At 36.9% G+C, this 131,398-nt stretch overlaps 8 protein-coding genes and 2 pseudogenes across 8 annotated transcripts; 8 read left to right on the forward strand and 2 right to left on the reverse strand.

Annotated features, from left to right (window-relative positions):
- Positions 1-11,248: 11,248 nt before the first annotated feature.
- Positions 11,249-12,190, reverse strand: LOC110289764 (olfactory receptor 8K5-like). Its single transcript, XM_021156133.1, has one exon. The coding sequence runs from the start codon at positions 12,188-12,190 to the stop codon at positions 11,249-11,251; it is 942 nt and encodes a 313-aa protein (XP_021011792.1).
- Positions 12,191-24,047: 11,857 nt separating this feature from the next.
- LOC110290280 (olfactory receptor 9G4) lies at positions 24,048-24,995 on the forward strand. The gene has a single exon (XM_021156799.2). It carries the CDS (start codon positions 24,057-24,059, stop codon positions 24,993-24,995), a length of 939 nt encoding a protein of 312 aa, XP_021012458.1. The 5' UTR covers positions 24,048-24,056.
- Positions 24,996-34,257: 9,262 nt separating this feature from the next.
- On the forward strand, positions 34,258-35,214 carry LOC110290287 (olfactory receptor 5G26-like). The gene has a single exon (XM_021156813.1). It carries the CDS (start codon positions 34,258-34,260, stop codon positions 35,212-35,214), a length of 957 nt encoding a protein of 318 aa, XP_021012472.1.
- Positions 35,215-38,218: 3,004 nt separating this feature from the next.
- On the forward strand, positions 38,219-45,928 carry LOC110306353 (olfactory receptor 9G4-like). Its single transcript, XM_085828333.1, is given in 3 exon segments — positions 38,219-38,311; positions 45,372-45,531; positions 45,534-45,928. Coding segments are annotated over 3 exon segments (648 nt in total).
- A 5,778-nt stretch (positions 45,929-51,706) lies between these two features.
- On the forward strand, positions 51,707-52,663 carry LOC110290168 (olfactory receptor 5G26). Its single transcript, XM_021156658.2, has one exon. The coding sequence runs from the start codon at positions 51,707-51,709 to the stop codon at positions 52,661-52,663; it is 957 nt and encodes a 318-aa protein (XP_021012317.1).
- Positions 52,664-53,140: 477 nt separating this feature from the next.
- On the forward strand, positions 53,141-67,600 carry LOC110306345 (olfactory receptor 9G4-like; annotated as a pseudogene).
- Positions 67,601-81,255: 13,655 nt separating this feature from the next.
- Positions 81,256-82,212, forward strand: LOC110290236 (olfactory receptor 5G25). The gene is given in 1 exon segment (XM_021156735.2): positions 81,256-82,212. A coding segment is annotated over 1 exon segment (957 nt).
- A 7,018-nt stretch (positions 82,213-89,230) lies between these two features.
- On the reverse strand, positions 89,231-90,175 carry LOC110290254 (olfactory receptor 5G29-like). Its single transcript, XM_021156758.1, has one exon. It carries the CDS (start codon positions 90,173-90,175, stop codon positions 89,231-89,233), a length of 945 nt encoding a protein of 314 aa, XP_021012417.1.
- Positions 90,176-120,936: 30,761 nt separating this feature from the next.
- LOC110290229 (olfactory receptor 5G29-like) lies at positions 120,937-121,887 on the forward strand. Its single transcript, XM_021156721.2, has one exon. The coding sequence runs from the start codon at positions 120,943-120,945 to the stop codon at positions 121,885-121,887; it is 945 nt and encodes a 314-aa protein (XP_021012380.1). The 5' UTR covers positions 120,937-120,942.
- A 5,248-nt stretch (positions 121,888-127,135) lies between these two features.
- On the forward strand, positions 127,136-128,211 carry LOC110290446 (olfactory receptor 5G29-like; annotated as a pseudogene).
- The last annotated feature ends 3,187 nt before the right edge of the window (positions 128,212-131,398 follow it).

Below are 131,398 nucleotides of genomic sequence, written 5' to 3' on the forward strand. Positions count from 1 at the left end.
GTTTTCCTCTTAGAAATGCTTTCATTGCATCCCATAAGTTTGGGTATGTTGTGGCTTCATTTTCATTGAACTCTAAAAAGTCCTTAATTTCTTTCTTTATTCCTTCCTTGACCGAGGTATCATTGAGAAGAGTGTTGTTCAGTTTCCACGTGAATGTTGGCTTTCTATTATTTATTTTGTTATTGAAGATCAGCCTTAGTCCATGTTGATCTGATAGGATGCATGGGAAAATTTCAATATTTTTGTATCTGTTGAGGCCTGTTTTGTGACCAATTATGTGGTCAATTTTGTAGAAGGTACCATGAGGTGCTGAGAAGAAGTTATATCCTTTTGTTTTAGGATAGAATGTTCTGTAGATATCTGCCAGATCCATTTGATTCATAACTTCTGTTAGTTTCACTGTGTCCCTGTTTACTTTCTGTTTCCATGATCTGTCCATTGGTGAAAGTGGTGTGTTGAAGTCTCCCACTATTATTGTATGAGGTGCAATGTGTGCTTTGAGGTTTACTAAAGTTTGTTTAATGAATGTGGCTGCCTTTGTATTTGGAGCATAGATATTCAGAATTGATAGTTCCTCTTGGAGGATTTTAACTTTGATGAATATGAAGTGCCCCTCCCTGTCTTTTTTGATGACTTTGGGTTGGAAGTCAATCTTATCAGATATTATAATGGCTACTCCAGCTTGTTTCTTCCTACCATTTGCTTGGAAGTTTTCCAGCCTTTCATTCTGAGGTAGTGTCTATCTTTTTCTCTGAGATGAGTTTCATGTAAGCAGCAAAATGTTGGGTCTTGTTTGTGTAGCCAGTTTGTTAGTCTATGTCTTTTTATTGGAGAGTTGAGTCCATTGATATTAAGAGATATTAAGGAAAAGTAATTGTTGCTTCCTGTTATTTTTGTTATTAAAGTTGGCATTCTGTTCTTGTGGCTGTCTTCTTTTAGGTTTGTTGAGGGATTACCTTCTTGTTTCTTCTAGGGTGTCGTTCCCGTCCTTGTATTGGTCTTTTTCTGTTATTATCCTTTGAAGGGCTGGATTCGTGAAGAGATAATGTGTGAATTTGGTTTTGTCGTGGAATACTTTGTTTTCTCCATCTATGTTAATTGAGAGTTTGGCTGGGTATAGTAGCCTGGGCTGGAATTTGTGTTCTTTTAGTGTCTGTATAACATCTGTCCAGGATCTTCTGGCTTTCATAGTCTCTGGTGAAAAATCTGGTGTAATTCTGATAGGCTTGCCTTTATATGTTACTTGGCCTTTTTCTCTTACTGCTTTTAGTATTCTATCTTTATTTAGTGCATTTGTTGTTCTGATTATTATGTGTTGGGAGGTATTTCTTTTCTGGTCCAGTCTATTTGGAGTTCTGTAGGCTTCTTGTATGTTCATGGGCATCTCTTTCTTTAGATTTGGGAAGTTTTCTTCTATAATTTTGTTGAAGATGTTTGCTGGTCCTTTGAGTTGAAAATCTTCATTCTCATCCACTCCTATGATCTGTAGGTTTGGCCTTCTCATTGTGTCCTGTATTTCTTGGATGTTTTGAGTTAGGATCTTTTTACATTTTCCATTTTCTTTGATTGTTGTGCCGATGTTCTCTATGGAATCTTCTGTACCTGAGATTCTCTCTTCCATCTCTTGTATTCTGTTGCTGATGCTCGCATCTATGGTTCCAGATTTCTTTCCTAGGGTTTATATCTCCAGTGTTGCCTCACTTTGTTTTTTTTTTTTATTGTGCCTTCTTCCCTTTTTAGGTCTTGGATGGTTTTATTGAATTCCATCACCTGTTTGATTGTGTTTTCCTACAATTCTTTAAGGGATTTTTGTGCTTCCTCTTTAATGTCTTCTACTTGTTTAGCAGTGTTCTCCTGTATTTCTTTAAGTGAGTTATTAAAGTCCTTCTTGATGTCCTCTACCATCATTATGAAATATGCTTTTAAATCCAGGTCTAGCTTTTCAGGTGTGTTGGGGTACCCTGGACTGGGCGAAGTGGGAGTTCTGGGTTCTGATGATGGTGAGTGGTCTTGGTTTCAGTTAGTAAGATTCTTATGTTTACCTTTCGCCATCTGGTAATCTCTGGAGTTAGTTGTTATAGTTGTCTCTGTTTAGAGATTTTTCTTCTGGTGATTCTGATTACCTTCTATCAGCAGACCTGGGAGACAGGCTCTCTCCTCTGAGTTACAGTGGTTAGAGCACTCTCTGCTGACAAGCTCTCCTCTTACAGGGAAGGTGCACAGTTATCTGGTGTTTGGACCTCCTCCTGGCCGAAGAAGAAGGCCCAATACAGGACATTTCCCAGATGCTGTGTTGCTTTGGCAGGTCACAGAAGCTGTCAGCTTCTGTGGTGCACACTCTCACCTGTGCAGACTAAGTTCCTGCTCCTGAGGCAGAGGGCTCCCGTGCAGGGCAGGCCACACTCCTCTGGCTGGGAGGATGCTGGATGTCTGCGGCCCCAAAAGGGTGCTGCCTCAGTGGCTCTGTGGCTCCTGCCTGACCCAGAAGCTGTCTGCCTCTGTGGTGCACACTCTCACCTGTGCAGACTAAGTTCCTAAGTTCGTTCGGCAGAGTCCCTGCACCAAGATGGCGCTCCCTTCTCCTGACACAGAGGGCTCCTGTGCAGGGTGGGCCACTGTCCTCCGGCTGGGAGGGTGCTGGATGTCTGCGGCCCCAAAAGGGTGCTGCCTCAGTGGCTCTGTGGCTCCTGCCTGTCCCAGAAGCTGTCTGCCTCTGTGGTGCACACTCTCACCTGTTGCAGACTGAGTTCCTAAGTTCAGTGGATTCCAAAAGAAAATATATTAAGATTGCACTTAAAAGTAGGGAAGAGGCTGGGCATGGTGGCGCACACCTTTAATCCCAGCACTTGGGAGCCAGAGGCAGAAGAGGGACTGGCCCAGAGAGATCAGGACACGGGAATCAAGAAACAGTGGGTGACAGGATCCTTCAGGTTTCCTTCTGCACACCAGAGAGCTGACCCTGTGCCACAGCTTTCCATACCCAAATTCCTCCAGAAGAGAACTGTTTTTCCAGGGGTGCTGACACACTGTGTCTTACAGAAGGGAAAAGCCACAGTCAGAGACAGCAAGACCAGCTAACACCACAGATAACCAGATGGCGAGATGCAAGGAAAAGAACATGAGCAACAGAAACCAATGCCACTTAGAAATATCAGAACCTAGTTCTCTTACCACAGCAAGCCCTGGATATCTCAACACACCAGAAAAGCAAGGGTAAGGGGCATGGGATAGGGAGTTTGCAGAAGGGAAACCGGGAAAGGGGATAACATTTGAAATGTAAATAAAATAAAATAAAATAAAATAAAATAAAATAAAATAAAATAAGAACACACACACACAAACACAAAAAGTACGGAAGAGTTTACTCCAGTGTGAATAGTTTTTTCACATAAAGTTTCTATTCCATCAACATCTACCATAGGTCTGAAAGGGACCTGAAATGGAAGTTCCCATTTTTTAATGCAGGAAAATTCTGTCTATAAAATTTAAATTATGTTTTGGGTGGCTAACTGTGATTTGCTGTCTCAGAGGTTTCTCTGCCATTCCTTGGTCTTCAATTTGATTTCATTGATCAACATGTCTGTTTCTGTACAAAAACGTTACAGGTATAATCACTATTGCTCTAAAGTATTTGGGTCTAGGTTACCTTACTCAGGATGATATTTCTAGTTCTATCCATTTGCCTGCACAATCCATGATGTCCTTCTTTTTAATAGCTGAATAGTATTCCATTGTGTAGATGAACCACATTTTCTGTATCTATTCATCGGTTGAGGGCATTTGTTTTTTTGTTTTTTGTTTGTTTTTTGTTTTTTGTTTTGGGGGGTTGTTTTGTTTTGTTTTGTTTGTTTCATTTCAGTTTCTGGCTATTACAATCCAGGCTGCTATGCTCCTATGAACATAGTGGTATAGATAGATAGCTTAGATGTTTATTCTAAAGTATATAATATATATATATATATATATATATATATATATTTATAAAATGTATATACACATCTTGATATATATGTGTATATACATTATATATATATATATGTACATTTATCTTCAAAACATTTGTAAAATACACTATTGTTTTTGGGTTTGCTTAATTTATTTGTTTATTAATTTTATATCCCAATCAGAGGCCCTCTTCTCCTATCTTTGCCATGACACAAACCTTTCCCACATCTCCCATCCCATTCTGCTTTGAGAAGAGGGAGGTCCCCTTTCAGTGCCAACATACCCTATCACATCAAATCACAGCAGGACTAGGCATATCTTCTCCTTCTGAGGTCAATCAAGGCAGTCCAATTAGTGGAAAATGATCCATAAGCAGGCAACAGAGTCAGTGCATTCCCTGCTTCAGTTGTTTCAAGAAACATAAGCAAACAGAATAGTTACAAATATATTTTAAGAGACCAAAACCACCTGAACACCAACAAATATTCTACAAAGAAAGTATAAATGGCACTCAATATTTATGTTGAATACAGGAAGCTGATGGCCCTTCACCCATGCACATACTAGCAGCACTAAGTAGATCCAATGGGTTTAGAAAAATGCACGAATTTCTGAAAGCAAAGTGGGAAAGTATGAGAAGAGTTGGAGGGGAGTGGGTGGGGTACATTTGATGTTAAAAAAATATACATATGTTAATATATTTAGCATTATACAGATTGAATAGTTTATATTTAGGGATATATTATGTGTATACACATATATGCATGTAATAGTAACCAATCAAGAAAAAAGAGATAATGAATTTGAAGGAGTGTGTAAAATGGTATATGGGAGCAATTGAAGGGAAGAAAAAGAAGGGAGAAATGTTGAAATTAAATTATAATCTCTAAAAATTAAATAAAGAAATTCTCAAACATTAAATCTTTTAAAAAGAAAATACCAATAAATCATTAATACAACACATTTAAGAATATATTAAACAAATTGAAAGAGCATAATAAACATAGGGGTAGTGTGTTAGTGAGACAAAAGTATGTTCCATTTAAATGAGAATAAAAGAACCATTGTCAAATACATAATAAAATAAAACTCTTCTAGACTCATAGAAGGTGGAGATATTGGTGTGACCATACTGGGCATATAAGATAGAGAATATTAACGATTTTATTTTAAAAATCAAACATAATCTTCAAATATTCCTCTGAGTATACAGCCATGAAAATAAAATCTGTCTCAAAAAATATAATAAAGATATACCACTCCCATATTAATTTCAGCATTACACATATACCCACACACATAATGCTTATTTAAATTTAAAGTAGGAAGTTGAAGCTGCAGTTTGTGATAATACAGAATAACCTATCTGAAATGATGCTAATGACAATAACATAGCAACCAGAAAGTCCCAGGTGCCAGGAAAGCAAGAGCCTCACAGAACCCATGGGAACAACATTAGCTGAAATAACCCACAAACCTGTCAAGATCCTATCCAGAAGTTAGGCATGGCCCCCTGATTGAGGGATTGTGCCACCCACCCATCTCCAAAATTTTAACCCACAAGTGCTCCTGTCTAAAGGAAATACGGGGACAAAGAGTGGAGCAGAGACTGAAGGAAAGGCCATTCAGAGACTGCCCCACCTGGGGATCTTTCCCAATTGCAGACATCAAACCTAGACACTATTGCTGATGCCAAGACGTTTTTGCTGACAGGAACATGATACAGCTGTCCTCTAAGAGGCTCTGCCAGATCCTGACCAATACTGATGCAGAGGCTCAAAGTCAACCATTGGACTTGGCACAGGGACCTCAATGGAGGAGTTAGAAGAAGGACAGAAGGAACTGAAGGAGACTTATCTGGCATCAATGGGAGGAGAGAGACCCTTGGTCCTGTGAAGGCTTCATGCCCCAGTGTAGAGGAATGCTAAGGCAGTGAGGTGGGAGTGGGTAGGTGGGTGGGGGAGCACCCTCATAGAAGCAGGGTAAGGGGGTATGGGATAGGGGTTTGCAGAGGGGAAACAGGGAAAGGGAATAACATTTGAAATATAAATAAATATAATAAAGAAAAATAAAGTAACATACAGAACAAAAAGTACTACATTATTACATGTATATGAAAAAATTCAAAAGAATAAAAAGACATCTTCCTTTCGGTTCATAGCTGCACCCAAGAGCAGATCATGTACTCAGCGCCCCAACTCCACCCCACCTACACCCAGAGACAACTTGACCCCCAGGAGTTCTGACACTACCAGGCTCACAGGTAAGTCCCTCTTGACCCAATACCCAGCCTAACTGGAACCAACCTTCCCCTAACCCCAAGAACACAGAGGACACAGGACCTCCTGTCCATACAGAGACACATCTTGCTTCATGTCCACAACTGTTCCCTGCACCCTCCCCACACACACACAACTTGCCCACACCCAGAGTCAGCTTGACCTACTGGGGGTCTAGCACAGCCAGGCTCCTAGATCAGGCACTCAAGACCCTCACCCATACTTAGAGACAGCTTTACCCAGAGTCTCAACATAACTAGACTCAGGTGAGAGAGCCTCCAGTCAGAGACAGCAAGCCCAGTTACCACCAGAGATAAGCAGATGGCTAGAGGCAAGAACAAGAACAAAAGCAACAGAAACCAATGCCACTTGGAAATATCAGAACACAGTTCTCCCAAACAGTAAGCCCTGGATACCCTAACATACATTAAAAGCAATATTCTGATCTAAAATCTCATCTCATGAAGATGATAGAGGACCTTAAGGAAGACATAAATAATCCCCTTAAAGAAATACAAGAAAACACAGGTTAAACACGTAGAAGCCCTTAAAGAGGATGCACATAAATCCCTTAAAGAAATACAGGAAAGCACAATCAAATAGGTGAAGGAATTGAACAAAGCCATCCAGTATCTAAACAGAAATAAAAATAATTTTTAAAAAATCACAAAGGGAGACGACCCAGGAAATGGAAAACCAAGGAAAGAGATCAGGAGTCACAGATGCAAGCATCACCAACAGAATACAAGAGGTAGAAAAGAGAATCTCAGTCATAGAGAATACCATAGAAGACATTGATCCAACAGTCAAAGAAAATACAAAGTGCAAAAATCTCCTAACCCAAAACATCCAGAAAATTCAGGACATAATGAAAAGACCAAACCTAAGAAAATTAGGTATAGAAGAGAGTGATGTTTCCCAACATAATCAGACTCACAGGAGAGACAGCCTCCAGAAAGAGACAATAAGGCCAGTTAACACCAGAGCAGATGGGTCCAATAAACATCTTCAACAAAATCATAGAAGAAAACTTCCTTAACCTAAAGAAACAGATGCCTATAAACAACAAGAACCCTAAAGAAGGCTAACTAGATTGGACTAGAAAAGAAATTACTCCTGTCACATAATAATCAAAACACAAAATGCATAGTACAAAGATAGTATATTAAAAGCTGTAAGGGCAAAAGGTCAAGTAACATATAAAGTCAGACCTATCAGAATTAAACCAGACTTCTCAACAGAGACTCTAAATGCCGGAAGTACTTGAGTAGATGGAATACAGTCTGTAAGAGAAGATAAATGCCAGCACAGGCTATTATACCCAGCAAAACTCTCAATTACCATAGGTGGAGAAACCAAGATATTCCATTACAAAACCAAATTTAAACAATATCTTTACACTAAAGTAGCCCTACAGAGGATAATAGAAGGAAAACTCCAACATAAGGAGGGAAACTACACCTAAGAGAAACCAAGAAATTAATCTCACCCAAACCCAAAAGAAGAGAACCACGCAAAGCACACCTCTAACAACAAAAATAACAGAAAGCAATGATCACTGGTATTTAATCTCTCTCAACATCAATGGACATAATTCTCCAATAAAAAGACAAACATCCAAACCCAGACACTATGGCAGATGCCAACAAGAGATTGCTGAGGGGCTCTGCCAGTGCTTGACAAATACAGAAGTGGATGCTCACAATCATCCATTGGATGGAGCACTAGGTCCCCAGTGAAGGAGCTAGAGAATGTACCCAAGGAGCTGAAGGGGTCTGAAGCCCCATAGAAGGAACAATATGAACTAAACAGTACCTTCCCCCCTCCCAGAGTTCTTTGGAACTAAACCACCAATCAAATAAAACACATGGTGGAACTTGTGGCTCTAGCTGTATATGTAGCAGAGGATGGCCTAGCCGGTCATCAATTGGAGGAGAGGCCCTAGGTCCTGTGAAGGTTCTATGCCCCAGTATAGCAGAATGCCAGGACTGAGAATGGGAGTGGGTGGGTTGGGGAGTAGAGGGAGGGAAGAGGAGATAGGGGATTTTCGAAAGGGAAACTAGGAAAAGGGATAACATTTGAAATGTAAATAAAGAATACACACACACACACACACACACACACACACACAAGACTAACAGAATGGACACGTAAACAGAACCCAACATTTTGCTGCATACAGGAAATACACTTCAGTGACAAAGACAGATACTACCTCAGAGTAAAAGGGTAGAAAAAAAATTTTCAAGAAAATGGTCCCAAGAAACAAACTGGAGTAGCCATTTCTAATATCCAATAAAATTGACTTTCAACCAAAAGATATCAAAAAAGATGGGGAAGGATACTTCATACGCATCAAAGGAAAAATCTGCCAAGATAAACCCTCAATTCTAAACATCAATCCACCAAATATAAGTGTAGGACCATGATGGCCCAGCCTGGTCCCTGGTCCAGCACAGGCTTGAAACCCTGGTGACCCTGTAGTTGTTGAGCTACACTCCTGGACACCAGGCTCCCGGCATGTGGATACAGCTCCCCATAGGTTTGAAGCCATCAGTCATGTAAGGACAATGCCCCAAGCCACTTCACAAGTAGAGGATATGACCACAGGTCACTTAGCCTCAAGACTGATCTCCATTTTAATATGGCACCTAAAGGCCTGGAGGCTTAGCCAATTAAACTTTCATTCCAAGACACTCCTCCCTACAAAATGTATTTAACTTCAGGCCAGCTCCTGAGAAGTGGGGTACGGTTTTACTCATTGCTACTCTCAGCCATGACAATAAATGTCTTAAAACCATGGATTTTCTTTTCATCAGGATCCACTGTGGGGAGCAATGGAACAAGTCTTTGCCTAAAGAGTCAGCTGCCTAATCTCCTATGGAAGGCCTCTCTGTGCTCCCAGCCACCACAACTACCAAGCCCAAGCCAAGCCAGCCACTGACAAGCCAAGGACTCTCCTCCCCAAGAGACCCAGCCTGAGCTCTCCCCTCCTTTACCCCTCGTCCCCAGCTTAGATCCAGCCCAAGGCCCCCGACTCTATTTTCAGTTCTTCTGTGGCATCCAGTGGCACCTGGGTGCCCAAGAGCTTGAGAATGGGTCAGATGGCCCAGGCCTCTGCATAGGCCTGGGGACTGCCAAGCCAGTTCGAGAGGTCCCTGGGACCTGAGACTGTGCTCCTCCCACATCTGGAGCAGGGTCCAGTAGCTTCCCATAGCCCTTTCTCAGTGCCTATGTGGGGTTAGCGCAGTCAAAACTCCCACATGGTACTTCCCTGAGTGGCCCAAGCCCTGTGACAGAGTGGATTCAGGACACCAAACTACATACAAGGGCACCCACCTTTGTAAAAGAAGCATTACTAGAGCTCAAAGCACACATTGGACCTCACCCAATAATAGTGAGAGACTCCAACACCCCACTCTCCTCCATGGACAGATTATGGAAACAAAAACTATACAGAGACACAGTGAAACTAGCAGAAGTTATAAACCAAATGGATTTAACAGATATCTACAGAACATTTAACCCTAAAACAAAAGAATATACCTTCTCAGCACATCAGGGTACCTTCTCCAAAACTGACCATATACTCAGACATAAAACAAGCCTCAACAGTCACAAGAAGATTGAAATAACCCCATGCATTCTATCAGATCACCACAGAAAAAGGCTGGTCTTCAATAAAAACAAAACAACAGAACACCCACATACTCATGGGTGTTCTCAAGCCGAACAACGCTCTACTCAATGAGAACTTGGTCAGGGAAGAAATAAAGAAATTAAAGACTTTTTAAAATTTAAGGAAAATGAAGGCACAACATATACAAACTTAAGGAACACAATGAAAGTGGTTCTAAGAGGAAAACTCATAGCTCTTAGTGCCTTCATAAGGAAATTGGAGAAGTCCTACACTAACAGCTTAACAGCACAACTGAAAGCTCTACAACAAACAGAAGCAAGTACAACAATGAGAAGTAGATGGCAGGAAATAATCAAACTCACAGCTGAAATCAACCAAGTAGAAAGAAAGAGAACTATACAAAGAATCAACAAAACCAAAAGCTGGTTATTTGAAAATATCAACAAGATAGATAAACCCTTAGACAAACTAATTAGAGAGCACAGAGGCAGTATCCAAACTAACAAAATCAGAAATGGAAAGGGAGATATAACAACAGAAACTGCGGAAATTAAAAAAATCATCAGATCCTACTACAAAAGCTTATATTCAACAAAACTTGAAAATCTGGATGAAATGGACAATTTTCTGAACAGATACCAGGTACCAAAGTTAAAACAGGATAAGATAAACCAACTAAGCAGTCCCATAACTCTTAAAGAAATAAAAGCAGTCATTAAAAGTCTCCCAACCAAAAAAAAAAAAAAAAAAGCCCAGGATCACATGCGTTTAGTGCAGAATTCTATCAGATCTTCAAAGAAGACCTAATATCAATACTTTTCAATACTTTCCACAAAATAGAAACTAAAGGAAGACTACCCAATTGGTTCTATGAATCCACAGTTATGCTGATACCTAACCACAGAAAGACCAACAGAGAAAGAGAACTTCACATCTATTTCCTTTATGAATATTGATGCAAAATTACTCAGTAAAATTCTCACAAACCTTATACACAATTATACAAGTAACTTTGCATGAAGTGAATGGACTCTATTAATGAATTTATGTGTATCTCTACATCATCTCTCTACCTCTAAATCTATAGTTGGTAATTCAATATCTATCTATTATCTTTCTCTATATTGGTATATAAAATTTTAAAAAATTACATGTAATAACAATTATTTTAAAAAAGAAAGGACAATGAGTTTATGGAAGATGTTGGAGGAAAGAATCAAAAATCTCAAGAAAAAAAGAAATAAATAATAATGTCTGTTGACATGAAAGATAAAGAATGTGATATGAGAAAAGTCCAAGTTGTCATAGTGACATGCAAAAACAAAAAAAATTATAAAATAAAATTTGTCTTGTTATACTATATTATGATATATAATACTGAATATTAAGTATTAATTTTAAATGACTTCTTTAGTGCCCTGTTGAAAGCACTTTTTACCTCTTTGTTCCTTAAACTGTATATCAAGGGGTTAAGCATGGGGATCACTAAAGTATAAAACACAGAAGTTATTTTATCATTCTCTAAGGAGTCAATAGATTTAGGTTGCAAGTACATAAACAGTAGAGTACCATAAAACACCACAACCACTGTCAGATGAGACCCACATGTAGAGAAAGCTTTTCTTCTGCCTTCTGCAGAATGCATTCGACATATGGCTATCAGAATCAGGACATATGATCCAAGGACTACCAGAAGAGAGGAGATCAAATTCATTGCTGAAAATAATATGATCAACAGTTGTATTTCTTCAGCATTTGAACACAAGGTAGGTAACAAGTAAACAGCATCACAGTAGAAATGGCTGATGATGTTAGAGCCACAGAAAGTTAATGTGAAAATTTTACTGGTGAATAGCATAGCCTGGAAGGTGCTGTAGAGATATGGGATGCCCACAAGCACATGGCAAAGTCTCTGAGACATGATCACACTGTAGAGCAGAGGGTTGCAGATGGCCACATAGCGGTCATAGGCCATTGCAGACAAGATAAAGAGTTCACTGATAATGAACAAAACAAAGAATGACATCTGTGTGGCACATGCATAAAAAGAAATGTTTTTTTCATCCATAACAAAATCCACCAGCATCTTGGGACAGATGACAGTGGAATTTCCAAGATCAATAAAAGCCAGGTGTCTGATGAAAAAGTACATAGGGGTTTGTAGGCGAGAGTCCAGTTTGGTCAAAATGATCATACCCAGGTTGCCCATGACTGTGACTGCATAGATGATGAAGAAGGCCCCAAACAAAGGAAGCTGAAGCTCAGTGCGCTGTGTGATTCCCATCAAGATGAACCCAGGCAGTGATGTTGTATTCTGTTGCCCCATGTCATCCAATTATATTCTCCAAAAGAAGCAAACCATTGTTTTCAACTTTTATTAAGTTATATTTATATGATGAACAGATATTTTTAAAAGTAAATGGTCACAAACAAAATTTGCACATAATTTTCTAAGTGAATGTATATAGTATTCTACTTTGCAAATGATCTCTTCCAGAAGATATGTAATGTGATATATATATATATACATATATATATATTGCAATAATACACATATGTTTCATATTAAGATCTTACTTTACACAAAGAGCTTGATTTACTTTAAAATGCATCTTCATTTTGCCTATGTTTTGTATGCAATTTTTGTATTCTTGAAAATTGAGACAGAGATAGAGTGAAGCTAAATCATTTTAACTATTATAGTCCCTTATATCAGATCCTCCCAAGTTATGGGAGACATATTGAACTGAAAATACATAACTGTATATCTTTATAAATATTTCCAAAAACACTGTACTTTACCATAGTGATGTGTGCTCATTTTAATATTCTATGTCAGTTTCCACTTATGCTTTTAGGAAATGCATTGGTGAGTAGACCTGTACAACTATGTGGGATTTAATAATAGTGAATGAAGTAGAGAACACTTGTCAGTCTATAGAAATTTCTAATCTGGCACAAAAAAAGGCATCTAAAATCAGTTAGCACAATATATTGAGTTATGTACTGTATAAATAAAATATCATACTAATAAATATCATGTGTGTGCACCACTGAGATTTGTTTTGATTGCTTGTATTGCTTGTGAAAAAAAAAAAAAGCAATCAGTTTTCCTTTCTGTAGAAAACTCAACCTATTTTAAGCTTCCAGAGACAATGTTTGGATACATTCCAGCTAATGGGTTAATATTTAAAATCTCCATTGTATACTTATTGTGCATAATTATTCTGTAATACCATACAGAAGAAGTGATAGAGCATGTAAGATGTATTTACTTAGCCATTTTACATCAGATATTACTATCTATTAATTTAACTGAGGAAGTATTTATAAATCTCAACATCATGATGGACTATATTTCAGTGGTATTCCTCTTTCTTTAATAAATTTGCACAATCTGAGCAGCAAAGTAGTTTTTCATTGATTCAAGAAAATGAAGATGCACTAGCTAATTTTACCTGATTCCTTCCCTTTAGTCCTTCAGTCCCTGGTCAGTGGGAATCTTCACCATTGTCAGCATGATTTCCAGTTGTAGGACTAATCAGAGTTTAATGTTCAATGAAGAAAAATGCAGGGTAGGCTTGTTAGCATGTGCAGCACTAATGTTAACCTCCTAACTGTGATACCTGCAGCATTGCTAAATACTCAATAAAAATACTTAGTGTCTAAGATATTTTATGGAAATTTTCAGCTAGAAGATTCTTTTGTGAATGTATCATTTTCAGTAGGAAATTTTATCATGTATATATTTCATGTTTGTATTTTTTGACTTGTAAATTTATATCTACTACTAAATAAAGTCAGTTTGTTTTAATTATAAAATACTGTATTTTGTTGTCTAACATTATATAGGATTCACACCAAAACTTATGTTTTTTTTAAATTTTATGTAAAGAAAATACAACACCCCATCCTGTTTTGCTTCTGAAAATAATTACCTTGTTAATTTTTTAGTGTGGGAGGCCAGTAATGAACTATTGATATATCTCCCACTTCTCACTCAAAAGCCTCATAAATATCATAGGTTCAGGATATCTGTTCAAATGGTAAAGTGTAATGTCTTGAGACAACTGTACAACTCCAAGAACCACAAGTGAATGTACTATTTTTGTTCTGCACTCAAGGAATCAGAGTCCTAGCAGCCAGACGCCAGGCACAATATGAAAATACATGCATGCTGCTTTATGTCTGTATCAAAAAATAAAACTACTTACCTTTGGAAAAAATACCAAATCTCATATTCTGAATCACTTATACTTTCTCTTGAAGGTGGCAAGAATTTATGGATTTCTTTGTTCTTTCCACTGTTCCCGGGGGAAGCATCAGACAATTTGTTCAAATGATCACATCTAGATAATCTGAGAGACTGAAGACTTTGTTGTGTTTTTTAATTGTCTGGGACACTCAGTGTATTCCCCAAGGGGAAATATAAAGTTAACTATTGAAAGGATATCAACAACCTGTGATTTCCACAGAGACATAAATAACTTGAATAACTTATTCATTCATTTAAAGATCACCAATCATTAGTGCTACCATGGGAACTAGCTTATTAACTGTTTTACCCTGTAAAAGTGTGAGACTTTCAAAATCCTGATAGAATTCTATATGCATTATTGCTATCACACAAGGCATTTTTCTTCTATTACTCAGGAAAACATATGGGAGACATTAGACTTACCCATCAAGCAATATTTGTGAGTAAGCTATTCCAATTCCTGAAGACACCCAGGTATATCTTTCTCAAACCAGATTATAAAAGCTAAAGTATTCAAAGTAAATATATTCTCTTGAGTTTGAGAAACATATGTCTGTTCTGTCATATGAAAAAAACCTTTATAACCTATTGTAGTCCAAAATGCTATTACACTGAGGAACCAACTGTTGTATAACCTGAATAAAGGCCAGAGTCCTTTTGGATAAGAAGCCCTGCCATGATATGAATATTAAAATCTGTCATGCCTTCCATATGCATAAGAATTAAGTTACATTTACATATAATGGAATATAAACCATACAAATTGATATTTTTAAAACTGTATGTTGTTTGAGTTTTTTTGTGCAAAACCTAAGTCAATATACAAAATATTTTCAACACCACAGAAAAATTTCTCTGTGTCATAGGTCATGTCATTTACTACAAACTTATTTCATCCTTTAATTTCCAAATGTTATCCCAAGCTCAAGTACTGATTGCCTTTTAATATATAGCTATCATATTTTATATTAGAAGAGATAAAAAGATCTACTTAGCTTTTTAATACTTTGTTTACTTTGAAAATAATCGTTTTAAAATTTTGCTATATGACACTATTGCATAACTTTACTGTATTTTTATTTTTCCCTTTTCAATGATATTAGATTCTTCTCTAATACAGTATATCAATATTACAGTTTTCTCTCCCTTTACTTATCCTATAACATCCTTCGCCCTTCATCACTACCCTTCTCTTCCAGATCCACCCACCTTCTGTCTCTCATTAAAAATAGCAGGCTTCTAAAAGAAAACAACAAAGCATAACAATAAAAAATATAATAAGATAAAAATTGGCACACCAAAATCTGACAAGGAAAATCAACAGAAGGAAAATAGCCAGATAGCTGAATGCCCAAGAATCAGGGACTGACTTGTTCACACATTCAGGAGTCCCATTAAAACCACTAAACTGAAATCCATAACAATCCCTAGAGGACCTGGTATAGAACTGTGCAAGTCCTGTGCTTGCTGCTTCAGTCTCTGAATTGCTATGAGCTTTGCTCAGTTGATTTAGAGGGCCATGTTCTTGTCTTCTTCATTCTCCGTGGCTATTACATTCTTTTTGTTTCCTCTTCTGCAGGGTTCTATGTGTTTTAAGGAAGAAATTTTATGGATACAGTCCATTTAGAGCTGAGCAGTCCAAGGACTGTCTCCCCCTCCGTGTGTGTGTGTGTGTGTGTCAGTGTGTGTGTGTGTCTGTGTCTGCCTGCCTGCCTCTCTCTCTCTCTCTCTCTCTCTCTCTCTCTCTCTCTCTCTCTCTCTCTCTCTCTCTCCATAATGTATGGATGTTTGGCTCTGAATTCATTTCCACCTGCTGCAGGAGGGAGCTTTTCTGATGAGTGAGAGAAGTCCATCAGTGAGATCAGGTAGATGATGATCAACAGTCTGAACAATGGATCCTGAAGCTCAAGCCAGCCAGTGATGTCCATAAGGATCAATCCAGTTACCACTGTGGTTTTGTTTCTCCATCTGGACTTATAGGAAACTCTGTTCTGGATTTATACATCAGCATACCCAATATTTTTCCTGCACTATCACCTGGGAGAATTTTTAATATGCAAATCAAATGTAAATTAGATAAATCTGAGAATGCCCCTTCCTGCCTTTCTATCTTGTGGTACTGCCTGTGGTTCCTTGAGCAGTTACAATATTTTAGGTTTCATACTGACATCTTTCATACATTTGGAGTTGTATATGGTATTTATATAGGGATCTAGTTTCATTCGTCTACATGCAGTTTCCCAGTATCATTTTTCGAAGAAACTCTCTTTATCCTGTATATATCTTTGACATATTTATTGAATGCCAATAGCTGTAGTTACAAGCAATCCTGTTTGAGTCTTTAATTTTATTCCATTGAATTACATGTCTGATCTGCACCAGTACCATATAGGACTTTATTGATGTAGCTCAATAATACATGTTGAAATTTGGAATGATAATCTCTCCAGCATTTTTGTTTTGGCTTAGGATTGCTTTGCCTCTCCAGGTTTTTTGTGGTTCCACACAAATTTTAGTATTGTCTCTTATATTTCTGCAATATATGGATTTTGAATGAGATTGCACTAAGTCAATACAATTCTTTTGTCAAATGCTCCGTTCTACAAGTCCATGAGCATGACATATAGTCCCATCTTTAAGCATCTATCTCAATCTCTTTCTTTAAAGATTCAGAGTTTTCTCTGTAGACATATTTTACATCCTTTGTTTGGTTTATTCCTAGATATCTTTTAGACTACTATTATGAGTGGAAATGTTTCTATAATTTTTTTCTCAATGTGATTGTTACTGTGTATAGAAAGGCTACATATTGTTATAGGTAAATTTTGTACACTTCCAATTTACTGCTTTTCTGATAAGGGTTGAGAGTTGTGCTAACCTTTCATATAAAGATAAGTACTTAGAGAGCAGTTTATAGCTATGTCCATCTAGCAGAATAACAGCATTGAATTCTCCAGTATGGTATGATTCACCCCACCAGAGGTTGGAAGAATTTTCTTTGTTTGCTGTTCATTTATCTTGGGTTAAAGAGATTGCTGTTTTTGTTTAATTAATAAAGGGACAATGCATCAAAAGAGAGAGAGAGAAAGAGAGAGAAAAGAAAAAAAGAAAGAAATTGAAAATGATAGATTTCAGTACCAAGTATAAATTCCTCTACTGTGGAACAAATCTAAATCCCAATCATAACATAAATGAGTTACTTCATAAGTGTGCCTACATTGCAGAAGTATTACATATCTTGCCTGGAAGATAAGCTTTGCAGGAACCAGGGTCCATCACTGGGTAAGACCACTGAAGTATTTTCTTTCCCAATAGCATATGTTGTACATTTTGGCACTAGCAAATCTAGCCAATAGGAAAATGCTTTCTCAATCACACTGAGAATGATTTCTCTCTGTTTTTCAGCTCAACGGTGTATTTAGCAACAGAATATTAGTATGTGGTTATCGAGATAATCAAGAGCAATGGCAATAGTGTGTGATGTTTTGGAAACCACCAGGGCCTCACTGGACAATAAGTCACAGAAAGGCATTCAATTCCTTATACTGTGGCTTTTCACTTAATAACCCAAGTAAATGTGTGCAATACTGTCTATCCATGTTGGGTAGTTTCATTCAAATACCTTTCTTAAAGTTGATATTGAAAATAGCTTATTAGCTAGTGTGTTTATATAAGGTCCTTTCAGAAATCCATAGTTTTAGTAAACGTAATCACTAACTCTTCCCCCTCCACATTTCCCAAACCTTACAACCACTTAATTCTTTAACCTTCAGTAGCCTTCTTATTTCATTTTACATGTATTTGATTATATCCTACTTATTAAGTAGTGAGAATATAGTTAATATTACTTGTTCATATCTCTTTATTCTGAGTTATCCTTCCTCTTTCCACTCAGATTTCTCTCATATTCACGCATCCTTTGTGAGTACGCCTCTCTGCCACCAGTATTCCATTGCACTACTTCTTTTCTGTCTATAACCTTCTATCACCTTAATATACCCCATCAAAGCTCCTTTACATTTTTATTACAGAATAAACATACAAAAGATTTAAAGCCAGATTCCAGAGAAGAGTTGGCTTTGGGGGAGGGGGGAAACTTCAATTACCTCATCAATATAACACTTACTAGTGTAATTCATTCATCTTTAGATTTAATGATTTTTATTGTTTTTTTTATTCTTTTTCATATAATAATATAATTACACCACTTTACTATTCCTTTTCCTCCCTTTCAACTCTTCCATATACCACTTATTACTCTTTTTCAAATTCATAGCCACTATGTTCATTAATTTCTCATAGATAAATAAATGGATGGATAATAGATGATAGATAGATGATAGATAGATAGATAGATAGATAGATAGATAGATAGATAGATGGATAGATATATAGAGATAGGTAGATAGATAGATAGATAGATAGATAGATAGATAGATAGATAGATAGATAGATAGATAGATAGGAGATAGATAGATAGATGAATGTGATTTTCTGTAATTCTTTTGGTCTGCTGCAAAATATATATTTCCTTCTCACTGCTTTGATGAGGGATAAGAAGTACATGTATCTGTGATATAAGGATAAGAACTTAGAACACAATTATAGAATTTACTGGTATAACAAAATGGTGGTTATAGCTTCTCCTTCAAGACTCAAGCCTTTAACAGCCTGAGGTAGTTAGCAACTTTTCCAGTACCAGGCATGATTTCACTGTTGTTCAGATGGCTTTAACTTTAACTGGAGGGCTATCGGCTACCACAAAAAAATATGTATGCCTCAATTTCATACTTTTGGTTATTGTGCCATTCTATTTGTTTTCATGGTTTATATGTTTCATAGTAGGATAGGACTATTGGTTGTTTGCCACCTTTAAAAATTTATAGGCATCTTCTCATAGTAGGAAAGCTAGTCCACAGAGAAGAAACTTCCAGGTCAGATACAGCTTGGTCCCTCTGCATCCTGTCTCTGAAGTCCATGATGTCCTCAGCAATAGGGATGTTCCTTTTACCTCTGTGCCATAAGAAAAGCAAGGCTAATAGCCTATTATGTATTGGGAGTCTCTGTGACAATCCTTTTTAACAAAATGAAAAAAAAAATCTTTTCATGATTGGCATTGGAGCCTTTGTGTGATACTATATGGCTCTTAGAAGGAGCACTGTCAGCTCAGATAGGACATAGGTATTCACAGACCTAAGTGTGTTATTGGTATTTGGGAAGAAATATTCAGTACTAGGATTCTTTGTAATTTTTTCAGACATCACTACTGTTATTTTCCTTCCTCCTTCCTTCTGTTTTATCTCCCCCTCATTTTCCCACCTTTATTCAATTTCCTTCTTCAGATTGATCATGTGTGTCCAGCTATTCTTCTCTATATAGCTCCCCAACTCCCCAACAATACCATTTTACTTTCCAGTTTCTTAGGTTACTCCAGGTAACATGATGAAATCTAAGGACCAGATTTTGTTTTCATTGATCTCTCTCTCTCTCTCTCTCTCTCTCTCTCTCTCTCTCTCTCAAAATAAACAACTATAATATGCTTGTTTATTTTGTTTTTGTGTAATTAAAATCTAGAGAAAATTTATTGTGGGAATCACATTTGAGAGGATTTTTGCATATAAAGCATGACATTTACCACCATAAAAATCTTTGTATGTATAATCAAGCATATTAATATGCAAGGAACTCCATAAGGAAACATGATACACTAGTCAAACTAAGCATGCATTTTCTTTCAGAATTTCTCTCAGAATACAATCCAAGTTCAAGATCTTGGAAGAACTGATTTCTTCTGATGTCTCTCTGCCTACCTTAAAGTTAGCTCCTCTATTCTATGCTCACAAGTGACCTCTCTGTTTACTTATGTCCCTGGCATCTCTTTGTATATAAAAAATTAGGGTGAGGGTCCATTCATTACCTCCTCTGATCTTAACCATCATCCTATCGAAAAGGCTCTATCGCATAATAAATTGTATTACGGGGCACTAGAATCATAGATTCAATATATTGTAGGAGACATTAGTCAGCTTCTAAGTCTACATAGGGATGGTAGTCTGTACACAGAGAAAAGAATATGGCAAAAAGCAAAAAATTAGAACAATGGTATATTCTAGAAATTCTGTGTAGCATCATTTGAAAAACTCTATCATCAAATATTTTATGCTTATATTGTGGCTTAGTTGTGTATACTCAAATTTTAATATAGCATGACTCCTTTGACTATACTCTAAATGATACATCATCCCCCAAACTCCAAGTGAATTCTAATTGTGTCTTTGGAGAATGAAGTATATATTTCTGGTTGCTATGTAGAAGTCTCAATGGACAAATGAAGAAATAATATATATTGGGTCAAACAAAGACACATCAAAATACCAAAAGAAAGTAAACTGTGTCACTTCCAAGTACTGGCTTTGCAAAGAGTAAGTACCTGAAATGAAACCTAAGCATTATTCTCTAACTGGAACCTCAGCTACAATAAACAAGAAAATATTATATAGATTTGGGCTAGGCAACCCAAAGATCACTGCTATGCTAGACATAAATATAAATGTATACACATACACACACACACACACACACATGCATGCACACAAACACACGCACAGAATATATACATATAAGCATATACATTTCAGTTAATATTCTATTGTTTGTTCTTATTATACAATTTGACTACATGTCTGATATTTGTATTGAAATATTTGAATTTCACTGTGTTTAATTGCACAGTGAAACATTAGAATGTGTGGATTGCTTTCAGCTCCATTGTTTGTGGTACTCTGTGAAGTTTGACAAGTGGTATGTGTTTCTTCCACTTCTTAGAACTGATTTTTAGAGATCAAAGAGATATAATTAAAGTTTTCTTACTTAATTGAAACAATGTGGAACAGGGCAGATACACAGGCAATGCATTTTAAAAAGCCATCCTGTCTGTGTGCCCTATCATGTTTTGTTCTGGCACTTTGTGTGCATTGTATTTTAATGACCATGTATAATAAGCATTTTTTTTTCAGATTCAGAATGGATTTGAAATTCTGGGAATAAATTTTCTTTTTGAAATGAATTTTCTTCCTTATTGCTGTGATATAGTATGCCACCCTTGAGGAAAATTTTTTGTTGTCAGACATTTAATGATAATACTACACTGAATTTTAAATATAAATACTTGAAGTTCTTTTGGATGTATGCAATCATTTAGTAAATAAAAGTTCAAGATATATGATCATGTATGTATTTGTTTATCACATAAAAATTCTCAGTGCCACAATATAGCAGGAATGAGCAGAAAAATATTTTGCCCAATGAAGTTGAATTTTATTGAGGAGAAATGAGCAATTAATGCATTAAAAACAGATAAAGGTTGGTAAATGAGATTATTTCAACAGTGATTAATTAACACAGTAGGAGCTCAATGGAGTCATAAGGATGAGAATTATTGGTGAGAAATAAGGAATGTTGTTTTTAAGTGACTAACAATGGGTCATAACCAGATAAAGGCATTTTCAATTGCCTTAAAGAGACTAGTATATTGACCATGAAGATGTCCATCAACTACTGTTGCAGGAACAGGAAACACACTGCTAAAAGTCCTTTGATACTGCTCAGAGATGTTATATTTGAAAAAGAAAAAGAAAAGAAAGGGGTGAAGTAGAATTAGAGGTTAAAGAAAGTGTTCAAAGATAAAACCCTATAATTAGGGAATGTCCAAAACAACAAATCCACAGCTTGGGAGCAAAACAAAGAAAACTGGGTCCTCTGGAACATCTATACCATATTAAACATTATGAACAAATCAGATGTGAGTGTCTAGAATGCTGAGTTATAAAGTAAGATAGGACTAGTGAGAGTGATAGTCTCAAGGTAAGTTATAGCCTGATTACAGAACATCAAGGGTAGGATTAAGCTGCTTGTACCATATATGTTAATGAAAGCAATGTATAGTATAGCAGAAGTGATAGAAGTCAACAGCTTTACATCTTCAAGCTGTGCTGACCACAATACCTCAGTTAAATCCTGTGCTTAGTGAAACAATTTCAAGTTCCTTGCGTCCTGATTGTGAAGAGGGAAAAAAAAATCTTGAGTGTACACTTGTGATAATATTATCTGGCTTTGCTCAAAAGCGAGCGTTTTGAAAATTGTAATGCATCAACAACTACTGTTTGTTTCTAGATTGTCACTCTGCATAAACAGCTGGAGGTAAAAATCTACTCTTTATTATGGTTCTGATTTTGATTGTGTTTTAAAGAATTCTTAGCATTTTGGGGAAAACAGCATTCTAAGTTCATGCTTCATTGTTCCTCAGTCTCTTATAAGCTAAGCAAAAGAAAAGTTCTACCTTGTGTTTAATATCTACTACATAAGAAAATCCTGACTGATATTTACGTATCTCAGATCATGGAATAAAGTAAATAGTACATGACTTTTATTTATAAAATAATTCTGACTTGATATTATCTTCAGAAATATGGGTGAAATATATAATCACTATAAGTCATACACATCTTTGAAAATACAGCTTTCTTCTCTCACTTTTTTTCTCCCTGGGTCACTTTTGCCCTTCCTTTTATCCTTCTTTCCTTGTTTCCTTCTTTCCTCTCTCCCTCCCATTGTTCCTTCAGGCTTGCCAGACTTCCTGTCACCCTCTCTTAATTCCATTTCTCACTATTTAAAATGTAAATAACTTTTTACAGATACCCCAAAACATTAAAATCTGTACAAATTCATATAGTACTATCTGACATTTAAAAACAATATAAAATATTATAACTGGATTGAATACAACATCCTCAAACACTGATGTTTTATTTGATTTTCATCTCATTTAGTTGTTACTACAGTTTGTGTGTATGTGTGTGTGTGTGTATGTGTGTGTGTATGTGTGTGAGGTGTACAAGTCAGAGGACAATTTGAATATGAATCACATTTCTCCTCCTACCATGTGGGTTCTGAGAATCAAACTGAGATTGTCAATCTTGGCTGCAGGAGTGTTCACCTGATGAATCACTTCACTAGTCCCATTAATTACTCTTTAATGGGAGAATGTGTGAAATATTTTTCTAGAGTTTTAAGTAAATATTAGAGTTGTCTGTAGTCTATGGCACAATAGCATACTGGTATGATACATATGTGTGTGTGTGTGTGTGTGTGTGTGTAGTTTCTAAGTCTCCTTAACACACATTTTTACTTGGCTGTGTGACTGATTAAATACATTCTACACACTTGAGCTTCATGAATTATATCATGAAGTATGCAATGTCACATGAGCTATGCAAATAATATATGAATTCTGTAAATTAAATTAATCATAGAGTTCAATATAGTACCTGCAATATGATCTATAATGAGTGTGTTCTTTTCCGTGTTACACAAGCAGAAAAATGATGCATATGAACTTTAATTCTTGACACATGAGAAATTCTTAATTAACTATGGAAACAAATTAAAGTTTTGTGTGTGTGTGTGTGTGTGTGTGTGTGTGTGTGTGAACTTTCTGTTAGAGATACTATGAAAGCATAAGATGAATGTGAATTTAGGATCCTCTTGTCTCACTCTCCTGTGTGTAGGCTTATGACACCATGTTCAACCCAGAGTACTTCAGTATTATGAGTGATGACAACTGACCAAACTTTGTTCTGGGCATTTTTATACCTATATTCTTTATATAATTGGGGGAAATGCCAGTTGTTTATTGAACAATTCTATAAGCTATTTCTCTCACCAATTCCATGCTCTGCATTGAAGCTACTATGTAAATTTTTCTAATTTGAAAGTCATTTATACCACAATTGTTATAGTATTTTAAAGTCATATACTAAAGTTTTATAATTTAGGATAATAAAAGCTTATAGACTTTCTGGTATTTCATAAATTACCTGAAATGTTTGCTATCATTATTTGATGTTTATTGATGACCAGGTTTTCCTCTGTGGACATGGAGTTGGACAATCGTACCATCCTGACTGAATTCATCCTTGTGGGCTTTTCAGCAGACCCCCACTGGCAGCTGATTCTATTTGGAATATTTCTAACCATCTACTTGTTGACACTGTCAGGGAACATGTTGCTGGTTGTTTTAATCCGTATTGATTCTAGACTGCATACACCTATGTACTTTTTCATCAGCAATCTGTCATTTTTGGATTTCTGGTATACTTCTGTATATACCCCCAAAATATTGGCCACTTGTATCTCAGAAGACAAACGCATTTCCTTGGCTGGATGTGGGGCTCAGCTGTTCTTCTCCTGTGTTGTAGCCTACACTGAGTGTTACCTGCTGGCAGCCATGGCTTATGACCGACATTCTGCAATTTGTAGTCCATTGATCTATTCAAGCATCATGTCATCTTCTCTCTGTACTGGGCTAGTAGCTGGGTGTTACATAGGGGGATTTTTGAATGCCATAGCCCATACTGCAAACACCTTCCGGCTAACTTTCTGTGGTAAAAATATTATTGACCACTTTTTCTGTGATGCACCACCCTTGGTAAAAATGTCCTGTACAGATACCCGTGTCTATGAAAAAGTCCTCCTGGGTGTGGTGGGCTTCACGGTGCTCTCCAGCATTCTTGCCATCCTCATTTCCTACTTCAACATCCTGCTGGCTATCTTGAGGATCCGCTCAGCTTCAGGAAGACGTAAAGCTTTCTCTACCTGTGCCTCTCACCTGGTTTCTGTCATGCTGTTCTATGGTTCCTTGCTGTTCATGTATTCAAGGCCTAGTTCAACCTACTCACTAGAAAAGGACAAAGTGGCTGCCCTCTTCTACACTGTAGTCAACCCATTGCTCAACCCTCTCATCTATAGCCTAAGAAACAAAGATGTCAAAGATGCCTTCAGGAAAGCAACACAGACAATACGACCACATGCATGAAGATGATCACTTTTGACTAAGTGCTGTTAACATATTCTCCCAATAACTCTGTTTTCCATGTGTTCTCACATTTATGCATTTCACTTAAATAGAACAAGTGACCCTTTGAATGGTGAAATGATGAGCAAATGACTTTTAATTATTATTTTTGTATTGTATATATAATATAATTCATTCAATACCTATAGTTTATGTGCTTGAACACTCAATGCTCTTACATATTATATTTTGTCTCTTAGTTTTTCATAAAATTCATCTTGTTGGTTAATTTTTAAAGAATTTGAGGAAAATAAAGTTACAGTTTGAAAGAGCATAGTTTTAAATTAATTTGGTCAAACCATTGTTGTTCTCTTAAAAGTAGTTTTAGACTGCTAAGATTCTTGGTTGTGTATGTAAAGCTGTGGGGTTTTACTTTAATACAGTGAGAGCACCAATAAATTCCTTAATAAAGCATAAATGTAGTAGGCAAAAGCATTCTTTGTACATCATATAACTTTTATATCATTGTAGTATCAGACAAAGTATTTAGGAGTTGTCAATATGATAAGATGCAGCTAAAAATATCAATGAAACACTTTGTAATCTATGAAAATTATGTGTCCTTTTGGTTATTTATCACCCTAACTATTGTGTAGTCTCCCAAGAAGAGTAGGTACTTTGCAGGACCCTCAGTCAGGTTCCATATTAAAATTACTCAATTAGGGGAAAAACAACTTTAGATAAAATAAACTAGCCGGATTCTTTAGCCTGTATCTTTCCAAATCCAGCAGCTGCCTGCTTGTCTCTTAGGCCTGGACAAAAGCTGGGGAATTGTCAGCATATTTCCATCCCTAAAAAAGCTGTTTATGATGCTGCCAGAAACCCTGGAGGATCAAATAGTTGGTACCCCTGACAATGAGCCAATTCCCTTAAACCTTCATGTGAAGTCAATGCCTTAACCCTCTAGTGAATTCCATCAGAAATAAAACCTCTGTCTCCTGTCCTTTAAGGACTTGCTATAATTACCTTCATATCTAAGTTCCATTAACAATTGCAGTGGATCAATTGACATGTTATTTAGTTATTTATTTACTTGGAATTCTAACAGATGGTGTTTTAGAAGAGTTTGTAACAATGCTTCAAGCTAAATTGTCTGTTACCTCTTGAGGCAATGTACACATATATGCTTAGATTAGTAAAATAATGCTCTAGACTCAACCCATGTATTATCATCACAGGCACTTTGAAAAGAAATGTGCACTTTGATATTTAGTACATGGTCAGTGTAGTTACTAGATTTCTAAGCCAGAGGTTAAATTTTATTACTGCAATTGATAAAATGAGCACCTGTATAAATTCAGTAAAATTTAAATATGATCAATAGTGGCAGACATTATACCATATGAATTAGCTCCAATTTTCTTATTTTTTGATTTGTGTGTAGTTGTTCTCCCATATATAATTATCTTCTTCCTTCCCTAAAGCCAATTTTAACATTATACATCTTTTGTTCAATGAGGGATCCCTTTCAGTGCCGATTAGAAATGACAGGTTGTTATTAATAATTCATAATGTGTTTCTGGCACATATCCACAATACTTGTAGTACAAGGACAAGAATTGGGTCAGCATTAGGAGAGAGAATAAGTTAAGTATCAATCCATTAAGAAAATATGATAGGCTTTCCTCTTTCACATCCAATTAAAGACTTGTGTTTTAAAACTGTATTAATAATATAAATTAATTGTCATTAGTAGACTTCAGTTCAATTACTCAACTAATACAAACTAAATGAGAGTAAAGAAAATTGTGCATGAAAGCATAACAAGAAAATCTATAACTTATTACACTAAAAAATAAAAATTCCTCATTACTACAAAAAATGTAAACTAATGAAACAATTTCTGTTAAGTTTCAAACAATAAAATTTTTACCTATAAATTCTCAGCACCTTTACCTTGACCCAAATAGTTTGTAATCACATACTTCTGTCTTGCTCAGTATATGTCAACTTATACTTCAGAATGAGCTAACTTGAAGAGTTTTCTCAGAGCTTCCTATACACCTTTATTCCTTAGGCTGTAGTTCATCGTATCCAGTGTAGGACATAAAACAGTATAAAAGGTAGACACCAGTCTGTCCCTCATCAGGGAGTAGCTGGAACTTGGGCAAGAGTAGATGTGAAGAATGGAGTCATACTATAAGGTCGCAGAGATAAGGTGTGAGAAGCAGTTGGAAAAAGCCTGGAAGTTCTCTTCGTGGATTAGACCCTCAAAATAGCAGCAATGATGAAGAGCTAGAAAGCCAAGATGAACAGGGTAAGAAAATGGTGGTTATCATGTGGAAGAATGCGAATTGATCCATTCCTATCTCCTTGTACTAAGGTCAAATCTAAGTGGATTAAGGAACTCCACAAAAAAACAGAGACACTGAAACTTATAGAAGAGAAAGTAGGGAAAAGCCTCAAATATATGGGCACAGGGGAAAAATTCCTGAATAGAACAGCAATGGCTTGTGCTGTAAGATCAAGAATCAACAAATGAGACCTCATAAAATTGGGAAGCTTCTGTAAGGCAAAAGACACCGTCAATAAGACAAAAAGGCCACCAACAGATTCGGAAAGGAAATTTACCTATCCTAATTCAGGTAGGGGACTAATATCCAATATATATAAAGAACTCAAGAAGGTGGACTCCAGAAAATTAAATAACCCCATTGAAAAATGAGGCTCAGAGCTAAACAAAGAATTCTCACCTGAGGAATACCGAATGGCTGAGAAGCACCTGAAAAAATGTTCAGCATCCTTAATCATCAGGGAAATGCAAATCAAAACAACACTGAGATTCCACCTCACACCAGTCAGAATGGCTAAGATCAAAAATTCAGGTGACAGCAGATGCTGGCGAGGATGTGGAAAGAGAGAAACACTTCTCCATTGTTAGTGGAATTGTAAGCTTATACAGCCACTCTGGAAATCAGTCTGGCGGCTCCTCAGAAAATTGGACATAGTATTACTGGAGCATCCCGCAATACCTCTCCTGAGCATATATCCAGAAGATACTCCAACCAGTAAGAAGGACACATTCTCCACTATGTTCATAGCAGCCTTATTTATAATACCCAGAAGCTGGAAAAAACACAGATGCCCCTCAACAGAGGAATAGATACAGAAAACGTGATACACTTACACAATGGAGTACTACTCAGCTATTAAAAAGAATAAATTTATGAAATTCCTAGGCAAATGGATGAACCTTGAGGGCATCATTCTGAGTGAGATAACCCAATTACAAAATAACTCACACAATATGTACTCACTGATGAGTGGATATTAGCCCAGAAACTTAGAATACCCAAGATATAAGATACAATTTGCAAAACAAATGAAACTCAAGAAGAACGAAGACCAAAGTGTGGACACTTTGCCCCTTCTTAGAATTGGGAACAAAACACCCATGGAAGGAGTTACAGAGACAAAGTTTGGAGCTGAGACAAAAGGATGGACCATCTAGAGATGGCCATATCCGGGGATCCATCCCATAATCAGCTTCCAAACGCTGACACCACTGCATACACTAGCAAGATTTTGCTGAAAGGACCCTGAGATAGCTGTCTCTTGTGAGAGTATGCCCAGGCCTAGTAAACACAGAAGTGGATGCTCACAGTCAGCTATTGGATGGATCACAGGGCCCCCAATGGAGGAGCTAGAGAAAGTACCCATGGTGCTGGGGGGATCTGCAACCCTGTAGGTGGGAGGACAATATGAACTAACCAGTACCCCCCGGAGCTCATGTCTCTAGCTGCATATGTATCAGAAGATGGCCTAGTTGGCTATCAGTGGAAAGAGAGGCCCTTTGGTTGTGCAAACTTTATATGCCCAGGTACAGGGGAACGCCAGGGCCAAGAAGTAGGAGTGGGGGAGTAGGGGAGTGGGTGGGTGGAGGAGTGGGTGGGGGACTTTTGGGATAGCATTGGAAATGTAAATGAAATAAATACCTAATAAAAAGAAAAAAGAAAATGACCTTAAACGCTAGGAGGACATACAGTGCAGACTCATAACTCTCCTTAACATCTCATGCCAACCTCACCAGACATCACAGAAAAAAAAAATCATCGTAAACACTATCACTATAAAAGTTCAACATGAATGTGTTGCTTGTTAATAAAATTTATTGCGCTGACAATCCTCCTTATAGGAATATACAAGTAAATAGATGTACAACTTCTTTGACATAGCTTGAGCATAAAGCAGTGGATTAGAGATGATGGCATAGCAATCATAAGCCATGGTACCCAGCAGGTAACATTGGCTATTGCCCAATCCAGCTAAGAACTGAAACAGACATCTTGCAAGGAGATGCTTTTCATTTCAGAAATACAGGTTACAAGGATCTTAGCAATATATACAGAGGAATACTCAAGTCTCAGAAAAGACAGGTGTGATAGAATCCAGAGACTCACTACCCTAGCCTGAGGCATAGCATGTATGACTTTGATTTGGCCTGAGAATTGTGGGGGTAAAGGTGGCCTATGGGACTTGGCAGCTCAGCAGACTAAATAGGTTCAAATTTCATTCTGGTCATAACAAGACCTATGGATTTTGAGTAAGAACATTTTCATCTGATTTCTGATACAAAATAACTTTGAAGATCATGAGGAGAGAACATGTCAGAGGGCTAAGCCAAACAGTGCTATCAGTTAAATGAAGAGGTGCTGGTTAACATCTTTCAAGGTTCCCTGAAGAGTTCACCAGTGTACTTATTCTGCAAACATGAAAATATTCTTCTTTCTTGGTGTAAATCACATAATTACACACAACACATCATCTTCATTGATCTTGTAAGAGTCTCTCAATTGACTGCTCACATTCAAATGAGTTAGTGATTCTATCATATTCAATTAATACTTTACAGAGGCTTGATTTCTCTCAGGAAAATACATCCACTGCACACTGAAGGACCACAGAAAGTTATACAAACTTTAAATGCACCAATTGGAAAGTTATTACAAAGTAAAGAAAATTAGGGCATATTGTTCCTATTCATTTGTGTTTAAAAAAAAATCTATCTTCCCAAATCTGCCTATCCTCTCAGCCTTCTCCATGTTCAACAATTGTTGCTGTACATTTAAATTAACTCATTTCCCCCATATAGCCTTTATTTTAGAATTATATCTATAGAAAGCAAAGAAAAATGCATGTCTTGCAAGTTAGAGATAAGGGTTTGATTCTAGTCCCTTGAATTTGACTCAGTCTTTTATATGATTTTTCCCCTCAAAACTAATTCTGCTACATTCTATAGATCTTTTGCACAGCATCATAGTTCTAGTTAATAATATTATTTGATAAGAAACCCTGTGTCTGAGACATCCAGTTTCTGGTTTCTGGTCCTCCAGACAGTGTCAGGGGTGGACTACAGGCATGAGTCTCAAGCTGGACTGGTCATTGCTTCTCCACTCCCACAATTTCTGTGTGACCTTTATCCCAGTATATCCTGATGACAGGACAAATTGTTAGCTGAAGGTTTATGTTGGTGCACCAAAACCTCTACTGGAAGTTTTTCCTGAATATAGGAGATGACCTTTTCAGGATCTTTTCCCCCCATTACTAGAGTTCTTAGCTAGGGTCACGCTAATAGATTCCTGGGAGTTTACATTGCATTAGGTTTTTATCTCACCCACAAATCGCCCCCCCCCCCAATTCCAGTTGTCTTTCCTAGTACTCTCTGCCTCTATCCTTTACCCACATGATCCTTCCTGTTTCTGTGCCACCTGCCCCCCAGTCCACTGGCAACAAATACAACTAGCAGTAAATAAATGAATAAAATGTCCAAATATATATATATTGCTGGCTAACCCAATTGTCATCAGAATGGCTTCATCCAGCAACTGATGGAAACAGAAGCAAAGACCCACAGTCAAACAGAAACTTTTGAAGTGAAGTTGTGGACAAAGAATTGTAGGAGGCAGAGGGGTCAAAGACACCACAAGGAAACCCAAATTATCAACTATCCTGGACTCATAAGGGATCACTGCGATTGAATGTATAATCAGGGAGCCTGAATGAGTCTAACCTAAGGCCTCTATAAATATGTTATAGTTGGATGGCTTGTTGTTTTAATTGGATGCCTAGCAGAGTAAGCAGAGCCTATTTCTGATGCTTTTTTCTGCTTTTGAGACACTTGGACTTTTACTGAATTATCTTATTCAGCCTTAATGTGAAGGGATGTAATTAATTTATTGCAATGTGATATGCCATGTTTTGTTGACATCCCTGGAATGCCTGCCGTTTCTGAAGGGAGGAGATGGGAGGAATTGGGGACTGAGGTGGGGTGGTGGAGAACTATGGTCCAGATATAATACATGAGAGAATATATTAATTTTAAAATAAAAAAAGCCATGTCTTAAAAAACAAAAATAAATACATAAATAATAACTATATCTTTTTACATGAAATCATTTAAAGAGAATAGATCTCATGTGTTACTGACACATAGCAAATATTTTAATTAGACTGATTGGCATTATAAAAATATCATATTGTATATAAACATTGTCATTTTCTATAAGGCTGAAATTACAAAGGTGTTCTAACCATGAGCTATCCCCATCTCTTTATTCCTTTATTTATAATCTATAGCCAAATAAATCTAATAATAAAATTTTTTAACAATTTCCTTATAGACCTTATCTCTTGGGCTGCAGATTCCTTGAGGGAGTTTACACTAATTTATTTCCAGTCTTTAGAAAACACACTTATGTATCATATGCAGGGTTAAATGAATGAGCGTCTTAATAAGATTCAGCTTCAAGAAGTTATTACATAGTCTTTAACCTTCTGGACAACCAGGAGAGCCAAAGAGTACTGGTATATTTTTACATGGTCATTCACTCTCATATAAAGAACTATAAATTTGATAACTCTCTGTTACATGGGCATGTGTAGTTTGTGGTGAATTTCTTCTGAAATACGGACTATTTAATATGTAAATACTTTCAGGAGCCAAGTAACTAAAATGAGTTCAGTGACAGGGGAAAGTACCATTTGTGAACTAACCATGAAAAATAAATTAGGCAATGTTTGGCTTTTGCTTTAAATAACTTAATTAGAATGTATATTATAGCAGATTTCTATTGAGATAGCTGGAATGGGCTTAGCATAGAGCTAGTGAAAAATGAAGGAAGATTTATTGGCTAACCAAATGTTAGAACTGAGAAGTCTTGTTTTCAGAGGGATCTAATTTATTCACTCATCCTTAGCCTCAATCTTAATTGGAAAACAAACACAAATCTGAGTCACCACACTTAAATTTTCAATCTGATAACACCCAAGGTGAGACTGGAAAACATAGTCTAATGGGCTTTTAAACAGTCAGAATGTCATTTCACACAGCATTTCATATTCAACACAGAGTCTAAAAGTATAGTGATTGTCATAAAAATATTTATGTATTTAACATCTTTACTGGAGGCAATTATATGAGGCATGTTTTGGGGCATCCTCCTTTGCCTCACATTTTTTCTATAACTTTAATAGTGGTACTTAAAATGATTTGTTTCTATCTTTTTGATCTAATAATGAAAAATATGAAAAACTAGATATGAGTTGCTGTGCCTAGAAAGTATAAATATTATAAAACATTTTTAACACTAAGATAGTTTTCTGACCAACCTCAATGATATCACTCCAGGTTTTTTTCTCTTCTCTCCTCCCATTGCCTTTTAAACTGTAAGTATTGGAAACTTTTCTCTTTACTAGCTTTCAGTAAAACAAAACCATTTCCACTTTTCCTACCAGAGACCAAGTCAGTAGACACCTACTGGTAGTTTCTGGAGATAACAACCCAAGGTTGTAGCACACTCTGAGGCATCCTGTACCCTAAGATTATTTTTGTGCTATTTTTGAAATAGCTATGATTGTTTTAATTGCATGTTCCTCTTCCCTGGTTTTACTGCACTGTTTTGCTTAGCACTGCTGTTCCATGTGGTTTTATTCTTCCTAAATAAATGCTGAAATAAAAACAAAATCATAGACCAAAAAAGGATGTACTTTTTATAAACATAAAAGATGTAATTACATTGTTGGCAATGATTCTCCAATTTTATCAGTGGTAATATATTATGTGACTGACTGGTATGCACCATGATCAATAACGAGGTTGGAAACAGCATGTTTGTATTGTTTTTGATCATTCTATCACAAGAGTGTATTTGTTCAACCCTCCCCGCCGACAGCCAGACATGTTCCATCCCCATGTAGATAAATGCAAGACATTTCGTCCAGAGTCACAATATCCTGGAAAGTAGAAAGCCATCTCACACAAGGCTTAAATTATATGATGCTTTGGGCTTAGCTTTTCTTCATCTCAGTGAAATGTTTTTTATATTTACCCATGTTGTTGCCTGTACCATACTTGAATAATTCATCAACTTAATGGAATTTCATTTTCATGTTCTCAGCTACCATAAGAGAAGCTTCTGTGAACAATTATGTATAGTTTACTTTGTGGATTTTAGATTTTTCTTTTGGATAATTGTGAACTGTCTGTTTTTATTCTTAAATTATTTGTTTTGTAGAAAGACCCTGTAAACAATCAATATTTAAGACTGGAGCCTTTGGTGAGCCACACATGTATCATTAGATAGTTATGGCTATGATAGGAAGGACATACACTGTTCAGAGAATGCATGACAGAAAGTGCACTGTGTGGTTGCATACATCTTATTCAAATGGTTGAGCTCTTTTTCTTAGTATGCCATTCTATATCTTAGATACTGTAAATTATATTATAGACAACATGGAGACAGAGTTGTGTAGGGTAGGGATGAAGGTGATACATACAACACTTGACTGTGATTAAGCTGGTAAGATATTCATAATTCACTGGGTCAAGTAAATACATTTTTTTCCTGTTTACTAAAACACCCTTAGTTCATAAATAGGTGTTTTGAAAAAGATATGCTAAGCTTGAAGTAAGAAAATGTGTGACATTATCTCCAAAGTTCATACTTTAGGTCTTAAATTCTCATATATATATATATATATATATATATATATATATATATATATATATATATATATATATATATATATGGAAACCAAAGAACTCAGTGATGTATACTACAGACTGAAAGGTACCCTACCTCTGAAGACAGCATCCCTACTATCTAGTAGGAAAGAAAAAAGTAAAACTCGAGTTAACTAAATATAAATTAAATAAGACTTTATTTGTGAATCTACTGCATTGGAAAATTCTCTCTTTGTCATACCAGGTTGATCCACAGGAATGATGCACAGAAATCAAACTGTTGTGACTGAGTTCTTCTTCACTGGATTAACCTCCTCCTTCCATCTCCAAATTGTCCTCTTCCTGACATTTCTCTGTGTTTATCTCGCAACTCTTCTGGGGAACCTGGGAATGATCATTCTAATTCAACTGGACACTCGACTCCACATCCCCATGTACTTTTTTCTCAGCCACTTGTCCTTTGTAGATGCCTGCTCCTCTTCTGTTGTCAGTCCTAAGATGTTGTCTGACATATTTGTGGATAAAAAGGTGATCTCCTTCTTAGGTTGTGCTATCCAGCTTTGTTTAGTCGGCCAGTTTGTAGTGACAGAATGTTTCCTCCTGGCCTCCATGGCTTATGATCGGTATGTCGCCATCTGTAAGCCTTTGCTGTATACTCTCATCATGTCCCAGCGAGTCTGTGTACAGTTAGTGATAGGCCCTTACAGCATAGGCATTATAAGCACTATGGTCCATATTATTTCTGCATTTGTCCTTCCATACTGTGGTCCAAATATCATCAATCACTTTTTCTGTGACCTTCTTCCTGTTCTCTCACTGGCATGTGCAGATACTCAGATGAATAAGCGTTTGCTTTTCATCTTGGCTGGGATCATAGGTGTATTCAGTGGCATAATCATATTGGTTTCCTACGTTTACATTGCTATCACCATCCTAAAGTTCAATTCTGCTGATGGGAGGCGCAAAGCCTTCTCCACCTGCTCTTCACACCTGACAGCAGTCTCTATCCTTTATGGAACTCTCTTCTTTATCTATGTACGTCCAAGCTCCAGCTTCTCTCTGGATATCAATAAGGTTGTGTCACTATTTTACACCATTGTTATCCCTATGTTGAACCCATTCATTTATAGCCTGAGAAATAAGGAAGTAAAAGATGCATTAATCAGGACATTTGAAAAGCAGTTTTGCTACAGCTTGCAAGATAAAATACTATAAATATAAACATTATTAGATGCCAGTGAATCTACTTCAATTTTTGTCATTCAATAAGAAAGTGTTTAGAACTTTTAACTAAGATGTTTGGCTTTTAGGGTGTATAACTTTAAAAAAAATTATGATGTCTTATAACTAAAAATAACTGATTATGCTAAGTTTTGAAAACATAAATTCAGTAAGTAATTAACTACTATGGTTTATAGAAGGTCAATTCCATAAATTGTCTTCTAAAATCAGATAATTCATAATGCTTAATGTTGGATGTGCTCAAAAAAACGGGTAAAGAGTATCATCATGTAGTGGGAAACCACATCCCTTTTTGTAAGTATTTCCATATTTGAAATAGATATTTTACAAAGAAGTTGCAAACACCCTGAAGGATCTGGTTATACTATCCTATTAGCTTTTGGGACTATGCCAATATAACTTTGTATTATATACCTAAGGAAAAAATGAATTGACTTTTTCCAGAGTAATAACTATTATTTTGTCCTTCAACATAATAGTAAATATCATGTTACTTTTGGGTACATTCTACTTTGTTTATAATAATTATTTTTTACTTACATGAAGCAATAATGATTTACTAAAACAATATAAGAGAATTTTGTATATATTGATATCATAATACAATTACATCATTCTCCCTTCTCTTCCCTCTAAAACATCCTTGTTCTCTCTCTCTCTCTCTCTCTCTCTCTCTGTTTCATGACATTTTGTATTTTTAATTGTTATTACATATATAAATACATGCTCATTATTTATTTTGTTGCTTGTATATGCATGTACATAATATATAATATGTATTAGTGCTGACCACTTGGTATTCAATAACCAGTTGATGTACTTTTCCCTCAGGAAGACTATTTCTCACACTCATGGCAATTCTTAGTTACTTATGGCTCATTATGAGAGCAGAGACCTTGTGAATTTTTCCCCAATTACATTGTTACTCTTTGGAAAACTGTATTTGATATATATATATATATGTTTCCTGATAGGACTCCCTGACACATCTGCTTACCTTTATGACAATTTAGATTGATCTATCATGAAATGTATGGTCCTTGCAAGTTTTTATACAGAATTTATTTTAGTAAATCCAAAACTGTGCATTCTTTCTTGAATATTTTAACATGTCTATATTTGTATCTATCATTTAATAGGTTTAATACTCTCAAGACTTTGGGAGTTAGGTCAGAAAGAGAATATATTTTTTCTGGCAGTCTCTGGCAGAATAAAAAAGCAATAATTCAATTTTCATCAATCAGATTGCAAAGATGGATAAAAATTAAATAAACTGATTCAAGCATTATCCAATTCTCTTTTATAGATCTTTGTTTATTTATGTTTTAGATTGTTTTTAATAGGAACATTTCTCCTTTACCTTTCTTCCATCTAAACCTCACATTAAACCCTTTCAAATGCTTCGTCAAATTCCTGGACTCTGGTCAATTGTTTTTTAATGAGCATTCATGTGTGTGTGTGTGTGTGTGTGTGTGTGTGTGTGTGTGTGTGTGTGTGGGTGTGGGTGTGGGTGGGTGTGTGGGTGTGTAATCCTATTTATATTCTGTTGAGGTCATATAATGTAATTTCTGTATATGTTCTCAGACTAACCATTTGTTATTAGATACCCAATTAGTGTGCTCTTTTCTGGGGAAAGCCACTGCTACTTCTCCCTGCTTTTCTTAGTTCTCTGTAATTCTTTGTGTAGGGTTGATTTTCTGTGGGCTTTTACCTGTCCACTTTGGCTTATCCATTGGTATAATTCTTGTTTAGCTCACAGTTGGGCAGTCATGTTGGGCAGAGTTTATGAGTGTAGCTTCTGATGTTACTAGAAGCTACACTCACAGAAACTCCCTGATCCTCTGGTTCTTACAATCTTTCTGCCCCTCTTCTGAAATGCTTCCTGAGCCTTACTGTGTGGGAGCATGAATAGATGTGGTCGTTGAGACTAGGAGCCACAACTCTGCATTTTGATTGTGGTCTGAGTAGTGGTCTCTGTGTGTTGAAAAGAGAAATACGTTTGATGAAAGCAAAGACCACACTCATCTGTGGGTATAAGAAAAAATGTTTATAGATTATTGTTAAGAGTATATTTATTTAGAAAATTGGTTGTTGTAGATTCTACTCCAATAACCATGATAATCCTAGCACTGGATATTTATTTTTATTTTTTTTAATTTTTTATATTTTTTATTATGTATTTTCCTCAATTACATTTCCAATGCAATCCCAAAAGTCCCCCATACCCCCCTCCACTTCCCTAACCACCCATTCCCATTCTTTTGGCCCTGGCATTCCCATGTATTGGGGCATATAAAGTTTGCAAGTCCAATGGGCCTCTCTTTCCAGTGATGGCCGACTAGGCCATCTTTCAATACATATGCAGCTAGAGACAAGAGCTCCGGGGTACTGGTTAGTTCATCATGTTGTTCCCCCTATAGGCTTGCAGATCCCTTTAACTCCTTGGGTACTTTCTCTAGCTTCTCCATTGGGAGCCCTGTGATCCATCCAATAGCTGATTGTGAGCATCCACTTCTGTGTTTGCTAGGCCCCAGCATAGTCTCACAAGAGACAGCTATATCTGGGTCCTTTCAGCAAAATCTTGCTAGTGTATGCAATGGTGTCAGCGTTTGGAAGCTGATTATGGGATGGATCCCTGGATATGGCAGTCCATGGTCCATCCTTTCATCACAGCTCCAAACTTTGTCTCTGTAACTCCTTCCATGGGTGTTTTGTTCCCACTTGTAAGAAGGGGCACAGTGTCCACACTTTGGTCTTCATTCTTCTTGAGTTTCATGCGTTTAGCAAATTGTATCTTATATCTTGGGTATGCACTGGATATTTAGTTAGGCTTCCAGTACAAAGCATCATTTTTTCTTTTTGAACACATCTTTCCTCTGATTAGAGAGCCATTGGTAACCACAAAGGTATGTGTGCCAGTGCTATACTTTAGTGTTATTTGCAATGCTGGTTGTTGAAGGGTTTCATAGGTATCATGATGGATGGAAGTGTTGATTGCTTCGCTTATTCAAATACTTGCATGGCACATTCTGGCACCATGATAGCTACTCCACGGGGAAAGAAAATTCAAGTGAGTTCTAGCTACAAGCTCAGGAACCTATTTCTGGCAAGTATCAGTAGGGACTTACCTTGTACCTCCAGGGAGTGAGTGAAGGTTAGAGCCATAGGCTATATGTATTGAGGGTCTCTTAGGAAGCTCTAACCAAAAATTCAAGAGAGGAGTTCTCAAGTTTGATGTTGATTCTTTAGCTAGGTCTGTGGCCTTTGGAGAGAGTACTATCAGGCAAGATGAGAAAAGTTTATTAAACTATGTATGTATGTTTATATACTGAATTACATGCATGATTAATTCCCAATTTTGGTAAAGAGTTGTAGGATTCCTTGTTTATATTTTAACCCACTCCTTCCTTTTTTTGTGTTTGCTTCCTTCCCCATTCTCAAAGGATCCCTTTGTTGCCCGTTTCTCCTATCAGATTATTTGTATTCTGAAACTCCTCCTTTAGTATCCTTCCTTCTTCTTCTGTATTCACCTCATTCTACCTTCTTACAGAACCACCCATTTCTTCCTATGGGTTTGTAAACCCCATCATTTCCTTAAGTCCCTCACCTAACTCCTCTATTGGGCTCCCCATGCTAGGTCTAATGGTTGGCTGCAAGCATTTGCATTTGTATTGGTCAGGCTCTGGCTGATCCTCTCAGGACAGCTATACTAGGCTCCAGTCACTAAGTGCTTCTTGGCATCAGAAATAGAGTCTGGGTTTGGTGACTGAAGATGGGATGGATCCCTAGGTGGCTCAGTCTCTGAATGGCCTTTCTTTCAGTCTTTGCTCTACTCTTTGTCTCTGCATTTCCATTTGACAGGAGCACTTCTGGATTAATATTTTGAGATGGGAGTGGGGATGCCTCTGCATTGCTCAACCAGGGGCCATTCCTATCCACTGAATATCGTCTCTATAGGTTCTATCTCCCTTTAGTTGGGTTTTTAGCTAATGTCATCTCTGTTGGGTCCTGGAACATCTTGGATCCCTTGCATCTGGGACTATCTAGTGGCTGCCCCCAGTTTCCCATCCTCCATTGCTATATACTTCCATTCAAATGTCTGAGGCTCTGTACTTCTCCCTCTCTCATCCTTCATCTTATCTTGCCCCCTTCTCTCTCCTTCTCTCCATCCTAGTTCCCTCCCTCCCTCTACCTCCTGAGATTATTTTCCACCCCCTTCTGAGTACGACTGAAGCATCTACACTATGGTCTTCCTTCTTTTTGGGTTTATATGCTCTGTGAGTTGCATCATAAGTATTAAGAACTTTTTGACAAAGATCCACTTATCAGTGAGTACATACAATGTGTGTTCTTTTGGTACTGGGTGACCTCTGAAGTAATCTCACTAAAATCTTTTTGTTGTTTTATTGCTTGAGCTAGGACTTCACGTACTATATTGAATAGGTACGGAGAACATGGGCAGCCTTGTCTGGTCCTTGATTTTAGTGTGATTGTTTCAGGTTTCTCTCCATTTAATTTGATGTTGGCTACTGCTTTGGTGTATATGGTTTTTACTACGATTAGTTATGAGACTTGAATTCCTGATATTTCCAAGACTTTTATCATGAAGGGGTGTTGAATTTTACCAAATGCTTTTTCAACATCCACTGAGATTATCCTGTGCCTTTTTTTCTTTTGAGTTTGTTTATATAGTGGATTATGTTGATGGATTTCAACATATTGAACCATCCTTTCATGACTTGTATGAATCCTACTTGATCATGTTGGATGCTTGTTTTTATGTGTTCTTGGATTTGGTTCATGATAATTTTATTGAGTATTTTTACATCAATATTCATAAGGGAAACTGGTCTGAAGTTCTATTCCTTTGTTGTGTCTTTGTGTGGTTTAGATATAAGCATAATTGTGGCTTCATAGAAGAAATTGGGTAGAGTTCCTTCTGTTTCTATTTTGTGGAACACTTTGAAGAATATTGGTATTAGGTCTTGTTTGAAGGTCTGCTAGAATTCTGTGCTAAACCCATGTAGTACTGGGCTTTTTTTGGTTGTGAGACTTTTAATTACTGCTTCTATTTCTTTAGGTCTATGGGACTGTTTAGAACGCTGACACCATTGCATACACTAGCAAGATTTTGCTGAAAGGACCCAAATATAGCTGTCTCTTGTGAGACGATGCTGGGGCCTAGCAAACACAGGAGTGGATGTTCACAGTCAGCTATTGGATGTATCACAGGGCTCCCAATGGAGAAGCTAGAGTAAGTACCCAAGGAGCTAAAGGGATCTGCAACCCTATTGTTGGAACAACATGATGTACTAACTAGAACCCCGGAGCTCTTGTCTCTAGCTGCATATGTATCGAAAGATGGCCTAGTCAGCCATCAATGGAAAGAGAGGCCCATTGGACTTGCAAACTTTATATGCCCCAATATAGGGGAATGCCTGGGCCAAAAGAATGGGAATGGGTGGATAGGGAAGTGGGGGGGCGCTATGGGGGACTTTTGGGATAGCATTGGAAACGTAATTGAGGAAAATATGTAATAAAAATATTAAAAAAAAAAAAAAGAAGGTTTATCTGACCCTAATTTAACTTTGGTATCTGTCTAGAAAATTGTCCATTTCACTCAGATTTTCCAGTTTTGTTGAGTACAGGATTTGTAGTAGGTTCTTATGATTTTTGGAATTTCCTCGGTTTCTGTGTTATATCTCTTTCATTTCTGATTTTGTTAATTTTGATATTGTCTCTGTGCCCTCTGGTTAGTCTATGGGTTTATCTATCTTACTGACTTTGTCCAAGATCAGCTCCTGGTTTGATTTATTCTTTGTATAGTCCTTTTTGTTTCTACTTGGTTGATTTCAGCCCTGAGTTTGATTATTTCCTGCTGTCTACTCCTCTTGGTTGTATTTGCTTCTTTTTGTTCTAGAGCTTTCAGATGTGTTAACAAGCTGCTAGTGTATGCTATCTCCAGTTTCTTTCTTGAGGCACTCAGAGCTATGAGTTTTCTTTAGGATTGTTTTCATTGTGATCCTTAAGTCTTAGTATGTCTTGCATACATTTCATTAAGTTCTCTAAAAGCCTCTAATTTCTTTCTTTATTTCTTCCTTGACCAAGCTATCATTGAGTAGAGCATTGTTCAGCTTCCATGTGTATGTGGGCTTTCTGGTTGTTGTTGTTATTAGTGTTGTTGTTGTTGTTGTTGTTGTTGTTGTTGTTGTTGTTGAAGAACAGCCTTTGTCTTTGGTGATCTGATAGGATTTATGGGATTATTTATATCTTCATGTATCTGTTGAGGCCTGTTTTGTGACCAGTTATATGATCAGTTTTGGAGAAGGTACCATGAGGTGCTGAGAAGAAGGTATATTCTTTTGTTTTAACATGACATATTCTATAAATATCTGATAAATCTATTTGGTTCATAACTTTGGATAGTTTCACTGTATCTCTATGTTGTTTCTGTTTCTATGATCTGTCCTTTGATGAAAGTGGGGTGTTGAAGTCTTCCACTATTATTGTGTGGGATTCAATTAATAAAGTTTCTTTTTTGAACGTGGGTGCTCTTTCATTTGGAGCATAGATGTTCACAATTGAGAGTTCATCTTGGTAGATTATTTTTTCCTTTGATGAATATGAAGGGTCGTCCTTCCTTAACTTTTCTGTTAACATTTGGTTGAAAGTCAATTTTACTGAATTTTAGAATGGCTACTCCAGCTTGTTTCTGGGGACCATTTGCTTGGAAAATTGTTTTTCAGCCTTTTACTCTGAGAGTGTCTGTCATTGTCACTGAGGTGCATTTCCTGTATGCAGCAAAATGCTGGGTCCTTTATATGTATCCAGTCTATTAGTCTGTCTTTGTATTGGGGACTTGAATCCAGTGATCTTAAGAGATGTTAAGGAAACGTAATTGTTGCTTCCTATTATTTTTGTTGTTAGAGGTGGAATTGTGTTTGTGTGACTATCTTTGTTTGGGCTTGTTGAAAAAAGATGACATTCCTGCTTTATCTAGGTTGTAGTTTCCCTCTTTGTGTTAGAGTTTTCCATCTATTATCCTTTTTAGGGCTGGATTTATGGAAAGATATTTTGATTGTTGCTTCCTGTTATTTTTGTTGTTAGAGGTGGCATTATGTTTATATGGCTATCTTCTTTTCGGTTGGTTGAAAAACAGATTACTTTTATTGCTTTTTCTAGGGTATAGTCTCCCCTTGTACTGGTGTTTTCTGCCTATTATGTTTTATAGGGCTGGATTTCTTGAAAAAGATCATTACAAGATCATAAAACTTTGATGAACCCAAGATGAATAGACAACAGAAAATAGTCAAACTTGGAGCTGAAATCAACCAGTTAGAAACAGAAAGAAGAGTACAATGAATCAACCGAACCAAGAGCTGGTTCTTTGAAAAAAATTAACAAGATATAGAAACCCTTTGCTAAATTAACTAAAAGGCACAGAGTCAGTATCCAAATTAACACAATTATAAATTATAAATGAAATGAAAGATATAACAGAAGCTGAGCAAATTCAAAACACCATTAGATCTTACTTCAAAACCCTTTACTCAAAACTAAAAAATAGATGAAGTAGATAACTTTCTGAATAGATACTATGTCCCAAAGTTAAATCAAGATCAAGCAAATTATCTAAACAGTGCCATAACCCTTAAGGAAATAGAAGCAGCCTTTAAATCCTCCCAACCAAAATAAAAGCCCAGGGCTACATTGTTTTGTGCAGAACTCTACCAGTCTTTCAAAGAAGAGCTAATACCAATACTCCAAACTATTCCACAAAATAGAAACAGAAGAAACACTACCTAATTCATTCTATGAGCCCACAGTTACACTGATAACTAAACCACACAAAGGCCCAACAAAGAAAGAGAACTTCAGATGCATTTTGCTTAGGAACAGCATTGCAAATATCTAATAAATTCTCACAAACCAAATCCAAGAATACATCAAAAATCTCATTCACCATGATCAAGTAGGCTTCATCCAAGGGATGCAGGGCTATTTCAATATGTGAAAATCCATCAATGTGATCTACTATATAAACAAGTTGACAGAATTCAACTACCCTTCGTGTTAAAAGTCTTTAAAAGATCTGGAATACAAGGCACATGCATAAATATAATAAAAGCAATAAAAAGAAAGGCAAAAATAATCAAATTAAATGTAGAGAAACTTGAAGCAATCCCACTAAAATCAGGGACAAGACAAGGCTGCTTACTGTCTCCCACTCCATTTGATATAGTATGTGACCTTCTAGCTAGAGCAACAAGGCCACACACACACACACACACACACACACACACACACACACACACACACACAATGATCAAGGAAAAAAAATGGAAACAAAGAATTCAAGGTATCACTATTCAAGGATATATGATCATATATATCAGCCATCCCCAAAATTCTACCAGAGAAATTCTTTGCCTAGTAAATAACTCCAGCAAAGCGGCTGAATACAAAATTCAACCACCACCACCGCCACCACCACGATCACCACCCCCCGCAAAAATCATTAGGGTTCCTTTATACAAATGAAACGGAAATTACGGAAACACTATCCTTCACAATAGCTAAATATATCTTGGTATAACTCTACCCAAACATCTATATAAAAAGAATTACAAATGTGTGAGACCTTGAATTTGGAAAATGGATGTTCAGATCTGTAACTTCATCTTGGTGAATTTTTCATTTGATGAGTATGAATTGTCCTTCCCCATCTCATTTGATAACTCTTGGTTGGAAATCTATTTTACTGGATATTGGAAAGACTACTCCACCTTGATTCTTGGAACTGTTTGCTTGAAAAACTAATGTCCAGGCCTTTACTCTGAGGTAGTGTCTATCTTTGTTTCTGAGGTGAGTTTCTTGTACGTAGCAGGATGCTGGATCCTGTTTGTGTATCCAGTCTATTAATCTATATCTTTTTATTGGGAAATTGTATCCATTGATGTTAAGAGGTATTAATGACCAATGATTGTCAGTTCCTGCTATTTGGTGGTGGTGGTGGTATTGTGTGTGTGTCTATGTGTGTAATTCTTTTCTTTTGGGTTTCTTTGTGAGATTGTGTATGTATGTGTGTGTGTGTGTGTGTGTGTGTGTGTATGCATGTGTGTGTATGTGTGTGTGTGTATGCATGTGTGTGTATGTGTGTGTGTGTGTGTGTGTGTGTTTTGGGTGTATTTACACACCTTGTGTAGAAATTTTCTTTCTAGTTTCCTCTGTAGGACTGAATTAGTGGAGAGATATTGTTGATATTTGGTTTTATTATGGAACATCTTGGTGTCTCAATCTACAATGACTAAGAGTTGTGCTGGGTATGGTAGTCTGGGATAGCATCTGTGGTCTCTTAGGGTCTATAAGACATCTGTCCAAGATCTTTTGGGTCTTAACATCTCTCTTGAGAAGTCAGGTGTAATTCTGATATGTCTGCCTTCATATGTTACTTAGTCTTTTCCCCTTAGAGCTTTTAATAATTTTCTTTATTCTTTATGTTTAGTGTTTTAATTATTATGTAGCAGGAAATTTTCTTTTCTGGTTCAAACTATTGGGTGTTCTGTACTCCTCCTGTATGTTTTGACTGTCTCTTTAGGTTTGGAAAGTTTTCTTCTATAATCTTGGCCCTTTGTAGTGGTAATCTTTAATATTCTAGTACCATATTCTAGTACCATTATTCTTAGATTTTTTGTTCTCATTGTGTTCCAAAATTGTTGGATATTTTAGGTTCAGAATATCTTACACTTAGTATTTTCTTTGACTGATGTATCAATATCTAATATTGTATTTTCTATGTCTGAGATTCTGTCTTCCATATCATGTATTTTTCTTGGTGATAGTTGTGTCTGTAGTTCCTGTTCTCTTTCCTAAGTTTTCCATCTCAAAGGTGGCCTCCATTTGTGATTTCTTCATGGTTCTTTTTCCATTTTTAGACTTTAGACAATTTTGTCCAATTCCTTCACCTGTTTGATTGTATTTTCCTGTGCGTTGTATTTATGTAAGGGATTTATTTGTTTAGTATATAAGGGCTTATACCTGTTTGATTGTTTTTCTGTACTTCATTAAGGTAATTATTATATCATTTTTAAAGGTCTCTATCATGTTCATGAGATGGAATTTATGGTCAGAATCTTTGTAGTCCATTGCTCTATTCAAGCATCATGTCATCTTCTGTCTGTACTGGGCTAGTAGCTGGGTTTAAGGGGTTTAATGTCATAGCCCATACTTCAAACACCTTCTGGCGAACTTTCTGTGGTAAAAATATTATTGGCCACTTTTAATATGATGCATCAGCTTGGTAAAAATGCTCGGTACAGATACCCTTGTCTATGAAAATGTCCTCCTGGGTATGATGGGCTTCATGGTGCTCTCCAGCACTCTTGCCATCCTCATTCCCTACCTCAACATCCTGCTGGGTATTTTGAGGATCTGCTCAGCCTCAGGAAGACATAAGGCATTCTCTACCTGTGCCTCTCACCTGGTCTCTATCATGCTGTTCTATGGTTCCTTGCTGTTCAGGTATTCAAAGCCTAGTTTAACCTCCTCTCTAGAAAGGGACAAAGTGGCTGCCCTCTGCTACACTGTAGTCAACACATTGCTCAACCCTCTCATCTATAGCCTAAGAAACAAAGATGTCAAAGGTGCCTTCAGGAAAGCAACACAGACAATACAACCACACACATGAAGATGATCATTTTTGGCTAAGTGCTGTTATCCTATTCTCCCAATAACTCCGTTTTCCATGTGTTCTCACATTTATGCATTTCACTTAAATTGAATAAGTGATCCTCTGAATGATGATATGATAAGCAAGTGACTTTTACTTATTATTTTTGTATTATATGTGTAATATAATTCATTCAATACCTATAGTTTATGTGCTTGAACACTTAATGCTCTTACATATTATATTTTATCTCTTAGTTTTTCATAAAATTAACCTTGGTTAATTTTGAAAGAGTTGGAGGGAAATAAAATTACACTTTCAAAGAACATAGTTTAAATTTAAGTTGGTCAAGCCATTGTAGTTCTCTTACAAGTAGTTTTTGATTGCTAAGATTTTTGGGTGTGTATGAAAGACTGTGGGGTTTTATTTTAATACAGGGGTATCTCCAATAAATACCTTAATAAAGCATGAATGTAGTATGCAAAGCACTCTTTGTACACTATATAACTTTTATATCATTGTAGTATCAGACAAAGTATTTAGGAGTTGTCAATATCATGAGATGCAGCTAAAAATATCAATAAAATACTTTGTAATCTATGAAAAATGTGTGTCTTTTTGGTTGTTTATCACCCTAACTCTTGTGTAGTCTCCCAGGAAGAGTGGATATTTTGCAGCACCCTCAGTCAGGTGTTATATTAAAATGGCTCATGCTGGGCATGGTGACGCATGCCTTTAATCCCAGCACTTGAGAGGCAGAGGCAGGCAGATTTCTGAGTTGAAGGCCAGCCTGGTCTACAAAGTGAGTTCCAGGACAGCCAGGGCTACCGAAGGAAAACCTGTCTCAAAAAAATATAAAAACAAAAAAATAAAAAAAAAACAAAAAAACAAAAAAAGCTCAATTAGGGGAAAAAAAACTTTAGATGAAATAAACTATCCAGATTCTTTAGCCTGTATCTTTCCAGATCCGGCAGCTGCCTGCTTGTCTCTTAGGCCTGGCCAAAAGCAGGGGAATTGTCAGCATATTTCCAACTCTAACAAAGCTGTTTATGATGCTGCCAGAAACCCTGGAGGATCAAGTAGTTGGTACCCCTGGCTATGGACCAATTCCCTTAAACCTTCATGTGAACTCAAGGCCTTAACCCTCTAGTGAATTCCATCAGAAATAAAGTCTTTTAAGGACTAGATGTAATTCTCTTCATATCTAAGTTGCAGTGAATCAATGGACATGATATTTAGTTATTTATTTTCTTGGAATTCTAACCGATGGTGTTTTAGGACAGTGTGTATCAATGCTTAGAGGCAAATCTGTTACCTCTACAGGCAATGTACACATATATGTTCAGATCAGTAAAATAATGCCCTAGACTCAACCCATGTATTACTGTTACAGGCACTTTGAAAAGATACTTTTAGGTACTTTGATATTTAATACATGGCAGGTGTAGTTATTAAATTTCTAAGTCAGAGATTAGATTTTATTATTGCAAATGATAAAATGAGCACCTTTATAAATTCGGTAGAATTTAAATGGGATCAATAGTGGCAGGCATTACACCAGGTGAATTAGCTCCAAGTTTCTAATTTTTTTGATTTGTGTGTAGTTGTTCTCCCATATATAATTTTCTTCTTCCTTCCCTAAAACGAAGTTTAACATTACACTTCCTTTTGTCCAATGAAGAATCCCTTTCAGTACCTATTAGAAATGACAGGTTGCTATACATACAGTAATAATTCATAATGTGTTTCTGTCACATGTCCACAATACTTGTAGTACAAGGACAAGAATTGGGTCATTATTAGGAGAGAGAATAAGTTAAGCATTAATCCATTAAGGAAATATGATAGGCTTTCCTCTACTGGAAGTTTTTCCTGGATATATGAGATGACTAGTTCAGGGTCGTTTTCCCCCATTACTAGGAGTCTTAACTAGGGTCACTCTAATAGATTCCTGGGAGTTTGCATTGAAGTAAGACTCTTCCTCACCCTGAATTCCAGTTGTCTCTCCCAGTACTCTCCGCCTCCATCCTTTCCACACATGATCCTTCCTGTTTCTGTCCCACCTGCCCCCAATCCACTGGCACCAAATACAACTAGCAATAAATAAATAAATAAATAAATAAATAAATAAATGTTCAAAAATATACTATTATATATATAGTTTTTTGGCTAACCCAATTGTCATCAGAATGGCTTCATCCAGCAACTGATGGAAACAGAAGCAAACACCCACAGTCAAACATTAGATGGAGCTGGGCGGTGGTGGCACATGCCTTTAATCCCAGCATTTGAGAGGCAGAGGCAGGCGATTTCTGAGTTCAAGGCCAGCCTGGTCTACAGAGTGAGTTCCAGGACAGCCAGGACTACACAGAGAAACCCTGTCTCAACAACAAAAAACAAACAAACAAACAAACAAACAAAAACTTTAGATGGAGATCAGAGACTTATGGTGAAATGTGGACGAAGAATTGTAGGAGGCAGAGGCGTCAAAGACACCAAAAGAAAATTCAAAGAATCAACTAGCCTGGGCTCATAGGAGATTGAATTTATAATCAGGGAACCTGAATGGGTCTAACCTAGGGCCTCTATAATTATATTATAGTTGTATGGCTTGTCGTTTTGCTTGGATACCTAGCAGATTAAGCAGAGCCTATTTCTGATGCTCTTTTTTTCTGCTTTTAGGACCCCTGGACTTTTACTGGGTTACCTTATTCATCCTTAATATAAAGTGCTATAATTAATTTTATTTCAACATGATATGCCATGTTTGGTTGATATCCCTGGAATGCCTGCCTTTTCTGAAGGGAGGAGACGGGGGAAATGGGAGAGGTGTGGTAGAATAGAGAAAAGAACTGTGGTTCAGATATGATACACGAGAGAATAAATTAATTTTATAAATTTAAAAAAATCCATGTCTTAAAAAACAAAAATAAATAAATAAATAAATAAAACAATAAATAAAACTGTATCTTCTTACATGAAAATGTTTAAAGAGAATAGATCTCATGTGTTAGTAACACAGAGTAAATATTTTAATTAGATTGATTTTTATAAGGTATATTATTAAAATATCATTTTGTGTATAAATATTGTCATATTCTATGAGGCTGGAACTACACAAGTGTTCCAGTCATGAGCTATCCCCATCTCTTTATTCCTTTATTTATCATCTATAGCCTAATAAATCTAATAATAAAAATTTGTTAACAATTTCCTTATACACGTTATCTCTTGGGCTGTTGATCTCTTGGGCTGCAGATTCCCTGAGGGAGTTGACACTAGTTTATTTCCAGTCTTTAGAAAACACTCTTATGTAACATATGCAGGGTTAAATGAGTGAGTGTCTTAATAAGATTCAGCTGCAAGATGTTATTACATAGTCTTTAACCTTCTGGACAACCAGGACAGCCAAAGAGTACTGGTATATTTTTACAGGGTAATTCACTCTTATATAAAGAACTATAAATTTGAAAATTCTCTGTTACAATTCTGTGTTCTTATTATGGACTATTTAATATGTAAATACTTTTAGGGGCCAAGTAACTAAAATGAATTCAGTGACAGGGGAAAGTACCATTTTTGAGCTAACCATGAAAAATAAATTAGGCAATGGTTGGCTTTTGCTTTAAATAACTTAATTAGAATGTATATTATAGCAGATTTCTGTTGAGGTAGCTGGAATGGGACTTAGCATAGAGGTAGTGAAATATGAAGGAAGATTTATTGGCTAACCAAATGTTAGAACTGAGAAGTCTTGTTTTCAGAGGGATCTAATTTATTCACTCATCCTTAGCTTCAATCTTAATTGGAAAACAAACACACATCTGAATCAGCTCACTTAAAATTTCAATCTGCTAATGCCCAAGGTGAGACTGGAAAACATAAAGTCTAATGGGCTTTTAAACAGTCAGAATGTCATTTCACACAGAATTACATGTTCAACACAGAGTTTAAAAGTATAGTGATTATCATAAAACATCTTTACGTATTTAACATCTTTACTGGAGGCAATTATATGAGACATGGTTTGGGGCATCCTCATTTGCCTCACTTTTTTTTCTATAACTTTAGTAGTGGTACTTAAAATGATTTGTTTCTATCTTTATGACCTAATAATAAAAATACGAATAACTAGATATGAGTTGCTGTGCCTAGAAAGTATAAATATTATAAAACATTTTTAACACTAAGATAGTTTTCTAACCAACCTCAATGATACCACTCCAGGTTTTTTCTCTTCTCCCCTCCCATTGCCTTTTAAACTGTAAGAACTGGAAACTTTTCTCTTTATTAGCTTCCAGTAAAACAAAACCATTTCCACTTTTCCTACCAGAGACCAAGTCAGTAGACACCTACTGGTAGTTTCTGGAGATAACAACCCAAGGTTGTAGCACACTCTGAGGCATCCTGTACCCTAAGATTATTTTTGTGCTATTTTTGAAATAGCTGTGGTTGTTTGAATTGCATGTTCTACTTCCCTGGTTTTACTGCACTGTTTTGCTTAGCACTGCTGTTCCATGTGGTTTTATTCTTCCTAAATAAATGCTGAAATAAAAACAAAATCATAGACCAAAAAAGGATGTACTTTTTATAAACCAAAAAAGATGTACTTACATCTTTGGCAATGATTCTCCAATTTTATCAGTGGTAATATATTATGTGACTGACTGGTATGCATCATTATCACTAAAGATGTTGGAAACAGCATGTTTGTATTATTTTTGATCATTCTATTACAAGAGTTTATTTGTTCAATTCCCCCCCCCAGCCAGACATGTTCCATCCCCATGTAGATAAATGCAAGACATTTCGTCCAAAGTCACAATATCCTGGAAAGTAGAAAGCCATCTCACACAAGGGTAAAATTATATGATGCTTTGGGCTTAGCTTTTCTTCATCTCAGTGAAATGATTTTTATATTTACCCATGTTGTTGCCTGTACCATACTTGAATAATTCACCAACTTAACTGAATGTAGTTTTCATGTTCTCAGCTACCATAAGAGAAGCTTCTGTGAAAAATTATGTATAGTTTGCTATGTGGATTCTAGTTTTTTTCTTTTGGATAATTGTGAACTGTCTGTGTTTATTCTTAAATTATTTGTTTTGTAGAAAGACCCTGTAAACAATCAATATTTAAGACTGGAGCCTTTGGTGAGCCACACATGTATCATTAGATAGTTATGGCTATGATAGGAAGGACATACACTGTTCAGAAAATGCATGACAGAAAGTGCGCTGTGTAGTTGCATACATCTTATTCAAATGGTTCAGCACATTTTCTTAGTATGCCATTCTATATTTTAGACACCGTGAATTATATTATACACAACGTGGAATCTGAGTTGTGTAGGGATGAAGGTGATACATACAACACTTGCCTGTGATTAAGCTGGTAAGATAATCCAAATTCACTGGGTCACACAATTAGTATTTTTTTATGTTTTCAATGTTTCCTAAAATACCCTTAGTTCATAAACAGGTGTTTTGAGACAGAAATACTAAGCCTGAAGTTAGAAAATGTGTAACAATATCTCCAAAGTTCATACTTTAGGTCTTAAATTCTCATGTTAATCACACACACACACACACACACATATGGAAACCAAAGAATTCAGTGAGGTATGTTAGAGACTGAGAGGTACCCAAGCTCTGAAGACAGCATCCCTACTATCTAGTAGGAAAGAAAAGAGTAAAACTCGAGTTAACTAAACATAAATTAAATAAGACTTTATTTGTGAATCAATCTACTGCATTGGAAAATTCTCTCTTTGTCATAACAGGTTGATCCACAGGAATGATGCACAGAAATCAAACTGTTGTGACTGAGTTCTTCTTCACTGGATTAACCTCCTCCTTCCATCTCCAAATTGTCCTCTTCCTGACATTTCTCTGTGTTTATCTCGCAACTCTTTTGGGGAACCTGGGAATGATCATTCTAATTCAACTGGACACTCGACTCCACATCCCCATGTACTTTTTTCTCAGCCACTTGTCCTTTGTAGATGCCTGCTCCTCTTCTGTCATCAGTCCTAAGATGTTGTCAGACATATTTGTGGATAAAAAGGTGATCTCCTTCTTAGGTTGTGCTATCCAGCTTTGTTTATTCAGCCAGTTTGTAGTGACAGAATGTTTCCTCCTGGCCTCCATGGCTTATGATCGGTATGTCGCCATCTGTAAGCCTTTGCTGTATACTCTCATCATGTCCCAGCGAGTCTGTGTACAGTTAGTGATAGGCCCTTACAGCATAGGCTTTATAAGCACTATGGTCCATATTATTTCTGCATTTGTCCTTCCATACTGTGGTCCAAATATCATCAATCACTTTTTCTGTGACCTTCTTCCTGTTCTCTCACTGGCATGTGCAGATACTCAGATGAATAAACGTTTGCTTTTCATCGTGGCTGGGATCCTAGGTGTATTCAGTGGTATAATCATATTGGTTTCCTACGTTTACATTGCCATCACAATCCTAAAGATCAGTTCTGCTGATGGGAGGAGCAAAGCCTTCTCCACCTGCTCTTCACACCTGACAGCAGTCTCTATCCTTTATGGAACTCTCTTCTTTATCTATGTACGTCCAAGTTCCAGCTTCTCTCTGGATATCAATAAGGTTGTGTCACTATTTTACACCACTGTTATCCCTATGTTGAACCCATTCATTTATAGCCTGAGAAATAAGGAAGTAAAAGATGCATTAATCAGGACATTTGAAAAGCAGTTTTGCTACAGCTTGCAAGATAAAATACTATAAATATAAACATTATTAGATACTAGTGAAACTAATTCAATTTTTGTCATTCAATAAGAAAGTGTTTAGAACTTTTAACTAAGATGTTTGGGCTTTAGGGTGTATAACTTTAAAAAAAATTATGATGTCTTATAACTAGAAATAACTGATTATGCTGTTTTCAAAAAATAAATTCTTTTTTTTTTTTAAAGATTTATTTATTTATTATATGTAAGTACACTGTAGCTGTCTTCAGACATTCCAGAAGAGGGCACCAGATCTCGTTACGGATGGTTGTGAGCCACCATGTGGTCGCTGGGAGTTGAACTCTGGACCTTCGGAAGAGCAGTCGGGTGCTCTTACCCACTGAGCCATCTCACCAGCCCTCAAAAAATAAATTCAATAAGTAATTAACTACTATGGTTTACAGAAGGTCAGTTCCATAAATTGTCTTCTAAAATGAGACAATTCATAATGCTTAATGTTGGATGTGTTCAAAAAATGGGTAAAGAGTATAATCATGTAGTGGGAAACCACATCCCTTTTTGTAAGTATTTCCATTATTATAATAGATATTTTACAAAGAAGTTGTAAACACCCTGAAGGATCTGGTTATACTATCCTATTAGCTTTTGGGACTATGCCAATATAACTTTGTATTATATACCTAAGGAAAAAATGAATTGACTTTTACCAGAGTAATAACTATTATTTTGTCCTTCAACATAATGGTAATTATCATGTCACTTTTGGGTACATTCTGCTTTGTTTATAATAATTATTTTTTACTTCCATGAAGCAATAATGATTTACTAAAACAATTTAAGAGAATTTTGTGTATATTGATATCATAATACAATTACATCATTCTCCCTTCTCTTCCCTGTAAAACATCCTTGTTCTCTCTCTCTCTCTCTCTCTCTCTCTCTCTCTCTCTCTCTCTCTCTCTCTCTCTCTCTCTCTCTCTCTCTCTCTTTCTGTTTCATGACCTTTTGTATTTTAATTGTTATTACATATATAAATACATGCTCATTATTTATATTGTTGCTTGTATATGCATGTACATAATATATAATATATATTAGTGCTGACCACTTGGTATTCAATAACCAGTTGATGTACTATTCCCTCTGGAAGTCTATTTCTTCCACTCATAGCAATTTTTAGTTACTTTTGGTTCATTATGAGAGCAGAGACCTTGTGAGTTTTTCCCCAATTACATTGTAACTGCTTGGAAAACTGTATTTGATATATATATATATTTCCTGATAGGACTCCCTGACACATCTGCTCACCTTGAAGGAAATTTAGATTGATCTATCATGAAATGTATGGTCCTTGCATGTTTTCATAGAGAATTTATTTCAGTAAAACCAAAACTGTGCGTTGTTTCTTGATTCTTTTAACATGTCTATATTTGTATCTATCATTTAATAGGTTTAACACTCTCAAGTCTTTGAGAGTTAGATCAGAAAGAGAATATATTTTTTTCTGGCAGTCTCCGCAAGAATAAAAAAGCAATAATTCAATTTTCAACAAGCAGATTACAAAGATGGATTGAAAAATTAAATAAACTGATTCAAGCATTATCCAGTTCTCTTTTTTAGATCTTCGTTTATTTTTTTTTTTAGATTGTTTTTAAAAGGAACATTTCTCCTTTTCCTTTCTTCCATCTAAACCTCACATTAAACCCTTTCAAATGCTCCTTCAAATTCATGGACTCTGGTCAAATGTTTTTGAATGAACATTCATATTTGTATGAGTGTGTGTGTGTGATCCCAATTATATTCTGTTGAGGTCATACAATATAATTTCTGTGTATGTTCTCAGACTAACCATTTGTTACTAGATATCCAATTAGTGTGCTCTTTTCTGGGGAAAGCCACTGCTACTTCTCCCTGATTTTCTTAGTTCTCTGTAATGCTTTGTGTGGGGTTGATTTTCTGTGGGCTTTTACCTGTCCACTTTGGCATATCCATTGGTATAATACTTATTTAGCTCACAGTTGGGCAGTCATGTTGGTCAGAGTTTACAAGTGTAGCTTCTGATGTTACTAGAAGCTACACTCACAGAAACTCCCTGATCCTCTGGTTCTTACAATCTTTCTGCCCCTCTTATGAAATGCTTCCTGAGCCTTAGGTGTGGGAACATGAGTAGATGTGGTCATTGAGACTAGGAGCCTCAACTCTGCATTTTGATTGTTTGTGGTCTGGGTAGTGGTCTCTGTGTGTTGAAAAGAGAAATATGTTTGATGAAAGTGAAGACCACACTTATCTGGGGTATAAGAACAAATATTTATAGATTATTGTTAGGAGTATATTTTTTTAGAAAATTGGTGGTTGTAGATTCTCCTCCAATAACCATGATAATCCTAGCACTGGATAGTTAGTTAGGCTTCCAGTACAAAGCATCATTTTTTCTTTTTGAACACATCTTTCCTCTGATTAGAGAGCCATTGGTTACCACAAAGATATGTGTGCCAGTGCTATACTTTAGTGTTATTTGCAATGCTGCTTGTTGAAGAGTTTCATAGGTATCATGATGGACGGAAGTATTGATTGCTTCACTTATTCAAATACTTGCATGGCACATTCTGGCACCATGATAGCTACTCCATGGGGAAAGAAAATTCAAGTGAGTTCTAGCTACAGGCTCAGGAACCTATTTCTGGCAAGTATCAGTAGGGACTTACCTTGTACCTCCAGGGAGTGAGTCAAGTTTAGCCATAGGCTATATGTATTGAGGGTCTCTTAGGAAGCTCTAACCAAAAATTCAAGAAAGGAGTTCTCATTTTTGGTGTCAGTGCTTTTGCTAGGTCTGTGGCCTTTGGAGAGAATACTATCAGGCAAGATGAGAAAAGTTTATTAAACTATTTATGTATGTTTATACACTGAATTACATGCATGATTAATTCCCAATTTTGGTAAAGAGTAGTAGGATTCCTTCTTTATATTTTAACCCACTCCTTCCTTTTTCTGTGTTTGCTTCCTTCCCCATTCTCAAAGGATCCCTTTGTTGCCCGTTTCTCCTATCAGATTATTTGTATTCTGAAACTCCTCCTTTAGTATCCTTCCTTCTTCTTCTGTATTCTTCTCATTCTACCTTCTTATAGAAACACCCTTTTCTTCCTATGGGTTTGTAAACCCCATCATTTCCTTAAGTCCCTCACCTAACTCCTCTATTGGGCTCCCCATGCTAGGTCTAATGGTTGGCTGCAAGCATTTGCATTTGTATTGGTCAGGTTCTGGCAGATACTCTCAGGACAGCTATACTAGGCTCCTGTCACTAAGTGCTTCTTGGAATCAGAAATAGAGTCTGGGTTTGGTGACTAAAGATGGGATGGATCCCTAGGTGGGGTAATCTCTGAATGGCCTTTCTTTCAGTCTTTGCTCTACTCTTTGTCTCTGCATTTCCATTTGACAGGAGCACTTCTGGATAAATATTTTGATATAGGGGTCGGGGTGCCTCTCCATTGCTCAAACAGGGGCCATGCCTATCCACTGAATACCTTCTCTATAGTTTCTATCTCCCCTTTGTTGGGTTTTTGGCTAATGTCATCTCTGTTGGGTCCTGGAACCTCTTGGATCCCTTGCATCTGGGACTTTCTAGTGGCTACTCCCAGTTTCCTATCCTCCATTGCAATATACTTCCATTCAAATTCCTGAGGCTCTGTACTTCTCCCTGTCTCCTCCTGCATCTTATCTTGCCCCCTTCCCTCTGCTTCTCACCATTCCACATCCCTCCCTACCTACCTCCACCTTCTGAGATTATTTTCTACCCTCTTCTGAGTAGGAATGAAGCGTTTACTCTATGGTCTTCCTTCTTCTTGGGTTTATATGCTCTGTGAGTTTCATCATAGGTATTAAGAGCTTTTTGACAAAGATACACTTATCAGTGAGTACATACCATGTGTGACTTTTGGTACTGGGTTACCTCTGAAGCAATCCCACTAAAATCTTTTTGTTGTTTAATTGCTCTACCTAGGACTTCAAGTACTATATTGACTAGCTAGGAAGACAGTGGGCAGCCTTTTCTAGTCGCTGTTTTTAGTGGGATTGCTTCATGTTTCCTCTCCATTTAGTTTGATGTTGGCTAGTGATTTGGTGTACATTGTTTTTACTATGATTAGTTATGAGACTTGAATTCCTGTTATTTCTAAAACTTTCATCATGAGGGGATATTGACTTTTACCAAATGTTTCCTTAGCATCTACTGAGATGGTCATGTGCCTATTTTCTTTTTTATTTTTATTAGGTATTTATTTCATTTACATTTCCAATTCTATCCCAAAAGTCCCCCACCCACTACCGTACCCACTACCCCACCCACCCAATCCCACTTCTTGGCCCTGGAGTTCCTGTGTACTGAGGTAGATAAAGTTTGCACGACCAATAAGCCTCTGTTTCCACTGATGGCCCACTAGGTCATCCTCTGCTACATATGCACCTAGAGACACGAGTTCTGGGGGTAAGGGGGAGTACTGGGTGGTTCATATTGTTGTTCCACCTATAGGGTTGCAGATCTGTTTAGCGCCTTGGTTACTTTCTCTAGCTCCTCCATTGGGGGCCCTGTGATCTATCCAATAACTGACTGTGAGCATCCACTTCTGTGTTTGCTAGGCCCCAGCATAGTCTAACAAGAGACAGTTATATTTGCATCCTTTCAGCAAAATCTTGCTAGTGTATGCAAAGGTGTCAGCGTCTGGAGGCTGATTATGGGATGGATCACTGAATATGGCAGTCTCTAGATGGTCCATCCTTTGGTCTCAGCTCCACACTGTGTCTCTGTAACTCCTTCCAAGGGTATTTTGTTCCCAATTCTAAAAAGGGGCAAATTGTCAACACTTTGATATTTGCTCTTCTTGAGTTTCAGGTGTTTTGCAAATTGTAACTTATATCTTGGGTATTCTAAGCTTCTGGGCTAATATCCACTTATCAGTGAGTACATATTGTATGAGTTCTTTTGTGATTGGGTTACCTCACTCAGGATGATGTGCTCCAGGTGCATCCATTTACCTAGGGATTTCATAAATTCATTCTTTTTAATAGCTGAGTAGTACTCCATTTCGTAAATGTGCCACATTTTCTGTATCCATTCCACTGTTGAGGGGCATCTGCATTCTTACCAGATTCTGGCTATTATAAATAAGGCTGCTATGAACATAGTGGAGCATGTGTCCTTCTTACCGGTTGGAACATCTTCTAGCTATATGCACAGGAGAGGTATTGCGGGATCCTCTGGTAGTACTATGTCCAGTTTTGTGAGGAAGCACCAAACTGATTTACAGAGTGGTTGTATAAGCTTGCAATCCCACCAACAATGGAGGAGTGTTCCTCTTTCTCCACATCCTGGCCAGCATCTGCTGTCATCTCAGTTTTTGATCTTAGCCATTCTGACTGGTGTGAGCTGGAATCTCAGGGTTGTTTTGATTTGCATTTCCCTGATGATTGAGGATCCTAAACATTTTTTCAGGTACTTCTCACCCATTCAGTATTCCTTAAGTGAGAATTCTTTGTTTAGCTCTTAGCCACATTTTTTAATGGAGTTATTTGATTATATGGAGTCCACCTTCTTGAGTTCTTTATATATATTGGATATCAGTGCCCTATCTGATTTAGGATAGGCAAAGATCCTTTCCCAATCTGTTGGTGGCCTTTTTGTCTTATTGACGGTATCTTTTGCCTTGCAGAAGCTTTGCAATTTTATGAGGTTCCATTTGTTGATTCTCAATTTTACAGCACAGGACATTGCTGTTCTAGTCAGGAATTTTTCCCCTGTATCCATATCTTCAAGGCTTTTCCCTACTTTCTCCTCTATAAGTTTCAGTATCTCTGGTTTTATGTGGAGTTCCTTAATCCACATAGATTTGACCTTATTACAAGGAGAAAGGAATGGGTCGATTCTCATTTTTCTACATGCTAACCGCCAGTTGTGCCATCACCATTTCTTGAAAATGCTGTCTTTTTTCCACTGGATGGTTTTTGCTCCCTTGTCAAAGATCAAGTGACCATAGGTGTGTGGGTTCATTTCTGGGTCTTCAATTCTATTCCATTGGTCTACTTGTCTGTTGCTATACCAGTATGATGCAGTTTTTATCACAATTGTAGTACAGCTTTAGGTCAGGCATGGTGACTCCACCAGAGGTTCTTTTATCCTTGAGAAGAGTTTTTGCTATCCTAGGTTTTTTGTTATTCCAGATGAATTTGCAGATTGCCCTTTCTAATTCGTTGAAGAATTGAGTTGGAATTTTGATGGGGATTGCATTGAATCTGTATTTTGCTTTTGGCAATATAGCCATTTTTACTATATTGATCCTGCCAATCCATGAGCATGGGAGATCTTTCCATCTTCTGAGATCTTCTTTAATTTCTTTCTTCAGAGACTTGAAGTTCATATCATACAGATCTTTCACTTCCTTACTTAGAGTCACACCAAGGTATTTTATATTATTTGTGACTATTGAGAAGGATATTGTTTCCCTAATTTCTTTCTCAGCCTGTTTATCCTTTTTGTACAGAAAAGCCATTGACTTCTTTGTGTTAATTTTATATCCAGCTACTTCACTGAAGCTGTTTATCAGGATTAGGAGTTCTCTGGTGGAAATTTTAGGGTCACTTATATATACTATCATATCATCTGCAAAAAGTGATATTTTGACTTCTTCCTTTCCAATTTGTATCCCTTTGATCTCCTTCTGTTGTTGAATTGCTCTGGCTAGGACTTCAAGTACTATGTTGAATAGGTAGGGAGAAAATGGGAAGCCTTGTCTAGTTCCTGATTTTAGTGGATTGCTTCCAGCTTCTCACCATTTACTTTGATGTTGGCTACTGGTTTGCTGTAGATTGCTCTTATCATGTTTAGGTATGGGCCTTTAATTCCTGATCTTTTCAAGACTTTTATCATGGATTTTGTCAAATGCTTTCTCTGCATCTAATGAGATGATCATGTGGTTTTTGTCTTTGAGTTTGTTTATGTACTGGATTACCTTGATGTATTTCCGTATATTGAACCATCCCTGCATCACTGGGATGAAACCTACTTAGTCAGGATGGTTGATTGTTTTGATGTCTTCTTGGATTCGGTTAGCGAGAACTTTATTGAGGATTTTTGCATCAATATTCATAAGGGAAATTGGTCTGAAGTTCTCTATCTTTGTTGTGTCTTTTTGTGGTTTAAGTATCAGAGTAATTGTGGCTTCATAGAATGAGTTGGGTAGAGTTCCTTCTGCTTCTATTTTGTGGAATAGTTTGTGAAGAACTGGGATTAGATCTTCTTTGAAGGTCTGATGGAACTCTGCACTAAACCCATCTGGTCCTGGGATTTTTTGGGCAGGGAGCCTATTAATGACTCAGTCTATTTCTTTAGGGGATATAGGACTGTTTAGATCATTAACCTGATCATTAACCTGATCATTTTGTACCTGATATCTGTCTGGAAACTTGTCCATTTCATCCAGGTTCTCCAGTTTTGTTGAGTATAGACTTTTGTAGAAGGATCTGATGGTGTTTTGGATTTCTTCAAGATCTGTTGTTATGTCTCCCTTTTCATTTCTGATTTTGTTAATTAGGATGCTTTCCCTGTGCCCTCTAGTGAGTCTGGCTAAGGGTTTATCTATCTTGTTGATTTTCTCAAAGAACCAGTTCCTCATTTGGTTAATTCTTTGAATAGTTATTCTTGTTTCCACTTGGTTGATTTCACCCCTGAGTTTGATTATTTCCTGCAGTGTACTCCTCTTGGGTGAATTTGCTTTTTTTGTTGTTGTTGTTCTAGAGGTTTTAGGTGTATTCGCAAGCTGCTAATGTGTGCTCTCTCTGGTTTCTTTTTGGAGGCACTCAGAGCTATGGGTTTTCCTCTTAAAAATGGTTTCATGGTGTCCCATAATTTTGGGTATGTTGTAGCTTCATTTTCATTAAACTCTAAAAATTCCTTAATTTCTTTCTTTATTCCTTCCTTGACCAAGGTATCATTGAGAAGAGTGTTGTTCAGTTTCCACGTGAATGTTGGCTTTCTATTATTTGTTTTGTTATTGAAGATCAGCCTTAATCCATGATGATCTGATAGGATGCAAGGGAGAATTTTAATATTTTTGTATCTGTTGAGACTTGTTTTGTGACCAATTATGTGGTCAGTTTTGGAGAAGGTTCCATGAGGTACTGAGAAGAAGGTATATCCTTTCATTTTAGGGTAAAATGTTCTGTAGATATCTCTCAGATCCATTTGTTTCATAACTTCTGTTAGTTTTACTGTGTCCCTCTTTAGTTTCTGTTTTCATGATCTATCCATTGGTGAAAGTGGTGTGTTGAAGTCTCCCACTATTATTGTGTGAGGTGCAATGTGTGCTTTGAGCTTTGCTAAAGTTTCTTTAATGAATGTGGCTGCCCTTGTATTTGGAGCATAGATATTCAGAATTGAGAGTTCTTCTTGGAAGATTTCACATTTGATGAGTATGAAGTGCCCTTCCTTGTCTTTTTGGGTGACTTTGTGTTGGATGTCAATTTTATTAGATATTGGAATGGCTACCCCAGCTAGTTTCTTCAGACCATTTGCTTGGAAAAGTGTTTTCCAGCCTTTCATTCTGGGGTAGTGTCTGTCTTTTTCCCTGAGATGGGTTTCCTGTAAGCAGCAAAATGTTGGGTCCTGTTTGTGTAGCCAATCTGTTAGTCTATGTCTTTTTATTGGGGAGTTGAGTCCATTGATATTAAGAGATATTAAGGAAAAATAATTGTTGCTTCCTATTATTTTTGTTGTTAACGTTGGCATTCTGTTCTATGGCTGTCTTCTTTTAGGTTAGTTGAAGGATTACTTTGTTGTTTTCTCTAGGACATGGTTTCCGACCTTGTATTGGTTTTTTTCTGTTATTATTATTTGAAGGGCTGGATTCGTGTAAAAATAATGTGTGAATTTGTTTGGTCGTGGAATACTTTGGTTTCTCCATCTATGGTAATTGAGAGTTTTGCTGAGTATAGTAGCCTGGACTGGCATTTCTGCGTCTTAGGGTCTGTATAAGATCTGTCCAGGATTTTCTGGCTTCCATAGTCTCTGGTGAGAAGTCAGGTGTAATTCTCATTGGTCTGCCTTTATATGTTACTTGACCTCTTTTCCTTACTGCTATTAATATTCTATCTTTATTTAGTGCATTTGTTGTTCTGATTATTATGTGTCAGGAGGAATTTCTTTTCTGGTCCAGTCTATTTGGAGTTCTGTAGGCTTCTTGTATGTTCATGGGCATCTCTTTCTTTAGGTTTGGGAAGTTTTCTTCTATAATTTTGTTGAAGATATTTGCTGGCCCTTTGAGTTGAAAATCTTCATTCTCATCCACTCCTATTATCTGTAGGTTTGGTCTTCTCATTGTGTTCGGATTTCCTGGATGTTTTGACTTAGGATCTTTTTGCATTTTGCATTTTCTTTGATTGTTGTGCCGATGTTCTCTATGGAGTCTTCTGCACCTGAGATTCCCTCTTCCATTTCTTGTATTCTGTTGCTGATGCTCGAATCTTTGGTTCCAGATTTCTTTCCTAGGGTTTCTATCTCCAGTGTTGCCTCACTTTGGGTTTTCCTTATTGTGTCTACTTCCCTTTTTAGGTCTAGTATGGTTTTGTTCATTTCCATCACCTGTTTGGATGTGTTTTCCTGTTTTTCTATAAGGACTTGCAACTCTTTAGCCGTGTTTTCCTGTATTTCTTTTAGTGAGTTATTAAAGACCTTCTTGATTTCTTCTACCATCATCATGAGATATGCCTTTTAATCTAGGTCTAGCTTTTCAGGTGTGTTGGGGTGCCCTGGACTGGCTGAGGTGGGAGTACTGGGTTCTGATGATGGTGAGTGGTCTTGGTTTTTGTTAGTAAGATTCTTACTTACAAAAAAAAAGTCTGCCTTTCGCCATCTGGTAAACTCTGGAGTCAGTTGTTATAGTTGTCTCTGGTTAGAACTTGTTCGTCTTGTGATTCTGTTATTCTCTACCAGCAGAACTGGGAGACTAGCTCTCTCCTGAGTTTTAGTGATCAGAGCACTCTCTGCAGGCATGATCTCCTTTTTCAGGGAAGGTGCACAGATATCTGGCGTTCAGACTTGCCTCCTGGCAGAAGATGAAGGCCTGAAACAGGACCTGTCCCAGAAACTTAGCTTCTGTAGTCCACACTCTCACCTGTGCAGACTACTCTTGGTGGAGTCCGGGAGCCAAGATGTCTCCTGCAGATGCTCAGGCAAAGCCCTCCCAGACCAGGCAGACACCTATTCTCTGGATGGGAAGGTGCCCAGATGTACTTTTTTCTTTTGAGTTTTTTTTATATAGTGGATTATGTTGATGGATTTCAACATATTGAACCATGCTTGCATGACTTGTATGAATCCTACTTGATCATGATGGATGATTGTTTTATGTGTTCTTGGATTTGGTTTATTAGAATTTTATTGAGTATTTTTGCATCAATATTTATAAGGGAAACTGAACTGAAGTTCTCTTTCTTTGTTCTGTCTTTGTATGGTTTAGATATAAGCATAATTGTGGCTTCATAGAAGAAATTGGGAAGAGTTCCTTCTGTTTCTATTTTGTGGAAGAGTTTGAAGAATATTGGTATTGGGTCTTGTTTGAAGGTCTGCTAGAATTCTGGACTAAACCCATGTGGTCCTGGGCTTTTTTTTTTTTTTTTTTTTTTTTTGGTTGTGAGACTTTTAATTACTGCTTCTATTTCTTTAGGTCTATGGAACTGTTTAGAAGGTTTAACTTACCCTGATTTAACTTTGGTAGCTATCTAGAAAATTGTCCATTTCACCCAGATATTCTAGTTTTGTTGGGTACAGGCTTTATAGTAGGCTCTGATGATTTTTTGAATTCCCTCGGTTTCTGTGTTATATATCACTCATTTCTGAGTTTGTTAATTTGGATACTGTCTCTGTGCCCTCTGGTTACTCTATGGGTTTATCTATCTTATTGACTTTCTCAAAGAACCAGTTCCTGGTTGATTGAGTCTTTGTATAGTCCTTTTTGTTTCTACTTGGTTGATTTCAGCCCTGAGCTTGATTATTTCCTGCTGTCTACTCCTCTTGGTTGTATTTGCTTCTTTTTGTTCTAGATCTTTCAGATGTGTTGTCAAGCTGCTAGTGTATGCTCTCTTAAGTTTCTTTCTGGTGGCACTCAGAGCTATGAGTTTTCTTTAGGATTGTTTTCATTGTGACCCTTAAGTCTTAGTATGTGTACATACATTTCATTAAGTTCTAAAAAGCCTGTAATTTCTTTCTTTATTTCTTCATTGACCAAGCTATCATTGAGTAGAGCATTGTTCAGCTTCCATGTGTATGTGGGCTTCCTGAATGTTGTTGTTGTTGTTGCTGCTGTTTATTGAAAATCAGCCTTTGTCTGTGATTATCTGATATTATTCATGGGATTATTTATATCTTTGGTATCTGTTGAGGCCTGTTTTGTGACCAATTATAAGATCAGTTTTGGAGAAGGTACCATGAGGTGCTAAGAAGAAGGTATATTCTTTTGTTTTAAGATGAAATGTTCTATGAATGTCTGAGAAATCCATTTGGTTCATAACTTCGGATAGTTTCACTGTATCTCTATATTGTTTCTGTTTCTATGATCGGTCCTTTGATGAAAGTGGGGTGTTGAAGTTGCCCACTATTATTGTGTGGGATTCAATGTGTGCTTTTATTTTATTAAAGTTTCTTTTATGAACGTGGGTGCTCTTTCATTTGGAGCATCGATGTTCACAATTGAGAGTTCATCTTGGTAGATTTTTTTCCGTTAATGAATATGAAGCGTCCTTCCTTACCTTTTCTGATAACTTTTGGTTAAAAGTCAGTTTTACTGGATTTTAGAATGGCTACTCCAGCTTGTTTCTGGGGACCATTTGCTTGGAAAATTGTTTTCCAGCCTTTTACTCTGAGAGTGTCTGTCATTGTCACTGAGGTGCATTTCCTGTATGCAGCAAAATGCTGGGTCCTTTATATGTATCCAGACTATTAGTCTGTCTTTGATTGGGGACTTGAATCCAGTGATCTTAAGAGATGTTAAGGAAAAGTAATTGTTGCTTCCTATTATTTTTGTTGTTAGAGGTAGAATTATGTTTGTGTGACTATCTTTGTTTGGGCTTGTTGAAAAAAGATTACATTCCTGCTTTATCTAGGTTGCAGTTTCCCTCTTTGTGTTAGAGTTTTCCATCTATTATACTTTTTAGGGCAGGATTTATGGAAAGATATTTTGATTGTTGCTTCCTCTTATTTTTGCTGTTAGAGGTGTTTGTGTGGCTATCTTCTTTTCGGTTTGTTGAAAAAAGATTACTTTTTTGCATTTTCTAGGTTGTAGTTTCCCTCCTTGTGCTGGTGTTTTCCACCTATTATGTTTTGTAGGGCTGGATTTCTGGAAAGATATTGTAAAACTTTGGTTTTGTCATGGAATATCTTAGTATCTCCATCTATGGCAATTAAGAGTTTTGCTGTGTATTTTAGTCTAGGCTGGCATTTGTGTACTCTTAGGGTCTGTATGACATCTGTCCAAGGTCTTTTGGTTTTTATAGTTTCCAGTGAGAATTCTGGTATAATTCTGAACACAAAGAGGCAAACACCCCCAAGATGAATAGACAACAGAAAACAGTCAAACTCGGAGCTGAAATCAATTGGTTAGAAACAAAAAGAAGAGTACAAAGAATCAACAAAAGCAAGAGCTGGTTCTTTGAAAAAATTAACAAGATAGAGAAACCCTTAGCTAAACTAACTAAAAGGCACAGAGTCAGTATCCAAATTAACACAATTATAAATGAAATGGGAGACATAACAACAGAAGCTGAGCAAATTCAAAACATCATTAGATCTTACTTCAAAACCCTTTACTCAAAACTGAAAAATCTAGATGAAGTAGATGATTTTCTAAATAGATACTATGTACTAAAGTTAAATCAAGATCAAGTAAATTATCTAAACAGTGCCATAACCCTTAAGGAAATAGAAGCAGCCTTTAAAAGCCTCCCAACCAAAATAAAAACCCAGGGCTACATTGTTTAGTGCAGAATTCTACCAGTATTTCAAAGAAGAGATAATATCAATACTCCAAATTATTCCACGAAAGAGAAACAGAAGAAATACTACCTAATTCATTCTATGAGCCCACAGTTACACTGATAACTAAACCACACCAAGACCCAACAAAAAAAGAGAACTTCAGACCCATTTCACTTATGAACAACATTGCAAATATCCAATAAATTCTCACAAACCAAATCCAAGAATACATCAAAAAATCTAATTCACCATGATCAAGTAGGCTTCATCCAAGGGATGCAGGGCTATTTCAATATGTGAAAATCCATCAATGTGATCTACTATATAAACAAGTTGACAGAATTCAGCTCCCCTTCATGTTACAAGTCTTCGAAAGATCTGGAATACAAGGCACATGCATAAATATAATAAAAGCAATAAACAGCAAGGCAAAAATAATCAAATTAAATGTAGAGAAACTTGAAGCAATCCCATTAAAATCAGGGACAAGACAAAGGTGCCTACTGTCTCCCACTCCATTTGATATAGTATGTGAAGTTCTAGCTAGAGCAACAAGGCCATACACACACACACACACACACACACACACACACACACACACAAAATTATCAAGGGAATAGAAATTGGAAAGAAACAATTCAAGTTATCACTATTCAAGGATATATGATAGTATATATCAGCCATCCCCAAAATTCTATGAGAGAAATCCTCTACCAAATTAATAACTCCTGCAAAGTGGCTGAATACAAAATTCAAGCACCATCACTACCACGACCCCCACAAAAATCAGTAGGGTTCCTTTATAAAAATGAATCAGAAATTAGGGAAACACTATACTTCTGTAGTCCTCCTGTATATTTTGACCATCTCTTTAGGTTTGGAAAGTTTCTTCTATAATCCTGGCCCTTTGTAGTGGTAATCTTTATCCTTTTCTAGTCCCATTATTCTTAGATTTGTTGTTTTCAATGTGTTCCAAATTTATTGGATATTTTAGGTTCAGAATATTTACACTTAGTATTTTCTTTGATTGGTGTATCAATATCTAATGTATTTTCTTTGTCTGAGATTCTGTCTTCCATATCTTGCATTTTTCTTGGTGATGGTTGTGTCTGTAGTTCCTGTTCTCTTTCCTAGGATTTCCATCTCCAAGATGGCCTCCATTTGTTATCTCGTCATGGTCCTTTTTCCAGTTTTAGACTTTAGACAATTTTTTTCAATTCCTTCACCTGTTTCATTGTATTTTCCTGTTTTTATTTAAGGGATTTATTTGTTTCCTATTTAAGGGCTTATACCTGTTTGATTGTTTATCTGTACTTCATAAAGGGAATTTTGATATCCTCTTTAAAGGTCTCTATCATCTTCATGAGATGGAATTTATGGTCAGAGTCTTTGTAGTCCATTGCTCTATTCAAGCATCATGTCATCTTCTGTCTGTACTGGGCTAGTAGCTGGGTGTTACAATGGGGGTGGGAGGGGGGAGTTAAATGTCATGGCCCATACTGCAAACACCTTCTGGCTAACTTTCTGTGGTAAAAATATTATTGACCACTTTTTCTGTGATGCACCACCCTTGGAAAAATGCTCTGTACAGATACCCGTGTCTATGAAAAAGTCCTCCTGGGTGTGGTGGGCTTCACAATGCTCTCCAGCATTCTTGCCATCCTTGTTTCCTACTTCAACTTCCTCCTGGCTATCTTGAGGATATGCTCAGCCTCAGGAAGACATAAGGCTTTCTCTACCTGTGCCTCTCACCTAGTCTCTGTCATGCTGTTTTATGGTTCCTTGCTATTCATGTATTCAAGACCTAGTTCAACCTACTCTCTAGAAAAGGACAAAGTGGCTGCCCTCTTCTACACTGTAGTCAACCCATTGCTCAACCCTCTCATCTATAGCCTAAGAAACAAAGATGTCAAAGATGCCTTCAGGAAAGCATCACAGACGATACAACCACACACATGAGGATGATCAGTTTTGGCTAAGTGCTGTTAACCTATTCTTCCAATAAGTCCATTTTCCATGTGTTCTCACATTTAAGCATTTCACTTAATTGAATAAGTGATCCTCTGGATGATGAAATGATGAGCAAATGACTTTTACTTATTACTTTTGAATTGTATGTATAATATAATTCATTCAACACCTATAGTTTATGTGCTTGAAAACTTAATGCTCTTACGTATTATATCTGTCTCTTAGTTTTTCATAAAATTCATCTTGGTTAATTTTGAAAGAGTTGGAGGGAAATAAAAATTACATTTTCAACGAGCATAGTTTAAATTTAGGTTGGTCATGCCATTGTTGTTCTCTTAAAAGTACTTTTTGACTGCTAAGATACTTGGGTGTATAGGCAAGACTGTGTGGTATTACATCAATACAAGGATATCACCAATAAATTCCTTAATAAAACTATCTTGCCAAAAGCAACCTACAGATTCAATGCAATCCCCATCAAAATCCCAACTCAATTCTTTAATGAATTAGAAAGGGCAATCTTCAAATTCATCTGGAATAACAAAAAACCTAGGATAGCAATAACTCTTCTCAAGGATAAAAGAACCTCTGGTGGAATCTTCATGCCTGACCTAAAGCTTTACTACAGAGCAATTGTGATAAAAACTGCATGGTACTGGTATAACAACAGACAAGTAGACTAATGGAATAGAATTGAAGACCCAGAAATGAACCCACACACCTATGGTCACTTGATCTTTGACAAGGGAGCAAAAACCATCCAGTGGAAAAAAGCATTTTCAACAAATGGTGCTGGCACAACTGGTGTACTAAGGTCAAATCTAAGTGGATCGAGGAACTCAACATAAAACCAGAGACACTGAAACCTATAGAGGAGAAAGTGGGAAAAAGCCTCTAAGATATGGGCACAGGGGAAAAATTCTTGAATAGAACAGCAATGGCTTGTGCTGTAAGATCGAGAATTGACAAATGGGACCTCATGAAACTGCAAAGCTTCTGCAAGGCAAAAGACACCGTCAATAAGACAAAAAGGCCACCAACAGATTGCTAAAGTATCTTTACCTATCCTAAATCAGATAGGGGACTAATATCCAATATATATAAACAACTCAAGAAGGTGGACTCCAGAAAATCAAATAACCCCATTAAAAAATGGGGCTCAGAGGTGAACAAAGAATTCTCACCAGAGAAATGCCGAATGGCAGAGAAGCACCTGAAAAAATGTTCAGCATCCTTAATCATCAGAGAAATGCAAATCAAAACAACCCTGATATTCCATCTCACACCAGTCAGAATGGCTAAGATCAAAAATTCAGGTGACAGCAGATGCTGGCCAGGATGTGGAGAAAGAGGAACACTCCTCTATTGTTGGTGGGATTGCAAGCTTGTACAACCACCCTAGAAATCAGTCTGGTGGTTCCTCAGAAAATTGGACATAGTACTACCAGAGGATCCAACAATACCTGTCCTGGGCATATATCCAGAAGATGTTCCAACCGGTAAGAAGGATACATGCTCCACTATGTTCATAGCAGCCTTATTTATAATAGCCAGAAGCTAGAAAGAACCCAGATTCCCCTCAACAGAGGAATGGATACAAAAAATGTGGTACATTTACACAATGGAGTACTACTCAGCTATTAAAAGGAATGAATTCATGAAATTCCTAGGCAAATGGTTGTACCTGGAGGACATCATCCTGAGTGAGGTAACCCAATCACAAAAGAACTCAAATGATATGTTTTCTCTGACAAGTGGATATTAGCCCAGAAACTTAGAATACCCAAGATATAAGATACAATTTGTGAAACACATGAAACTCAAGAAGAACGAATATCAAATTGTGGGCACTTTGCCCCTTCTGAGAATTGGGAACAAAACACCCATGGAAGGAGTTACAGAGACAAAGTTTGAAGCTGAGACAAAAGGATGGACCATCTAGAGACTGCCACATCCAGGGATCCATCCCATAATCAGCCTCCAAACGCTGACACCATTGCATACACTAGCAAGATTTTGCTGAAAGGACCCTGATATAGCTGTCTCTTCTGAGACTATGCCGGGGCCTAGCAAACACAGAAGTGGATGCTTGCAGTCAGCTATTGCATGGATCACAGCGCCCCCAATGGAGGAGCTAGAGACAGTACCCAAGGAGCTAAAAGGAACTGCATATGTATCAAAGATGATGTAGTTGGCCATCACTGGAAAGAGAGGCCCATTGGTCCTGCAAACTTTATATTCCCCAGTACAGGGGAATATCAGGGCCAAAAAGTGGGATTGGGTGGGTAGGGCAGTGGGGGCGAGGGTATGGGGAAATTTTGGGATTACATTGGAAATGTAAATGAGGAAAATACATAATAAAATATTTAGAAAGAAAAAAATAGTATAAATTAATTGTCAATAGTAGATTGCAGTTCAATTACTCAACAAATACAAACTGAATGAGTGTAAAATACATTGTGCATGAAAGCATAACAAGAAAACCTATAACTTATTACACTAAAAAATAAAAAATTCATACTACTACATAAAACATGTAAACTAATGAAACAATTTCTGTTGAGTTTCAAACAATAAAATTTTTACCTATAAATTCTCAGCACCTTTACCTTGACTCAAATAGTTCATAATCACATAATCCTGTTTTGATCATTATTTGTCAACTTAGACTTCAGAATGAACTAATTTGAAGAGTTTTCTCAGAGCTTCCTATATATCTTTATTCCTTAGTCTGTAGTTCATGGTATCCAGCATGGGAATTAATAGAGTATAAAAGGTAGACACCAGTCTGTCCCTCTTTAGGGAATATCTGGAACTTGGGCAAGAGTATATGTGGAGAATGGAGTCATACTATAAGGTTGCAGAGATAAGGTGTGAGAAGCAGGTGGAAAAAAAACTGGAAGTACTCTCAGTGGATTGGCTCCTCAACATAGCAGCAATGATGAAAATCTAGAAAGCCAAGATTACCAGGATAAGAGTAATGACATTACATGCTAGAAGGAAGTACAGCACAGACGTTTAACTCTTCTTAATATTACATGCCAACCTCACCAGACATCACAGAAAAAAAATCATCAAAGACACTGTCACCATAAAAGTTCAACGTGTGTTGCCTGTTAATAATATTTATTGCGTTGACATCACTCCTTATAGGAATATACAAGTAAATAGATGTACAACTTCTTTGACATAGCTTGAGCATAAAGCAGTGGATTAGAGATGATGGCATAGCAATCATAAGCCATGGCACCCAATCCATCTAAGAATAACTGAAACAGACATCTAGGAAGGAGATGCTTTTGACTTCAGAGATACAGGTTTTACTAGGATCTTAGGATATAGACAGAGGAATACTTAAGTCTCAGAAAAGACAGGTAAGATAGGATCCAGAGACTCCCTACACTGAACTGAGGCATAGCATGTGAGACTTGGATTTTTCCTGAGAATTGTGGGGGTAAAGGTGGCCTATGGGACTTGGCAGCTCAGCAGACTAAACAGGTTCAAATTTCATTCTGATCATAATAAGACCTATGGATTTTGAGTAAAAACATTTTCATCTGATTTCTGATACAAAATAACTTCGAAGATCATGAGGAGAGAACATGTCAGAGGGCTAAACCAAACAATGCTATCAGTTAAATGAAGAGGTGATGGTTAACATCTTTCAAGGTTCTCTGAAGAGTCACAAGTGTAATTATTCTGCAAACATGAAAATGTGCTTCTTTCTTTGTGTAAATCACATAATTACACACAACACATCATCTTCATTGCTTTTGTGAGAGTCTCTCAATTGACTGCTCACATTCAAATGAGTTAGTGATTCTATCATATTCAATTAATACTTTACAGAGGCTTGGTTTCTCTCAGGAAAATACATCCTTTGCACACTGAAGGACAACAGAAAGTTATACAAACTTTAAATGCACCAATTGGAAAGGTATTACAAAGTAAAGAAAATTAGGACATATTGTTCCTACTCATCTGTGTTTAAAAAAAAAAATCTATCCTCCCAAATCTTCCTCTCCTCTCAGCCTTCTCGGTGTTCAATAATTGTTGCTGCACATTTAAATTAACTCATTTCCCATTATGGTATTTATTTTAGAAGTATATCTATAGAAAGAAAGAAAAATGCATGTCTTGTGTGTTAACCATAAGAGCTTTATTCTAGACCCTTGGATTTGACTCAGTCTCCAATATGATTTTTACCTCAAAACTAAATCTGCTACAGTCTATAGATTTTTTTTGTACAGCAGGATGATTCTAGTTAATATCATTTGATAAGAAACCCTGTGTCTGAGACATCTGGTTTCTGGTACTCTAGACAGTGTCAGGGGTGGACTACAGGCATAAGTCTCAAGCTGGACTTGTCATTGTTTCTCCACTCCCACAATTTCTGTGTCACCTTTATCCCAGTATATCCTGATGACAAGACAAATTGTTAGCTGAAGGTTTATGTTGGTGCACCAAACCCTCTACTGGAAGTTTTTCCTGGATATAGGAGATGACTAGTTCAGGATCTTTTTCCCTCATTACTAGGAGTCTTAGGTAGGGTCACTCTAATGAATTCCTGGGAGTTTGCATTGCAGTAGGTTTCTTCCTCACCCATGAATGCCTCCCAATTCCAGTTTTCTCTCCCATTACTCTCTGTCTCCATCCTTTCCACACATGATCCTTTCTGTTTCTGCCCCACCTGCCCCCAGTCCACTGGCATCAAATACAACTAGCAATAAATAAATAAATAAATAAATAAATAAATAAATGTTAAAAATATACTATTATATATACATATATACATATATGCATATATACATATATATGTATATACACATATATACATATGCATATATGCATATATATTGTATACACATACACACACACACACACACACACACACACACACACATATATATATATATATATATATTTGTTGGCTAACCCAATTGTCATCAGAATGGCTTCATCTAGCAACTGATGGACCCACAGTCAAACATTAGATGGAGCCAGGCAGTGGTGGCACACATCTTTAATCTCAGCACTTGAGAGGCAGAGGTAGGCCAGCCTGGTCTACACAGTGAATTCCAGGACAGCCAGGACTACACAGAGAAACCCTGTCTCGACAAAACAAACAAACAAACAAACAAAATTCATTAGATGGAGATCAGAGACTTATGGTGAAATGTGGACAAAGAATTGTAGGAGGCAGAGGAGTCAAAGACACCATAAGTAAACCCAAAGAATCACCTAGCATGGACTCATAGGGGATCATTGAGATTGGATGTATAAACAGGGAGCCTGAATGAGTTTAACCTAGGGCCTCTATAATTATACTATAGTTGTATGGCTTGTTGTTTTGCTTGGATACATAACAGAGTGAGCAGAGCCTATTTCTGATGCTTTTTTTTTCTGCTTTTAGCACCCCTGGACTTTTTCTGGGTTACCTTATTCAGCCTTAATATGAAGTGATATAATTAATTTCATTGCAACATGATATGCCATGTTTGGTTGATATCCCTGGAATGCCTGCCTTTTCTGAAGGGAGGAGATGGGGAGAGTGGGGAAGGTGTAGTAGAATAGAGAAAAGAACTGTTGTACAGATATAATACACGAGAGAATAAATTAATTTTTTAAATGAAAAAATCCATGTCTTAAAAAACAAAAATAAATAAATAAATAAATAAAACTGTATCTTCTTACATGAAAAAGTTTAAAGAGAATAGATCTTATGTGTTAGTAACACAAAGAGTAAATATTTTAATTTGCTTGATTTTTATAATGTATATTATTAAAATATCATTTTGTATATAATTATTGTCATTTTCTATGAGGCTGGAACTACACAAGTGTTCCAGTAATGAGCTATCCCCATCTCTTTATTCCTTTATTTATCATCTATAGCCTAATAAATCTAATAATAAAAATTTGGGCATTCCTCATCTGACCGCTGTAGTTGTATTTGTACACCACCAAGTGGGCCTCTGGATTAAGCTTCACATCAGGGTTCTGCCGATCTTGCATTGCGACCAGTATAAAGAACAATAATAAATGGACATGTCCATACTGCCGGGCATACCTTCCTTCAGAGGGAGTGCCCGCAACTGACATAGCCAAGAGGATGAAGTCAGAATACCAGAACTGCGCCGAGTGTGGGACTCTGATGTGTATGTCCATTTTGTCAGCGGGAACTGGATGAAGACTGCTTGCTGGATCATTGCATTATCCACCACAGATCAGAAAGGAGGCCCGTGTTCTGTCCGCTTTGCCATTCACGACCTAATGAAAGCCCAAGTACCTTTAATGGCAGTTTAATTAGACATTTGCAAGTCAGTCACACTTCGTTTTACGATGATTTCATAGATTTTGATATAATTGAGGAAGCCATTATTCGCAGAGTGCTAGACCGCTCACTTCTTGAATATGTGAGTCAAACACCACATAATTTTATGACTAGGAAGGGGACCATTCACTCGTACCATTTAAGATGCTGCTTGAAGGACTGGAGGGGAATTGTCGGTGTTTGATGGAGAAACATGTACTACAGTATTACCTGCTTATCTTTGTTATGTTTCATTCAAAAACCGTGTTCCTTCTGGCTTAGATCTGCCCTTACATGCTTGAGTCTATTAGACATTTAACCACGAGAAACAGCCATTAACAGATGGAAGTGACACGACACAGGCTGGCTATGTGATGGAGCAACTTCCTGTGTCCATTAGTGATGTGTGTATAATGCTACATATCCCAACTGTCATCATGGTTAGGCGAGAAAGCCAATCTCTGTTCTATGCTAAAAGACGGAGAGAGGGACAAAATATGGACATTAAAGGAAATCTGAAATTTATTCAAATTCTCATGCTCTAATCTCCAATAAGGAACGTGAATAATCTTGTGAGAAAGGAGGAAAGGGAAGAACTTGAAGTCACCAAAATCCGATTTAGCCAAATTATAGTACATAATATAATACTGCAACAACTTCTGCGTTTGAAGTGTATTCTTAGCCAGGCATGCAGGAGCACGCCTGTAATTCAGGAGGTGAGTATAGAAGGGGCAGGAGTGCGAGGCCAGCTGTGGCTAATGAGTTGGCTAATAAGACCATAAAAAAAAATTTAAGCTGGGCGTGGAGGTGCACGCCTTTAATCCCAGCACTCGGGAGGCAGAGGCAGGTGGATTTCTGAGTTTGAGGCCAGCCTGGTCTACAAAGTGAATTCCATAACAGCCAGGGCTATACAGAGAAACCCTGTCTCGAAAAACCAAAAAAAAATTTTTTTTAATAGAATATTTTTCAAATACTCTTAGCTTATTACTTGGAAGTGTTTTTATAATGTAGGTGATTTCTAGGACCCCTCTGTGGATATTTATGGTAGTTTTCACATTGGTGAGTTTGAGGGGAGATCCCAAGCTTTGTTTTTTTTTTTTTTTCATTTTAACATCTTAAAAAAGTATAAAATAAAGTACATGTACTAAAAGCCAGATACAAAATGCATAGCTTAACGTGTTATAAGAAACATTGTTAATGGATGGTTATGCCTGTATGCCTAGGAGGCTGAGCAGGATTCTAGTCAAAGCCAGCCTGGACTACATAGTTAGTTGCAGGCCTGCCTGAGCTATAAAGTAAGACCCTGTTTCAAAGCTGAACAAAAGCATTATGAACTCATGTATTTAGTCATGTGTGAATGGACTTCCATCCATTACAAGTGTCACTTAATTGAGGTTCAGCTTCAATTCTCTTTCCATTCCTTGAAGGTTGGCTGAGTTTGTAACACTCTGTTACTTTCCTTGCTGTCTCTTACAGCAAGGTCTTCCATGTTGAATTTGTTTCCTGCTATGAACCAGAGATCAGCAACTCTCTAAGAGTTAAGCCTGCAAAGAGGATCTGTTGTTCAAGGTCTCCCTCAGCTACAATGCAAGGTCAAAGACAGCCTAGGCTACACAGGACCCTGTCTCAACCTGCCCCCTTTTTCATTCCAGAAAAAAACCTCTAAGGTCAGTGTCTGCTATTGAGGCTGCCATTGTTTGAAGGAGAGAACCAGGAAACAGCTGTATGCTTGTTGTAAAGATAAAAATGGCCAGGCAGGGTAGCCATGGTAGTCCAGGATGACTGGTGACCAGAGACCCTCTTGCTTCAGCCTCCTGTGTGTGAGGGCACAGGTATGTGTTGCTATGCCTGCAATTCCCTATTTTCAAAAACAGTTGAATGGTGCCAACGTTTTTATGCTCTACTCTCTCCCTTTTATCCTCCAGTTCTTCAAGTAATGTGCATTTATTATTGCTGTCATTTTTCACATGTGATTCTTTAATGTTACATTCAGGTCCCTTACTAGGATTTCCACCTTGGAATTAAGAAAAAGTAACAAAGACTATAGACATCAACTCCTGAGGGTGAAGTATTATTTGACTTAAAAATACCATTTGGAAAGGACTGGCAATATGGCTCAGTAGGTAAAGGCACTTCCTGCCAAGCCGGAGAGTCAGAGTTTGATCGCTGTGACCACATTTGTGAAGGAGAACTAACTCCCACAAGTGCAAACATAACGTGTACTCCCTCCTCACACACACAAATCAGCATAATACAGCTTATAGTGTAATAATTTATAAGCATCATTTGTCGCACATCAACATTGTCATAATCATGGTGCCATGATTTCTTACCCCTTTTTGAGACAGGTTCTCATATGTATGCCTGGCTGGTCTGGAACTCACTGTGTAGAGAGGACTGGCCTAGAACTTCATATGTATGCCTGGCTGGTCTGGAACTCACTGTGTAGAGCAGACTGGCCTAGAACTTCATATGTATGCCTGGCTGGTCTGGAACTCACTGTGTAAAGCAGACTGGCCTAGAACTTCATATGTATGCCTGGCTGGTCTAGAACTCACTGTGTAAAGCAGACTGGCCTAGAACTTCATATGTATGCCTGGCTGGTCTGGAACTCGCTGTGTAGAGCAGACTGGCCTAGAACTTCATATGTATGCCTGGCTGGTCTGGAACTCGCTGTGTAAAGCAGACTGGCCTAGAACTTCATATGTATGCCTGGCTGGTCTGGAACTCACTGTGTAAAGCAGACTGGCCTAGAACTTCATATGTATGCCTGGCTGGTCTGGAACTCACTGTGTAAAGCAGACTGGCCTAGAACTTCAAGTGATCTCCCTGCTCCTGCCTCCTCGCCCTGGGACTTAGATGTGGGCACTGGCTTCTAAAGTTTCCCTAGTGAATTATCCGTTACTGCTTTGATATTGCTACTGTTTTCTCCTCAGGACAAGGTCACTAGGGAGATATAACACCAGGGAGGGACAGGGCTTCCGGGCAGCCCTTGCATTCCCTGGATTAACTTAGGTGTTGTGTCAGACCCAGGAACTGTGGTCGCTAAGGCCAGTGCTGGAGCACATTCTTGCTTTCCCTACCGACTTCAAAGTTGCTCTTCATGGCTGCTAACAAGTGACAGACTTTTGCAACCTCTCTGCCTCCAGTCTGGGTGAATGATACAATATATGAAGTATTAAGAAGTGATCATCAGCCCGTAAAATACAGTACAGTTCTGATTATTGGTAACTACTGCCCTGTCAGTCAATCTAGGTTAACTTAGGGCAATATGAATGTCATGAGTGAGTTTAAAAATCTACTGGGGGCTGGAGCAATGGTTCAACGCCTAAGAGTACTGGCTGCTCTTCCAGAGGACCTGGGTTCAATTCGCGGCACCCATATGACCACTCACACCTGCCAGTAACTCCAGTTCCAGGGAATCTGACACCCCCCACACAAGACATACTCAGGCAAAACACCAGTACACAGAAAATAAGCACTGACAAGACTAAAAAACTAAAACCAAAAAAATCAACAACAAACAAACAAACATATTCTGGATAAATGGAATGGCTCAGTGGGTAAAAATACCCTTTAAGCAAGACTGGCACCTAAATCTGTCTGACCCCCCCCCACACACACACTGAACCATAAAGTTTGTCCTTTCAGATCTGCACATGCACTGTGGCATGCTCTTGTCTGAATTCACACAAAAAGAATTGGGGAGGGGAGATGATGAGGGAGGGAGGGAGAGAGGAGAGACATGATAAGTCAGCAGTTAGGGTCCTTGCTACTCACTAGGATTGAGGTCTCAGTCCCCATGTATGACAGCTTGCTGCAGCAGCCCTCATCTGGCTTCCACTGGTACTTGGAACACAGGCACATGCTCACAAATACTTAAAAATCATAAAAATAATTAAGAAACCCAACAACTGCCTAAATGGGGCAAGGTGACTAAAGCCTTTAATACCAGCAATTGGGAGGTAGAGACACAATGATGAGGAGCGGCTTAAGGCCAGCCTCAGCTACATAGCAAGTTTGGGGCTGGCCTGGGGTTGGTTACATGTGACTGTCTCAAAACACCACAACCCTGTGTTCTGAATAGTAGGTTCAAGTGAACGAACAGACTGGGAATCTGACCCACAGCTTTTTTCTGTTTGTGTGTTTGTTTTAATTTTGCCACCCTGAGGATAAGTTAGGTGCTGGCCACCTGAGTTATTTTGTATTCTGAATTGCTTTATTTTGAAAATGAGACGAAGATATAATTTCACTGTGCGTTTATCTTCTTTAAAAAAAAAAAAAGGAATTTAATTCATTGCTTTAAAAAGTAAAAACCAGTACTCAAAGTTGTTGATCATCAGAAAGAAACTTTCATGTGCTTTTTGAAAATACTGCCTAATGAAACAACTGGACCAGGGGGGAAAATGATGCTGTTATTTTAAAACTAAGCTCTCCTATACTGTTGGTAGAAAACGGGTTGATTGTGGATCAGTGGTAAAGAGTTGGAGCTCCTAAGAACTCCTGACTCTGGTAATGTTGGTTCCTGCTGTTACTGGGGATTAGGCGCGCTCCATTTCGAAGTGAGCCTACTCTAGTTTTTGAATGTTTCTCATATGATAATTTGTATGCTTACACATTGAAGGTATTTTTTTTGAAGTACTAAGAGATTCATTCTTTTGTTCAAATGTAAAAAGAACTTGTGATAAGAATTTAAAGTGTATAATTCTTCTTCTTTTGAAAACTGTATTATGAGAAATAAAGAGTGGCAGGACCATTGCTTTCATTAAAATGAAAAAAAATTGTTTACAATTTCCTTATACACGTTATCTCTTGGGTTGTTGATCTCTTGGGCTGCTGATTCCCTGAGGGAGTTGACACTAATTTATTTCCATTCTTTAGAAAACACTCTTATGTATCATATGCAGGGTTAAATGAGTGAGTGTCTTAATAAGGTTCAGCTTCAAGATGTTATTACATAGTCTTTAACCTTCTGGACAACCAGGACATCCAAAGAGTACTGGTATATTTTTACATGGCAATTCACTCTTATATAAAGAACTATAAATTTGATAACTCTCTGTTACATGGGCATGTAGTTTGTGGTGAATTTCTTCGGAAATATGGACTATTTAATATGTAAATACTTTCAGGGGCCAGGTAAATAAAATGAATTCAGTGACCAGGGAAAGTATCATTTTTGAGCTAACCATGAAAAATAAACTAGGCAATGGTTGGCTTTTGCTTTAAATAACTTAATTAGAATGTATATTATAGCAGACTTCTGTTGAGGTAGCTGGAATGGGACTTAGCATAGAGCTAGTGAAATATGAAGGAAGATGTATTGGCTAACCAAATGTTAGAAATGAGAAGCCTTGTTTTCTGTGGAATCTAATTTATTCACTCATCCTTAGCTTCAATCTTTGTTGGAAAACAAACACACATCTGAATGAGTTCACTTAAGTTTTCAATCTGCTAGTGCCCAAGGTGAGACTGGAAAACATAAAATCTAATGGGCTTTTATACAGTCAGAATATCATTTCACACAACATTTCATGTTCAACACAGACTTTAAAAGTGTAATGCTGTCATGAAAAATATACATTTAACATCTTTAATAGAGGCAATTATATGAGACATGGTTTGGAGCATTTGCATTTGCCTCACATTTTTCTATAACTTTAATAGGGGCACTTAAAATGAATTGGTTCTATCTTTTTGATCTAATAATGAAAAATATGAATAACTAGAAATGAGTTGCTATGCCTAGAAAGTATAAAAATTATGAAACGTTTTTAACACTAAGGTAGTTTTCTGACCAACCTCAATCAACCCCTTCAGGTGTTTTCTCTTCTCCCCTCCCATTGGCTTTGAAACTGGAAGTATTGGAAACTTTTTTCTTTACTGGCTTTCAGTTAATCAAAACCATTTCCACTTTTCCTACCAGAAAAAAAGTCAGTAGACACCTACTGGTAGTTTAGGGAGATAACAACCCAAGGTTATAGAACATCCTGTACCCTAATATTATTTTTGTGCTATTTTTTAAATAGCTATGATTGTTTTAATTGCATTTCCTCTCCCCTGGTTTTACTACACTGCTCTTTCTTTAGCACTGCTCTTCCATGTGATTTTATTCTTGCTAAATAAATGCTGAGATTAAAAAAAAATTATAGACCAAAAAAGGATGTAGTTATATCTTTGGCAATGATTCTCTAAATTTATCAGTGGTAATATATTCTGTGACTGACTGGTCAGCATCATGATCAGTAATGATGTTGGAAACAGCGTGTTTGTATTATTTTTGATCATTCCATCACAAGAGTGTATTTGTTCAAAAAGCCCCACAGCCAGACATGTTACATCCCCATGTAGATAAATACAAGACATTTCTTCCAGAGTCACAATAACCTGGCAAGTAGAAAACCATCTCACAAAGGGGTTAAATTATACAATGCTTTGGGCTTGGCTTTTCTTGAACTCAGTGAAATGGTTTTTATCTTTATCCATGTTGCTGACTGTACCATACTTGCAAATTTCAACATCCTGAAAGAATTTCGTGTTCACGTTCTCAGCTACTATAAATGACACTTCTGTGAACAATTATGTATAGATCGCTATGTGGATATGAATGATTTCACTTGGATAAGTGTGAACTGTCTATATTTATTTATAAATAATTTGTTTTGTAGAAAGACCCTGTAAACAATCAATATTTAAGAATGGAGCCTTTGTTGAGCCACACATGTAATATTAGATAGTTATGGCTATGATAGGAAGGACATAGACTGGTCAGAGAATGCATGACAGAAAGTGTGGTGTGTGGTTGCATACATCTTATTCAAATGGTTGAGCTCTTTTTCTTAGTATGCTATTCTATATCTTAAACATTGTGAATTATATTGTAGACAACATGGAGACTGAGTTGTGTAGGGATGAAGGTGATACATACATTACATGCCTGTGATTAAGCTGGTAAGATAATCCAAATTCACTGGGTCACACATTACTTTTTTTTTCATGTTTTCAATGTTTCCTAAAATACCCTTAGTTCATAAACAGGTGTTTTGAGACAGATATGCTAACCTTGAAGTTAGAAAATGTGTGACATTATCCCATAGTTCATACTTTAGGTCTTAAATTCTCATGTTAAATATATATATATACCAAAGAACTCAGTGAGGTATGCTACAGACTGAGAGGTACCCAAGCTCCAAAGACAGCATCCCTAATGACTAGTAGGAAAGAAAAGAGTAAAACTCGAGTTAACAAAACTTAAATTAACTAAGACTTTATTTGTGAATCTACTGCATTGGAAAATTCTCTCTTTGTCATAACAGGTTAATCCATAGGAATGATGCACAGAAATCAAACTGTTGTGACTGAGTTCTTCTTCACTGGATTAACCTCCTCCTTCCATCTCCAAATTGTCCTCTTCCTGACATTTCTCTGTGTTTATCTGGCAACTCTTTTGGGGAACCTGGGAATGATCATTTTAATTCAACTGGACACTCGACTCCACATCCCCATGTACTTTTTTCTCAGCCACTTGTCCTTTGTAGATGCCTGCTCCTCTTCTGTCATCAGTCCTAAGATGTTGTCTGACATATTTGTGGATAAAAAGGTGATCTCCTTCTTAGGTTGTGCTATCCAGCTTTGTTTATTCAGCCAGTTTGTAGTGACAGAATGTTTCCTCCTGGCCTCCATGGCTTATGATCGGTATGTCGCCATCTGTAAGCCTTTGCTGTATACTCTCATCATGTCCCAGCGAGTCTGTGTACAGTTAGTGATAGGCCCTTACAGCATAGGCCTTATAAGCACTGTGGTCCATACTACTTCTGCATTTATCCTTCCATACTGTGGTCCAAATATCATCAATCACTTTTTCTGTGACCTTCTTCCTGTTCTCTCACTGCCATGTGCAGATACTCAGATGAATAAAAGTTTGCTTTTCATCATGGCTGGGATCTTAGGTGTATTCAGTGGCATAATCATATTGGTTTCCTACGTTTACATTGCTATCACCATCCTAAAGATCAGTTCTGCTGATGGGAGGCGCAAAGCCTTCTCCACCTGCTCTTCACACCTGACAGCAGTCTCTATCCTTTATGGAACTCTCTTCTTTATCTATGTACGTCCAAGCTCCAGCTTCTCTCTGGATATCAATAAAGTTGTGTCACTATTTTATACTGCTGTAATCCCTATGTTGAACCCATTCATTTATAGCTTGAGAAATAAGGAAGTCAAAGATGCACTCATCAGGACATTTGAAAAGAAGTTTTGCTACACTTTGTAAGATAAAATATTATAGATATAGACATTATTAGATACCAGTGAACCTACTTCAATTTTTGTTGTTCAATAAGAAAGTGTTTTGAACTTTAAACTGAGATGTTTTGGTTTTAGGGTGTATAACTTTAGCAAAATTATGTTGTCTTATAACTAGAAATAACTGATTATGTTAAATTTTGAAAAAAAATAAAATTTAGTAAGCAAGGAACTTAATAATATCTCAATATGTAATATGTAAGTAGGATTTACAGAAGGCCATTTCCATAAATTTTTCTTCTATAATAGGATAATTCATAATGCTTAATCTTGGGTGTGTTCCAAAAAAATAGGTAAAGTGTATAATAATCCCTTCGTGTTTGAAATAAGTATTTTTCAAAGCAGTTGTACACACTGAAGGATATGGCTATACTATCCTAGTAGCTTTTGGTATTATGATAATGTAACTTTGTATTTTGTACCTGAGGAAAAATGCATTGATATTTTCCACAGTAATAACTATTATTTTGTTCTTCAACATAGGTAAATATCATTTCACTTTTGGGTACATTCTAATTTGTTTATAATAATTATTTTTTATTTCCATGAAGCAATAATGATTTACTAAAACATTTTAAGAGAATTTTTTATATGTATCAAGATTAAAATACAATTACATCCCTTTCTCCTTCTTTTCCCTCTAAAACATCCATGTATCCCCCTCCCTGCTCTATCTCAGCTTCATGATTTTTATATCTTTAATTGTTGTTACATACATAAATGCATGCTCATTATTTATAATGTTGCTTGTATATGCCTATATATATATATATATATATATATATATATATATATATATGAGTGCTGACAATTTGGTATTTAATAACCAGTTGGTGTACTCTTCCCTGGGGAAGACTATTTCTCTCACTCATAGCAATACTTAGTTACTTGTAGTTCATTATTAGGGCAGAGACCTTGTGAGTTTTCCCCCCACCCACATTGTTACTGCTTTGGAAAACTTACATCCTTGTTGTATTTGATATTTATTTTTCCTGATAGGACTACCTGAATCTTCTGTTTACCTTGATGGAAATTTAGACTGATGTATCATGAAATGTGTGGTCCTTGCATGATTTCATAGAGAATTTATTTTAGTAAACCCAAAATTGTGTGTTCTTTCTTGATTCTTTTAACATGTCAATAACCATATCTATCATTTAATAGATTTAACACTCTCAAGTCTTTGGGAGTTAGATCAGAAAGAGAATTATTTTTCTGGCTATCTCTGGAAGAATATAAGTGCAATAAATCAAGTTTCAACAATTAGATTACACAGATGGATAAAAAATTAAATAAACTGATTCAAGCATTATTCAATTCTCTTTCTTAGATCTCTGTTTATTTGTTTATTTTTGAGATTGTTTTTAATAGGAACATTTCTCCTTTTCCTGTCTTCCATCTAAACCTCCCATAAACCCTTTTAAACTCTCCTTCAAATTCATGGACTCTGATCAATTTTTTTTCATGCACATGCATGTGTTTGTGTGTGTTTCCAAATTGGTTACCACAAAGATGTGTGTGCCAGTGCTATACTCTAGTGTTATTTGCCATGCTGTTTGTTGATGGGTGTCATAGGTATCATGAAGGATGGAAGTGTTGGTTGCTTCCCTTCTTCAAAAACTTGCATGGTACATTCTGATAGCATGAGAGCTAGTCCACAGGGAAAGAAAATTCAAGTGAGTTCCTACAGAATATTTTATAGAGCTTATAAAAACCAATTCTCAAGTTCATAGGGAAAAATAGAAAACACAAGATAACCAAAACAATTCTGAACAATAAAAGAACCTCTGAAGGAATCACCATCCCTGTCCTCAAAATATACTATAGAACAACAGTGATAATATCTGCATGGTATCGGTACAGAAACAGACAGATTGATCAATGAAATAAAATCTAAGATCAAGAAATAAACCCGCAGGGCGTGGTGGCGCACGCCTTTAATCCCAGCACTCGGGAGGCAGAGGCAGGCGGATTTCTGAGTTCGAGGCCAGCCTGGTCTACAAAGTGAGTTCCAGGACAGCCAGGGCTATACAGAGAAACCCTGTCTCGAAAAAACCAAATAAATAAATAAATAAATAAATAAATAAATAAATAAAAATAAACCCAAAAACATATGGACACTTGATTTTTAACAAAGAAGACAAAAGCGTACATTGAATAAAAGAAAACATCTTCAACAAATGGTATTGATCTAATTGGATATGTGCATGTAGAAGAATGAGAATAGATCCATATTTATCACCCAGCAGAAAATACCAGTTCAACTGGACCAAGTATCTCAACATAAATCCATATACACTAAATCTAATAGAAGAGAAGGTAGGAAATCACCTTGAACACATTGGTACAGGAAACAATTTCCTGAAAAGAACACCAAGTCTCAGGCCCTAAGATCAACAATTGATAAATGATACCTCATGGAACTGTAAGGCAAAGGACACTGTCAACTGGACAAAACTGCACCCTACAGATTGGGAAAAGATTTTTACTAGCACTGTATCTGATTGAGAGCTAATATCCAAAATATATAAAGAACTCAAGAAATTAAATTCCAACAAACTAAACATCCTAACTAAAAAATGGGGCATAAAACTAAACAGAGAAATCTCAACAGAGGAATCTCAAATGGCCAAGAAACACTTAAAGAAATGCTCAACATCCTTAGTTATCAGTGAAATACAAATCAAAATAACTCTGAAATCCCATCTTACTACAATCAGAAAGACTAAGATCAAAAACTCAATTGACAGTGTGTGCTGGTGAGGATGTAGAGTAAGGGGAACTCTCCTCCATTGCTGATGAGATTACAAACTTTTATAACCACTCTGGAAAACAATCTACTGTTTGTAAAGTGGTTTTACCTGAAGATCCAGCTATACCTCTCCTGGGCATATAACCAAAAGATGTTCCACCATAGCACAAGGACACATGCTCCACTATGTTCATGGCTGCTTTATTCATAAAAGCCAGGAACTGAAAACATCCCAGATGGCCCTCAACTGGAAAATAGATAAAGAAAATGTGGTACATCTAAACAATGGAATACTATTCAGCTATTAAAAGCAAGGGGATCATGAAATTTGCAGGCAAATGGATAGAACTAGGAAATATCATCTTGAGCAAGGTAACCCTTGGGCAAGCTCCAACTCCTGACATCATTATAGATATTCTATTATCCTTGCAGACAGTTGCATAGTATAACTGCCTTCTGAGAGGCATTACCCAGCAGGGGACTGAAACAGATGCACATATGTATATGCATGATATGTACTCACAGAAAAGTGGATATTAGCCATAAAGTACAGAATAGCCATGACACACCCCAGAGTCACAAAGAAGTTAAATAAGAAGGCATGCCCAAGCAAGAATGCTTGAATACCACTTAGAAGGTGAAACAAAATACTCATAGGAGGCAAATGGGAGGGGAGGCGAATGATGAGACAGGATCAGGAGCAGAGAAAGAATAAATTGAATTCTACAGCTGGAAGGGGTGAGGAATCTAAAGATATCCCATAGTTCTGGGATATGGGAAGCTCCCAGGAGTCAATGCTGGTGATCTTAGCTAGGATGTCCAATGGTGGGAACATGGAACCTGAAGAGAACAACTCCTGTAGCCAGGCAGGACCCCCAGAGGAGGTATAAGGACACCAACCTACCTACAACACTTTCAAACCAAAATTTGTCCCTTCTGAAAGAAATGCAGAGATATAGCAGAGATTAAAGGAATGGTTGAACAATATCTGACCCAACTTGAAGCCCATTCCATGGGCAAGCTCCAACTCCTGTTCTCATTATATGCTTGCAAACAGGTACCTAGTATAACTGTCATCTAAGAGGCTTTACCCAGCAGGGGACTGAAATAGATGCATATACCCACAACCAAACATTGGACAAAGGTTGAGACTCTAAATAAAGAGTTGGAGGAAGGATTCAAACCCTAAAGGGGATGAGAACCCCACAGGGAGACCAACAAAGTCAACTAACAAGGAGCCATGGGAGGTCTCAAAGAATGAGCCACCAACCAAAGAACATATTCAGACTGGAAGGAGGCCCCAGCACATATGTAGCAGACTCTGTCTCCATGGCTGCCTTGTCTAGCCTCAGTGAGAGAGGATGTACCTAGTCTGACAGAGAATTGATGGGCCAGGGTCAGGGGAGACCTGGGGGGACCCACCCTCTCAGAGAAGTCAAGGAAGCATGGGGGCAGGGACTCTGTATGGGAGGAACCAGAAGGGAATGGGAGCAGCATTTTAGATATAAATACATAAATACATAAATGACTGAGTAAGTGAATGGATGAATGAATGAATGAATGAATGAATGAATGAAAAATATATATATAAAAGAAAAAAGAACCAAAAACTGGGAAGGGAACAGCATTTGAGATGTAGATAGATAGATAGATAGATAGATAGATAGATAGATAGATAGATAAAAGAAAAAAGATCCAAAACCAAAAAATGGGATTAAATGAACAAGACTAACTTTCTCTTGTGAATTGGGTGATTTTTATTCATTTCTGTTTATTGTCTACTAGTTTATTTTCCCAGTTAACTATTTTTAACCTTTTGTTTGTTTATTTCTATAAAACTCCTTTATAAATATTATTAGTGGTGAAACATGTATGAAAGTATATATATATTTTTTATATTTTATTTGACATGCTTTGACCTATCACTTGTAACTTTTAGTTTTCTTTCTAAATTAAGAATTATTCAATATTAACCAACCAGAACCTCCAGAGCCCCCAAAGACTAAAACACCAACCAAAGAGTACACATAGAAGGACCCATGGTTCCAGCTGCATATGTAGCAGAGGATGGCCTTATCTAGTATCAATAGGAGAGAAGGCCCTTGGTCCTGTGAAGGCTTGATGTCCCAGTGTAGGTGAATGCTACAGTGGTGAGAATGAATGAGTGGTGAATGAGTGAGTAAGTGAATGGATGGATGAATGAATGAATGAAAAATATATATAAAAAAGAAAAAAAGAACCAAATGAATTATCCATAGTCAGTCTCAAAAGATGGCAGCAACTTCCAGTAACACAGCAGTAGAGAGGAGTCTGGGAGACCAATAGAGGCTCCAAAGAACAATGGTGTGGTTGGGGGTGCTCTGAAGAGAGTATTCAGGGCCCACAGTAGCTCCAGAACAACTAAGGAAAATAAAAAGGCAAGTAATATGGGAAGATGCTTTTAAAAAGTGAACAAAAGTAAGCTGGAGGAGCAGGGCCATGCACTGAGAATCTATAATCTTCACAACACTTTCTCACCCAGTGGGCTGCAAGCACAAAGATAGAGTCCAATGAACCATGTGAGTTTTGGTGCTGGCTTCCAGAACCAACAACCAGGGATGTGCAGGGGCCTGCATCTCCTCCAAAAGTGGGCCAAAAGTGAATTGGTTCACATTAAACCGGCCTGCCACCCCCAACATGGAGCTATTGTGGCTGCAGCCTGTGCTGCTTGCCCTGCTAGGAGACAGAAAACACAGGGTCACTATCTGCAGCCTACTAGCACAAAGGTTAAACCTTCTGAGCCTCAGATGATATGCAGGGCAGGGAGGTGTGGTGTAGCTCCCCAGATGCCCAGTCTAACACCAATATCACCCTCACTCTGGGCAACAGCAGGATATCAGAGACCAGTTCATACAACGGTCCAGTATTTATGGTGCCTCAGAAACCGGAAACCAAAAACCTTGCACCAGACCAATGACTTGTTGAAAGGGCTATTTGCATTTAAAGCTGTCTGGGCCAAAAAAAAAATATACTATGTGAAGCGCTTCACTTTCAAATGTTGCTATGACAAACTGATGGAGAATTGAGAAAGACAAAGGAATGAAGCTGTGTTGAATTGAAGCCAGAGGTTCATGCATATATCCTTGGTCCTACAGCACCAAGGCACCATGTCTGAGTTTGTTTTCTACTACAACCAGGGTCATGTTGATGTGCATGTTCCATGTTACCACCAAAGACCATGTGAATGTCTATGATCTGCACTGCTTCCTGAGACCATATTGATATGAGTGGCCTGCCATCCGAGACCATGTTGATGTCCTTGATCTGTGCTGCTTCTGAGGGCTATGATGGTGTCTGTGTCCCCTGCAGAAAGTGAGGGCTATGTTGATGTCTGTGGTCTGTGCAGTACTTCCACAGGAGACCATAATGAGGTTCTTAGCCTCAGAGTAATGCTGGAGACCATGTGGATGTCCATGATCGATGCTCCCACTGATGGGAAAGATCAAGGAAACTACTTTTGCCATGGTATTAATGACTGTAGACTCACAGTTGAGAAGGGCACAGAAGGCCTATACCCTACCCATATGGGTCCCCAAAGCTAAGTCTAGACAGAAACCCTGAAAATAACTCTTAAAAATTGTGGAAAAATGCTTAAGTGTGGCTCTTTATAATTGATGGCTTTTGGCAGGGATGAGGGTGAGCAAGGACTCTCTTCTTTAAGGGGCTGACCAGTGGAGGTTTGGCCATGCTCCAGTGAGTATATGGGCAACACAAATTAGACTTTGTTGTTGTTATTGTTATTGTTGTTGTTGTTGTTCTCCTCCTATTCCTCTTCTTCCTCCTCCTTCTCCTCCTCCTCCTCCTCCTCCTTTTCCCCTTCCTTCTTTTTCTTCTTTTTCTGGGGAGAAGGTCACAAGGTAGAGGGGTAGATCTGAGAGGACTGGGAAGTGAGTATGATTTCACACACTATGTGAAATTCCCAAATATTCCAAATAATATTATGAAAAATAATCAAACCTTTATATAAATATTCATCTAAGTTATCTTCTAGTATATATTTGCATTTCTTCTCAATCTACATCTATATTTTACTAGGACTACCTCATCACAAAAAGAGACAGAGTATAAAACTACTTAGGAATATCTTGACTTTTCAAACAGAATAAAAACTTCATTACCAGATTCATCATGTGGCCTCTGATTCCTACTTCAGTGCTCTTTAACATAAAGTTTACAGCCACATTTTAGATCTCACACAAAGAGAATTCTCTTAAGCACCTGTTAAGAAGTGATTACTTTTCAATATTCTCTTAAATGCATCTTTCACCTCTTTGTTCCTCAAGCTATAAATGAGGGGATTCAACATGGGGATCACAACTGTATAAAATAAAGAGATCACTTTATTAATATCTAGGGAAGAACTTGCATTAGGTCGAACATATATGAAGAAAAGAGTGCCATAAAGAATTGAGACAGCTGCCAGGTGAGAAGAACATGTGGAGAAGGCTTTCTGTCTCCCATCAGCAGTCTTGATCTTCAAGATAGCCACCAGGATGCACACATAGGAAACTATGATTATCAAGCCACTGGGAACACCTATCACTCCAGCCAGGACAAAAAGTACTACCTTGTTAATCCATGTGTCAGCACATGCTAATGAAAGCAGCGGGGAAACATCACAGAAGAAATGGTTGATGGTATTTGAACCACAGAACGGTAAGCAAAAGGTCAATGTTGTATGAGTTGTGATGTTTATAGCAGCTAAAAGATAAGGTCCTATGACAAACTGAACACAGACCCTCTTGGACATAATGACACTGTACAGCAAGGGTTTACAGACAGCCGTATATCGATCATAAGCCATGGCAGCTAGGAGGAAACAATCAGTTGTCACAAAAAGACCAAAGAACCACATCTGTGCTGCACAACCCATAAAAGAAATGGCTTTCTTCTCTGCAAAAATGTCACTCAGCATCTTGGGAGCTACACAGGAAGAGGAGCACACATCTACAAAGGCCAGCTGGCTGAGAAAAAAGTACATAGGCGTGTGCAGCCTGGGGTCCATCCATATGAGATTGATCATACCCACATTACCTGCCAGGGTGACAAAATAAACAAGGAAAAATATGATAAAGAGAACAACCTTCTGATGGAGATAATCTGTAAGGCCCAGGAAAATAAACTCAAGCACTGTGGTCTGATTCTTTTCTTCCATTGGTCAGTTAAAAATCTGTCTAAAGAACAAGAATTACCAAAAATTACCAAATTTAGTCAAGTAATCTTTAAATTAATGGCAGAATGTCCACAATAGGTCTATTGCAGGCAACTTGTCAACATTGTTGAACTGTAAAGTTAATGTTCCCAGCACAAGATCTAGGCAGCTATGCAAAAATACTATGGAAACTTCAGTAACTTACCTGTAATTCTTTGGATTCTGTGCCTCCTCTCTCATCAAGTGTTATCTACCATGTGATGTAAAGTTCTCTCACATTTTATAATTATATTTGACATGATAAACTATTCAGAATAGTTAAAACTATTCTGTTTTAACTTACTATGTGAAATGTAGTATTTAATTATAATCACTACAAGCTACAGGCGATTTTTTAAAAATCTAATATCCTTACCTTAGATATTCTGTATGATTGGAAATATTGAACTGAGAAATAATATTCTTAAATTTTATGTCTGTGCAATTTTATTTATTGTGCAAATATCTTGCAAAACCTTGGAGTTACCTCATCCTTGATCTCTTTGGATTTTGTAACTGTTACCACCAAATTGGTTTTGCCTATATGAATAATATACATATAATTCTTTCAGATTATTAAATAATATTTAAATGTTAATTAAATTACTGTGTTTAGTAATAAAGTTAGAACTGATCATGGTCATAAAGTTCTGCCCTTAGAAATATAAAATGTAGTTCTTGGCAGATATGTTAAAAGCAGCATTACAAAATGGAGGGTATTGAATGAGGAGTGGAGTAGTAGAAATGTCTCCAACTGCTTAATTATAGCCAAAAAAGTGCTGTAATCAAATGACATCAATGTTTTGCCTTTGGCATCAACAAAGCTAACAAATGTTGGCAAAACTTGTAATGAAATTGTATATGGGAGAAGTGTCTACTGAAATAAAACAACTAAAAGATTGCATGGTTCCCAACATCTTATATAAATTCCTAGATACAGATTGTGTAATCAGTTTAATATATGTAAAATGTCAAATGTATATTTTGCAGTTATGACTGATAATAAAAGTTTTGTGCATATTCCATGTAAAATGTGGTGTTTTGAAACACATATATTGTGGGATAGTAATGCTAATTACTATGAGAGTGTGGGAATATATGCTAATTAACTTATTTTATATGTGTACATACATATACATATATTGTTTTGTCATATTTTGTTTATATTTGTAAATGATACAAAAAGGGATTTAAGAACAATTTAGCCCTTCTAGAATTGTTCAAGACTATATACATTCTTTCAAAAAATGAGGCAAATAAGTTCAAAAAAATGTGGCATGGACCAATGATTTAGTAAACGTGAAGAAAATGCAGGACCTACAGAGGTACTTGTGTTTTCAAAGTTCAAACTGAACCATCTATTCCTCCTCAACCTATGTTTCAAGCACGTTCTATAATCCAAAATTCAATGTACTCACATCCTTAAGGATATCCTTTTTGCATCTTCTTTGTTTATTTCAAGGCAATGATCATTTTCTAGAAGGTAGAAGAAATTTAAACAACTTTCATGGCAGTGAACCTTCTGAGATGCATGGCTTTCCTGAAGTTGATTCAAAAGCTGAAATTCCTATCCTGGCCAGCCTAGATACAAAGAGAGAAAATTTGATCTGAACAATGGCTCACTTACTTCATAAAATAAAAAAATCTTGATCCTGGGACCTTACAATTATTCAAAAGCAGGTCCCCAAAGAAATTAAACCTCAAGGGCTTACATCTGAAGGGACAAAATCAACTAGATATCAAACATTATGACCAAGTACAATTTGCTTAACTGTATCTTTTCTCAGAGAGACTATTCTTAATGAAATTGTGTATGAGTAGGGTATGAGTATGGGGGGAGGGATGTGCACATGAGCATGCATACACATTTCTTCAGACTCTCACTGGCAAAACAACCTTTTTCCTTTTTACTTTATTCTTGAATAGAATATTTTAATTATAAAGATATAGCATCATATTCAACCATGCATTTGCGCTTCTTTGATCACATTCACATTGTGACTAAATGCTAAATGCTATTAATATATTAAAAGATTAAAATAGTAAATTAAAGTCACCTGATTTTCAAATCAAAACATGACATCAAAATAGGAAAACTAGTAACTTTAGATTGGAAAAGTATATTTATATTGTACATGTGTATAATATGAGATAGGCTATAATGCCTCAATTAATTTGTATAATGGGAATTAATCTCTGAGTATCATTATCTTCATTTCATATCAAGATTTTATATGATTGCTTTAAGTTCCTATCTTCTAGCTGATTTTATTGAAAATAGTGTTTTCACACAGTATATTCTGATAGCAGTCCTCCCCCTTCTTTCCTCCTAGATGCTCCTCCATCCCAACCATCCAACATCAATATTTTTTCTCTTTCTTTAGAAAGCAAGCAGACAAATAAAAAATTAAATCATAATTAAACAAAACAAACAGAAAGAATTAGAACACATGAGCGCTAATACACAAACATACATACAAACACACATAAATACACATACACAACTTATAAATACAAAAAAGAAGAAACCATAATATACAAGCAAAGCAAAACAAGACAAACAAAAACAGTAAGAAGCTGAGCAGTAGTCAGTGGTGGCACATGCCTTTAATCTTACCACTCAGAAGACAGAAGAAGGTGGATGTCTAAATTCAAGGCCAGGCTCATCCACAGAGTGAGTTCCCGGACAGCCCAGAGGCTAGGCAGAGAAACCTTGTCTCAAAAAACAAAACAAAACAAACAAAAAAAAAATCAACAAACAAAAATGATTTAAAATGACCAAACAAATAATAATGAGATTTTTTTAAATGCTCCCTAAAACACCAGTGAGGGTTGTTTATGTTGTTGTTTTTTCTTTTGGTATTTGGCCATCTAATGCTTGTCTGGGGTCCTCCCTTAAATGTGGTTTATATATCCAATCATACAACATTGAAAAAAATCCTGTTTATACCACTATTTTACCAGCTTATCATGCAGACAGGCCACTGTTGTAGATTTCAGGGTTCATTGCTAGTTTGCAGTATACCTTTCTCCTCTGATTGCATGAAGAGTATTTTCCAGTACCATGAATATTAATCAGTAATGGTAAGGCTCTAGTTAAACACAAGTTCAACTCTTCCATGTGCAATGCATTATGTGGGTGTTGTCTTCAACAATACATATTAACTATAAGTATGTGGATTGTACCTTTTACCCATGGTGATAGTCTGAGTTGTTTAAATGTTCCCATTTGGCCCCATTGGCCTACACTTCCATTATAGTCTATTCCTGTCACTGAAACTTTCACTTAGAAAAAAAAAAAAGATATCTATCTTGGGCTTTGTTTCCTCTGTTTTGGTGACTCTTTTATATATAAATATATTTTAAGAAGTTACAACTATAGTAGGTTGCCCTATGACCCCCTCAAATGGCCATTAGTGAATTTTTCCATTACCCAGGTCTTCTCTCCCTCTCTCCATTTAATCCTCTCATTTAATTATGTATTTTATTATTTTATTTTACTTTCTTTGGCAGATTTTCCTCTGCTCCCTACTACCTTATTCTATACAAATATCTGTCGTTATGCAGATTGTTGTATGCTAATAGAAGGCTTAACAGCCAACATCCACATATAAAAAAAATATGTGACTTATCTTTTATTAATCTGTACTTTAATAGGTAAATAATATTTCATTGTGTAAATGTATCACATTTGAATTCCCCATTCTTCTATTGGCTGATATAAAGGTTGTTCCCAAATTCTCTCTACTATAGATGGAGCAGCAATGAACATGAATGAGCAAGTGTCTCAGTAGTAAATGATAGAGCTCTTTGGGTATATACCCAAGAGTGGTATAGCTGGATCTTGTGCTAGATTAATTCCCAGCTTCCTGGGGGGAACCAACATACTGATTTTCATAGTTTCTGTACAAGTCTGCCTTCCTACCAGAAATGGATAAATGTTTCCCTTACTCCACATTCCCACCTGCATGACCCATCACTTGTCTTGATGATCTTGGACATTGTAAGGGATAGAAGATGAAATCTATAGTAGTTTTAATTTACATTTTCCTGATGTCCAATGATTTTGAACTTATTTTTGAGTGTTTCATAGTCATCTGATTTCCTATATTAAGATATTTTCTTTTGATCTTTACTCCTCTTTAATTTTTTTCTTTTTAAAAATTTTATTTAATCTTATTTTATTTACACTCCAGATTTTATTCCCCTCCCAGTCACCCTCTGACTGTTACCCAACCCTTACTTCCTCCCTGCCCCCTGTCTCCACAAGATGTCCCCATCCTCCAACCGCCAACCCCATCAGACTTCTAAACTCCCTTGGGCCTCCAGTCTCTTGAGGGCTAAGTGCATCTTCTCTGACTAAACCCAGACCAAGATGTCCTTTGCTGTATATGTTTTGGGGGTCTCATATCAGTGGTGTATGCTGCCTGGTTGGTAGTCCAGTGTCTAAGAGATCTCAGGGGCCCAGGTTAATTGAGACTGCTAGTCCTCCTACATCAATTTTAATTTTTAATTTTGAGATCTAGTCTGTTTTATTTTAAATTATACACACACACACACACAAACACAAACACACACAGAGATAATATAATATAACATGATATAATGTAATATATATGATATTAGCTTTCTCTCTCTCTTTGATGTGGAATTGATTTTAAAAAGTATTCTCGGAGCCCTTCTCCACCTTGGGCACAAACTCTGTGGACAGTCCCATGGTTCCCTGAGGACTTTCCATGGAGCTGGTGCCCTAGCACACCCAGGATCTTGGGATCACTGGTGAGTGGAACACACAACATCTGTTCCAAAAGAGCTGGGTGTGGCCTGTGCAAGCAGGAACAGGGACACAGGACATCTGCCCAACCAGCATCTGGAGTTCAATCTGGTCACTGCGAGCCCTGTGCCACTCTGTGGATTGCTCCACTGTCCCCAGAGGACTTTCCATGCTGCAGGCACCCTAGCACACCAGGATATACAGATCACTGAGGAGAATAGGCCTCCAGAGAGGGCTATGACCCCCGGTCTCAGGTGAGAGCACCATCTTGTATCCTGGGTCTCTCAGAGACCAGTCCACGCAGGAGAACACATGGGCCACAGAAGCAAAATAGCTTCTTGGACATGGTCCTTTGGGCCTTCAGCCTCAGCCAGGAGGCAGAGCAGAGACACAGACCTCTGGATACCTTCCCTATAACAGGAAAGCTTGCCTGGAGAGAGAGAGAGAGAGAGAGAGAGAGAGAGAGAGAGAGAGAGAGAGAGAGCTCTGACCACTGGGACACAGGAGAGAGTTGGACTGCCAGGAGTGCTGACAGAAGCTAACAGAATCACAGGAGGAACAAGCTCCAGCCAGAGACAGATAGAACATCTAACACCAGAGATTTCCAGATGGCAAAAGCAAATGTAAGAATCTTACTAACAGAAACCAAGACCACTCGGCATCATCAGAGCCTAGTACTCCCACCACAGCAAGGCCTGGATACCCGAACACACCTGAAAAGGAAGATTTGGATTTAAAACCATATCTCATGATGATGGTAGAGGACTTTAAAAAGGGCATTAATAACTCACTTAAAAAAAAATACAGGAGAACACTGCTAAACAGGTAGAAGTCCTTAAAGAGGAAACACAAAAATCCCTTAAAGAATTACAGGAAAACTCAACCAGACAGGTGCTGGAATTGAACAAAACCATGCAAAACCTAAAAAGGGAAGTAGAAAAAATAAAGAAAACCCAAAGGGAGACAACTCTGGAGATAGAAATTCTTGGAAAGAAATCAGGAACCATAGATGCAAGAATCAGCAACAGAATATAAGAGATGAAAGAGAGGATCTCAGGTGCAGAAGATTTCATACAAAACATGGACAAAACAAACAAAGAAAATGCAAATGCAAAATAATCCTAAATCAAACTATCCAGGAAATCCAGGATACAATGAGAAGACCAAACCTCAGGATAATAGGTATGGATGAGAATGAAGATTTTCAACTTAAAGGACCACTAAATATCTTCAACAAAATTATAGAAGAAAACTTCCCTAACCTAAAGAAAGAGATGCCCATGAACATAAAAGGAGCCTACAGAACTTCAAATAGACTGGACCAGTAAAGAAATTCCCCCAAACACATAATAATCAGAACAACAAATGCATTAAATAAAGATAGAATTTGAAAAGCAGTGAGAGAAAAAGGTAATGTAACATATAAAGGCAGACCTATGAGAATTACACCTGACTTCTCACCAGATATTATGGAAGCCAGAAAATCCTGGACAGATCTTATACAGACCCTAAGACAGCACAAATGCCAGTCCAGGTTACTATACTCAGCAAAACTCTCAATTACCATAGATGGAGAAAACAAAGTATTCCATGGCAAAATCAAATTCACACAATATCTTTCCATGAATCCAGCCCTTCTATGGATAATAAAGGGAAAACCCCCAACACAAGGAGGAAAATTATGCCATAGAAAAGGCAAGAAAGTAATCCTTCAACAAACCTAAAAGAAGATAGCCTCAAGAACAGAATCCGAGTTCTAACAACAAAAATAACACGCAGCAACAATAACTTTTCCTTAATATCTCTTAATATCAATGGGCTCAATTCCCAAATAAAAAGACATAGACTAACAGACTGGCTACACAAGGAGGACCCAACATTTTGCTGCATACAGGAAACCCACCTCAGGGACAAAGACACTACCTCAGAGTAAAAGGCTGGAAAACAATTTTTCAGGCAAATGGTCCCAAGAAGCAAGCTGGAATAGCCATTCTAATATTTAATAAAATTGACTTCCAATCCAAAGTTATCAAAAAAGACAAGGAGGATCACTTCATGCTCATCAAAGTTAAAAATCTTCCAAGATAAACTCTCAATTCTGAATATCTATGCTCTAACTGCAAGGGCATCTACATTCATTAAAGAAACTTTAGAAAACTCAAAGCAGACATTGCACCTCAAACAATAATAGTGAGAGACTTCAACACCCCACTCTCATCAATGGACAGATCCTGGAAAAAAAATTAAACCGAGACACATGGAAACTACCAGAAGTTATGAAACAAATGGATTTAACAAATATCTATAGAACATTTTATCCTAAAACAAAAGGATATACCTTCTTCTCAGTACCTCATGGTACCTTCTCCAAAATTAACCATATAATTGGTCACAAAACAGGCCTCAAGAGATACAAAAATATTGAAATTATCCTATGCATCCTATCAGACCACCACAGACTAAGGCTGATCTTCAATAACAACATAAATAATAGAAAGTCAACATTTACGTGGAACATGAACAACCCTCTATTCAACCATAACTTGGTCATGGAAGAAATAAAGAAAGAAATTAAAGACTTTTTAGAATTTAATGAAAATGAAAACAGAACAAACCCAAACTTTGGGACACAATGAAAGCAGTCCTAAGAGGAAAACTCATAGCTCTGAATGCAACGAAAAAGACACTAGAGAAAGCACACACTAGCAGCTTGACAGCACACCTAAAAGCTCTAGAACAAAGGGAAGCAAATTCACCCAAGAGAAGTAGACAGCAGGAAATAATCAAACTAATGGAATCAAACCAAGTGGAATCGAAAAGAACTATGCAAAAAAATCAACCAAACCAGGAGATGGTTTTTGAGAATATCAACCAGATAGATAAACCCTTATCCAGACTAACAAGATGTAACAGGGACAGTATCCTAATTAAACAAAATCAGAAATGAAAAGGGAGACATAACAACAAAACCTGAGGAAATCCAAAACATCATCAGATCCTATTACAAAATGCTATACTCAATGAAATTGGAAAACATGGATGAAATGGACAAATTTCAAGACAGATACCAGGTACCAATGTAAAATCAGAATCAGATTAACAATCTAAACAGCCCCATATCCCTTAGAGAAATAGAAGCAGTCATTAATAGTCTTCCAACCAAAAAAAGCCCAGGACAAGATGGGTTTAGTGCAGAGTTCTAGCAGACCTTCAAAGAAGAGCTAATTCCAATTCTCCTCAAACTATTCCACAAAATACAAAGAGAAAGTACTCTAAGCAATTCATTCTATGAAGCAGCAATTACTCTGATATCTAAACCATACAAAGACCCAAGAAAGAAAGAGAACTTCACACCAATTTCCCTTATGAATATTGATGCAAAATTACTCAATAAAATTCCCACAAACCAAATCCAGGAACACATCAAAAAGGTCATGCATCATGATCAAGTAGGCTTCATCCCATAGATGCAGGGATGGTTTAATATATGGAAATCCATCAAGGTAATCCACTATTTAAACAAACTCAATGACAAAAGCCACATGAACATCTCATTACATGCCAAGAAAGCATTTCACAAAATCCAACACCCATTCATGATAAAAGTCTTGGAAAGATCAGGACATCAAGGCCCATACCTAAACATAATAAAAGCAATATACAGCAAAAGAGTAGCCAACATCAAACTAAATAGAGAGAAACTTGAAGCAATCCTACTAAAATCAGGGTCTAGACAAGGCTGCCCACTTTCTCCCTACCTATTCAATATAGTTACTTGAAGTCCTAGCCAGAGCAATTAGACATCAAAAGGTGATCAAGGGGATACAAATTGGAAAGGAAGAAGTCAAAATATCACTATTTGCAGATGATAGGATAGTCTATATAAGTGACCCTAAAAATTCCACCAGAGAACTCCTAAACCTGATAAACAGCTTCAGTGCAGTAGCTGGATATAAAATTAACTCAAACAAATCAGTGGCCTTTTTCTACACAAAATATAAACAGGTTGAGAAAGAAGTTAGAGAAACAACACCCTTCACAATAGGCACAAATAATATAAAATTGTGATTAAAAACTGCATGTTACTGGTATAGGGACGGACAGAACTGAAGACCTAGAAGTGAACCCACACACTTATGGTCACTTGATCTTTGACAAAGGAGTTAAAACCATCCAGGGGAAAAAGACACCATTTTCAACAAAAGATGCTGGCTCAACTGGCAGTTAGCATGTAGAAGAATACGAATTGATCCATTCTTATCGCCTTGTACAAAGCTCAAGTCTAAGTGGATCAAAGAACTCCTCATAAAACCAGAGAAACTGAAACTTATAGACTAGAAAGTGGGGAAAAGCCTCGAAGATATAAGCACAGGGGAAAAATTCCTGAACAGAACAGCCATGGCTTGTGCTGTATGATCAAGAATCAACAAATGGGACCTCATAAAATTGCAAAGCTTCTGTAAAGGCAAAAGACACTATCAATAAGAAAAAAAGGTGACCAACAGATTGGGAAAGGATCTTTACCAATTCTGAATCTAGTAGGGAACTATTGTCCAATATATACAAAGAACTCAAGAAGCTGGACTCCAGAAAATCAAATAACCCCATTAAAAATATATACAAAGAGCTCAAGAAGCTGAACTCCAGAAATTCAAATAACCCCATTAAAAATGGGGTACAGAGCTAACAAAGAATTCAAAAGACAAAGCCACCAAATGCAGATACTATCATGTATGCCAGCAATATTTCACTGAAAGGACCCTGATATAGCTGTCTCCTGTGAGTCTATGCCAGTGCCAGGCAAATACAGAAGTAGATGCTCACAATCATCTATAGGATGGAACACAGGGCCCTCAATGAAGTAGCAAGAGAAAATACCCAAAGAGCTGAAGGGGTCTGCAACGCTATAGGTGGAACAACAATATGAACTAATCAGTACCCCTAGAACTATTGTCTCTAGCTGCATATGTAGCAGAAGATGGCCTAGTAGGCAATCATTGGGAGGAGGTGCCCTTAGTATTGCAAACTTTATATGCTCCAGTACAGGGGAACTCCAGGGCCAAGAAGTAGGAATGAGTGAGTAGGGGAGCAGGGCAGGGGAGGGTATAGGGGACTTTTGGGATATCATTTGAAATGTAAATGAGGAAAATATCTAATAAAAAATTTTTAAATGGGGTCTAGAGCTAAATAAATAATTCTCAACTGAAGCGGAGCATGGTGGTGCATGCCTTTAATCCCAGCACTTGGGAGGCAGAGGCAGGCAGATTTCTGAGTTCGAGGCCAGCCTGATCTACAAAGTGAGTTCCAGGACAGCCAGGGCTACACAGAGAAACCCTGTCATCTCAAAAAACCAAAAACCAAAAACCAAAAAAAAAAAAAAAATCTCAATTGAGGAATTCCGAATGGCTGAGAAGCACCTGAAAAAATGTTCAACATCCTTAATCATCAGGGAAATGCAAATCAAAACAACCCTGAGATTCCCCCTCAAACCAGTCAGAAGGGCTAAGATCAAAACTTCAGGTGACAGCAGATGCTGGCAAGGATGTGGAGAAAAAGGAACATTCCTCCATTGCTGGTGGCATTGTAAGCTTGTACAACCACTCTGGAAATCAGTCTGGCGGTTCCTCAGAAAATTGGACATAGTACTACTGGAAGATCCAGCAATACCCCATGTGGGCATATATCCAGAAGATGTTCCAACTGGTTATAAGAACACATGCTCCACTATGTTCATAGCAGCCTTAATTATAATAGCCAGAAGATGGAAAGAACCCAGATGTCCCTCAACAGAGGAATGGATACAGAAAATGTGGTACATTTACACAATGGATTACTACTCAGCTATTAAAAAACAATAACTTTATGAAATTCTTGGGCAAATGAATGGGTCTAAAGGATATCATCCTGACTGAGGTAACCCAATCACAAATGAAGTCACTTGATATTCACTCACTGATAAGTGGATATTAGCCCAGAAACTTAGAATACCCATGATACAATTTGCAAAACACAAGAAAATCAAGAAGAAGGAAGACTAACTCGTGGATACTTCATTCCTCCCTAGAATAGGGAACAAAATACCCATGGAAGGAGTTACAGAGACAAAGTTTGGAGCTAAGACAAAAGGATGGACCATTCAGAGACTGCCCCACCTGGGGGTCCATCCCATAATCAGCCACCAAACTCAGACATTATTGCATATGCCAGCAAGATTTTACTGAAAGGACCCTGATATAGCTGTCTCTTGTGAGGCTATGTCAGTGCCTGGCAAATACAGAAGTGGATGCTCACAGACATCTATAGGATGGAACACAGGGCCCCCAATGGAGGAGCTAGAGAAAGTACCCAAGAGCTGAAGGGGTCTGCAACTCACATGATATGCACTCACTGATAAGTGGATATTAGCCCAGAAATTATAATACCCAAGATACAATTTGCAAAACACATGAAACTCAAGAAGGAATACCAAAGTGTGGATACTTTGTCCCTCCTTAGAATGGGGAACAAAATACCCATGTAAGGAGTTACAGAGACAAAGTTTGGAGATGCGACAGAAGGAAGGATCATGTAGAGACTGCCCCATTTGGGGATCCATACCATAATCAACCACTGAACGCAGACACAATTGCTTATGTCAGCAAGATTTTGCTGACAGGACCCTGATATAGCTGACTCTAGTGAGGCTATGCCAGTGCCTGACAAATACAGAAGTAGAGGCTCAGAGTTATCTATTGGATGGAACACATGGCCCCCAATGGAGGAGCTAGAGAAAATACCTGAGGAGTTGAAGGGGTCTGTAACGCTATAGGAGGAACAGCAATATTAGCTAACCAGTACCCCCTAAGCTCGTGTCTCTAGCTGCATATGTAGCAGAAGATGGCCTAGTCGGCCATCATTGGGAAGAGAGGCCCTTGGTCTTGCAAAGATTATATGCCCCAATACAGCGCAATACCAGGGCCAGGAAGCGGGAGTGGGTGGGTTGGAGAGCCTGGTTGGGGGGGTGGGGTATTAGGGACTTTTAGGATAGCATTTCTACTGTAAATGAAAAAAATATCTAATAAAAATTGTTAAAAAAAAAAAAAGAATAAGGCTATTATGGTCAAGTGGAGCACATGTCTTGTGATATTGTGGAACATCTTTGGGTATATGCCAAGAAGCAGTATAACTAGCTGGATCTTCATGTAGAACAATTTTCTGTTTTCTAAGGAGCTACGAGATTTATTTCTAGAGTGGTTGTACCAGTTTGCAATCCCACCAGCAATGGAGGAGTGTTCTCCTTTTTTCACATTCTCACCAAAATGTGCTGTTCCTTGAGTTTTTATCTTCGCCATTCTGATTGGTGAAAGGTGAAATCTCAGGGTTGTTGGATTTGACTTTCCCTGATGACTAGGATGTTGAAGACTTCTTTAACTGCTTCTCAGCCGGTTGAGATTCCTCTATAGAAAATTTTCTGTTTAGCTCTGTACCTCATTTTTAAAATTGTGTAATTTTGGGGTTTTTTTGGCGTCTAATTTTCTTATTTCTTTGTATATTTTGGATATTAGCCTTATAAGATGTAGGGCTATCCATTGGACTTGCAAACTTTATATGCCCCAGTACAGGGGAATGCCAGGGCCAAAAAGTGGGATTAGGTGGGTAGGGGAGTGGGGGGGAAGGTATGGGGGACTTTTGGGATAGCATTGTAAATGTAATTGAGGAAAATACGTAATAAAAAATATTTAAAAAAAAAAGATGTAGGGTTAGTTAAGAATATTTCCCAATCTAGGGTACCATTTTGTCATATTGGCAGTGTCCTCTGCTTACAGATGCTTTAAAGTTTGAGGTCCTGTTTATCGATTATTGATATCAGAACCTGAGCCATTGGTGTTCTGTTCAGGAAATATTTCCCTGTGCCAATGTGTTTGAAGCACTTCACAACTTTCTCTTCTATTAGATTCAGTATACCTGGTATACCTGGTTGTCTGTTGAGGTTCTTTTTTTTTTCCTATGATTTAAGTTTTATTACATTATGATGATAAAAGATTTATGATTTCAATTGAACTGAATTTGCTAACACTTAAAAACATATTTTGAGTAAATAGACTTACATCACAGTCTTCTTTCCATTTTTTACCATAACTCCTCCCAGACAAACCCCCCTTCAAAACCTGCAATACCTTTCATTAATATCATATTATTTAAAATTTATAAAATATTGTAACAGAAAAAATGAGTATTATAAAAGTTGTTTGATATAACAATCAATTATACACTCTTATGTAGATGTTTCTATACAGCAATTCTGGAAATACATATGTTTTTCTCAATATAAATTTTTAATAATTCCAAATATATTAACTGTATGATATTTTTAAATAATATATCACTATTGGTTTTTTTAATGAACATAAATAAAGTCTTTTTGATTGTTTGTTTGTTTGTTTGTCTTGTTTTAATTTAGAACTTAAAATCTTGGCTCTTACTATGGTACAAACACAAAATATGAACAGTTTTTGGACATTGGAGTTCATTGTAATAAGGCTGTACTTGAATGTCCCTCACATCACTAAAGGATTTTACCTCCATAGTAGATAAGCTAAGAGTTGACAGTTCTGCTGTGACAAGGAATCAATTGTAGGCACAATTTTTGGATACAGACTTCTTGCTATGGTCAAAGATATTTGACTTGAGTGGTTGTCTTCATTCTCAGCTCTCAGGGAACATATTACATTCATTTAAGAAGTGGTATGTGTATTAAGATGGTCTATCCATGAAGTCATTCATCAAGTGTTTCATTCAACAATGGTTCTGCTTGGAGTGTGGCATGGACGTTAGGTGAAGGTAAGATGCTGGTTCATTGGCTGTGATTATTTTGAAAAGCATTCAACAAAGAATAAGAGTAACGTATAAAGTCCTCTTCTTCTAAATTGATACAATAAATATAAATATCACGCAAAGCCTATGGTCACTTGATCTTTGACAAAGGAGGATTTTCACATATTGGACCTTTCCTGCTTAGATAATGCGTATTTGATTATGGTAAATAATGTGTTCTTGGGTTTGGTTTGTAAGAATTACACAATAGTACTTTTTGCATTGATATTCATAAAAGAAACTGGTCTGAAGTTCTCTTTCTTTGTTGGTTGTTTGTGTGGTTTTGATATCAGAGTAACTGTGGCTTTATAGAATGAACTAGGTAGTGTTCATTCTCTTTGTATTTTGTGGAATAGTTTGAGTAGTGTTGGTAGTAGATCTTCTTTGAAGGTCTGGTAGAATTCAGCACTAAAAACATCTGGCCCTGGGCTGTTTTGGGTTGGGAGGTTTTTAATGACTGCTTCTATTTCCTTAGGGAGATGGAATGATTTAGATAGTTTACCTGATTTTGATTTAACTTTGGTACATGGTTTTTGTCTAGAAAATCATACATTTTGTCAAGATTTTCCTTTTTTCTTTTTTTTTTTTTTTTTTTTTGAGTATACCCATTTGGGGAAAGATCTGATCTTTTAAAATATCCTGTTCCTGTTGTTATGACTCTCTTTTCATTTCTGATTTTGTTAACTTGGATACTGTCTCTGTGCCTTTTAGTTAGTTTGGCTAAAGATTTATCTATCTTCATGATTTTCTTAAAGAACTAACTCTTCCTTTTCTTGACTCTGTATTGTTCTTTTGTTTCTAATTAGCTGATTTCATCCCTGAGTTTGACTATTTTCTGCCATCTACTCCTCTTGATTGTCTTAGCTTCCTTTTGTTCTAGAGCTTTCAGGTGTGCATTAAGTTGTAAGTGTAGGATCTCTCCCATTTTTTTTTATGAAGACACTTAGTACTGTGATTTTTCCTTTTAGCACTGCTTTGATTGTGTCTGATAAGTTTGGGTATGTTGTGCCTTCATTTTAATTGAATTCTAGGAAATATTTAATTTCTTTCTTTATTTCTTCCATGACCAAGTTATCATTGAGTAGAGAGTTGTTCAGTTTCTATGAGTATGTGGGCTTTTTCTTGGTTTTGGTACTGACATTTAGCCTTAGTTTCTGGTGATCTGTTAGAGTGCAATGGAATATTTCTATCCTCTTGTATCTATTGGGGTTTGTTTTGGATCTGATTATATAGCTGAATTTTGGAGAACATTTGTTGAGGTGCTGAAATAAAGTGTACACTTTTGTTATGGGGTGAAATATTCTGCAGATATCTGCTAAAGTTATTCAGTTCACACCTTCTGTTAGTTTGATTGCATCTCATTTACTTTCTGTTTCAAGGATATTTCCATTGGAGAGAATGGGTGATAAAGTTTCCCACTATTACTGTGTGAGGTTCAATGTGTGTTTTGAGCCTTTGTAAAGTTTCTTTTACAAATGTGCGTACCTTACACTTGGAACATGGATGTTCAGAACTGTGACTTCATCTTGGTGAATTATTCCTTTCACAAGTATGAATTGTCCTTCCCCATCTCATTTGATAACTCTTGGTTAAAAGTCTATTTTATTGGATATTGGAACTCCAGCTTGCTTCTTTTTTTTTTTTTTTTTTTTGAAAGCTTTTGTCCAGGCCTTTACTCTGAGGTAGTGTCTATCTTTGTTTCTGAGGTGAGTTTCAGTATGTAGCAGAATACTGGATCTTGTTTGTGTATCCAGTCTATTAACCCATGTCTTTTTATTGGGAAATTGTATCCATTGATGTTAAGAGATATTAATGACCAATGATCATTAGTTCCTGTTATTTTGATGGTGGTGGTGGTATTGTGTGTGTGTCTATGTGTGTAATTCTTTTCTTTTGGGTTTCTTTGTGAGATTTTGTGTGTGTTTGTGTCTGTGTGTATGTGTGTATGTTTTGGGTGTAGTTACACACCTTGTGTAGAAATTTTTTTCTAGTATCCTCAATAGGACTGAATTAGTGTAGAGATATTGTTGATATTTGGTTTTAATATGGAATATCTTGGTGTCTCAATCTACAATGACTGAGAGTTTTGCTGGGTATAGTAGTCTGGGATGGCATTTGTGGTCTCTTAGGGTCTATAAGACATCTGTCCAAGATCTTTTTGGTCTTAACATCTCTGTTGAGAAGTCAGGTGTAATTCTGATATGTCTGCCTTCATATGTAACTTAGTCTTTTGCCCTTAGAGCTTTTAATATTTTTTACTTTATTCTGTACATTTAGTGTTTTAATTATTATGTGGCAGATTTTCTTTTCTGGTTCAAACTATTGGGTGTTTTGTAGTGTTCCTCCATGTTTTGACCATTTCTTTAAGTTTGGAAAGTTTTCTTCTATAATCTTGGCCATTTGTAGTGGTAATCTTTACCATCTTCTAGTCCCATCATTCTTAGATTTGTTGTTTTCATTGTGTTCCAAATTTATTGGATATTTTATGTTCAGAACATTTTACACTTGGTATTGTCTTTGACTGATGTAGCAATACCTTCTATTGTATTTTCTATGTCTGAGATTCTGTCTTCCATATCTTACAATTTTGGTTATGGCTGTTTTGTAGTTCCTGTTCTCTTTCCTAGGTTTTCTATCTCCAGGGTTGCCTCCATCTGTGATTTCTTTATGGTTCTTTTTCCAATTTTAGGCTTTATACCATTTTGTTCAATTCCTTCACCTGTTTGATTTTATTTTACTGTATTTATTTAAGGGATTTATTTGTTTCCCATTTAAGGGCTTATACCTGTTTGATTGTTTTGTTTTGTTTTGTTGTTTTTGTTTTTTGTATTTCATTAAGAGAATTTTATATCCTCTTTAAAGGCCACGATCATCTTCATGAGATGGATTTATGGTCAGAATCTTGCTCTTCAGATGTGTTAGGGTATCCAAGACTTGCTAGGGTAAAAGAACTGTTTTGATTGATGCCAAATTGTATTTACTTCTGTTCATTATATTCTTGTCCTGGCCTTTGGCCATCTGGTTGTCTCTGGTGTTAACTGCCCTGGGTGTTTCAGATTGGAGCAGGCCTCCTTGGAGGCAGATAGAGCTGTGAGTCCTGGGTTAGAACAGTTCTTCTGGGAGACAGGGATTACAGTCTCTAGATAGAGCAGGCATCTTGTGTCCCTGATTAGAGCAGTCCTCCTGGAAGACAATTTTACAGAGATCATTTACAAATGTAGACAGAATGAGTCAAAGAATAAGAGCAAGCCAGAAGATTAGAAAAGATTGCCAGAGTTAGTTTGAGACCAAGAAGAGAAATTTGGTGAGAAGATGTGGAAATCAGACTGAATTGGTCAGCTTAAAGATGAGTTTGAGGCAGAAAGAGCACAGTTGAAACAGATAGCCAGATTTCAGAGGCTGAAACATTCTAGACCTTGGTTAGCAGACTGAAGATGGGAGATTAAATTGAATGGAGGTTGATGCTTCCAGGCCTAGTCCTAGGGATAGAACAGAGAAGAAAATTCTCTGGGCTCAGCACAATTCATGCATTCACAAATCTTGGGTATAGCTCTCATCACATCCCATCATCAGAGAAATTGAATTACATTTACAAATAGGAAGAACTCAAAGTATTTTTATTAGCAAATCATTTGATAGTAAACATACATTACCCTATACATTCCAACAGGAAACTTCTACAGATGATAAACATTTCAGTAGCTGGTTACAAAATTGCTCCATAAAACTAGTCATTCTCTGATATGGTCTCAGAAATAAACCAGACACCACAGAATCTTTCATGATAGCCTAAATATTATAAAATATTTTGGGTGAAACTCTACCCAAGCAAATGAAAGACTTACATGATTAAAAACAAAAAAAAAACAAAAAAAAAACTTCAAGTCTTTGAGGAAAGCAATTGAAGATGATATCAGGAGAAGGAAACATCTCCAATGTCATAGATTTGTAGGGTTAACATAGTAAATATAGCTATTCTACCAAAAGCAAGCTACAGATTCATGCAATCCTCATCAAAATTCCAACACAGTTCTTCACATATTTTGTAAAAACAATTTGCAGCTCCATGTGAAAAACAAAACAAAACAAAACAAAAAAATCTAGGCAAGCTAAAACAATCCTGAACAATAAAAGAATTACTGGAAGTTTTATCATTTTCAATTACAAATGATAAAGAGTAAAATTAATAAAATGCATGATATTGGCATAAAAACAGATATGTGGATCAATGTAATCAAATTGAAGACCCAGACATAAATATTAATAACCTTATGTACCTGAATTCTGATAAAGAAACCAGAAATACATATTAGAAAAAAGACAGCATCTTTAACAAATGGTTTTGTCAAACTGGACATCTGCATGTGGAAGAATGCAAATAGATTCATACTTATTACCGTGCACAAAACTCAAAACCAAGTGTATAAAAGATCTCAATATAAAACCAGACACACTAAGCTTGATAGAAGATAAAATGGGGAAGAGCCTCAAACTCATTGGCAGAGGAGATGACTTTCTGCATTGGACAAGAGCTCAAGTACTAAAATTAACAATTAATAAATGGGATCTCATGTAGCTGAAAACACTATGTATGGCAAAGGACACTGTTATTTGGGCAAGGAAGCAGGTTACAGACTGAGAAAATTTTGTTATTAATTTACATGATAAGTTGATATATAAGTCCCCATCTTAATTAAGACTAATATCTAAAATATATAAAGAATTTAAGTACATATGTATTAAAAACCCAAATACTACAATTAAAAATGGGGTACAGATTAAACAAAGAATTTTCAGTAGAGGGAATTCAAATGGCCAAGAAACACTTAAGAACACTTGTTCACCTATATTCTAACAGTTTTATTCATAGTAGCCAGAAACTGAAACAACCTAGGTGTTCCTCAACTCAAGAATGGATAAAGAAAATGTGGTACATCTACACAATGCAATATTATTTATTCAACTATTAAAAACAAAGACATCATGAATTTTGTAGGCAAACAGATGGAACTTAAGAATATCATCTGGAGTATGGTAACCCAGTTCTAAAAGGACCTTTATGGTATGCACTCACTTATAAGTGGATACTAGCCATAAAATTCAAATACTATGTTACATTCCACAGACCTAAAGAAGCTAAATAAGAAAGAAAGCCCAAGCACGGATGCTTGAATTAAAAAAAAAAACAAACAAACAAACAAACAAAACCCCACAATTTCCTCTAAATCAAATGAACAAAGCTCATATGAACTCAGAGACCTATACAGCTCTGTGTCGGGTATTCTGCACATATATCATAGTTTTCAGAGTAGTATTTTTATTGGATATTTTCTTCATTTACATTTCAAGCTATCCCAAAAGTCCCCTATATCCTCCCCATGCCTTGCTCCTCATCCCACCTACTCCTGCTTACTGGTCCTGGCATTTTCCTGTACTGGAGCATATAATCTTCGCAAGACCAACAGCCTCTCCTTCCATTGATGGCTTACTAGGCCATCCTCTTCTACATATGCAGCTAGAGACATAAGCTCTCGGGGTACTGGTTAGTTCATATCTTTGTTCCTCCTATAGGGTTGCAGACCCCTTTAGCTCCTTGGGTACTTTCTCTAGGTCCTTCATTGGGGGCCCTGTGTTTCATCCAATAGATGACTGTGAGCATCAACTTCTGTATTTGCCAGGCACTGGCACAGCCTCACAAGAGATGGAAATCAGTTTGGCTGTTCCTCAGAAAATTGGACATAGTACTACCAGATGATTCAGCATACCCTTTCCTGGGCATATACCCAGAAGATGTTCCAACTTGTAATAAGGACACATGCTCCACTATGTTCATAACAGCATGATTTATAATAGCCAGAAAGTGGAAAGAACAAAGGAATGGATACAGAAAATGTGGTACATTTACACAATGGAGTACTACTCAGCTATTAAAAACAATGAGTTTATGAAATTCTTAGGCAAATGGATGGATCTAGAGGATATCATCCTGAGTCAAAGTCACATTTTTTATGGGATTCTGGAATGTGTGAGTGAGTGTGTGCCTCATTCTTGTGCCTGCTTTTGGTTCTTTCCCTTGTGTTGTTTTGCCTTATCAACTTCAATGTGATGATTTTGTTTTATCTTATTTTATTTTTGTTGTTATCTATTAGAATCCTGTTGTTTTCTAATGATACACAAAATGTAAGTGGATCAAGATGGCAGGGGAGGTGAGGGAGAACTTGGAGATGTAGAGGAAAAGAAAACTGTAATCAGGATATATTGTATGAGAAAAGAATATATTTCCAACAAAGAGAGATCATAAGTCAAAAGTATAGTCTCTCTTGATAATGAGATGAAGTGTATTTAATAACTGGACACATTAGTACTGTTGGTTAAAATGCTCTGTCAATATCTATGTACATATTATTGCATAAGTTTGTTATACACATTGATATTTAAGTCAAATTGTCATGTCAATTATTGAGAGAATTCTATTGACATCCCACAATCCAATTGTGAATACATTTGTTTCTCCATAAAGTTCTATTATAATATAATGAGGATCTGTCTTTCTCAATTTTCTAAATATTTGGGAGTATAAGATTTTCATGGTAATTTAGTCTTATTATGAATATAGAATTAGCTTTTTATGTGATGGTTCTCTTTGGCTCAAAATATGCTTAGTCTAAAGTTAATATAGTTGTATTTAAATTTACTGCTTCCTATAATACTATAAATAAATACTATAAATAATTACACTACAAATAAGAAATCAATACTATATATATAAAATAAGCTACTAATGAAATATTTTGGGACTTTGTGTTAGATCTGTTGGGACAAACAATAAGAATTTCAGAGGCAGAGAAGCACCGGGGTAGCTAGGGCGCAGAGTCGGCTGACACTCGCCAGCTACCCACAACACCCGCCACAGGATTTTGAGACTGCTGGTGAGTGGAACACAGCTTCTGCTCCAGTCCAATCATGCGGGACCTGAGACTGCTCTGGTTGGGGAGGCAGAAATCCGGCCTACGTAGGGCCACAAGCCTCTTCCGGTCAGAAAAGCGCCAGGGTAGCTAGGGCGCAGGGTCGGCTGACACTCGCCAGCTACCCACAACAACTGCCACAGGATCTTAAGACTTCTGGTGAGTGGAACACAGCTCCTGCTCCAATCCAATTGCACGCGGGACCTGAGACTGCATTAGTTAGGGAAGCAGAAACCGGCCTGAGTAGGGCCACAGGCCTCATCCGGCCTGAACAGCACCAGTGTAGCTAGAGCGCAGGGTCGGCTGACACCCGCCAGCTACCCACGACCCCCGCCACAGGATTTTGATACTGCTGGTGAGTAGAACACAGCTTCTGCTCCAATCTTTAAACAGTGACAACAACAACAACTAACCCCAGAGATTACCAGATGGCGAAAGGTAAACGTAATAATCTTACTAACAGAAACCAAGACCACTCACCATCATCAGAACCCAGCACTCCCACTTCGCCCAGTCCAGGGCACCCCAACACACTGGAAAAGCTAGACACGGATCTAAAAGCATATCTCCTGATGATGTAGAGGACTTCAAGAAGGACTTTAATAACACACTTAAAGAAATACAAAGGAACACTGGTAAACAGGTAGAAGACAATAAAGAGGAAGCACAAAAATCCCTTAAAGAATTGCAGGAGAACACTGCTAAAGAGTTACAAATCCTTAAAGAAAAACAGGATAACCTAATCAAACAGGTAGAAGTCCTTAATGAAAAACAGGAAAACACATCCAAACAGATGATGGAAATGAACAAAACCATACTAGACCTAAAAAGGGAAGTAGACACAATAAAGAAAACCCAAAATGAGGCAACACTGGAGATAGAAACCCTAGGAAAGAAATCTGGAACCATAGATACCAGCATCAGCAACAGAATACAAGAGATGGAAGAGAGATTCTCAGGTGCAGAAGATTCCATAGAGAACATCGGCACAACAATCAAGGAAAATGTAAAATGCAAAAAGATCATAACTCAAAACATCCAAGAAATACAGGACACAATGAGAAGACCAAACCTACGGATAATAGGAGTGGATGAGAATGAAGATTTTCAACTCAAAGGACCAGCAAACATCTTCAACAAAATTATAGAAGAAAACTTCCCAAATCTAAAGAAAGAGATGCCCATGAACATACAAGAAGCCTACAGAACTCCAAATAGACTGGACCAGAAAAGAAATACCTCCCGACACATAATAATCAGAACAACAAATGCTCTAAATAAAGATAGAATTCTAAAAGCAGTAAGAGAAAAAGGCCAAGTAACATATAAAGGCAAGCCTATCAGAATTACACCAGATTTTTCACCAGAGACTATGAAAGCCAGAAGATCCTGGATGGATGTTATACAGACACTAAAAGAACACAAATTCCAGCCCAGGCTACTATACCCAGCCAAACTCTCAATTAACATAGATGGAGAAACAAAAGTATTCCACGACAAAACCAAATTCATACATTATCTCTCCACGAATCCAGCCCTTCAAAGGATAATAACAGAAAAAAACCAATACAAGGACAGGAACCACGCCCTAGAAACTACAAGAAGGTAATCCCTCAACAAACCTAAAAGAAGACAGCCACAAGAACAGAATGCCAACTTTAACAACAAAAATAACAGGAAACAACAATTACTTTTACTTAATATCTCTTAATATCAATGGACTCAACTCCCCGATAAAAAGACATAGACTAACAAACTGGCTACACAAACAAGACCCAACATTTTGCTGCTTACAGGAAACTCATCTCAGAGAAAAAGATAGACACTACCTCAGAATGAAAGGCTGGAAAACAATTTTCCAAGCAAATGGTAAGAAGAAACAAGCTGGAGTAGCCATTCTAATATCTGATAAGATTGACTTCCAACCCAAAGTCATTAAAAAAGACAGGGAAGGACACTTCATACTCATCAAAGGTAAAATCCTCCAAGAGGAACTATCAATCCTGAATATCTATGCTCCAAATACAAAAGCAGCCACATTCATTAAAGAAACTTTAGTAAATCTCAAAGCACACATTGCACCTCATACAATAATAGTGGGAGATTTCAACACACCACTTTCACCAATGGACAGATCGTGGAAACAGAAACTAAACAGGGACACAGTGAAACTAACAGAAGTTATGAATCAAATGGATCTGGCAGATATCTACAGAACATTCTATCCTAAAACAAAAGGATATACCTTCTTCTCAGCACCTCATGGTACTTTCTCCAAAATTGACCACATAATTGGTCACAAAACAGGCCTCAACAGATACAAAAATATTGAAATTGTCCCATGCATCCTATCAGATCACCATGGACTAAGGCTGATCTTCAATAACAAAATAAATAATAGAAAGCCAACCTTCACGTGGAAACTGAACAACACTCTTCTCAATGATACCTTGGTCAAGGAAGGAATAAAGAAAGAAATTAAGGACTTTTAGAGTTCAATGAAAATGAAGCCACAACATACCCAAACTTATGGGACACAATGAAAGCATTTCTAAGAGGAAAACTCATAGCTCTGAGTGCCTCCAAAAGGAAACTAGTGAGAGCACACATTAGTAGCTTGACAACATACCCAAAAGCACTAGAACAAAAGGAAGCAAATTCACCCAAGAGGAGTAGACGGCAGGAAATAATCAAACTCAGGGGCAAAATCAACCAAGTGGAAACAAGAAGAACTATTCAAAGAATCAACCAATCAAGGAGCTGGTTCTTTGAGAAAATCAACAAGATAGATAAACCCTTAGCCAGACTCACTAGAGGGCACAGGGAAAGCATCCTAATTAACAAAATCAGAAATGAAAAAGGAGACATAACAACAGATCCTGAAGACATCCAAAACACCATCAGATCCTTCTACCAAAGGCTATACTCAACAAAACTGGAGAACCTGGATGAAATGGAGAAGTTCCTAGACAGATACCAGGTACCAAAGTTGAATCAAGATCAGGTTAATGATCTAAACAGCCCTATATCCCCCAAAGAAATAGAAGCAGTCATTAATAGTCTCCCAACTAAAAAAAGCCCAGGACCAGATGGCTTTAGTGCAGAGTTCTATCAGACCTTCAAAGAAGATCTAATCCCAGTTCTTCACAAACTATTCCACAAAATAGAAACAGAAGGTACTCTACCCAACTCATTCTATGAAGCCACAATTACTCTGATACCTAAACCACAAAAAGACCCAACAAAGATAGAAAACTTCAGACCAATATCCCTTATGAATATTGATGCAAAAATCCTCAATAAAGTTCTTGCTAACCGAATCCAAGAACACATCAAAACAATCATCCATCCTGACCAAGTAGGTTTCATCCCAGGGATGCAGGGATGGTTCAATATACGGAAATCCATCAACGTAATCCAGTATATAAACAAACTCAAAGACAAAAACCACATGGTCATCTCGTTAGATGCGGAAAAAGCATTTGACAAGATCCAACACCCATTCATGATAAAAGTCTTGGAAAGATCAGGAATTCAAGGCCCATACCTAAACATGATAAAAGCAATCTACAGCAAACCAGTAGCCAACATCAAAGTAAATGGTGAGAAGCTTGAAGCAATCCCTCTAAAATCAGGGACTAGACAAGGCTGTCCACTTTCTCCATACCTATTCAACATTGTACTTGAAGTCCTAGCCAGAGCAATTCGACAACAAAAGGAGATCAAAGGGATACAAATTGGAAAAGATGAAGTCAAAATATCACTTTTTGCAGATGATATGATAGTATATCTAAGTGACCCTAAAAATTCCACCAGAGAACTCCTAAGCCTGATAAACAGCTTCGGTGAAGTAGCTGGATATAAAATTAACTCAAACAAATCAATGGCCTTTTCTACACAAAGAATAAACAGGCTGAGAAAGAAATTAGGGAAACAACACCCTTCTCAATAGTCACAAATAATATAAAATACCTTGGCGTGACTCTAACTAAGGAAGTGAAAGATCTGTATAATAAAAACTTCAAGTCTCTGAAGAAAGAAATTATAGAAGATCTCAGAAGATGGAAAGATCTCCCATGCTCATGGATTGGCAGGATCAACATTGTAAAAATGGCTATCTTGCCAAAAGCAATCTACAGATTCAATGCAATCCCCATCAAAATTCCAAATCAATTCTTCAACGAATTAGAAAGTGCAATCTGCAAATTCATCTGGAATAACAAAAAACCTAGGATAGCAAAAACTCTTCTCAAGGATAAAAGAACCTCTGGTGGAATCACCATACCGGACCTAAAGCTTTACTACAGAGCAATTGTGATAAAAACTGCATGGTACTGGTATAGTGACAGACAAATAGACCAAAGGAATAGAATTGAAGACACAGAAATGAACCCACACACCTACGGTCACTTGATCTTCAACAAGGGAGCTAAAACCATCCAGTGGAAGAAAGACAGCATTTTCAACAAATGGTGCTGGCACAACTGGTTGTAATCATGTAGAAGAATGTGAATCGGTCCATTCCTATCTCCTTGTACTAAGGTCAAGTCTAAGTGGATCAAGGAACTTCACATAAAACCAGAGACACTGAAACTTATAGAGGAGAAAGTGGGGAAAAGCCTTGAAGATATGGGCACAGGGGAAAAATTCCTGAATAGAACAGTAATGGCTTGTGCTGTAAGATCGAGAATTGACAAGTGGGACCTCATGAAACTGCAAAGCTTCTGCAAGGCTAAAGACACCATCAATAAGACAAAAAAACCACCAACAGATTGGGAAAGGATCTTCACCTATCCTAAATCAGATAAGGGACTAATACCCAATATATATAAAGAACTCAAGAAGGTGGACTCCAGAAAGTCAAATAACCCCATTAAAAAATGGGGCTCAGAACTGAACAAAGAATTCTCACCTGAGGAATACCGAATGGCAGAGAAGCACCTGAAAAAATGTTCAACATCCTTAATCATCAGGGAAATGCAAATCAAAACAACCCTGAGATTCCACCTCACACCAGTCAGAATGGCTAAGATCAAAAATTCAGGTGACAGCAGATGCTGGCGAGGATGTGGAGAAAGAGGAACACTCCTCCATTGTTGGTGTGATTGCAAGCTTATACAACCACTCTGGAAATCAGTTTGGCGGTTCCTCAGAAAATTGGACATAGTACTACCGGAGGATCCAGCAATACCTCTCCTGGGCATATATCCAGAAGATGTCCCAACCGGTAAAAAGGACACATGCTCCACTATGTTCATAGCAGCCCTATTTATAATAGCCAGAAGCTGGAAAGAACCCAGATGTCCCTCAACAGAGGAATGGATACAGAAATTATGGTACATTTACACAATGGAGTACTACTCAGCTATTAAAAAGAATGAATTTATGAAATTCCTAGCCAAATGGATGGACCTGGAGGGCATCATCTTGAGTGAAGTAACACAATCACAAAAGAACTCACACAATATGTATTCACTGATAAGTGGATATTAGCCCAAAACTTAGGATACCCAAGATATGAGATACAATTTGCTAAACGCATGAAACTCAAGAAGAATGAAGACCAAAGTGTGGACACTGTGCCCCTTTTTAGAATTGGGAACAAAACACCCAGGAAAGGAGTTACAGAGACAAAGTTCGTAGCTGTGATGAAAGGATGGACCATTTAGAGACTGCGGTATCCAGGGATCCATCCCATAAGCAGCTTCTAAACGCTGACACCATTGCATACACTAGCAAGATTTTGCTGAAAGGACCCAAATATAGCTGTCTCTTGTGAGACGATGCCGGGGCCTAGCAAACACAGGAGTGGATGTTCACAGTCAGCTATTGGATGTATCACAGGGCTCCCTATGGAGAAGCTAGAGAAAGTACCCAAGGAGCTAAAGGGATCTGCAACCCTATTGTTGGAACAACATGATGTACTAACCAGAACCCCGGAACTCTTGTCTCTAGCTGCATATGTATCGAAAGATGGTCTAGTCTGCCATCACTGGAAAGAGAGGCCCATTGGACTTGCAAACTTTATATGCCCCAATATAGGGGAATGCCAGGGCCAAAAGAATGGGAATGGGTGGGTAGGGAAGTGGGGGGCGCTATGGGGAACTTTTGGGATAACATTGGAAATGTAATTGAGGAAAATATGTAATAAAAATATTAAAAATTAAAAAAAAGAATGTAAAAAAAATAAAATAAACTATGGGGTTAAGACAAAAAAAAAAAGAATTTCAGAGGCAATGGTGTCTAAGGTAATCTGTGTCAGTCAGTCTTATACTTTCTTCTTTTTTATTAGATATCTTCTTCATTTACATTTCAAATGCTATCCCCTTTCCTAGTTTCCTACTGAAAATCCCCTATACTGCCCCCCTCCCCCTGTTCCCCAACCCACCTAAGCCTACTTCCTGGCCCTGGCATTCACCTTGTTCTTATTTTTCTCTTGCTGCTAATATATTTGTGGGCTTTATTTGTTCTTCAAAAATCTTCTTACTTTTCTTAACAATTTCATTTTTGAAAAAAATTTCAACCACTCTAGATTCTTTAGCAATTCAACAGCTGTTCTAATTTTTTTAAAAAACTAGAGATAAGAAAATTCTTAAATCATATTTATGTCTGGTTATAATCTGTTCTAGTATGTTTCAGATCCCTAATAATGATAAACAACTAATAATTAAGAGGTACTCAGCACACATGTCTAACATCTATGTAATTGAGACTGTTTCTCTTATTTTGGAGAACAAAGGAGTATGACACAGACAATCTTGACATACTTAATATAACAATGAAGAAATGAATAACCCTTAGATTGGGGCTTATGATTAAATCATATGGGAAACAGAAATGTCTTCTTTCATCCGGCCATGGTGGTGCATGCCTTTAATCCCAGCACTCAGGAGGCAGAGACAGTCGGATTTATGAGTTCGAGGCCATCCTGGTCTACAAAGTGAGTTCCAGGACAGCCAAGTCTATACAGAGAAACCCTGTCTTGAAACACCAAAAAAAAAAAGTCTTCTTTCGATATGCTGCTGGGACATCACTCTGATGATGAAAGGAATGTGATGATAAGGAGGATAGATCAGGAACACACACACACACGTTAGAATGAGATACAGTTAGACAATAATACTTGGCCAAAGTACTAAAAAGATCATTTCAAGTTTATTCCTTCAGGTGTAAACCCTTGAGGGTTAAGTTCCTTGGGGACCTGTCTCTGAATAATTGTATGCTCCTAGGAGAAGGTCCCTTAGTCTGTGCAGTATATGGACCAATGTTAAGATCAGGGTTTCATTCTTCATGCCTAGATTTGTCAGGGTAGGTGGTTCTTCTTCCCCAAGTATTTATAATGTCATTGTTTCAGAATGATTATCATCATGAGGAAAGTCAGTTCTTCTATCTTCTAGAAAATGACCATTCCTTTTAAAGTAACTGACAGAGATGCAAAAAGGATATCCATAAAGAAGTGAGTACCCTGAGGTTTGGACAATAGGAAGTTTTGAAACACGGTGGAGAAACAATAATGGTGTGAAACGGGGGAACATAGTCTCACACCCCTACGATTCTGATATTTTATTCACAGAATTATCAGAGTTCACATTTGTTCTATATAACTTTTAAAACAATTTGCCTGGTGTTAAATCATAAACATGACATAGAGATGTTGGGAGCAAGAATATAGTACATTCTTGAAAATCATTGAAAATCATTAAATGCCTATAACTTAATCTGTGACGTGTATGAAAAATAATACATGTTAGTCAGCTTAGCTTCATGTTTGGAAATACATCTTTGAAGCATGATTTTCTAACATTAGAAATATATACACCTTTATTTTTCAACTGGAAACTTAGATAAATATTTCAAAAAGAGAGAGAAACAGGTTATCTGAAAAATTCTAAAATAAAAACATGTTAGATATGAAAATGCTATGGTAATCCTTTTATCACTTTAGGAATGACTCAAAATAACTTATACTGAAATTAATAACTAATATGTTTATGAACTTGTAGCAATCTATATACTTTGCCTTACCACACCTATATAGCTAGTGCCATGAGAATGGACAAAGAGAATTTAGGACAATGGATGATACTCAAGAAAAATCTGGAGCTGTCTGTTTAATAGCTTAAAGTACACCCATACAACATCAAAATTGTAATGCCATTAAATAGCAAGAAATCATATAGATCATCATTTAAACAATCATTTAAGCTTCATATATATTAATAGTCAAGTAACAAACTGCATTTTCTTTGAAAGAGTATTTTGTTGTATAAGCCACATAGATTTGAATAGCTTATCATACATAATGATCTAGGTGATTTGAATAGTCACCACTATTTATTAATTCATGAAACACACAAAAATATAGTCTTGAATTATTTACCTGTATGATACTATTATAAATTTACTATTTCACTTATTTTATTATTTGATTTGATTTGATAGTAGCAGTTATATATTATAATGATTAATTTTAAAAGAATTTATGTACACATGGGAATCCATGTAAAATAATTTTATGCAACCATAATTTTGTTGATGCTTTATTCTCTGTGCAAATTCCATGATATATTGCCCCCAACATTTGTCAAGCCAGTGATATCTAAGTTAACATGCCTCTGCTCTTCTATGACAGCACAACCATTTATTGGAAGTATGTGATTGTAAGAAACATTTACTCTTTCACTTTCTTCTCAATATATCATCTTACGTTCTTTTTCTTGATCCAACTTTGAATTCACACCAATCACACTCTGGATTTATTTTCTCTTTTCATTGAAGGATCATCATTAAATGAAAATCATATGTTTTATTATTCTTCAGGATAGTCATCCTTTTTGCCAAGTATGTATTTATCTTTCCCATATCTCTTTATAATGAGGAAATGAAGCAGACTTAAATACACACAAATGAATTATACCTTTACATTATTTTCATATTGGTCATTATTTAGTAAGAATTGGGTGCCATATTTAACATTTCCCTAATATATGATATAGAATGCTAAACTTGCAGTTGTAGTTATAGTGTTTCTAATAAAAGTATCTCCAAGTAGGATTTTATAACTGTGCGCATGCATGCATGTTAGTGTGCCACAGGCCAAGGAATTAAAAAATCTGTCATATTCCAAACGATGTAAGATGGTTTCATTATTCCATCACAGAGTAAGATGAACAAATACAGAGTAATATTTAATACAAGTACAGTTTTAAAATCAAGGGACATATTAGATCAATGTAGTAACTAACTCTTTTTAAATTTATTTTGTTTATTCATTTTATATCCTGTATACTTCCCCTTCTCAGTCACTCCGTCCCACATTCCTTCCCCCATCCACCCTCTGTTCTCCTCTACGCAGGTGGGGTCCTCCTGGGTAATCCCTCCACCTTGAGATTTCATGATTGAGAGGCTAGTTGCTTCACACTGAGGCATGACAAGGCATCCCAGCTAGTAGAACATATTTCACATGCAGGCAACAGCTTTTGGGACAGCCCCTGTTCCAGTTTTGGGGGACACACATAAAAGCCAAGCTGCATACACATCTGTTACATATGAACTGGAAAGCCTAGGTCTACCTGTGTATATTTTGTTTGGTGGTTAAGACTCTGAGAGCCCCCATTATCCTGTCTACAAGAAATGTAGGCAGAGGGTTGGAGCAGAGACTGAAGGAATGGCCAACCTATAAGTGGCCAAACTTGAAACCCATTCCATGGGCAAGCACCAATCCCTAACACTATTGATACTCTGTTATGTTTGTAGACAGAATCATGCTGTCCTCTGTTGAAGCTATACCCAGAAGTTGACGCAGACAGATACAAACTCCCACAGCCCAACAATGGAGGAAGCTTGGTGATTCTTATGGAAGAATAGTGGAAAGGATTTCAGTTTCCAAAGGGATAGGAACGCCACAGGAAGACCAAAGAATCACATAACTCACAATGGAAGAGAGTTCAGATTCCAAAGATCTCAAGGTGTAAATTGCTGAAGTCAACATAGGAATTTTGCACACATCTAATAGGAATATCTGGGTTCAATACTGCTGAGAGATATGTATAATAGACCTACTGCCACTGATTTCAAAATCATTTGAGTGAGTTTCATAAGTCATAATTCTTATTCTCTTGACAGATCCGAACTGACCAATGGAAGAAAAGAATCAGACTGTCATGCCTGAGTTTCTCTTTCGTGGCATTACAGATAACCTCCATCAGAAGATTGTCATCTTCATCATCTTTTTCTTTGTTTATCTTGTCACTCTTGGGGGTAATGTGGGGATGATCACTCTCATATGGTTGGACCCCAGGCTGCACACACCTATGTACTTTTTTCTCAGCCAACTGTCCTTTGTAGATGTGTCTTCCTCTTCTTCCATAGCTCCCAAGATGCTGTGTGACATTTTTGCAGGGAACAAAGCCATCTCTTTTGTGGGCTGTGCAACACAGATGTGGTTCTTCGGTCTCTGTGTGGCAACTGAATGCTTTCTCCTGGCTGCCATGGCATATGATCGTTATGCAGCCATCTGTAAGCCCTTGCTGTACACACTTATTATGTCTCCACATCTCTGTATGTTGTTGGTTATTGGGATTTATTTCATTGCTCTTATAAGTACAATGATACACACAACTTTGACCTTTTGCTTACCATTTTGTGGTCCATATATTATCAACCACTTTTTCTGTGACGTTTCCCCATTGCTGGCTCTAGCATGTACTGATACCCAGATGATTAAGTTGGTGTTTTTTGTATTGGCTGGCACAGTAGGTATGCTCACTGGTCTGATAATCCTGGGGTCCTATGTTTGCATCTTGAAGGCAATTTTGAAGATTCAGACAGCCAATGGGAGACGAAAAGCCTTCTCAACTTGTTCCTCTCACTTGGCAACTGTCTGTATCCTGTATGGGACTCTTTTCTTCATCTATGTTCGACCCAATGCCAGTTCCTCCTTGAATATTAATAAAGTGATCTCTTTATTTTACACTGTGGTGATCCCCATGTTGAATCCCCTCATCTACAGCTTGAGGAACCAAGAGGTAAAAAATGCATTCAGGAGAACTTTGGAGAAGAAGCACTTCCTAATTGATGCTTAAGATAGAATTCTTTCTACCTATGTTGTGACATATCTATGCTGTGAGGGCAAAATATAAGGCAAAGACCACTAGAGTGAGAACAAGAGATTGCAAGGGAGTCCTTATTCTGCCTGACCACAAGCTATTTCACAACCTTGTGGCAGAACTTGAGGTACTTCATTATAGATTCATCACTTTTAGTCAATTTAACTGCACATTGAAATATTTTAATGAATCATGGCTCTTCAAGTATGAACAATATTTTAGACACAATATTTTAAATAATGGCTGATCCAAATAAAACTGAAATGTTGGAAAGTTTAAACCCTGGCAAAAACTTATACATTTCAAAATTTTGGCTAAGTACAGTCCTAGGAACAGAAGATACTTGTATGCTTGTTTGTTTTTAAGGATCTACTTCTATGTGCATGGATATTTTGCCTCATGTATGTAAATGTAACAAGTGTATAAAGTGTCTGAAGGGTACAAAATGGGGAATAGGCTCATTAAATAGACAGTTGTAACCTACCACTTGTGTGCTAGGAAAAGAACCCAGGTTTTCTGGAAGAGTAGTGAGTGTTCTGAACTCCAGTCACCTATAGAGTTGTTTTTGGTAGAAGAATTTGAAAGTAGCTTTCAAAATATCTGGAAAAATGGGATTCTGTAAAATCTGCTATTTCCCTTTCAAGTATCATAAACGCGTAACCTGCTAATATTTTCAAATGGAATGTAATGAGATGCAACATATCACTTACCTTAAAGAATAATTTCACTGTGGCTGCCTCTTTGTCTTCCTTTCTTTGTCTTTGTCTTTTCTCTGTATTTGTCTCTCCTCTCTTTCTCTGTATGTCTCTGTTGATCTATGTCTTTGTCTCTTTTCTGTAGTGTGTGTGTGTGTGTGTGTGTTTATATGGAGGCATATGTGTTCAATGGTACACATGTGGATTTCAAAAGACATTTCAGCCTTCATATTTTACTCTTGTAGTGGATCCCTCCACACGGTACACTGGCTACCTCACCAGCTTTTAAAATTTTTTCTGGCTATGCTCCACATCTTGTTGTAAAGTCACTGAGGTTACAGATGTGAACCGCAGTCTTTGGATGGGTCCTAGGGATCTGAAATCTATATCTTAAGTTTGAATAGTAAGCACCTTAATGTTTGAGCTATTTCTACCTCTGATAAAATCGCTTAAAAAGACTTTTAAAGGTCTGATTTTCACAGAAACAAACATTCTTAACTTCATTATTAAGTCTTATTTATGCTATCACTTTTTGGCAGCACTTATATTTTGGACCAATCCATTTAAGAATGCATCACACTAAATATAAAATTGGAACAAAAATATCTATAAACACCTTATAAGGTCCCTGAGAGTTGCATCTACAATACTACCATCTAACCAGATGCTAATATGTTAATTTCACGAGTATAAAAATGCCACCATTTTTATTCTGGCCTATTTTCTCTTACTTTTTAAAACAAAATATTAAAAAAAGAATGTTGTTTTATTATTTATCTATGCTCATTTATTAGTGATCAGAAACTTGAGATCTTGCTAGTTTTAAGTGGCTTTCTGAAGGAGAGAACAAATAAAATTAATATCATATAGTGTTTTTGCTTATCTGTGGTGGCAGATGTCATGCAAATCATATGTAGACTGCTTTTTCCTCATCCATTTTTGCTAGTGTTTGTGTATTAAATGAGTGGCCCAAGACAATTCTCCTCTGTTCAGTGCATGGGAAAGAACCTAGAAATCAGACACCTGCTCTATAGTGTTTATCTCAGTAAGACCATTTTGTTCTTTGGAGGTAAAGACAGACTGCAGTTTATCAGAGAAGGAGAGAGTTGTTTGTTTATTTGCTTGTTTGTTTTTAATTTTTGTTTTTTTGTTCGTTTTTTTGTAAAGCAAGACAGTTCAGGAGAGCCATCAAACCTTTCTAACTCTTCCATAGATACCTTATTATCATTTCTTAGTGTTCAAGTCTTTCACAGTCTTAAGGTGTTTTCTTTTCCTTTTTTCTTTCTATTTGTTTTTTATGGCCCCTCACTGTGTAGCTCTGGCTGTCTGCAGACTCATTAAGTAGACCAGGCTGGCCTAGAACTCACAGAGATCTGCCTGCCTATGCTTTTCTAGTCTCCAGACTCACAGTGTAGACCAGTCTGGCCTTGAACTCACAGAGATCTGCTGGCCTCTGCCTCCCTAGTGATAAGACTAAGGTATGTACCAACAAGCCTGTTTTTTTCTTCCTTCCCAAACTGATATGAGACTTGCAGATGTTGTGAATGCAGCTTCTTTGTTATTATCATTTTTCTCACTTTTTTTCAGGCTTTTCTTTCAAGTTATTTGTTCATTGATAGAAGGCAATAATCTTGTTCTTCCTTATCAGAATTTAAATTAGCTAAGATATTTCTTAAAATCATACTTTTGGCCAACTTATCTATGAAAAAGTCTCACAATCATTAAACATGAGAAAACACTGAGATTGAAAACACAATAAAACACTACCTCACTAATTGATTCTTGTTATTAAATAAAAGAAAGAAAAAAGTCTCATTGAATGCCTACAAAGCTGTGATAAAATAAAAAGCCAGAAGGTAGATTATTAAAATCACTATGGGAAACACTGTGGAAGTGGTTCAAAGTGGAAATAAGAACATCCTAAAAGCCAGACATATGAATAGTGGGTACGTATCTAAAGGAAATGATGAAACTCACACATAAGATCTGCACATGATCTTTATTACAATGCTACACAATTACCTAGATAAAAAATTACTGTGTCTATCAACAAAATTAGAAAATATTGTTTATACACAGAGTATAATAGTAGTCAGATATTGAAGCCATTAAATCCTTCCATTCATGACAAATAACAATCAATATGCCCTAATAAAACTTAATTAAAATTAAAAAAATAAGTCAAAGAGGGATCTCTTGATAAAAAGATCTCATGGAGAAAGACACACACGTGTCCACAACATATATACATGCAGAAATTTCTCAAAAATGGTTTCTCTGAGATAAGACACATTTATGGAATAATAACCAAATATTGCTGAAATCATGTTAATTTTGCCTCTTCAGGTATATGTAAGCCTTTGAGGTTTTAATTCTTTGGGGATGTGGCTCTGAATTATTGTTTGCTTCCAGAATGAGTTCTCTGATGGCGTGCTGTATGTGAATCAGGGATTGTCTCTTCATGTCCTTGACAGGAAGTTTATTTTTTTAACTAACTGCCAAGAGACGGTTACCACCATGCAAAGTGTTTAGTCATTATTTCTTTCAGAAATTGTCATAGCTCTTGAAGCTGTTAAAGGTGATACAGAAAAATGTGAGTACATTACAATTTGGACTATGGTATGTGTTTGAAATATGAAAGAGAAACACATCTGAACTTTGAAACTCCCCATTATGGATTCTCTGAAGGGATCAGGCTTAGGTATTTTGTTGCCATTGTCATAAGACTAAATCATGGTATGTGTGGAGTTATCTAAAATGATCTACCTGGATTTTGAAAAATTATACAAATATTTTGAATACAAATATTCTTTACTGAAAATTTCTAGGAGATTTTAAGTGTTTCATATTTTTCCTTCATAAATGAGAACAAAATGTGGGTAGGTGCATTTGTAATATTATATGATAATCAAACAAAAACAATCATTCTGCAATTTATGCATGTGTCAAAACACTATCTTGTAAACAGGAATATAAAACTTTCATTACTATTTACAATATAAACTCTCTGGTGTAGTAATTGTATTAATAATGTTCTAGAGGAAAGAGAAAACCACAATAGACATGATCAGTGTAAAGATTTCACTCCACAGAAGATTCAAAGAAACACAATTAAATGAACACATAAATAAAACTTAAATAGATAACTAGTGGTTGCCAACAAAATATAAGAGGAGGATACATTATTATCCTTTATGCTCACAAAACACATAGCTGTAAATGGTTGACTAAAAAATTCAGCAAACTCTAATGATTCTAATGAAAATTGGACGTAGTCTGTTACTGCACTATGTAATCTGCAAGTAGCCTCGATATTATAAGAAATTTACAAATAGTGTATGTCACTATCAAGTACTTAAAATCATATAGTGAGCTAGAAAATTGTAGATAATATATTGCTACATATATGTTTATTCAAGGAGGGACATAATTGATTTTCATAAATAATTTTTAATTTAAAATATACTATGTAATCATATTGTTCTATAAATCTGAAATGGCTTAGACTTTCTTTTTTGTTTGTTTGTTTGTTTGGTTTGGTTTGGTTTGGTTTTGGGTTTTTGTTTTGTTTTGGTTTGGTTTGGTTTTTGGTTTTTTGAGACAGGGTTTCTCTGTATAACCCTGGTTGTCCTGGAACTCACTTTGTAGACCAGGCTGGGCTCGAACTCAGACATCCGCCTGCCTCTGCCTCTCAAGTGCTGGGATTAAGTGCTGGGAGTAAAGGCGTATGCCACCATGCCTGGCTAGGCTTCGACTTTCTTAATTGGATCTTTTATAAATATTCTCTTGAATACTTACAACTTACAGTTATTATTTTATATGTGTTATCACTATAGTTTATCAGGAATGATAAGAGTTTATAAAAATATATGAAATAATTATATTTTTACTCAGTAAATCTTAATTTCTACTATAATATTGAGTGTCAGATCTCTTAATCTCAGAGGATGAAACTCTCATGTTTATCATAGTTTTTTTTTTTTTTTGCATCTAAGATCATTGATGTTTCATGTTGCCTTTGAAATGGCATCTATCCCATGGCTTATATATTTTTTTCTTTTTAAAGAAAGACATTTATGAATGTAAACAAGTTCATCTCAAAACACATTTCAAATCAACTTGTATTATTAATGTGATGGAATTTAGATCATATCCCTGGACAGTTCTTTTTTATTATTATTAAATATTTTCTTCATTTACATTTCAAATGCTATCCCCTAAACCCCCTATATCTTCCCCTGTCCCTGCTCTCCAACCCACCGAATCCCACTACCTGAGCCTGGAAAGTTCTTAGAGTTATAGAATCTAAGCATATCAAGGCTAATTTGCCAAATGATTATACAGAGTATTTTTAGAACAGCCAAGAAACAGAATTTAGAAATACTGCCAATTAAAAAAAAAATTGCCCTACTATCTGTTGCAAACCTGCTTAAGACAACTTGTCACTGAATTAAAACATCATTTGTAATTGTTGGTGATAGTTTGTAATAAAACAACATAGTTTGTCTCATAACAAAACTGACCTGACAATGGAAGATAAAGATGAGATCAAAGTGAGTGAGTTTCTATTTCTGAGCCTCACGAATCGTCTCTATCAGAAGATTATACTTTTCATCCTGGTTCTCTTTGTTTATCTTGTGACACTGGGGGGCAACTTGGGTATGGTCACTCTAATATGGGTGGACTCCAACTGCATACACCTATGTACTTTTTTCTTAGCCATTTGTCTTTTGTAGATATGTATTCCTCTTCTTCCATAGCTTCTAGGATGCTGTATGATATATTTACAGAGGAAAAAAAAAAAACATTTCCTTTGTGGAATGTACAGTTATGCTTTTTTTTGTTGTTGTTGTTGCCACCATGCCTGGCTAGGCTTCGACTTTCTTAATTAGATCTTTCATAAATATTCTCTTGAATACTTACAACTTACAGTTATTATTTTATATGTGTTATCACTTTGTTGCACTGTACAGTTATGGTTTGCTGGTCTTTTGTGGGAACTGAGTGTTTCCTCCTAGCTACCATGGCTTATGAATGGTATACAGCCATCTGTAAGCCCTTACTGTATACTCTAATTATGTCCAAGAGGGTCTGTGCACAGTTTGCCATTTGGACCTTATCTTCTGGCTGCTATAAACATCACAATTCATACAACTTTGACCTTTTGCTTACCATTTTGTGGTCCTAATACTATCAACATTTCTTCTGTGATATTTTCCCAATGCTTGCCTTAGCATATGCGGACTCCTCCATCAACGATATAGTTCTTTTTGTCTTGGATGGAGCAATAGGAGTGTTTAGTGGTCTGATCATCACAGTCTCCTACATCTCTATTTTGATGGCCATCTTGAGGATCCAAACCACTGATGAGAGGATGAAAGACTTCTCTACTTGTTCCTCTCACTTGACAGGTGTCTCTGTCCTATGTAGAACTTTGTTTTTCCTCTATGTTCGACCTAGTACAGATTCTTCACTGAATACAAATGAAGTTATTTCTCTATTTTATACTGTCATGATTTCCATGCTGAACCCCCTGATCTATAGCTTGAGGAACAAGGGAGTAAAAAATGCAATCAGAAGAAAAGTACCAAGGAAACATTTTTGAAGAGATTTGTAGGCCAAACTCTATTAGGCTATGCCTTAGGTGTCAGTGCTGAATATATGCTTTAAAAAGACATATTGAGGTTCTTTCAATTAATAGATTATTTGAAGAAAATGAAAAAATTTTAAAATCTTTTACTGCCTGTCTGTGTCTTTCTGACACAATCAGTGTTGCAAAATTATATGAAGGTGGACTGAGAAAATATATATACACAATAACATGGCATACTTATTGAATAACATATTTGTATAATAGCAAAAATATGCTTAGAAACAAAAAGTGAATATCAACATGTTAAATGTGTCAGTACTTATTAGTTACACATAAAGACTAAAAATTTCATGAAACCAAAGCAACATGAACATGATTTGAAAGAAAAAGTATATGTCTATAAAATCACGATTTAAAATATCAGCATTTACCTGTTTGTTTATTTATTTAGGCATGCATGTGTTCAGAGTAGCTTTTCATCTTCCAAAATATACGTTCTAGTGACGTAACTCAGCTCTTCAGCTTGGTGAAAGATGCATTTTCCTATGGAGCTGCTTTCTTCAATCAATTAGTGATTTTGTGACTGTTTTAATGTTTGCTTTATGGTTATTAGAAGACGAATGTTGATATTGTCAACTCCACTTTTGAGACTGTTTATATTTTCTGCCCCATCAGTTCTTCAGCTTCCCACTATATTGAAGTTTTGTTTTTAGACACCTGATTTTAGAATTATTAAGTGTTCTTGATAAGTTGGGCCATTTGTCCATATCATAGGTCTGTCTCCTCTCTCCTTGGTCAGTTTATTTACTCTAGAACTTACTTTTTCTGATGTTAACATAGCTTCATGGAGACATTTTATTTTAGAAACAGATGTTCATAGAAGTTATAAGGAAGCTACCAATAAAATACTGGGTGAGATAAAAGAATTATATACCCTCTCTTCCTAATGGGGATGAACTAACAGTACAACCCATGTCATCTGACTTCACAGAGTCTTCTCTCTTATGGAGCCTTCTGTGATGAGCAGTTTCTAATTTCCAGCTCTGGTCTTACCTCATACTTCTCAGCTTTACCTTTACCTCTAGTTCAGCAAATTTCACTGGTCTTTTTTTTCTACATGATTCTCTGCCTGGAAGTATTCTTGCCCACTTAGCCTTTTGTGATGTGATGTCATTTAGGACTCAAGTAGCTGATGTTATTTATATATTTTTATTAAAAATTTCTCACCTGGAAATAAGTAGAAGTAAGCAAATGTTGTTTGGCACTGATATGCACTTTTCATGTGAATATCTTCTCTTCAGTTCCTATATAGATGACCTTATGAAAATAAGTATACCAGAGAGAGTTGTTTTACCCTGTGTTGGACACTCTGAGTGTCTGAATATCCTGCCACCTAAGTGAGCAACAAATCACTAGAAGAAAGATCAGACAATATTAGAATCCCATTGAAAGTGACAAAGTATAAACTGTGTCAACGTTTTTCCTTCAGAATGAAGAAAGAAATTACTTTAAGCAAAGCAAATTACTGTTCATTACATAGTATTTGCTGATAAAATATAGAGTCCTCTTATAAGCTCATTGACTCTGTAGGAGAAAGATAGGATAAAAAAAGTAGAGAGGGGACTGTTATAGATGTGTAAGAAGGAAGAAGGGGAGACATAAAAAGGTAATAGAGGAGATGAAGTTTATTGTACGTCATATGCACAGGTAAGCACATTGTGAGAACAACTATTGCTCAGTAATACATTTTTATAGGCTGATTTAAAAATTAAAGGTAAACTCTATGGTTGGTAGTTTAGTTCCTGGGAGCTCTGGGTGGTCTAGTTAGTTGATATTTATGTTCTTTCTATGGGGTGCAATCCCTTCAGCCTCTTCTGTTCTTCCCTCAACTCTTGCATTGGGGTCTCTGAGCTCAGTCTGATGGTTGGCTGTGAGTATATGCGTCTGTATTGGTCAGGTGCTGGAGAACCTCTTATGAAACAGCTATACCAGGCTCCTGTCAGCAAATGCTTCTTGGTATCAGCAATAAATACTGTCTGTGTTTGGTGTCTGCAGATAGAATGCATCCCTAGTTAGTGTGGTCTCTGGATCACATTTCCTTCTCTCTCTGCTCCTTTATTTGTCCCTGTATTCCCTTTAGATAAGTTCAATTCTGGTACAAATGGAGGGACCCATAGCTCAAGGCTACATATGTAGCAGAGGGTTGCTTTATTTTTTCATAAATGGTAGGGAAAGCTACTGGTCCTGTGGAGTCTTAACACCCCAATATAAGGGGATGATAGTGTCAAGAAGTGGGAATGGGTGGGTGGGTGGGGGAGCACCCTGCAAAGGAGAGTGGGGATAGGATGGTGGGTTTGTAGAGGGGAACCTGGGAAGGGGGACAACATTTGAAATGTAAATAAATAAAATAACCAAATATATTTCAAGGTGGAAAAGAATGTCTTCTTAGCAAATCACACACAGAGAGAGAGAGAGAGAGAGAGAGAGAGAGAGAGAGAGAGAGAAAGAGAGAGAGAGAGAGAGAGACCCCACCCCCAAAACAGGGAGAGTTGCATTAAGAATAAAACATTGTTAGAAAGTAATACAGCTCTGATGCTGTTGAAATTATGTTAATTTTGTCCCTTTAGGAGTGAGCTCCTGAGACTAAGCTCCTTAGAGCCCTGGCTTTGAGTTACAGGAGCTCCAGATGATAGTCTTTATTTTGTGCAGTCAGTGGGTGAACATTCATCCAGGAACTCTTTCTTTATGACCAGGCCAATCAGCATGGGCAGATCATTTTCTTCACCAAGTACTTGGAAAGTCATGCTTTTCAGAAAGACCATCACAATTTAGGATGATGAATCTTCTTTATCAAAAAAAAAAGATCATTGCTGTTGAGTTAACAAAAGAAGTTGCAGAAAGGATATTCCTAAAGAAGTGAGTGCATTACAGGTCGATCTCTATGAAACTTATGAAATATGGATGAAAAAGTCCAGCATCAACTGGTTCATCGTTTTCTTTTTCTTTTTTCTTTTCTTTTTCTTTTTATTATTATTTTTTTTTGAGACAGGATTTCTCTGTAGAGCCTTGGCTGTCCTGGAACTTACTTTGTAGACTAGGCTGGCCTTGAATTCAGAAATCTGCCTGCCTCTGCCTCCCCAGTGCTAGACTTAAAGGCATGGACTACCACATCCAGCTCATCATTTTCTTCTGAAGGATA

This window comes from Mus caroli, unplaced genomic scaffold (genome assembly GCF_978045245.1).
Source record: "Mus caroli unplaced genomic scaffold, Mus_caroli_1 scaffold_2, whole genome shotgun sequence".
Taxonomy (NCBI): domain Eukaryota; kingdom Metazoa; phylum Chordata; class Mammalia; order Rodentia; family Muridae; genus Mus; species Mus caroli.

Coding starts and splice junctions, on each gene's coding strand:
- LOC110289764 (XM_021156133.1), bottom strand. CDS start 12,190: ATGGGGCAACAGAATACAACATCACTGCCTGGGTTCATCTTGATGGGA.
- LOC110290287 (XM_021156813.1), top strand. CDS start 34,258: ATGATGCACAGAAATCAAACTGTTGTGACTGAGTTCTTCTTCACTGGA.
- LOC110290229 (XM_021156721.2), top strand. CDS start 120,943: ATGGAAGAAAAGAATCAGACTGTCATGCCTGAGTTTCTCTTTCGTGGC.
- LOC110290168 (XM_021156658.2), top strand. CDS start 51,707: ATGATGCACAGAAATCAAACTGTTGTGACTGAGTTCTTCTTCACTGGA.
- LOC110290254 (XM_021156758.1), bottom strand. CDS start 90,175: ATGGAAGAAAAGAATCAGACCACAGTGCTTGAGTTTATTTTCCTGGGC.
- LOC110290280 (XM_021156799.2), top strand. CDS start 24,057: ATGGAGTTGGACAATCGTACCATCCTGACTGAATTCATCCTTGTGGGC.